General features: G+C 37.5%; 12 protein-coding genes and 1 pseudogene across 25 annotated transcripts; 7 read left to right on the forward strand and 6 right to left on the reverse strand.

Annotated features, from left to right (window-relative positions):
- Nucleotides 1–924: 924 nt before the first annotated feature.
- Nucleotides 925–8,395, forward strand: LOC132165480 (suppressor of mec-8 and unc-52 protein homolog 2; the record flags this gene model as incomplete). Its single annotated transcript, XM_059576065.1, is given in 12 exon segments — nt 925–1,096; nt 3,414–3,513; nt 3,603–3,721; nt 4,039–4,229; nt 4,634–4,748; nt 5,080–5,128; nt 5,257–5,346; nt 6,167–6,235; nt 6,316–6,439; nt 6,855–7,207; nt 7,343–7,720; nt 7,905–8,395. Coding segments are annotated over 10 exon segments (1,695 nt in total). The 3' UTR covers nt 8,184–8,395.
- A 700-nt stretch (nt 8,396–9,095) lies between these two features.
- On the forward strand, nt 9,096–12,341 carry LOC132166435 (uncharacterized). The gene is made up of 5 exons (XM_059577250.1): nt 9,096–9,299; nt 9,784–10,679; nt 10,972–11,172; nt 11,399–11,594; nt 11,851–12,341. Exons 2-5 carry the CDS (start codon nt 9,822–9,824, stop codon nt 12,030–12,032), a joined length of 1,437 nt encoding a protein of 478 aa, XP_059433233.1. The 5' UTR covers nt 9,096–9,299; nt 9,784–9,821; the 3' UTR covers nt 12,033–12,341.
- Nucleotides 12,342–13,147: 806 nt separating this feature from the next.
- On the reverse strand, nt 13,148–26,450 carry LOC132166695 (AT-rich interactive domain-containing protein 4). Of its 3 annotated transcripts, XM_059577563.1 has the most exons (15): nt 25,769–26,447; nt 25,476–25,667; nt 25,003–25,056; nt 24,739–24,827; nt 20,537–20,810; nt 20,378–20,434; nt 20,008–20,039; nt 19,635–19,770; nt 18,993–19,166; nt 16,468–17,031; nt 14,926–15,063; nt 14,757–14,855; nt 14,170–14,270; nt 13,984–14,074; nt 13,148–13,560 (listed from the first exon to the last, which is right to left on the reverse strand). In XM_059577563.1, the coding sequence occupies exons 1-15, from the start codon at nt 25,925–25,927 to the stop codon at nt 13,465–13,467; spliced, it is 2,256 nt and encodes a 751-aa protein (XP_059433546.1). In that variant the 5' UTR covers nt 25,928–26,447; the 3' UTR covers nt 13,148–13,464. The 3 variants fall into 3 exon arrangements, with proteins under 3 accessions (XP_059433546.1, XP_059433548.1, XP_059433547.1); XM_059577565.1 differs by lacking the exons at nt 24,739–24,827; nt 25,003–25,056 and having other exon boundaries at nt 25,769–25,856; XM_059577564.1 differs by lacking the exons at nt 13,148–13,560; nt 13,984–14,074 and having other exon boundaries at nt 14,176–14,305; nt 25,769–26,450.
- A 1,376-nt stretch (nt 26,451–27,826) lies between these two features.
- Nucleotides 27,827–35,536, forward strand: LOC132165235 (dnaJ protein ERDJ2A-like; annotated as a pseudogene).
- Nucleotides 35,537–36,309: 773 nt separating this feature from the next.
- Nucleotides 36,310–48,697, forward strand: LOC132166613 (1-phosphatidylinositol-3-phosphate 5-kinase FAB1B). Of its 3 annotated transcripts, XM_059577460.1 has the most exons (13): nt 36,310–36,537; nt 36,659–36,853; nt 36,930–37,632; nt 37,828–38,562; nt 40,334–40,487; nt 40,641–40,985; nt 41,453–42,370; nt 42,469–42,800; nt 44,554–44,677; nt 44,762–44,932; nt 45,280–46,791; nt 47,266–47,529; nt 47,977–48,697. In XM_059577460.1, exons 3-13 carry the CDS (start codon nt 36,983–36,985, stop codon nt 48,304–48,306), a joined length of 5,535 nt encoding a protein of 1,844 aa, XP_059433443.1. In that variant the 5' UTR covers nt 36,310–36,537; nt 36,659–36,853; nt 36,930–36,982; the 3' UTR covers nt 48,307–48,697. The 3 variants fall into 3 exon arrangements, with proteins under 3 accessions (XP_059433443.1, XP_059433442.1, XP_059433444.1); XM_059577459.1 differs by having other exon boundaries at nt 36,659–37,632; XM_059577461.1 differs by lacking the exon at nt 36,659–36,853.
- Nucleotides 48,698–50,649: 1,952 nt separating this feature from the next.
- LOC132166269 (DNA repair protein RAD51 homolog) lies at nt 50,650–53,851 on the reverse strand. The gene is made up of 9 exons (XM_059577060.1): nt 53,617–53,851; nt 53,072–53,216; nt 52,823–52,933; nt 52,550–52,641; nt 52,167–52,261; nt 51,974–52,087; nt 51,427–51,556; nt 51,073–51,194; nt 50,650–50,966 (listed from the first exon to the last, which is right to left on the reverse strand). Exons 1-9 carry the CDS (start codon nt 53,707–53,709, stop codon nt 50,843–50,845), a joined length of 1,026 nt encoding a protein of 341 aa, XP_059433043.1. The 5' UTR covers nt 53,710–53,851; the 3' UTR covers nt 50,650–50,842.
- Nucleotides 53,852–54,658: 807 nt separating this feature from the next.
- On the reverse strand, nt 54,659–57,277 carry LOC132166380 (putative pectinesterase/pectinesterase inhibitor 45). The gene is made up of 3 exons (XM_059577181.1): nt 56,271–57,277; nt 55,886–56,046; nt 54,659–55,720 (listed from the first exon to the last, which is right to left on the reverse strand). Exons 1-3 carry the CDS (start codon nt 57,197–57,199, stop codon nt 55,023–55,025), a joined length of 1,788 nt encoding a protein of 595 aa, XP_059433164.1. The 5' UTR covers nt 57,200–57,277; the 3' UTR covers nt 54,659–55,022.
- A 2,646-nt stretch (nt 57,278–59,923) lies between these two features.
- On the reverse strand, nt 59,924–61,925 carry LOC132165555 (probable pectinesterase/pectinesterase inhibitor 12). The gene is made up of 2 exons (XM_059576175.1): nt 60,813–61,925; nt 59,924–60,703 (listed from the first exon to the last, which is right to left on the reverse strand). The coding sequence occupies exons 1-2, from the start codon at nt 61,741–61,743 to the stop codon at nt 60,015–60,017; spliced, it is 1,620 nt and encodes a 539-aa protein (XP_059432158.1). The 5' UTR covers nt 61,744–61,925; the 3' UTR covers nt 59,924–60,014.
- An 8,896-nt stretch (nt 61,926–70,821) lies between these two features.
- LOC132165556 (pectinesterase/pectinesterase inhibitor PPE8B-like) lies at nt 70,822–73,420 on the reverse strand. 2 transcript variants are annotated; one of them, XM_059576177.1, is made up of 3 exons: nt 72,817–73,420; nt 71,754–72,284; nt 70,822–71,626 (listed from the first exon to the last, which is right to left on the reverse strand). In XM_059576177.1, exons 1-3 carry the CDS (start codon nt 73,127–73,129, stop codon nt 70,929–70,931), a joined length of 1,542 nt encoding a protein of 513 aa, XP_059432160.1. In that variant the 5' UTR covers nt 73,130–73,420; the 3' UTR covers nt 70,822–70,928. The 2 variants fall into 2 exon arrangements, with proteins under 2 accessions (XP_059432160.1, XP_059432159.1); XM_059576176.1 differs by having other exon boundaries at nt 71,754–72,290; nt 72,817–73,418.
- A 13,446-nt stretch (nt 73,421–86,866) lies between these two features.
- On the forward strand, nt 86,867–105,566 carry LOC132165282 (alpha-aminoadipic semialdehyde synthase). Of its 2 annotated transcripts, none has more exons than XM_059575777.1 (25): nt 86,867–87,072; nt 87,389–87,655; nt 87,747–87,833; nt 87,926–88,055; nt 88,262–88,435; nt 88,785–88,867; nt 90,572–90,688; nt 91,174–91,249; nt 91,391–91,562; nt 93,909–94,005; nt 94,128–94,294; nt 95,425–95,482; nt 95,739–95,879; nt 97,791–98,138; nt 98,396–98,476; nt 99,069–99,134; nt 99,685–99,802; nt 100,066–100,195; nt 101,154–101,233; nt 102,788–102,946; nt 103,220–103,457; nt 103,583–103,691; nt 103,824–103,985; nt 104,069–104,138; nt 105,241–105,566. In XM_059575777.1, exons 2-25 carry the CDS (start codon nt 87,407–87,409, stop codon nt 105,291–105,293), a joined length of 3,165 nt encoding a protein of 1,054 aa, XP_059431760.1. In that variant the 5' UTR covers nt 86,867–87,072; nt 87,389–87,406; the 3' UTR covers nt 105,294–105,566. The 2 variants fall into 2 exon arrangements, with proteins under 2 accessions (XP_059431760.1, XP_059431759.1); XM_059575776.1 differs by having other exon boundaries at nt 87,401–87,655.
- Nucleotides 105,567–106,178: 612 nt separating this feature from the next.
- Nucleotides 106,179–110,138, reverse strand: LOC132166599 (uncharacterized). 3 transcript variants are annotated; one of them, XM_059577447.1, is made up of 6 exons: nt 109,116–110,138; nt 108,855–108,952; nt 108,035–108,059; nt 107,325–107,397; nt 107,096–107,230; nt 106,179–106,821 (listed from the first exon to the last, which is right to left on the reverse strand). In XM_059577447.1, exons 1-6 carry the CDS (start codon nt 109,636–109,638, stop codon nt 106,614–106,616), a joined length of 1,062 nt encoding a protein of 353 aa, XP_059433430.1. In that variant the 5' UTR covers nt 109,639–110,138; the 3' UTR covers nt 106,179–106,613. The 3 variants fall into 3 exon arrangements, with proteins under 3 accessions (XP_059433430.1, XP_059433428.1, XP_059433429.1); XM_059577445.1 differs by having other exon boundaries at nt 107,325–107,445; nt 109,116–110,137; XM_059577446.1 differs by having other exon boundaries at nt 106,179–106,818; nt 107,325–107,445; nt 109,116–110,135.
- Nucleotides 110,139–113,819: 3,681 nt separating this feature from the next.
- On the forward strand, nt 113,820–120,427 carry LOC132165524 (transcription initiation factor TFIID subunit 4b-like). 6 transcript variants are annotated; one of them, XM_059576127.1, is made up of 15 exons: nt 113,820–113,834; nt 113,983–114,091; nt 114,179–114,284; nt 115,535–116,085; nt 116,210–116,305; nt 116,399–117,358; nt 118,026–118,150; nt 118,278–118,365; nt 118,477–118,612; nt 118,739–118,794; nt 118,869–118,925; nt 119,004–119,144; nt 119,292–119,357; nt 119,448–119,685; nt 119,935–120,427. In XM_059576127.1, the coding sequence occupies exons 2-15, from the start codon at nt 114,053–114,055 to the stop codon at nt 120,108–120,110; spliced, it is 2,835 nt and encodes a 944-aa protein (XP_059432110.1). In that variant the 5' UTR covers nt 113,820–113,834; nt 113,983–114,052; the 3' UTR covers nt 120,111–120,427. The 6 variants fall into 6 exon arrangements, with proteins under 6 accessions (XP_059432110.1, XP_059432111.1, XP_059432112.1 ...); XM_059576128.1 differs by lacking the exon at nt 113,820–113,834 and having other exon boundaries at nt 113,841–114,091; nt 119,938–120,427; XM_059576129.1 differs by lacking the exon at nt 113,820–113,834 and having other exon boundaries at nt 113,841–114,091; nt 115,550–116,085.
- Nucleotides 120,428–122,541: 2,114 nt separating this feature from the next.
- On the forward strand, nt 122,542–125,875 carry LOC132165664 (protein FATTY ACID EXPORT 2, chloroplastic-like). Its single transcript, XM_059576318.1, has 3 exons — nt 122,542–123,046; nt 124,092–124,226; nt 125,481–125,875. The coding sequence occupies exons 1-3, from the start codon at nt 122,608–122,610 to the stop codon at nt 125,618–125,620; spliced, it is 714 nt and encodes a 237-aa protein (XP_059432301.1). The 5' UTR covers nt 122,542–122,607; the 3' UTR covers nt 125,621–125,875.
- The last annotated feature ends 1,335 nt before the right edge of the window (nt 125,876–127,210 follow it).

Here is a 127,210-nt window from a genome sequence, read left to right on the forward strand (position 1 = left end):
ATTTTAGAAATAAAAAAGAGACAGAAAGTCCTACTTTTAAAATAAAAACTAGAAAGTAATGCAATTTGGTTTGGTTTTGACCCTTTTGGGACTAGGTTACAAGAGATTGAGGTGATTGGGGACTAGGATCCTTTCCAGTCCATTTTAGACGGGAAAGTATTTAGTTAATGGCCAAGATCTCTTTAAAGAGATCCTATGGCCATAAATGGTATATATATGTCCTATTAATATAAATAATAAAAAAATATTATTTATACTTTAAAAATAATTAAAAATTTTAAAATTTAAAAATAACTATGGGGTGGCCGGACCACCCCCGCTGACGAAGCCACCCCAAACAGGCCAAACTAGAAAAAAAAAAAAAAATTGTTTAGGGTTTGGGGTTGGCTTTAGTATCTGACCACGTGATGAGGTGGTAAGCCAGCTGCGTGGCTATCGGAGGTGGTCAAACCACCCAAAAGCGTAAACTAAAATAAAAAAAAAAAAATTACCAGTTTAGGGTTTGGGGTGTCCAAGGCTTACCCGTTGGGCCGCTAAGATTATGGCCCATGACTAAAAAAAAATAAAAATAAAAATTCGTTCAGGGTTTGTGGGTGGTTGGACCACCACTCTCGTTCGGCCTGCGGTGGCTTTGGCCACCATTTAGTTTTTTAAAATATTTTTTATTTTTTAATTATTTTTAAAATATAAATGTTATATTTTTATTTTTTAAAATATTTTTTATTTTTAATTATTTATTATTATTTATATTGATAAGACATATGTCTTATTTATTGGCCAAAGACCATTAACTGATTAACTGAATTTTCCCGAATCCATTTCCTAGTCGGGTGTTTGGAGGGCAACAAATAGCATTATTTTTTAGAACTCGCGCTCGCCCCCCTCCCATCTCCCTTTTCTCTCTTCGACACACCCAACCCACGTAACCACGTTCCCCTCCTGAAGCTCGGCAACACCCCGAGAGAGAGAGGTCGAGAGCGAGAGAGAGGTCGAGAGCAAGAGAGAGGAACTCTCCACTTGTAGCTGCACGGTAAAGCAGAAAGGAGAAGTAAAAGGAGGGTGAAGCCAGGAGAGGGGTTTCGGCCATAGGAAGCGGGTATGGTAGATTCTCAAGCTCTTGCTTATGATTTTGTTGTACCCACTGCTAATAGCCTACGAAAATCATGTTAAATTGTTAGGATTTCACTTGGGTTTGATTTAGGTTGAAATTTTGGGGCTTTTGCTATTCGGTTAGGAGGGTGGCCGGATGATGTTCTCTTGATGTGGGTTTCGGTTTTTTTGGAAGTATTTTAGCTGGGTGTTTGGAGTGGATTGTTGGTTGTTGGAGCTCCAGCCGTGTGGGTTGTGAATGGGTTTATTCTTTGGGGCTTCTCTTTCACTATAGACGTGTATTGATTTAAGAGATTTTGGGTTTTCTAGTGATGCTCTGTCCGGTTGGCGAGTTTGATTTTAGATTGTTTATGTTGAATAGTTAGTCATGGTGATCTTTGTTGGTGTTGACGCATGGGTATGATTTTGAAATTGCTATTGAATTTGGTGGGTTGTTTTACCTATTGAAGAGAACTTTGCTTGCTCTTTGTTTATTGATTAAATTGTTGATTTCGAAGGGATGGCCGAGTAGTATGTGAAAAGGGAGTGACTTTTGGGGTTTGCCTTGATTTTTGGCATTCTTAGTGTTGATATTGGTGGCCGTTAGTGAAAAGATGAGATTAGGCTTTGATTGATATTGTATTGATTTAGTTATGATTAATTGGAATTAAAGATTTGAGGTTTTGATGTTTGAAATTAATGTATTTAGGCCTTCTTGTTATGTGGCCGAATGTCGTTGGAAATTAAAATTGGGTTTTTATCGCAACTGGTAAGGGCCAAATTTGGAGGTTTTGCGGTTTTTGATACGTATCAGGGTTTTTGATACTTGGATTATACATGGCTGGTTAAGGTGGTATAGTCTTACTACTGTCTTAGGAACGTTTTGTTGTGTTGTTCCTCGTGTTTGTTGTAAGTTATTGGAATAAGTTACTAGTCTAAATGGCTTAGGAACATAATAATTAAGGGTTTAAAGTGTGATAAGGTTAATGAATAATAGGTTATTGTGATGTTTAATAGAATATAAATGAAAATGAAATGGTTAAAAGGAAAAGATGGTGACTAATAAGAATAAGTTGTAATAACAAATTGGAATGAGAATAAACTACGTGTGTGAGAAAAATGAGCATAAAGAATAAATGCAAGATATAATAAGGAGTGGATAGTTAGATATATTACAATGTGATATTATAGTTTAATCTAATTAAGTTATTAACCTATTAAATCATTAGGATTCTATAACCAAATTACTTGGATGTTTACCTAATTAAGGATAAAATATTAATTGGGATGTTTTAAGGTGAGAATGTCAAGGGATTATAAATTGTCCAAAATATTTCTTAAGGCTTTAGAAGGTAATATTTATAACCATGTGATATTATGGAAATACTTAAATAGGTTTTGAATCCACCTAAAAGAGCAATGAAATGTTCAAGCCATTAATTTACACATGTTAAAAGTGGTTAAATATTTTAACGGATTGAGTTTAACATATGTAGTGTTTTAAATATATGAGGTCTAAGTAATTTGAGGATGATAAGAAATGTAACCCAAGCCTAATAACATGGTAAAAGTAATTTAAAGATTTAGTAGAAGTAAATTAAAATGGTTCCTCTATGCATTGTGTGGTGTCTATGGTTAGAAAAGAACAAGAGATGCTTTGAGGATTCTGAGAGATCCTTGGAAGATCTCACGGCCTTCTTCTTCCATACGCTCTACACTTGGACAGCTGCTTAGCTCACTCCTTTAGTTGTTAGCTATCTTGATTTCCTTGTTCTTTTCTCTTCTTCTAGTTAGACGTTTCCCTTGTATACTCCCTGTGTACTAGGGTTGCGCCCCTCTGCGCTTTTGATATATAAACTTTACTTATATAAAAAAAAAAAGAAAGTAAATTAAAATACGAATTAGGAGTCGGGGTTCCTTGAAGGAATAAGGAAATCGTTAGGCCCCAAATCAAGAGTCTAGGATTGTTATAAAAGAAAAAAGCTTAATTTTGTAAACATAGAATAATTACGATCGGTCATGTTTCGTAGTGGATGGGAAGTCGAGGCTTAACGATATAAATAAGATTTCTTCCTAGGAATAGGAGATGGAATTTCAATAATAGAAGGATAAGGTTGAGCAAGAGTTTGGGAAAGTTACTCAAGTATGACGACAGTTTAGGAGTTAGGTCTTGATGTGTTACTAGCACAAAGAAGGTTAACGGTGTCGGGCTAGTCATTAGGAAAGTGAGAAATGCTACGTGAAGGCTTACATGTAGGTTGTCTGTGAAATAGAGTTTAAGGTTTTAGTAGTCTAGCTGTGTCTAACAATGTGATAAATTGCAGGCACATAGCACGGAATGGGAGGACTATAAAGGGAATAATCCTCTAATTGAGATTACAAGATAATCGGTTTGAGCGAGAAACCACGGAAAGAACCAACGAGGTAAGTATAACTGCTTATTAAGACAATAGTGGAATTTCAATAATAGTAGTGGAAATTTAATTATTTCCATTTTTGCCCCTGTAATTTAGAGTGGGGCATTACACCAAGCATAGGGACGAAGCCAAGGTCGAGAATCACCGAGAATCCTATCAACCATCAAAATGACTGCATCAAAGAAACATCACAAGGAGAAAGTTGTTCGTCGGAGGTTAGTCAAAATGATTCATTCTTCTTTCATCTGATTCATAATTTTTCTTTTTGTGTGATTCATAGAGCTAGTTTGTAGCTTTTGTTCTTGCTTTCAGTGTGTGAGTTGTAGACTCGCTTTATTGGTGGAGTTGTAGTTGATTTTGGCATTAGGTAAATGCATTTTTAGAATTAATTTATTAATCAACTTAAGAAGTTGATGAAATTTGAATTACTAGTTTTAGAGATACACACACGCAAATATGTATGTATGAATGTACGCATGTAAATATGTACGAATGTATGTACAAGATGGTTCTGAGAATAGGGATTGTGCAGAGAGGAGAAAGTTGAAGAACCGGAAGCACCAAAATATAGAGACCGTGCGAAGGAGCGTAGGGAAGACCAAAATCCTGACTATGAAGCCTCAGAATTGGGTTCTTTTCATGCTGTTGCTCCGCCTGGCCCTGTTGATCTCCGCTCAGCTGATGCACAAAAGTTTTCCATAGAGAAGAGCAAGTATCTTGGAGGTTCGTCTTATCATCATAAAGAAGTTTTCCCCATTGTGTTTGGAAGGAGAAAATCTTACTAAGTCATAATTTTTACTGCTTCCTTTCTCAGGGTTTTGAATATCGATAATTTATCTGTCTTTAATTTGATACGTTATAGTGGCTCCTATATATATATGTGTGTGTGTGTATAATTTTGTCTTTCTTTAATATATACATTCATGTGAACTTATTGTTTAGTGGCAACATTTTAATGTCAATCAGAATGGTCATGCAGTTTTCAACTTGTATAACAGTTTCACAATGGTGCACAATGCTTCAATAGCATAACAGTTGATATTGCTCAGAAAGTCGAACCATTTTTGAGCTGTTTATGCAGATTTGCTAAACATATCATATTTTTGGTTGCATGAATGCTTGTTCAGGTGATGTGGAGCACACACATTTGGTCAAAGGTTTGGATTATGCTTTACTCAACAAAGTAAGAAGCGAGATTGACAAGAAGCCAGATGGTGGAGATGATGCCGATGGAAAGTCTAGGTATTTGATTTCAATTATCTGTCTTAAACATGTAAATCCATGTTTTCTAGTTTGACACTAAAAAATGAAAAATGAAGACTGTTTTGTGGTTAAATATTGTGAACAAATGGCTTCTTGTTGAAGCCTTATATTTTTTCATGAGTTAATTATCTAGAGGATTGTAACTCTTGAAACTGTCAAAAAGATGAAGTTGATCATCACCTGTCAATTACTTTCATCATGTCCACAGAGAGAGAGAGAGAGAGAGAGAGAGAGAGAGGGAGCACAATTATACATTTTTTTTGGTCTTTATAATTGTTTGCACTAACACATACTAGTTATTTACTGACAGAGCCTCTAAGGAAGATCTACAATTATCATTTCGCACTGCAGCTGCAAAGGTGCACTGACTTTTTGCAAATTCAAAGCTATGGAATCGTGTTGCAGATTTAGCTTATTTAATGAATAGTTTCTTGCTTCTGGCTTTTGCTTAAGTCATTTGTACTAATGTCTTGTATTTGTGCTTCAGTCAGTGTATAAATGGATAGTCAAACCCCAAACTACTATCAAGTCAAATGAGATGTTTCTTCCTGGTCGAATGGCATTTATTTTTAACATGGTAAGAATATTTGTTGCTTTTATATGCTTGCCTATTGGGAAGTCCCATGTTGGTTCTTCCTGATATGAGTTCTATTGTTTTTTTTTTCTTATGCCATCTGCAGCATGATGCTAGTTCCACTATCATGCATCATAGGCACTTATTTTAAAAGTACTGTAAGCTTGCTGCTTCTCATCCAGTTTACCAAACAGATCTTAGAGTAAGTTGTTTATAAGAAGAAGCTAAAGTAATGATGTCACATAGGACCTTTATTGCCTTTTAATCTACTCTCTTCTTTCTCTGCTTCTCTGTAATTGATCAAAATATTAGATCAAATGAGACTGGAAAACTTTCCTATATTAGCCTATTAAAACGTAGATCTTATTCTTGATACTTTTCACTATCAAACTCTAACTGACCCTACTCCTTTCTAGATCAAACCCTTACCCTAATTCCCCAAATTAGAGGTAGAAGTTGCTGAAACATCTTTGAGGCTTGGGCATCTACATAGGTTTTTCAATATGCCATAAATGGTTGATCTTGCAACCAATTGGTATGGGATTACCGGACAGTCATATTACACACAGTGCTCCAGCCAATTTGAGATATGCATGAACACTGAAGCATTAGAATGTAAGGAAGGTAAGGGACCAAACAGTAGTTGAATTATAAATGATTAAATGAAACTTCTGGAGAATTGCGTGGTATACTTTAAGGAAGTTCATATAAGTGTCATACATAAGGTCTGGTATGTTATAGCTCTCAGTTTATGTATTTGTCTTTAACCACTAGTCTGTATGCTCAATCTCCTGACAGAACTTTCTCTTCTTCTGCATGCCAGGAGGGTGGATACACTCATGACATTCCAACCACCTTGCACCGGAGTAAAGCTGATTGTCCAGTACCTGAGGTTTATATTTTCTTGATCCCTTGCTGGAATTTTTCCTTTAATGAAGGGCAGCTTATCTGATTTAGGCTTGTACTTTGCAGGAAATGGTTACTGTCAGTGTTGATGGTTCTGTGCTGGATCGAATAGCTAAAATTATGTCATATCTTCGTCTTGGCTCTTCTGGGAAGGTTCTTAAGAAGAAGAAAAAGGAGAGAGATTTAAAAGGTAATTGATGCATACGGCTACGAGATAGGCATTACAGTTCGTTTGAAATCATTGTACTGGAAGAGAAATGTCTTTTTGATGTTTTGCCTGAACACCTGAGAATGTGGCTTCTAACCTGCATGTGTGAATGGTCATTTCACTGCTCTAGTCAAATGGGCATTTCTGAATTAGCACAGTTTTCTGTAGACAAATTGAAGTGTTTTGAATATATACATTTGCATGTTGCATGTTGACTCTGATTTGAGATAACGAATACCCCAAGACTTTCTGTGATGAGTAAAGAGATCAGATTCTATTGTCTGATTTGGTATTCACGTGCAATTTTCATCCCTTATCATAAACATGCTTCTTTGTGGGTCATTTATCTATGTAATCCAAGGTTTTTTCTTCTCACTCTCTCCATTTTTTATTACAGGAAAGATTTTGGCTGCTGGTAATGAGTATGATGACGAGGATAAGCCATCAAAGCCTAACGGTGGGATGCCCAAGTATCAAACTGAAAGAGAATTTCTTCCTCCACCTCCTCCAAGGAAAAATCATCTTGATGCAAGAGAGAAACAAGGCCCAGCAGTTGCTAGAGCAGAACAGGACGACATATTTGTTGGAGATGGTGTTGACTATGCTATTCCGGGTAAAGACTTGAGCCAAAGCCCTCTCTCAGAGGACATGGAAGAGTCTCCTCGAAATAAGGAAAAGCCTTCGTATTTTTCTGAACCTGTTTATGGTCCAGTCCAAACCTCTGGGCTGCCTGAAGAATGGCAAGGAACGGTTAGTTTATCCTAGTAATAAAAAAAATAGAAAACTGAGGTTCCAATTTAAGTTTTTGAATTTTTCTTGTTGAAATTGGGTGTGCCTGCCCCATTGTCTAAGTTAATTTTCTATGTATTTACCTTTTGGTTTCAGAATGGATATGATGCAATGCAAACACAAGCATTGGCTGGTGGCTACCAGGGTGAGTGGCAGGATTACCAATATGCTGAACAGCTGGCGTACCCTGAACAATATCTCCAAGCAAACATGCAGACTTATGAAGTGGAAGCAGGCATTCTGCAGGATCCACGTTTTATGACTCAAGAAGAGAAGGATCGGGGTTTAGGGTCTGTGTTTAAGCGAGATGATCAGAGACTTCAACAATTGAGGGAGAAAGATGCTCGAGAAAAGGATCCCAATTTCATTTCTGAGAGTTATTCTGAATGTTACCCAGGGTATCAAGAGTATAACCGGGAGATTGTGGACAGTGATGACGAAGATGACTTGTCAAAAATGGATATGGGTGGACGAGTAAGTGATCTTTATTAAGGAAAAGAAAAAAAATTTCGGTTTTGCATATGAAAATTGATGCTTTGTTTTATTAACTTGCGTCTTAATTGGTTGTTTTGAATAGCAGGGAGTATAATATTCTTATGATTTTTTTTTTGGGACAAATCTGTATGCTTTTATCCTAAAAAATGTCGCTTTTCAACAGGCAAAGGGTCGTCTTCATAGGTGGGACTTTGAGACAGAAGAGGAATGGGCAACTTACAATGAGCAGAAAGAAGCCATGCCGAAAGCTGCATTCCAGTTTGGTGTGAAGATGCAAGATGGTCGGAAGACACGAAAGCAAAACAGGGACCAGAAGCTAAATAATGAGCTGCACCAGATTAACAAGATACTTGCCAGAAAGAAAATGGAAAAGGAGATGAATGGTGAGGGTGGCCAACATTATGACGATGATTCACAACCTGGAAAGAAGCTTAGAATATGAAATATGGGAAGTTGATCTTACATTGTAATATTTATGAGCAGATTTTCTTTTCTACTTTGAAGTTGATGTTGGACTTAATTTTGTTGTTACACATGAGCTTTTCCAGTTTCTTTGCTAGAATTATCCTCAATCTGATCATAAGATAGAATACTGTAAGTATTTGGAGTTTGGGCTTTTGAGAAGATCAAGACATTGGAAAAGTGTCACCCCCTACAATTATAAAAATGATTCACCACTATGTTGGAGGCAAGATGCGGCTTGAGATTTGTTCTTCACCCAAGTTCTAGGTTAGTTAGAAGATTCGAACCTTAACCAACAATATAGAGAGAGCATATGTACTTGCTAGTTAAGGCAACTCTAATTTCTCCAAGCGAACAAAAAAAAAAATGATTAAGTAGCAGCAATCATGACAATCTAATTTGCAAAAAATGATAGAAATTTTAATGCAGATACAGAAAACATGCGGACAAGTAAGGCTGACAATTTTTAATACATGTAAACCTGACACGAAATTAATGATTAAAGAATCTTATCCATTTAATTAAATGGGTCGGGTTAGAACTGACCTATATAATCTTATATCTATATCTCGATACAAATTAAATCCAATAAGTGAATATTAATTACGAACCCTAAATATTACTTTTTATTTTACACTAAATAAATACAATCCAATAAGTGAATATTAATTACGAACCCTAAATATTACTTTTTATTTTACACTAAATAAATACTCTCAATTTCAAATGAAATGGAGAGATCCTATTCTTATTGGTAGGCTTGTTATTTCTGGGAATAGGGCCTGAAAAAGCAGCCACGGACCATTATAGGGCCTGGACCAGGACCAGGACCAGCGAGCCAATGGATGATTAGTAAATATTTGCGTTTACGGAACTAAAAAGAAATCGTTAGCTTGTGAGATGTAACTTTGTTGAGCGAGCCCGAATTTCCTTGGCATCTGATTAGACGACAAGTCCGGGACAGCGTGTCTGCCCGCGTTGTTTGGTTTATCTTCGAAACTCTTTCTTGTTTTTGTTCGTGTTCTTCTTCCTTTGGTTGGTTTGATTTGTGATTGGAGGCCCTAACAAATTCCAAATCTCTGGATGACATAAAAAGGTACCTTATTTATCATTCTCTTCTTCTTTCATGTATTTAATTTTCTTTGGATTGAGGTAACCTTTGGAGCATGGTTTTTATCCGTTTGAAAACCCTAGTTCGAAGCAAAATCTAGTTCATGGCCGTTGCCGTTTCTTTCTTTGATAGCGTAACTTGTTCCTGATGGTGGGGCTTATCTAATCCCTCTATTCAGCTTCTATTGGTTTTTTTTTTTTTGGTTTTATCTTGCAAATTGACAAAGAATTACTGCGTTTCGCACGTCCACGCGCGAGGAAGTAAATTGACGGCCTCTGTGATTCCTTTGACATGAGTTTTATTATTATTCTAAATACTGTGGATAAGTTCCTCACACCACAATTTGGAGCTTAAAATGGTTACCATGCTTACTAAAATACCTGGGTCTTTCTGTTTCTGGTTTTTAATTTAAGAAAAAAAAAAGGTATAGTCTTAGATCCTAACATGGGTGTCAATATTCAAATTTCAGTGCCACCTCTTGTTGGGTTTCTATCGTTGTTATAGCGCATGGCAAACTTTGACCCAAGAGTTTCATATTCTTCACTTTCTAAGATTGAAAAGGAAAATGTCAAATTCCGCTATGATGATGACTACACTGATTCTCCATGGGCGGCTGTTCCACAAGCCCCGTTAGGCTCAAATTCCTCTAAACAAGATTACACGTACCAGTTCCCAATTGAATCTGATGACTTTCTTGATGGAGGATATGATTCTAGTGATGATTCTCGGAATTCCATGCAAACTAATATGCCTCCTGAAGTGAACTTGAAGAATGTGCTCGGAGGTATATTTTCCATTTTGACTGGCCAGAACAAATCGGTTCCAAGTCTCACCACAAATCAACAACTCCCCAGTACAACTGTTTCCTTTCTCGGGTCTGGAAAGAATGGAAATACTGACCTGCACTCCTCTGTTTACATACCCAGTGCCCCACCACTCCTCGAGCCTAGTGGGGTTAATTATAGCGCTTACAAAGAGGTGTTGGAGGCTGAGCCCCCAGAGTGGCTGCCGGATAGTTCTACTACAGTTTGCATGCAGTGCACTGCTTCTTTCACAGCACTGACTCGTGGTAGACATCATTGTCGGTTTTGTGGAGGGGTTTTCTGCAGGGCATGTACCAATGGGAGGTGCTTGTTACCTGTTAAGTTCAGGGAGAGGAATCCGCAGAGGGTATGTGATACCTGCTACGATAGGCTCGATCCTTTACAGGGTATTCTTATTAACACCATAAGCAATGCCATGCAAGTAGCAAAGCATGATGTGATGGATTGGACATGCACAAGAGGATGGTTGAATCTTCCTATTGGCATGTCCATGGAAGATGAGATATACAAGGCCTCCAATACATTGAAAAGCTACTGCCAGGTGTGTTTCTGATTTGCATTACTTGTCAACTTGTTTTGTCTCTGTAAAACTAAGATTAATTTCCTGCTTTGTAATGTTGTAGATAGGATTGCGAATACCAAGTAGGTAGTCCATGCTAGGTCCTAGATTCTGCTTTGGAGCTTTGTTTCTCTGTTGACTCTTTGCTTCATTTCTTGTACTTGTCTACTAGCTGGTCATGGTATTTTAGAAGTTGTACTTTGTTTACATTTTATGTAACCATGTCCTGTACAAAGCGATTTCTTAACTTCATAGTGTTTGTTGGAATGTACAGGTTGCTAGGTTGAATCCTGATAAGTCCATACCCTTAGCAGTTCTGAAAGGAGCAAAAGGCCTGGCAATTTTAACTGTTGCCAAAGCTGGTGTTCTGGTTGCTTACAAACTTGGTACGGGTTTGGTCATTTCTCGAAGGTCAGATGGATCATGGTCAGCCCCATCAGCCATACTCTCTGTTGGCTTAGGATGGGGTGCTCAGGTAAACATACAATTGGTTCACAGTACTTCTGTAGCATATTTCCAGTTGTTATTGTGACAATAATGTCTGTTATTTCCATTTAAATAGAAGGCTTAGAAAACAAATATAGGATATGCATGTTTTTGAGAAGGATTCATTTTAACTAGATATAAGTTCTAAGCTTTTGGCATTACTTGCTCAATTTTTGTTTTACTTAATTAGTTTTATACTTGCTATGTGTTCACAGATTGGTGGTGAGCTGTTGGACTTCATAATTGTGCTTCACGATTTGAAAGCTGTTAAGACATTTTGTAGTCGCTTGCATTTTTCTCTTGGTGCTGGTTGTAGTGCTGCAGCAGGACCTGTTGGGAGGGCGCTGGAAGCAGATCTTCGTGCCGGAGATAGAGGTTCTGGCATGTGCTATACTTACAGTTGTAGCAAAGGTATTGTTACATGAATTAGGTTGTCTGTAAATATTGGCTTCTTGAATAATTAGAAATTAGAATCATACACTTACAGGTCATGGTATAGCAGTACGGGGGCAAATGCAATATTTATTTTTGCGAGGTGGTACAGGTCGCTCAAGGATGTTGTTTTATGAGCTTTTCCCCTTTCTAATGTGGTTTATGCATACTTTGTGGTAGCTTGAAAGTTCAAGGAGAAACAGCTTACATCTTTGAACTTTGCAAATTATGACAGGTGCATTTGTGGGAGTGTCACTGGAAGGGAATATTGTTGCAACAAGGATGGATACCAATTTACGCTTCTATGGCGATCCTTACCTCACCACGTCTGATATTCTACTTGGGATGGTGGACAGACCAAAGGCTGCCGAGCCCTTGTATACTGCCCTTGATGACCTTTTCTCCAGTGTACGGTGATTTCTCTTCATCTGCAATATGGCATCTTTCTGATGGATGTGAAGCATCTCCATGACCACTGGAATAGATCAATTTATAAACACATGGTTGGATTCTGATAAGGATTCCTCATCTTAGATCTATAACTGTGAAAAAGTTGTTTGGAGTTGTTTCGTATTCTCTGTATGAAGGGATGTACTCGATGTTATTGTTTCCATATCTTAATCTCCTGCATCTGCCATTGTCATACCAATCGGTTTATTATGATGTGAATACACTTATTGGGATTTCTACGTGTATATATGCAATAGAATGGTACAGTTTCTTTAATTTGACCTTCTATGACGTGATTACTTTTGAGCTAAATTGTCAAACGGTTTGTGTCTTGCCATTGGATTTGGAAGTCGCATTCTTGAAATAAAATTATATAGAAAAGCTAATAACATAATTCTTGAAATAAAAAGGTTTTATGAATTTTTTTAAGCTCAAAACTCAAAAGCTACTAGGCCTGATACCAAAATTTTCTTAGGGAAAAAAAAAAAAAAAGGAAAGAAAGATGCATACGATGGCCTGGCTCCTTGAAGCAAATAAAACGTACTATTTTTATAGAATAGCCTTCAAAACATGGCATGAAAGGCGTTTTGTTTTTTTCTTACTCACTTTTTTCAATTTTCACCTACCCAATACCCATTATTAGTTCTCTCTTTTTGTCCCTATCTTCATTATCTTTTTTTTGTTTTTTTTTTTTTTTAATGCAAGCAAAGAATACAAAAACCTAAAAACTACAGATTACAGAAGACTAAAGCCTGAAGGAGACCGGGTATTTGATAAATCATCTTCCGCTTAACTCATGTCGAGACTTCTTCGAGGAGGATAATTCAAACAGCCTCAACATGAATCCTTTGGAATTGAAGTACAAATGCACATTACTCCCTTGTAGCATATTTAGTATATCTTTTCTTTTCTTTTTTTCACAAAAAATGTCAGGGTATAAATTACAGTCTATTGAAGTTTATGAAATGGATTTTGGAAAAACAAAAATTGCATACTATTACTAGTTTAGGACAAGGATTATAAAATTTATGAGACTACTAAGACATACTCTCATATCTAACATTTTAAGGAGATTGCTTGTGAAAAATTAAATCCCAAATGTGATAAACAGCCGCATTTGATTGCAGTATACAAATCCAATTCGAGGGGGAAATTATTGGACAGTTTCAATATTATAAAGCTATAAAACTGCCTCATTGAAATAATTTAGTAAACTCTGACTCTACAATATAAATCCCATTTTGGTGGGAGGAATGAGAGAGAGTTTCTAGCACAGAAAGAGCGAGAGGAACGGGCTCCAGGTTGAGGTTGTGGGATAAGGCTCATCAATATCCCTGGCTGTTTCCAGGGATTCCGTTTCTTCTTGGAATTTGCGACAGATCGTAGGTCAATATACTCATTAATATCCATTAGTGGTTTTCTGAGATTTCTTACTGAAATTTGCGATGCTGCAATGTGGACAAATGTACTCCAACCCATCTGTTTTAGCATAGTCCTGCCAATCATCATCCAGATGTCAAGACAACAAAGATTCTTCAAGTTTTTGAATCTACTCATGCAGATTTAATGATTTTAATACTCTTTTGGTTCTTTTCCTCTCATTTAATGATTTTACTCCATGAGAAACAGAAATCAGTATTGTCTGTTGCAAATGTTTCTGACACAAGAAGATGATGAGGTATGTACTGTACTGCATCAAATTTCCACAGCTATTATTATATGCACCATTAAATTACTCATGGCATTTGACATTATATTTATAGGGTAGCTACATAATTTAAACTTGTTAACGCGAGAAAATGATCGACTTCCAAGAAATCTTGCTTAGCAATTAGCATTTACTCTTTCTTTCATATAAATAATCCTATGGCAAAATCCACCCAAATTTTATATAACAAGTTAAATAAGGCAAACATACCTTAAAAGCACCAAGCCCCTGCCTCCGATCACAACCGAAGTGAGCCCACTCACCGCATTTCCCACAGTTCACCCAATCACCACCTGCACTACTGTTACATGCAGACTCAAATTGTCAGTAAGGCATACAGTTTTTGGTGCATCCGTACAGTTACAGTATGCCACAGAGAGAGAGAGAGAGAGAGACCTGTGACACAACAAGCAGAATTCTCCATCTACATCATCGTGTGCGAATTCATATTCTAGAAGATAAGTTTCGTAATGCCTTTTTAGTGTATTCCCCACACCCTGATTATCAGCAGAAATACAGCTGAGTTCTCCATCTACATCATCGTGAGTCAAATTCATATTCAAGAAGATAAGCTTCCAAAATAGTTGCAAGTTACAAAAAGCTAATGATTCTAAAGTAATGATATCACCAAATAAAACCAACCACAATATAATATCAGGAAAAAGTTTCTTATGAAACTGCCAGAGTTACTTTATCCCCCCTCAATTTACGTCATAAAGCTCAATACAACATATATGAAATGCATGTGTGCCAGCGATAGCTTGCATATAAATGCTAAAAGAAATTAGCAAACACCATCGAAAGATTGCAATTACGGAAGAAATTACTAAGTAATTGACATATTTAAGAATTTTATAATTTAAGGTTCAGCCTTCCATGTTATATCTGACTCCAAAGCTAACAAGAATTTGCACAACATGCAACTTAAAGCATCTCAAGAATAAAAAAGAGGAAAATAACGAAGAGAAGTTGAAAAAACATACAGTCATTCTATTGGTCAGCGTGTGATTACGCATCTTTGAGAAAACCTGTCCTTTCCAATTGATGCCATTCCCAACATGAAAGCCTCCTCGTGAGACCACCTGAGGACCAAATATTTCAATACTACATCTTGGCAGATTTTCAGTAAGCATTTTACGGCAAAGAAATTACCTCTCTATACAAGTTGAAAAGGTCAAGGCGCTTTGCATTGAGAATGGCATCAGGGAACTCAGCTAACCCACCTTGAGGAATGAGACGAGTATGTCCACGGAGGGTCAGAAACTGCATTACGTCCCTTAGGAATTCCTCCTGCCAGAGGTATAATGTCGTAAACGAATTAAAAGAAGAAAGTTAGATACAGATATCAAAATTCCTTGTACATGAATCACATCAAGTATATAAAGGGATCCAACATTTCAGTCCAAGGTAGAGTAAATAGCAAAGTCAATTACAAGATCTCACTGCCACAATCTATTCAATATTCATATTAGGCTCTGTATGCAATACTAGTGGCTTAGAAGACAAGTTTAGCCCCATGAAATTGTTGGATGAGGGCATGCATGAGAAATAAATATGGTTAAATGGACATATACAGGAAATATACAAGAGAATCTCATTTTCAGTAAAAAAAGAACAAAAGTTTAGAAAGTTAGAAAAAGAAGAGAACTCTTATGAGTTAATATCCAAGTGTAAAGGGAATTGCATATAATCTTTTTCAACTCTACCGCCGAAGTCTCTCTATCTTTAAAACTTTGTGCATTCCACTCTCTCCAGATACAGCACATTAATCATAAAGGAACCAACCTCCAAAACTTCCAAAATGTCATGATGCCCTCTACCTGACCTCCCCAACTCATCAATAACTCTCACACTCTTCTAGGTATAATCCAATCAACACCAAACAAATTACATAGCGAACTCCATAAATCTCTTGCTACTTCACAATGAAGAAGAAGGTGATCTCCTCACTGCTTGCACCACTATCCCTCACAATGATGTTCCACTTCCTCAAGTTATCCAACATCAATATTTTCCCTAAAGCCACCAATTACACAAAAAATGCCACTTTCAAAAATGCTTTAATTCTCCAAATATTCTTCCAAGGAAATAGGGAACTTGTAAATATGGTTTACACATGATAAAACGGCCTCATTTCAAACTAGTGTCTCTTGGAAGGGATCCAACATATTCTATCCACATCTCATTGCGAGAATACAACATCTCAAAGAAAGAGGAGACCAACTCTACCTCCCAATCCTATACAGGTCTAGTAAAAATTATATTCCAATGAATACTTCCATTTCAGAATTGCATGAGATCCACCACCCACGTGTCCTTCAACATGCAATACTAAACAAATCTGGATAAGATATCTTCAATGGGATTAAGAAACCACTAAATAAATCATTAGTTGATAAGAATCATACAACTTGTTTGTTTTTGCAATTGCGAGCACAATCTGTCCACACAACATTCTAGTGTATACACACACACACACACACTCAATTCATACTGTATCATATTCATGGCCATGCTTCACAGGATTCAAGTGATGTTCCATACAAATGCCATGCATAACCACATATATTAGATACGTGACTTTAAAAGAAAATGGTTCTCCATCTGCTCAACAATATGGAAATGAAACCACTTCAGTGGTGACATGGAAACATGCCCACCCACGCTCTAAGAAGTAGAGACCAAATGACTAACCTCTGAGCATACATGAATGGGGGCTCTGCCACAGCCATGTTTCTTCAAGGGTAGCGGATTTAAAGAAATAATCTGCTGGGCCTGAAAAGAGCTTGACAACCGTTTCCTGTGTGTGACAGTAGGGCCAACAATAGTATGCTTTGCAGGGGCAACTGGAAAATGAGCTTCTCCTTGATCTCCATCATATCTTTCTGGCTCAGAAAATCTAGAAAAAGGTAGTATCTTATGACGATGACTCTGAGGGATTGGCCTCATTGCTGCAACACTTGGTTTCTGTCTATCACTACGTTCATTTTCCCATTTCGGGCCACTAAAGGTGACAGGTTTTGTTTTTCGACATGGCTCAGATCTCTTTCTACTAGGCGCAGGAGGCATCAAACAGCTGGGAGACACAGCAGGAAAAGAATTGTTTGGATGATGTTCTTTGCCCTGCCTTGTACAAAAGAAAAGAAGGCGTTCAGCATCATCTTTTTCAAAAGAAGCCACTGACAAGCCCTCAGTGCTGGCTATTCCAAGCACAACTAAGCTGCGGTAAGATACATCTGGTGCCAGCTGCCTCAAAACCTGTGGAAAGAATTCCAAGGAAATGACCATTAAGCACAATAGAATAAACTCACATCATAACAAGGGCTTAAATCAGGCCAAACCAACATAGAAGTTCTTGGGTATCAACTACACGTCCTTTTTATTCTAAACACATACAGAATTAAATTCCTAAAATTTTGCGGCTGATATTAGCAAGGGAAAATGATTGATTGAGCCACATACACAGACAAACATCAAGCAAACAAGTACCATTTTCTGAACAGCACAAAGCAAACACTTTCATTTAGCTATCACATGCACCACTTTTTGCTTTTTTTCTTGCTTCCATTTTTCTAGGATGGTAGTGATCTAGCATGAAGATGGATTTGAACCCAAAATTTCATTCCTATTCCAATGAGCTTTTAGCACCTAGGACTGTTGGCTTTTTCCAACTAGGTGATCTACCTAGGGATGTGCGGTTAGTGGTGGTAGGGTAGGCAGAGGCAATATATATATAGCAAAACAATGTCGTGTTGGTGTTTAATACCAAAATGACGTTGTTTTGGTATAGGGTTTCATACCAAAACATTAAAAAGGCCCAAGCCCAAAAGGCCCATACTTGACAGGCGGTTACCATGGTGCGTTTGGGCATACATAACCACTAACCGGCGGTGAGAACATATGGTAACTGCCCGTCCTAAAATGGTGGTGTGGTTAGTTAAAATTGTTAATTGCTTAAGGCGGTGTGGTTAGCAGTTAGATTCAATAACCGCTAATTGCCACTGAATGTACAGAACTATTAGCACCTTGCTAAGTGGCATATTCACTGTTGCACTTAAACAAAGGTCAATAAAATAAATAGACTTCCAAAACCCCATAAAAAATATTTTTGCAGTCAACAAGAACTATATACACACACATACACCCTATACATCCAACAAAATTTTAAAATATTCTATCCCAAGAACAAATTTCTTGGAGAATTATTAAGTAGAAATTGTTTGACCATCGCTAGGATCATACTCTCACTAAGGTTAGAATTCCTACCCATGGTCTGATTGTCATAACAAAAATTGGGACCATATTTTCGTGGCCTAAATAAAGAAATTAATTATGTATAAATTTTTTTGGGGAAAGTTTCACTTACACCCCCCGAAGTATTATAAACAATTTTGAAATCATAACCTCAAAGTTTAAAAATTTGCAATGTCGGTATTCCATGTTTCAGTCACTTTTAATTTCACCCCTATTTTGTTTAAATGTCGAAAATGCCTTCTTTTTTTCTCCTTTTTTTTTTTAAAAAAAAAAAAAAAGAAAAAAAAAAAAAAAAAAGTGAAAATTCAAAAATGCTTTGGACTCGCCCACGGCTTGACCGTGGGTCTGGACTGATACACAGCCACCCATGGATCTAGACTAAAAACATTTCAAAAATGCCTTGGACTTGCCCCCTGCTTGGCTGTGGGTCTGGATTGACACACAACCACCTGTGGATCTGGACTGACCCATGGCGTGGTCGTAGGTCACCAGAGGATTTTTTTTTTTTTTTTTTGGCATTTTAACAAAATATGGGTGAAATTAAAAGAGTCTGAAATATAGGATATGGTTATGATTACAAAACCGCTTATACTTTAAAGGGGTGCAATGCAAGTAAAGTTTTCCTAAGTTTTTTCTTTAAGAGTAATTTTCAAATTACTTAAAAAAAAAAAAAAAAACAACCATCCAAGGAAATTGAAGATTATTGCTCGTTTCCATCTTGTATAAGAATCTCCAATAGATACATGATAACTTCATTTCTAAGATTAACACACAATTTTTTTTTTTTTTTTTTAAAAAAAGTGTCAAATAAAATTGGCTTATGAGTAGACTTAAATAATTTTGTGGATTTACTGGATTCAATAATTCTTGAGGGGCTTTTGCCTTTTTATTAACCAAATAATTAGAGAGCAAGTGTAACCTGTGAAGTGCAATGAAAAAAAAGAAGAAGTTAGGAGCTATGTAACCTGTGAAGCCCACGTGGGAACCTTCAGGCAAACTTCAAAAACACTTGCACCACAGGCTATTGAGGCAGACTTCCGTGGCTCAGAAAACGGCAATTTGGTTTCATCGCAGCTGGGCAATGCACGGACTAGCTGACTTTTCTCAATGAGTTCATTCTTTATATGATTCTCCAAAATCTGAGATCCAAAAAACAAAATGATAACATAAACGATACAGTATGTGTCATGTGTACTTCCAAACTCAAAGGCCCTATTTGCCAATGGTCCTGGAACCGTTCCAGGGCCGGTACTGTAGCCTTTTTTTTAAGAATAAGTGTTTGATTAGTTTTAGTGAAAATGTTTTGTGGGGAAAAGTGAAAAAATATATTTTATATGGAAAAATATAAAAAAATTGTTTTGTAGTAATTTTTTTATTTAAATAATAATAATAATAAAAATGATTGATGTGGTATAAAAAGTAGAGATGTTGGGATTAATTTTGAGGTGAAAAGATTTTTTTTTTAGAATTGAGAGAGGCCCTGGAACAGTACCGTTCCAGGGCCATTGGCAAACACACACAAAGAGTCCGTGCCATTGGCAAACACACCAAAAGAGTCCGTAAAACAAACACATCGATAGCAATCAATAAAAATAATTTATCCTTGCCTGATCATTAAAACAAGTCTGCGCACTACCAGACACTAAAAGTGATATGTTAGCAGAACTGCAGGTTGATAAATCACATCGCATGGTCACAACACCACGAGAAAACATCCCTGCCTGTAGAGGCGGAGGTGGTGCACTGCAAATGATAATGCCCATTAGTGAGCTGAAAAAATTAATAAAATATAATGCAAGTAAGAAACTAATTGTAATTATATATAACATAAAAACAAAACATCATATCATTGAAGAAAATGCAGTATGTGGGTTGAGATTGTTAGTCACTAAAACTTTCCCCCACAACGGAAAAACATATGCCATGATACTATAGAATATGGTGTTCAAAACCTGTAACTGGTCTAAAGTTATTTAATACCTTGCCTTATTATGAAGTTTACTCCCACGTATCTGAAGAACAAGAAGGGGCAAAAGGTGAGTTTTGTAAGTAGCAAGGAAGAAGGAATTAAGAAAAAATGAAAAAGTACAGCTAGCAACCTTAGAATGAGTACAATAGGAAAAAAGAAATAGCCTCAGTACTAGAGCAGACACAAACTATTCACAGTCCAACCAAACCAATCGCGACGCCATGAGTAACATGAAAGTCTGAAAGTGATGATGCCCCAAACATTTAGGACAATTTACCATCTATATAAGGTGAGATTGAGGAGCTTGGATGACAAAAGAAAAACCAAACAAACAAACAAATGCAAAAGAAATAAACCAGGAAACTGTTGCATAATGCTTACTTCTATGCTCAAGAGAGCATTAAGTCCATCCTCCAAAGATCCTAATAAGCACGCATCCTGGAAGAGTACAGTTTGTAAACAGTACATACCACAAAGTTATTGTAATATGGTCTAACCAAGTAACAAGGACTAGGCTGGAAACTATGAAACCAGACTTACTAGTGGGCATGGAACTCCACAAACAAGAAACCTCATGATCACATCATGATCATATATCTTTATAGCAGGTAGAGTCCCAGAAGAGCTTTCTTCTTCCTGCACATCTAACTCGGCTGGAGCAACATCAATCTTAGGAGGGTCCCCAAGCAAGCATGGTCCCAGCTTACCACTAGCCTTTTGGCTATTACAAGGTGAGACATTGCTGTCACGTACACAATACAGCCTAAAAGATGCAAGAGCAAGCTGGAATGCATCCCATGTATGGCTGCATGAACTGCAACGCAGAACAGAGCCTAGTCAGCAAAAGCTTAGACATGCCATACTGCTAACAAATAATATTTAGTCCATCTTCTAGCAGGAGGATAAACCTAAATACGGTATTCACTGGTCAAGACCAACTACATTCACTCCCAAATCATATTGAGGCTCCGTTTGTTTTTGCGTAAAATGTTTTCAAACATTTTTCGAGAAAACTGGCTATTTTCTGCCGTTTCTTTGTAACCCTTAAAATGGTTTAGAAAACATTTTCCGGCATTTGACTCGTACAAAAAATAACCAATTATTTCATATATAGTTTCATATAATCATGTTAAGTTTTAACCTATAAATACCAGCTTTCATTCACAACATAAAAAATATGGTGTCAGAAGAGTGATGGGCTTCATCAAGTTCATGAATAACAGAAGGTCATACTCACAATGATGTTCGGATGAGTGTGACTTTTAAGATAGAAAATGAAGTTTGCCATTTTTTGAAGAAAACGGTGCAAGCATGAATACCAAAATTAAACATCTTGGAAACAATCTTTCAGCAATAAGACAAAAATTAACCAAAGATCAATAACATAAACATCTCACTTTTACAAGATCTTTAAAGCTCAGACAAAGAATTGAGTAATGAATCCATATATTAGAAATGTATAAGCTCCCATGGCTTGCTGAGAAAAGTCGAGGAAAGAAGATTGATTAAAATTTAGTAATTTTAGATTACCAGTGAAAAAAAAATCAGAAATATGGGATTACAAGCTCTGTTTTCCCCTTTTTTGATTCTGAAAACAGGGAGAGTTTAAAACCCCAATTCTCATTTTAAAACACAATTCCTCGGCCCAAAACACAGACACAGAGACCACATACCAGAGGGTCCCAGCAGACACCAGACCAACTTGCAACTGTACTCAACCCATGTACTAACAACCAGTTTACAAAGTAAAAGGGATGCATATAGTCTACTCTGAACAAGCGATGCATATCAGAATAAGAAAATACATCAACTAGGACAAAAATGAAGCAAAGACACGTAGTGTGGAATATACATTGTCATAATCAACACCATATATTAGCTAAACAGACCAAGTTAACAACTCAAAATCAGAGGGTAAGGAGTAAGGTACTCTCTGGCTGTGTAGTGGATTACGCGCGCAAAATTTGAGAGAGGGGCAAGGAAGAAAAAATCTGAGAGTGACAAAGAAAGAAACAATGGAGGCGTAAAAATGAGAGGGGTAGGGAAGGCGTAGTGCGTACTTTTGTGAGGCATGTTCTTCTGGGCATAAAACGTTTTCCCTCTCGCCCCTTTTACGTTTTCAGTGATCAATGGAAAATTGGGTTGACCACCATTTTATGCTGCGCAAAAACAAATAGGGCCTGAATGGAAAATTCCTTCAAATCCAACTACTTTTATTGTGTCTTGGTCTATTGTGAATGCTGTTCTCATGAATTTCTTTCATAACTTCCATGAGCATGAGAGGTTTGTGAAGAGCCTTAACGCTACCTTCATTGCTCTTATTCCGAAAAAGCTTGGTCAGTTGGAGGTAAAGGGCTCGTTTTGGTTTGCGATTTTTTTCTATTCTATTGAATTGAATTCAAAGTTGTGAATATCGAGGAGAAAAAGAGTTTTTTTTGATAAGTAATATCGAGGAGAAAAAGAGTTGAGATTATGTTTGGGGTGTTTGAAGAATATAAAATTTTGAATAAAGTTGAAAATTTTTTAGTTAAGTTGAGTGTTAGTAGTATCAAATCAACTAAAAAAGGGAAAAAAGTTGAGAAGAATTGCCTTCCCAAACAAGTCCTTTGATTTCATACCTATCAGTCTGGTAGGGAGTGTTTATAAGATCCTGCCTAAAGTTCTTGCGAGTAGATAGAAGCAAGTAGTGGGAGCTCTTACTTCTAACAACCAGAATGCTTTCACTGGGGGGCATCAAATTCTAGACTCAGTGCCTATAGCCAATGAGTGTTTGGACAGCAGGTTGAGATAGTTTTTCCTGGGGTATTATGCAAACTTGACCTAGAGAAGGCTTATGTGCATGTTAACTGGGACTTCCTCTCCTATCTTTTGAAGCGGAATAGTTTTGGCTCTAAATGGAGGAGGTGGATTTCTGCTTGTACTTCCACGGCTCGTTTTTCGATCATGATCAACGGCAGCCCACATGGATTCTTCGGTAGTTCTCGGGGCCTTCGCCAAGGAGATCCTCTCTCTCCTCTTCTCTTTGTTTTTGTCATGGATCCCCTCAGTAGGATGCTTTCTAGAGCGATGGATGGGGGCTTTCTTTCTGGTTTCCGAGTGGACAATCTCAACAATATCCCTTTGGAAATCTCCCATCTTTTGTTCGCAGATGATACACCTGTTATATGTGACGCAGACATTGATCAAATTCTTAATTTGGATCACATTTTCTTGTGCTTCAAGGCCAATTCAGGTTTGAAAGTTAATCTCCAAAAATCTGAGTTAGTCACAGTGGGGAGGTCCCGCATATTGAGGAGCCGGCTAGTATTCTCTGTTGTAACGTCTCTTCTCTTCTGTTATGTTACTTGGGGATTCCATTAGGTGCTCCCTTCAAATCAAAAGCCATTTGAGAAGGGGTGGTTGAGAAAATGGAAAAAAAGGCTGGCAAATTTACTTGTACAGGGCGTCTTACTCTCATTAAGTATCCCCACTTTTTTATCTCTCTTCCCTTTACTAGCAAGCATAGCCAGGAGACTGGAAAGTCTTCAGAGGGACTTCCTTTGGGATAATACAGGTGAGGACCCCAAGTTGCATTTGGTGAATTAGAAGATTGTTTACTCCCCAATTCCTAGAGGGGGGTTGGGCATAAAAAATCTGATGATTTTTAACAAAGCCCTTCTCGGTAAATGGCTTTGGATATTCGGGAATGAACAAGATTCTCTATGGAGGCAAGTGATTGTGATGAAGTACGGGATCCAAAGAGGGCTATGGCGCTTAGAGGAAGCCCGTGGTCCTTATGGGGTGAGCTTATGGAGGAATATTAGGAAAGATGGGGGAGCTTTCTCCAATTTTGTTTCCTATAAGGTTGGGGACGGTTCCCACATTCGCTTCTGTCATGACATTCGGTGCGGAGAAAGGGCTCTAAAAATGCTCTTTTCCATAGCTCGTAACAAGGAGGCTTTGGTGTCAGATTACATGGATCTTTCCAGTCCGCACATCCTTTGGAATCCTAGCTTCATTAGAGCAACTCATGATTGGGAACTTGAATCTCTAGATTCTTTTCTTACCCTCTTAAACTCTATGAAACCCTATCCGGGAGAAGTTGATCGAATGGTGTGGACTCCTTCTAGCCACCACGCTTTGCGGCGAAGAGTTACTATACTATACTACAATTAGGTGAGCATAGTTCATTCCCTTGGAAAAGTATCTGGAAGGTGAAGGCCTCTCCTTGCATTGTGTTGCCTTTGTAAAAAGGATGAGGAAACCGTTGATCATCTTCTCATCCATTGTGAGTATACCGCTGACATCTGACACTGAGTTTTTAACAGCTTCGGGTTATCTTGGGTCATGCCTCATAACATCCTACAGCTTCTACAATACTAGAGATTTCAAGGGAGGGGACATCCCAAGGAGGCTATCTAGAAAGTTATCCCTGCTCTCTTAGCGTGGAGCATTTGGAGAGAAAGGAATTGATGTCTCTTTGAGGATAGTGAGAATGTGCTTCTTCTTAAATCTTCTTTTCTTAGATCTCTTTTGGATTGGGCTATTGTTTATGTTCCTAACTTTCCCTCAGGGAATCTGGTAGGTCTGATTTGTTTTCTAGATTGTAGCAGCAGCTAGGACCTCGGCTCTCTTGTATACTCTTAGTGTATAAGAGCTTTTTTCAATAAAATTCTAATTATTCGTCAAAAAAAAATAAAAATTACTGGTTACTTATACGGAACTAGTGGCATAGATTGCAATGAAAGTGTAGATGATTATACCTTTGTACCACTGACAAAAGTGAGTGACGGAAATGACACGCCGCATAACAAGAAAATGTATCTTTCCAGTATATAATGTAAGGAACTCCCTGCCAAAGGCAAACACCCAAATTCAATAACCTTTTGAAAAAAAAGGCAATAAAACCAGTAAAGGTTCCAACCTTCAAATCCCAACTAACAATCTCTCTTTCCCCCAAGATAACAACACCGTCCATTACAATCAAATGAAAAAACATATATTGAACTGCCTAAAATCAACATAACCTTAGAATGAAGTGCCTCTGCCAATTTTTCACCATTGGGGATTTCTAAATAAACCTGCACAATCATTTGAGAGTAAATACCTATTACTACGTGAGCTAAACAATCACCAAAAACTGCAAGAAATGAAAAATAGACTCAATTTTGAGGTAGTAATATGATATGCGATACAAAAAGGCTGCCCATGAATTCTTCGAGCTTAATTTGAGCTATCACGAGATATGCTATCTAATTGACTCCTCACAAGCTAACATTATGGAAACCGCTGTCAGAAACTTGTCAAATTCATAATCTACGAATCAATTTCAAAATAGATGTGGATGCCAGCAATACAATGTCTTGATAATATTGAAGCTACAGATGTGCACACATAATACATTCAACATCAATTCAAGTTTTAAGCACCACGTTAATAAGTTCACTTAATTCCAGACAGCAGATTACAACTGAGAATCATAGAATGATAAACCACTCACAACGGTCGGCAATGTGGAACCAAGCAGTCCGCACAAGGTTTCTGCAGTGGACAAATCAACATCTTCCCATACCAGAGACCCAATTTCTTCACTGCAGGCAAGTTGCTCTCCTTGCAGATAAACAAAATTGGGTTCTGATGATTCAAGAACTTGCTGGAACTCATGAGTACTCGGATTGGTCAGAACTTGAACCTGCATTCAGATATGAACATAATGTTAAAACCTTAAACACAATCTACTGAAACCCCATTATCAGCAACAGGAATTTATAGCCAGTGGATCAATTTATACACCTCGACACGCCCAAATGAAGTGAGCTCCGGAAACGGGTATCTGGGTTGATTTTGGGAAACCACCGGCTTCTGATTCCGTTTATTATCAGAGCCTTTTCCGCAGAGAACTGCTAGCAGACTACACTGATTTCTTGAAGGGCCCTGAGCATGGAACATCATGTATGCATGCCAGACCACCCCAGAAACAAATTGAAAAAAGAACTAATGCCTAAAACACCCCATTTGCTGAAAATCTCATAATTTATTTATTTCGCCTCTCTCCGAATCCAAACCCAGTTGATTATGGTGGAGTAAAAAAAGGAGGGGGGTGGGGGTGGACAAGCTTCTTTCTTGCATTCAGATACAGCGAAAAAGCATTGAACACTTACTTGCAAACGCTGAGACTAAGGAGAGATCAACGACCCACATGGTTAAAACGATGTTAAAATACGAAACAAAATTAGGAAAGCAGCAAACATCCAGGGACAATCCAAAAACAAAAAAAAACAAAAGCGAAGGACCAAAAACCCCAAGAGGAAACACCGAAACAGTAAAGGAACGATACGGTCTAAAACTAAAAAGAATAAAGAAATCTCAACAAAATCGCAAAGCACATCTCTACCTCTCTTTCTTTAATCATAATCTCTTCGCGCGTTACCAATCACCCCCAACGCTACAAATGGGTAATAAAAATCATCCACAATATTAAAAAAAAAAAAAAAAAAAAAACATCGTAATAAATAAAGAATTGAAATCAAATTAAATCAGGCCTTCTGTTGAGGAAAAGGTGTGAGTTTTAACTACAGTCGCAATGAGGACATTTATTAGTAAAGCACACCGCATGAGAATGAGATCGTTTGAAAATCATCATCATCTGTATGACAAAACTACATCATAACCGAACAATAAATATATAGATATATGTCAAATACAAGCAAAAGTATAGCAAAAGGAACAAATCTCGACGATTTCTCAAAACATGGCACGACATTCGGATATTACAGTCTCACTATAAATATTCCGAAAGAAATGAGTGTTGTTGCCGTTGGGTTTATCTTTTTTTTTGTGTGTGCGCGCGATTGTGCGTGGATTTGGAGACAATCCCATGACTTAAGACTGCGATTCTTGTAATCCGAAACTTTTCTTCGCGTCGTCATCGTGATCATCGAGTTCGCAGTGCTCTCAAGTCTGAAGTCTCACCGTTGGTGTCTGATGAGTGACGAACCACAGAATCATTTTACCCGGTAAAAGTGTGTGTAATATTTTACGTAGAACTACACATTTGTTACACACACCATGCATGAAATAACTACTCCTCTTCCTTAATTTGAGTGTAACACTCGAATATAACACTTTTAAGTTTTTATGTATTTATTTATTTTTAATGCAATATATTGGTGAATGAATTCATATTAAAATCAAATTTCCTAAAACACTTTTATAATACAAAAGTGTAATATATATTTTTAAGTAATTTTTTTTTAAAAAAAAAATATAAACAATGAAAAATATTATGCTTACAAATAAATTTTTAATTTTTTTTTTTTATAAATTGATGTGGCACAATATGATTAGATTTCTCAAAATTTGAATTTATATCCTCTTTAATCATGTTGTGCCACATTAATTTGTAAAAGCTTTTGTATAAAATTTGTTTGTAAGCCTAGTATTCATCTATAAACAATTATATTATAACTTCTTTTTTTTTTTTTTCTAATTCATGTCTAAGATTTTATAGCTAACAATGTGATATATATAGGAGTAGTATATGTATTAATCCAATAATAAAAAGGTAATAACTTCTATAAGGTTTTGGCATAAATCAATACCTTTGTGCCCTCCAATGAGGGCTTGCTATATCAGCGTGGAATACCTTAAGCAAAATAAACAAAAACATTAAATTTTTAAATTCATATTCTTAAAAATAAAAAACCTAAAAAAACCTATTTCCCACTTTTCTTATTCATCTACCCAAACTTGCCATCTACCGCTATCAGCCATGGCTCCAGTCAAGCTAGCCCTCATTTTTTTTTGGTGAAGCCCATGAATGCAACAACAAGAAAGCTGAAAGCACGAACAATGAAAGGAGCACCAAGGTTAGTAAGATGCTCAAGTCCATTGCCAATCAGTGAATCAGCAGAAAGCAAATATAAGGCAACCAGAAATGGTGACTTTAGAAAGATAACACAAAAGGCAGTGAAATTTTTGTTTTTGCAATATGCTTGGCTCTTGGTGAGAGAGAGAGATAACTGGTGTGGAGGAGCATCATGGGCAGCGTCGTGGCTGTCCGGCATTGTCTGGGCTGGCTGGTGTACGTTGTCTAGGCTGACCAACGTCGTGGCTGGTGACGGCTGGTGGCAGGTTTGGGTAGATGAATAGGAAAAATGGGAAATATGTTTGTTTTAGGTTTTTAACTTTTAACCCATAGGAGGAGTATAAATATAAAAATATAGTGTTTTTGTTTATTTTGCTTAAGGTGTTCCTCGCTGATTTGTCAAACACTCATTGGAGGGAACAAATATATTGATTTGTGCCGAGTTATTCTTTAATAAAAAGCCATCCAAATAGCAAAATAGTTATTACATTTCAAAAGCATATTTGGAGGCTGAGTATGAAATTGATTATGCGATCAACTGCATCATCAAGTACCATTTTATATGTTTGTTTACTATCGATTTATGCATCTTCGAAAGCTTGGATTTAAGAGATGATCATGAACTTGGAGATGGACTTAACAGTTATCCTCTTATTAGGATATTAATTTTTAATTATATTATATATTAAATTTATAAAATATAAACTTTATAACTAAAAACAGTTATTTAGAGTTTAGATTATAAAAATTCCGCGGTGAATTGAACTAAAAAAAATTGGAATGTCTTCATCCTCTGGCAAATCTCCCGGTTTGGCCCACATTCATGGTTGTAAAATTGGAGTTGGAGCACATTCAGCCCAGATATAGAAGGCCCAACTGGAGTGATTTCAAGAACCAAAGCCCCGTTTTGATCATTGTTCTACTGCTTCTATAGCTATTTTTTTGGGGGTTTTCAATCTCTCTCTCTGTTTTCCGATTTTCAAAGTTGAATGTTGCACGGATTTGAAATGTTCTTTTGTGCACAGGATTCAAATCCAATGCCATTGAGAGCTTAACGATCAGCTTGAAGGTTTCCATTCTGAAAGGTTTTCATTACCTATTAAACAGGTCAGAATTATTGTTTGCATGTGTGCGTGCGCACGCATATATGCTCGTATCGCTTGTTGGACTTAAGGAGTTTGCTTCTGGATATGCGTAATTTAGGAATTGCTTATAGGCTGAGCTATAATTAGGTCTCTGATGTACGTTAATATGTATTTATTATTATTATTATTATTATTATTTTGTTGAAGTTGGAAGTCAATTTTATTGTTAACTCTCTATTTTTTGATCTAGTTCTTTTGATGTCAATTTGTTGTGGTTTTCCTCTGATGTTTGGTTTCGGTGCATACTGAAGACATGGCGGTGTTGCAATGGAAAACCTTGAATATCATGTATTCGAGCTGAACTGAGTTTAGGAAAAAAAAAAAAAAAAAAGAAAGAAAGAAAGAAAGAAAAGAAAAGAAAAGAAAAAGAGATGTAAATTATTGAATTTCGAACATAAATCTGATTTTATTTAAACTGCAAGATGAACTTTTAAATTTCAATATAATTTGTAACCAATTCAACCTTTTGTGTCAGCAAGTTTTACCGTTTAGCGTTGCCAAAGAAGTAGAAAAGATCCATTAGTTGAAATTATTGTTTAAAACTCCACTATCAATGACTTTCTGGTTATAACAAGAGTCATTTTTGCAGACATAACAAGTATACGAGTCATTGTAGGTAGAAGTTCTCAGTGGCTGCCTCAGAGGAGAATAGTGCTTTGTTCCCGATTTTCATTTTGACAATAATGCCCCTGCCACTGATACCTTATACAATTCTGAAGTTATGCCAAGCCGCCTCAAAGAAAACAAAGAGCATACACTGCCACTGCTCTGATTGCACTCGTTCAGGGAAGTACCGCAAATCGATATTTAAGCGGGTGAGTTCCTTCATTATCCCTTTGATGTATCTTCAATTTCATATTACATACCAAGTGTCGTTATTTGACCTAACCATGGAGTCTATTCTGGAATCATGCAGATTTCGCATTTCTTGACTTATAGCAACTTGACTCTGATATTGCTTTGGGTCGTCGTGATTGTCCTGGTCTATTACATAAAAAATATGAGCCGCGAGGTAAATAGTTTAATCAAAATTTGAGCAATTGTTAGTGGCCATGTGACAATTGTATCCTGTTATGATTTATTCAATTCCATGCTGCTACTTTCTAGTGAATCAGGACTTCTTATAGGAACTCATAACAATTTGCTTTGAATGCTATATGTTGCATTTCGCTGACATTCCTTTTTCTTTTTGGAATTTGTGACCAGATTCAAGTTTTTGAGCCATTTAGTATTCTTGGATTGGAACCCGGAGCGTCAGATTCAGAAATAAGGAAAGCATATAGAAGACTATCTATTCAATACCATCCTGATAAAAATCCAGATCCATGTTGAAGGTGTTTCAGTTCTTCAGTTTATATGTTTCATTTTCAGACCTTTGTATCAGTCAGGAAGATGTATATATATATATATATATATACCCATCCAAGCAACAGCTTGGAACACATCACAAATACTCCATGGCAGTGGTGATGCCAGGCTGTTCAAGGCCATGCCCCACTCGCTCATCAATTGATGATATTCTAGCATCTATGAGAACTGACTCAAGTATTGCTTCCTCCTCCTCCTCCTCCTCCTCCTCCTCCTCCTCTCTCTCTCTCTCTCTCTCTCTCCAGTAGCTTTGAGAAAACCAACCACCACCTCTGAAAAACCCCAACCCCACCGCCACCACCCAAGCTGAACCCCAGCTACCACCATCGTGTTCACACACGAAGATTGAGAAAATCCCTTTTTCCCCATTCTTAGTGATAGACAAAGAAAGAGACAATTCTCACATCTCCCAATGTGTGTGTGTGAGAGAGAGAGAGAGAGGTTGAACTTACCGGTGGAGGAGCAGCAGCGGAACCTACGACAGTGTTTGGCCTAGGCAGCGGCGGTCCTGGGTGGTGTTTGGCCTGGTCAGTGGTGGTGGTGGTGGTGGTTTTTCTTCTAGCACACTAGATGAATAACAGTGCTATTCATTGTAGTAGTTAAGGTAGAATAGCTAATGTGAAGTTATTCTGTTGGAGCTAAAAAAAAGAGTAAAAATAGCTAAATGTAGCTAATATCTCTCTTTTAGCTAAGTTGCCGGAGATGCTCTTAGCAATTAGTTTGCATTTCTATGGATTTTTGGTAAATTCTTATAGGCTTGTTACTGCTTTCTGTTCTGTTCAGACAGAATTGTTGATTCAGGCTCAATTAACTCGTGAATCAGCAGCATTGCCTTCATCATTGCAAGGTGATTTCAGACGGGTGCTAGAACTTGCACCTTGCCTTCTTGAAGAATTAATGAAGGTGATTAGGTCCTCTTTTACATTCTTCAAGAAGACTTCCGTAATCATTGCTAATTGTGTTTACCACTGTGAGGTCTCAGCCTGTAAGCATGTGTTGTTGTCTCTTAAACAATTAAATCTTTTGGAATGCTGCTTTGTTAGAATTGGTTGTCATAATTGTTAAGGAAGTCAAATGGCTCAATCGGCAACAGTTTTTTGACAAATAACTCAAAACATAAAACACTCACAAATATTTTAAAGAAGGTGAACACATAACTTCTGTTGAGCTATACATGTATGAATAATGGAGTTTCTGAGGGAAATTATGCAGGTTTCGATTCTTAGATGCATTCTGAGGTGTCTTTTGTAGGATGTATTCTTGTACATTATCTCTCAACAGTTTAGTAGAACTACCTAGAACAGAATATGGGTGGCACTTTTTTTTTTTTTTTCCCCCATAACTCTTTCATTTGCAGTCCGAGTTTATATTTGGTGTAATGAAAGGAATCTATTAGCATGTTTTCTGAGATATACTCTCTATAACAGAAAATAGAATTCCAATTTTTCCCCCTTATCTGTTGTTGGGTTAGGGCCGGGGTTTGAGGGGTAGGTTCTGGAAAACTTATTGTAGAGTGATGGAAGTATCATAGAAGGATGTACGAAGTTAGCGGTTCCCCGCAAACTTTATGTTGAGTTTTATAATTGATTTAGCTCTCAAGCAGGACTTTCTGAAATAGCTACGTACAGATTGTTAGATAAGTAAACAAAGTGTGGGATCTCCTGGGTGAACGGATGAACAAGTATTATAGAGGTATGTGAAGAATGTGAACTTCAAAAGGTGATTCACATATCACAGGCCAGTTAGTGGATGTGAATAAATGGATCTGAAACAGAAAACTAGAGTGATTGAATCAAAAGATGCAGGTTTTCATGAAAGACAGCACATCAGTTGTACAGGTTTGGCATAGGATTCTTCGTAAGCAGGTTTCAGTTTACTAGCTTTGTGGAATAATTGATGTTCTACTTGCTTCTATCTTTGGCACTCGGTCACTTACTCAAATTCCATTGCTAGCATTCGTGAAGAGGCAGTTACTCTATATGATTATATTTATTTTGCCATTTTAGGAAGGGGAGGTTGTATTTTTCTACTATTACCAATCTCTTATTATCTGTGCAGATGGCAGTTATACCACGCAACACTCAGGGGCATGGATGGCTGAGGCCTGCAATAGGGGTAGTCGAGCTTTCTCAATGTGTCATTCAAGTGAGATGTGCTTTGAGGACATCTTTTATAAAAAAAAAAAGACTTATTACAGTAACATGCGCTTTAATGACTTTATTCTTATCTTTATGACTAATTACGGAGTTTTTTCTGTAATTAGTCTTGAGGACCTTGTTCATTTCTTTTTGTAGACCTTGTTCATTTCTTTTTGTACACTCTCTTCACTTGGACGACAGGCTGGCTTGCTTCCTTAGAGATGAATTTCCCTTATTTTCTTTTTATGTTCTCTTCTTATTTCTCCTCCTCTTAGTTGCTCTCTTGTATATTTCTTGTGTACTTGAGTTGTGCCCATCTGCGCTCTTCTAATGCATTATTACTTATCAAAAAAAATTACGGAGTTTTTCTGGAGTTCTTGGCTAGGCAGGGACTATATACGACTTTCTTAGCTTGTTTATATTATGTAGAAGACAGTAGCTAATAGATTGTATACTAATATCCTGAATAATGCAAATCATTCTCAACATGCTTTATTTTCTTCTACTCCAATTCTCACATTATTTTTCTTGGTATATTCCCAATAACTTTCGTGTTGCATTTGAATTTCAGTATATAATACTTTCTGAGTTCCTAGTTGCAAACCTTTTGAAGATTTGCTGGTGGGCTAGCAGGCCGAGCAGCTTCTCATTCTGTTAGTTTGTCTCAGGCATGAATATGCTGTGATTTTTCTCTTGTTTGTAGTCCTCCCTGTGTCTTTTTTAGTGTACTTGACAATTTTTCCTTCAGAAATTTGAAGCAAGTTCCAATTTATTTTTATCTGTTTATTGCTTGGCAAAGCTCATTGCGGTTTGGGTATTTGCATTTTTTGTTTTAGTGGTTCTACATACCTGACATTTAGTTTCTCAACAACTTTATGCTCAATTTCATAGGAATATATCTGTCATTTTGTGTTGCAAAGAACTTTTGTTTTGTTAGTAAGTCATTTATTTAGATGGCTGCTTCCTGTTAACATTTCCATGTTCAGGGTTAATCTATTTTGTGTTCCTTTGTTCTTTTCCTAGTTCCTACTCACAGTAGGATTCTTTTGTTGCGTTACCTGTGATGCATGCTGTTCCTCTCAGTGCGATGAAGGGAACTGGAGGATCTTCTGAAGGCATTGCAACCTTTCTGCAGCTGCTGCATTTCAGTGAGGCCATTGTCAAAAAGATAGCTCGTACAGTAAGTAGATAAAATCTTTCTCTCTGGTTTGCGTCATGCAGGAATCCATTGTTAATCTGCCTCTTGCCTAGCTTTGACGGCAGAGCCACAGCATTTGTTTTTGATGGCTGCCCTTTTTATCTGGAAATGTGCTATAATTTGAGAACCTGCAGTGCCCGATTTCCCAATGACTTTAGCTATTATACTTATCTTATTTTCTACTTGATTAAAATCAAAATTTCTGAACAATGGATAAAAAGCTGTACCCGCATTTTTGTTCCAGTTGCATAGGATAGAGTTTTCCTTTAAACTAGGTTTTAGGAATTTCCTTCAACCTAGTCTATAAAAGTGACATGTGTTCCTTAAACATGTAAAAAACACATGTTTTTTTAATAGCAGGGATAAAGTTAGAATAAATTTTATTAAAAACTCATCTACATCTCACATGTTATTAAAAAAATGGACACATATCATTTTTATAGATTAGGTTGAAGGAAATTCCTTCATCCTAGTTTGGAGGAAAACTTTGTCCGGTTGCATATTTCACTTGTGGTTTCTTCTATGTTTTGTGTATTTTCTTTTTATCATGTATTAAAATCATATAGGTTTTCTAAACCTATCTAATAAGTATTCAAAAAATTTTTTTTGATCAATAATCAACACATATCATTAAAAGCGTAAGGTGCCTTTAAATATACAGGAAGTATACAAAAGGCCTAATTAAGAGCAAAAAGAACAAGGAAAATTAATTGTTGAGTAGCACATATCTGATGAAATTTTGGAATGACTTTTGCTTTAACACAAGCCTGTTAATGACCAAAAATCAGTGTTGATTGAATTCTGTCCGGGTGTTGAATACATCCTGTGATCCCCCTCCCAAGATTTCCCCTTGTTACATTCTTTTTGATATTTTTAAAACATTTTTATTCTTCATTTGCAGAAGGTGAGAACGTTTCAGGACCTTCAGGACATGAGCTTGCAAGAACGTGCTGAACTGCTTGCTCAGGTAGCCGGGTTCTCTCCTGACTGTGTACAAGATGTTGAGATGGTGCTGGAAACGATGCCTTCTATAACAATTGAAGTTACATGCGAGACTGAAGGTGAACAGGGTATACAAGAGGGTGACATTGTCACGATCCATGCTTGGGTAACACTCAAACGTGGTAATGGCCTGATAGGTGCCCTCCCCCATGACCCAATATTACCCATTTCATAGGGAAGAGAACTACTGGTTTATGCTTGCAGATCCTGTTTCAAATAATGTGTGGTTTTCTCAAAAGGTTAGTTTTATGGATGAAGCTGCAGCTATAACTGCTGCTTCAAAGTCAATTGAGGAGACTATGGAGGGATCAGGAGCAAATGTAACGGAGACCAGTGTGGCAGTGAAAGAGGCAGTTGAGAAGGTGAAGGGTGGGTCTAGACTGGTGATGGGCGAGTTCCAGGCTCCAGCAGAAGGAAATTACAATTTGACTTGTTACTGCTTGTGTGACGCTTGGACAGGCTGCGACAGAAAGACAAACTTGAAAGTAAAAGTTTTGAGACGGACTAGGGCTGGCACCCGAGGTGGCCTTGTCGCAGAAGAGGGACCCGTTAAGGAGAATGGGGTTGAAAAGAGGAAGAGGAGAATGACGAAGAGGAATATGATGATTATGAGAGTGAGTACAGTGAGGATGAGGCAGATGAACAAGATGCTAAGAAGAAAGGACCTGCTGCCAATGGCACTCTCAATAAACAGGGCTCGTGTTCAGAAGGTTCGGGCACATGAGGAGTGACGCGCAATTCTGTTTTATTAATGATGAAACAATAAACATTTTGAGCCCACTTTGATCTTTTGAAGAACTTAACAACAATAACAGTGAGTCATTTATTTTGCCTTTTGTTTAACTTGGCGAAGCTTCATATAATCTTATTTGATATTTGAACAAACTCATAGCAAGCCTGTTTCCCTCCAAGCAATCCAAGCAAACCAAGCATAAACGATTGGGATGGCCGTAATTATAAACCTGAAATGATACCACAAATCAAATGATGTACAAAGCGGAATGTCCATTTAAGTGATTTAAGATTGGCCGTTTTTTCTTCACCTCTTTAGTCTTTACCGGCTGGCAGTGAAACCGATAAAACGAGAGATTCATGGAATCTCAGCCATCTGAACTCGTTTTGGTATTGCCAACGCTTAAATAAAGCAAGAATCTGAAACTAATATATATATATAAAAGATCCTCTCACCCTTCTGAAAGTACAAAGACTCCGGCCACCTTCAACTACTTCTTAATGTATTAATCCGGTAGCTTTAAACCTCTGTCTATCAGCATTGCTATAAAAACAACTATTTTTTTTTTCCTGAAACCAGCATTGCTTTAACAACTTGGTTTGCAGTGATGTGACTTTTGGGTTTTGGCTTAACAAGCCATTTCTTCTATATTTACACGTCACAATTTTTTTTTTTTTTGGGGGTCTTAGTTGTTTGTCTTAATAAAAAGATGAGATGAGACAGTAATCAGAGTCGGACGTAATATGTGATAAGGGGGCACAACACAAATCGGGGATTGAAATGCTTTTTCTGTTTGTATTACTATTAATATCAACACCAAATAGTTTTGTCTGTCTGTCTGTAACTAAATCAGATAGACAACTCACTTGCAAAAAAAAAAAAAAAAAAAAAGACAACTCATTTAAAGAAATTCATTTTCTTCTGATTAACGGTTTCGCGCTGTTCGTATTCCGGGGGTGCGAAATTCCAAATTGATCGACTAGATTAGGGTCTGGGGCTTGGTATCCCTTCCGGACTCGGGATTGAGCCCTGAAAGCTTCTTTGCCCTGGAATTCTGGGACTGTCAAGGCTCAGATATCGGAATTTAGGGCTTCCGGGCGACAACCGCCTGGTAATTCTTATTTATTTTTACTTGTGTTTCAATTATGTACTATAACTTGTTCTATACATTCAGATGAAAGAAAGCTTGACCCATCACTGTGTAACGGCATATCTTTTCCTTTCCTCTATAGATGTAGATATGGATATACGTGTGTGTGTGTGTTCGTGGTTGTGGATTTATTTATGAGAAACTACTCCAATACGACAAATGCAATGGAACTTTTGAGTGGGTTCTAAGACTTTGTGGTTGTGGAATCATTAATGACTGCTACTACTACTACTACTACCATAGTTGTAGACGAACATGCAATGGAACTTTGAAAGAGGTTGTGTCTTTCTCTTTTGTTTCTTGGGTTTTTCACTTTCTTCAAATTTGTTTGGGATTTGATTCTTCTTCATCAGGACCTTGGGCTGTGATCTGATCGTGGGACTGGCCAATGAGCAATTCACAATGAATGAGATTGGGTGGGATCCCTGTCCATGGGATGGGCACCCCTGACAACAAACTGTCGGAGCTAGTTGACATCTTCAAGTCCTGGATCCCTCGCAGGACCCACTCACCCAATGTGTCCAGGGACTTCTGGATGCCCGATCATAGCTGTAGGGTATGCTACGACTGTGACTCCCAGTTCACCATTTTTAACCGCAGGCATCATTGTCGACTCTGTGGCCGAGTTTTCTGTGCCAAGTGCACAGCCAACTCGCTTCCTGCCCCATCCAATGACCCAAGGATTGGTAGTGAAGATTGGGAAAGGATCAGGGTGTGTAACTATTGCTTCAAGCAGTGGGAGGAGGGGATAGAACCACCTGATAATGGCACCAATGCACCCACCCCTGGTCTCAGTCCCTCGCCATCTGCAACAAGCTTGGCCAGTACCAAGTCCAGTTGCACCTGTCATAGTAGCTGCAGCACTGTTGGTTCTACTCCTTACTCTACTGGCCCTTATCAGCGAGTGCCATATACTTCTGCTGTTAGCCCTAGTCAGTCTGTCCATGTGGATCCAGTTATGGTTGAGCAGAACAATATAATATCCGGGAAGAGCAGAAATCCTAGCTCTGCTGTAGTAGCTTCATCTCCTAACCGATTTGGTTTTTGCATGAACAGGTATCTATTGCCTTGCAATTGGTTGATATTAATAGTGCAATTGAAGAGTTCTCATCAGCTTCTTCTAATGTTGCACTTATGATTATGCTTCCGTTACTTTTAAGCATGATTATTGAATGTCATGTTCTGATGCTTCCTTGATGCTGTTCCATTCTTAATCCATTATGTTATTTCTTGCATACCCATCCCCACCAGGAGCGATGATGAGGATGATGACTATAGTGTTTATCGGTCAGATTCAGAATCAAGACACTTCTCTCAGGGCTATGAATATTATAGCACAGTTAACATTGATGAAATTGACCATGTCTATGGACCTCATAATGTGCCTCCTAATGAAGATAACATCGACTTGAACAGTGTGAGTTCTTCACTGTTACCTGAGAACTTTGACACAAAGGATTTGGAGGGGATTAGGGAACTTGGGAAAGAAGCAGATGAACATGATAACTGTGATAGCTGTGAAGCTCCATGTGACACTGAGGGTCTGGATGCTGAACCTGTGGATTTTGAGAACAATGGGCTACTCTGGCTCCCTCCAGAGCCAGAGGATGAGGAGGATGAGAAGGAGGCTGTTCTATTTGATGATGATGACGATGAGGGTGCGACAGGAGATTGGGGATATCTACGCTCTTCAAGCAGCTTTGATAGTGGGGAGTATCGTAGTAGGGAAAAGTCAAGTGAGGAGCACAGGAAAGCCATGAAAAATGTGGTGGAAGGTCATTTTAGAGCTTTGATATCTCAACTTTTGCAGGTTGAAAACCTACCTGTGGGTGATGAACATGACACAGAGAGTTGGTTGGATATAATTACATCTTTGTCCTGGGAAGCTGCCACACTTCTTAAGCCTGATACAAGCAAGGGAGGAGGAATGGATCCTGGTGGATATGTAAAGGTTAAATGCATAGCTTGTGGGCGTTGCAGTGAGAGGTAATAAATAGATCAAGGATGTTTATAATTCTACCTCTATCAATGAAACTTACTTTAAATCCTTTTGGCTTGCTTCTTTTGGGAAACCATGTCCAAAATCATAAATTAATCTTGAGCATGTCGCAATGATAGTCCTGTCTTTACTTACCTAAAAAAAATGATAACCCTACAAATTATTTTTCATGTTCTTGGTAGATTGACGTCTTCTATATAGTAGAAGACATTATTGAGAAAATGGAACATCATTTGGAGGGTTGGAAGAGGTTTTATCTTTAAAAAAAAAACACTCCTTTTAATTTACCAACATATTATTTATCTCTCTTCCCTATTCCGGTAAGTGTGGCTAATAGACTTGAAAAACTTCAGAGGGATTTTCTATGGGGTGGACTTGGCAATGAGTTTAAGTTCCATTTAGCGAAGTGGTCGAAAATTTGTACTATGATAAAATCAGGATGATTGGGGGTAAAAAAATTTGATTAAGTTTAACTGAGTTATTTTGGGTAAGTGCTTGTGGTAGTATGCTATGGAGAGGGAGGCTTTGTGGAGATTGGTGGTGGATACTAAGTATGATAGTTTGAGGGAAGGTTGGTGTTCTAAGGAGGTTGCGGGGCTTTTTGGCCTAGGAGTGTGGAAATGTAAGGAGCAGGTGGGACGTTTTTTCTAAATTTGTTAGGTATGAGGTGGGAGATGGTTCAAAGGTAAGGTTTTGACATGATTTATGGTGTGGAAAATAGCCCTTGAAGTTTTCTTATATGGAATTAGTTAGTATTGCACCTTGTAAGGATGCATGGTGGTGGATCATATGCAGTTATGAATTGGAAATATTCATTGGAATATATTCTTACAAGACCAGTGCATGATTGGGAGGTGGAAGTGGTCTCTTCTTTCTTTGAGTTGTATTCTCAAAGAGTAAGGCAGGGAGGTGAGGCTAGAATTTGTTGGATCATTTCCAAAACGGACAATTTTGAAGTGAAGTTTTACTATCATGTATTATCCATTCTCTTAAGTTCCTTTTTTCCTTGGAAGAGTATTTGTTAAGTTCAGGCTCATTCAAGAGTGGCATTCTTTGCATGGACAATGACTTTAGGAAAAATCTTGACTTTGGATAGCTTAAGAAAGAGGAGCGTTATTGTGGTGGATTGGTGTTGTATTGTATATGCATGAAAAGTGTGAAATCTATTGATCACCTCTTTCTTCATTGTGAGATTACAAGAGAATTATGGAGTTTGTTGTTCCATTTGTTTGGTATTGTTTGGGTTATGCCTAGAAGGGTGAGAGAGATGTTGGTGAGTTAGAGAGGACAAACGGAAACCGTAATGCTCTAAAAGTGTGGAGGTTGGCTCCTTTGTGTTTAACATTGGTGCATTTTGAGAGAGCAAAATGCAAGGAGTCTTGAATATCAAGAGACTATGATGTTAGAGCTGAAAAGATGTTCCAATCTCTCTACACGAGAATAGCAAAATTCAATAGCTTGCTCATGTCTAATGTTTCTAAGTTTTCGGATTTTTGTTCCTCATTTTCTCCATGTTAGGGGGTTTCTCTTATATACTTCATGTTACTAGGATTTCACCCCTTAGCGTTTTTAATGATATTGAATTCTTATTAAAAAAAAAAAGAAAAATACATGCCTTACATATTTTTAATATTGAGCTGGAAACGTCTTACCAATATCCAACTATAGTTGGGAGAATGCTTCAATAAATTTGTCTTGTTGCTATCTACCAATGTTAATTGTACTGATTGGACTTCTATTTTTTTTCTTTCTTTCTAGTATGGTGCTTAAAGGAATTGTTTGTAAGAAGAACATCGCTCATCGGCGAATGACATCAAAAATAGATAAACCACGTCTACTAATCCTTGGAGGAGCTTTGGAGTATCAACGTGTTTCCAACCTCTTGTCGAGTTTTGATACTTTGTTGCAGCAGGTATTAAATATGTCTGGGTTTCTTAGCCTTGACTCTGTGTGTTTCTAATGAGGGACCAAGCCCACAAGTTTCTGCTATAATTACTCATTTTTTCCATTCATAAAGTAAATTGGGATGTTACTTGTTTTCATTGATCTTTATACTCCTTTTCAGGAAATGGACCATTTGAAGATGGCAGTTGCAAAGATTGATGCTCATCACCCTAATGTTCTTTTGGTTGAGAAGTCAGTTTCTCGATATGCTCAAGAATACCTTCTTGCTAAAGACATATCACTTGTTCTGAATATTAAGAGGCCGCTTTTGGAGCGGATAGCGCGCTGCACCGGTGCACAAATAGTACCTTCAATTGATCACCTCATTACGCCGAAACTGGGATACTGTGACACGTTTCATGTGGAGAAATTCCTTGAAGAGCATGGCAGTGCTGGCCAAGGTGGGAAGAAGTTGACAAAGACTCTGATGTTTTTTGAGGATTGTCCAAAGCCTTTGGGTTGTACTGTAAGTCTCAGATGCATAAACATGTTAACACAGACAAACGGATATATATATATTTCTTTTTCTTCTTCTGTTTCAGTATGTTTTACAACTCCGTGTCATTGGCTTAATGGTGTATTTTTTTTTGAGGCTATGTGCATGGAGGCTAGGACTTAACTTTGTTTCTAGCTTCATCAAATATAACAAATTGGTGAACTTAGAAGTATAATGTAGTGTAGATTTGGGAACAATTTGCAGTTAGGTTAGTGAGATCATAAAGAACAGGATATGTTCTTAGTTTGGACGAATGAGCTGTGGTGTTTCAAGTGTCTGTGCTCCGAGTGGAATGTTATGTATTGGTAGAACATTGCAATCAGTCTGTGGAGTGCCTTGATTGCCCTTCTTAACCTGCTTTTTGTTTGTGCTGGAATTTGCTTGAGAAATTCTTGTCAAAAGATTTTAAGTGGATCTATTTCTTTGCTTTGTTTTAGATTTTGCTCAAGGGTGCCAATGGGGATGAGTTGAAGAAGGTGAAACATGTAGTTCAGTATGGCATTTTTGCAGCTCATCATCTGGCCTTGGAGACATCTTTTCTGGCTGATGAAGGTGCTTCACTTCCAGAACTCTCTTTGAAGTCTCCCATAACTGTTGCATTACCTGATAAATCATCAAGAATCGAGAGGTCCATTTCCACTGTTCCTGGTTTTACTGTTCCTGTCACTGGAAAGCCTCCAGATCCTGAACCTATCAGTGAAGTGCAGAAATCCAATGAAGGCCTCATGTTAAATAGAGCCTCATCTATCAATAGTGACCCTATTTGCAAATTGGAAGGGGCCAGTTCAACTGGATTGCCTGAAGGGCTTTGCTCCTATCCAATTTATGCTGAACCTACCTCATGCTCCGTAGAATCTACTTCTTCCTTGCCTTGCCTGTCTCCTTCAGGGCAAGATAACTCAGCTTCCTACTATAGTGAGCTCTCCTTAAATTATGCCTCTGTGGAGAACAATAGAGTTGGTCCTAAGGAATCTTTTCAGGCCATAACAGCTAACACTAAGGAAGCTATAGTAGATGATAATCTGATGTATGATTCTTTTGGCATGTCAGAAGCATTACAACAATGTGTTCACACTTTTCACACTGGTGGCAATGCATTAGCCGCAAACCACCTAGGTTCTCCAGATTTGGGATCCTCAAAGGAAGATAGTAATAATCAGAATGAAGGGATGGGATCTTCAAAGGAAGATTTTCCTCCCTCTCCTTCAGATCATCAGAGCATTTTGGTTTCCTTATCAACACGTTGTGTGTGGAAAGGAACTGTCTGTGAACGAGCCCATCTCTTTCGAATCAAATATTATGGAAGCTTTGATAAGCCTTTAGGGCGGTTTTTACGAGATCATTTGTTTGATCAGGTATTTTTACTTTCTTCATTATTCTGTTCTTTTTTTTAAAAAAATAAACTCCCTTGAAAATCCCACAATAGCCTGGGTTAACTCCTCTTCTTGATCAGAGTTACCGTTGTCGTTCATGTGACATGCCATCAGAAGCACATGTTTTTTGTTATACTCATCAGCAAGGGAGCCTTACAATATCTGTTAAGAAACTTTCAGAGTTTCTCTTACCAGGGGAACGAGAAGGAAAAATCTGGATGTGGCACAGGTGCCTCAGATGTCCCCGAACCAGTGGCTTCCCTCCAGCCACTCGGAGAATTGTAATGTCTGATGCTGCCTGGGGATTGTCTTTTGGCAAATTTTTGGAGCTGAGCTTCTCAAATCATGCAGCTGCAAGCAGGGTTGCTAGTTGTGGACATTCCCTCCATAGAGATTGTCTCCGGTTCTATGGGTATGCTTTTATCCTCTCAAGTTGTGTTGGTAACTATGAAACGTTATTGTTTAGTTTGCACCATTAATTTAATTTAAACAACACATATTTTGAGTCCTTTTCTTTTGCTCATTTCTCACTCATCAAGAAGTAAATCATTGGCTGCAGTATTCGAATGGTGATACCTGTTTATCCAAACTGGACATGGGTACAAAGTTTCTAAAGTATAAACATTTGTAAATTTGATAATTTCCCATGTCGGCTTATATGGATGCTTTAGTATCTTCTACTGACTGAAGTTGTGAACTGAAATCGGATAAATTGATATGCTTGAATATCGTGTCAGCTACTTTTGTCTGAAACAAGACATTTTAACCATTCAATTGATTTTTGATTGGAAGAGTGTGCATCTTTGTTGTTATTGTTGATGTTACCATTTTTCCTAGACATGAGTGCTGATGGTTTGACATGGCAGTTGTTTCAGAATATATTACATGTGCCATCAGTTCCATGATTCAGTTGTTGATCTGGTGGACCCCTGCGGGGGAATCTCAGGTCAAACTGACCAGCGCCTGACAAGTTGCATATACCCTTTGTATCCTTCTATTTTGTTAATTGATAGTACTTACCATTATGTATTCTGAAGTAGTAGGGTAACTTTGCCACCCTTAGACAAGTACATCCTTTTCCAACTGGCCAACCAAGATTTCAGCTTCTCAATTGCACCATCCCAGATATGCTTAGCCTTATAGGAGGCCCCCAACGGTAACCCATGATACTTGACCAGAAGTTTGGAAATCCCTTACCCTAGGATCTGAGCCAACCTTCCCACTTGAGAAACATTCCCCACAGGAACCAATTCTGACTTTCAGATTTAACTTCTAGCTTTATAAATTTTTGGATCCCTATTCTGCATCCATCTTGTAGCACTTGGTGAAAAAACATAAACTGCTTAAACATTTTTTGTAGACATTTCCTTGCACACCTAATGAATGCAATATATGGCATTTGGTTTCTCCTACATATTGATCTGGGATATTGGGGGTCCAGAAAAAAGGGGAAAAAAAAAAGAAAGAAAGAAAGAAAGAAAAAAGAGCATGACATGGGGGGTGGTTTATTGAGTAAACTACTCACCCATCATATTTGGATTTTACCAGCTAAAATACAATTGCATGCTCTAACACCTCCACCAACGAACCAAAAACAAAAAAGAGAGGAAAGATTCATGTAGAGTTTTTTTAGTTATGGACTTGATTGGGTAGGTACCCCGATTGAGACATTTATGATTGGCTCTATCAGGGTGATTGCTTGAAGCAATTTGTTCAGGTTGCTTCCTTGTGTTTAGCACTGATTGAAAGCAGCCAGGTTTGGGCCACCCTGTCTCAACTCTCAACTCTCAACTCACCTTGTTCCCATTCTTAAGTTCGTGGTATGATATCACTTTTTGTCGAACTGGTGGTTTGGGTGGTTTCTTAAATTTGTTAGTCCACCACGGTGGTTCATTGGGACTAGGGCTGCTTCAATGCAACCTGGTTGGGCCACCCTGTCTCAACTCTCAACTCTCCTTGTTCCCATTTTTGTATCTATGAAGTCTGGACAAAAGCTCACTATCACAAATTGGATCTTCTTGGTCTACATGAGTGCTCATCTGAAAATTGACCTGATTAAGTGGGCAAGACTTACAGTGGCTTGTGAAACACATGAATGGTTAAAAACTCCACGAACACAACCATATTATTTATTGCCCTCTTACTTTTTACTTTTACATGTACAGTTTTGGGAGAATGGTTGCTTGCTTCCGCTACGCTGCAATTGATGTCCATTCTGTTTATCTTCCACCACCGAAACTTGAATTTTTCTATGATAATCAGGAGTGGACACAAAAAGAAGCAAATGAGGTGCAATGATACCATTATTGTTTCAAATACAGCAAGTGATGTTAATTTTCTTAATGCTTACATATTATTTATGTTGTCTAATAGGTAAGTAACAGGATTGAAGGTCTGTTTACTGAAGTTCAGAATGCTCTTCGTAAGATTTCAGAAAATGTATCAAGTGCAGCATTGCAAGATGGTGGAGTGAAAGCACCTGAATCTAGGCATCGTATTGCAGAACTGGAAGGATTGCTACAAAAGGAGAAACAAGAATTTGAGGTAGCTTGCTGCAATTCATGTTCTTCCATCTCCAAATTGTTTATGGAGTGAAAAAATTTCGGTTCTCTGGGCACTAAATAGTCCATGGGCTATGCATAAAATCAGGCAGAATTCACTCACTGATTGAACTTCCAGATAATGTTGGGCATTCTATATTGATGATGGTTAGCTCAAACTGTTCATCAAAGAAAAGGGAATGGGTGTCATCATTTTTATTGCTTAAATCTTCATCATGTTGTCCTTGCTGCATAAAATATACTTAGCATGATTTATTTTTTGTTTTATAGAAAAGAAAGTTCAATTGTTTATGTTATCTTATTCCTCAGTGAATTTATGACATTGTTTAGGAATCAATACAAAAAGTGATCCATAGGGAGGTAAAAGTTGGTCAACCTGCAATTGATATTCTTGAGATCAATAAATTGCGGAGGCAGATGCTCTTTCATTCTTATGTCTGGGACCAACGCCTGATACACAATAATCTCCAGGAAGGTTTGATCAGTTTCATCTCGAAACTCAAGGAGAAATCCATTGGTTCTGTGGAGAAGCTTGTTGAGATAAATGTGACCACCAAGGCGGGTAAAAGCTATAGTAGTTGTGACTCCTTTCTTCTGGAAACAAAGCCGGATATAAACCTTAATCAGGGAGGAAAGGCTGGTCACATTTATAATGGCACCGGAGTTCATAAAGGAAGTGACATGGACTTGGATCTGAATCAAACAAAGGATGCTGATCTTCATCCTTCTTCTAGTGATAATATGAGAAATGATTCCAACCTTCTGGAATGTGGAAGAACAGTTCGAAGGGCCCTCTCAGAAGGAGAGTATCCTGTTAGGGCAAATTTATCTGATACCCTTGATGCGGCATGGACTGGTGATAGTCACCCGATTAGCATACCACTTAATGATAATTCTCTTCCTGATCCAACTGTGGTGAATTTTGTTGGAGGAAAATCACATGTGGAAAGTTGCACTGTTGACAAAGGTGGGGTTGAGATAGCTTCTACTCTTAGCTCTGTGTTACCTCCAAAGCAGCCTGATAATGTGGAAGGCTCCAGTAGCTGGGCGCGGATGCCTTTTTTGAACTTTTATGGTTCATTCAACAAAAATTCTTCATTGAATTCTCAGCAACTTGGTATTGGTGAGTACAATCCTGTCTGTGTTTCAGCATTTAGAGAATTGGTTCGACAAAATGGTGGCAGACTGCTTTTGCCTGCTGGTGTTAATGACACTGTTGTGCCAGTTTATGATGATGAACCCACTAGTCTTATAGCTTATGCACTTGTCTCGCCTGATTATCATCTCCAGATGTCTGAGCCTGACAGAGCAAAAGATGTTTTAGACACATCAGTTTCGTTGCCGCTTTTTGATTCAGCAAATCTACTCTCACTGAACTCTTTTGATGAGGCAATTCTTGATTCCTACAGAAGTCTTGGTTCTACTGAGGAGAGCACTGTATCTGTTTCTGGGTCCCGGAGCTCCCAGGTTGCGGACCCACTCTCATGTGCCAAGGGTTTCCATGCCAGAGTTTGTTTTACAGATGATGGCCCTCTTGGGAAGGTGAAGTATACAGTGACTTGTTACTATCCGAAGCAATTTGAGGCTTTGAGGAGGACTTGTTGCCCTTCAGAGATAGATTTTGTACGATCTCTTAGTCGTTGTAAGAAGTGGGGGGCCCAGGGTGGCAAGAGCAATGTTTTCTTTGCAAAAACCTTGGATGATCGATTTATCATCAAACAGGTCACGAAGACAGAGCTGGAGTCATTCATGAAGTTTGCACCAGCCTATTTTAAGTACTTGTGCGAATCAATCGGCACAAGAAGCCCTACTTGTCTGGCAAAGATCTTCGGCATTTATCAGGTATTGTTTGTCACTTTTGCCATAATGAAAAAAGCTTAAAACCAGTTTTAGAGGCCAACATTAAGTGATCAATTGCTTTCCGCCTTATTGCTTGATTGTTCTTCTCAAGATATTATAGATCTCAAGCAAGTTATATCAATACCAAATTGGCCTTGTAATTTAGTTGTGGACCCTGTGCTTTGAATGAATCTACATTATTTATCCAAAAACAAAAGTTATCAGGCTCTCTCTCCATGGCACAATGTAATTAATACAAGATGAGCCATTGTCTCACCACTGTTCTTACACATGCAAAATGAATCCACAATAATTCTTTATCTCCTAAAATTGTCAGCTGTTAAAATTTTACTCAAAGCTGCTGTCCACCCAAAGAATGCTATTTCTTGGATGTATCCTAGGTTTTTTCTTATTCTTTTGATACAACTCTATTGATGAATTGCTATTTGGTTTTTCTTTGTCGGCAATGTCTTGAAGGTTTCTAAGCACCTCAAAGGAGGGAAAGAATCAAAAATGGATGTTTTGGTAATGGAGAATCTTCTATATAGGCGTAATGTGACACGACTTTATGACCTCAAAGGATGTTCTCGTTCACGCTATAATCCTGATACAAGTGGGAACAATAAAGTTCTGCTGGATCAGAATCTGATTGAAGCAATGCCAACCTCTCCAATTTTTGTGGGAAACCAAGCAAAGCGGTTGTTGGAGAGAGCTGTCTGGAATGATACTTCATTTCTTGCTGTAAGTTGGAATTGGCTGTCATGATATAATGGGAGAAAACACAATTATAAGATTTCCCTTGGTTGTTTTTATTTGAACCTTGTAAAACCCACACATAGGTATGTTTTTATATGGTTCAAATAAGAACAGGTTAACAAAAATTTGGCTGGCTTTCATTTTCTTAGAGATCCTCCCAGGCTGTTGTACAATAATGTGTGGATTCAGTCTCCATCTATTGTACAGCTGCTACTGCCTAGCTACAGAACAGGCACCACTGCTTTCTTTCTTAGATTGACCAAATAGTTGTACATGTTTATTCTGTAACTAAGACCTGCCTTTGAAATCTTGTGTGTGCTCAGTCTCGTATAGAACTTATTAATATACTTGAGGAAGGCTTTCTTCTCTCACTCCTTGTATGTATGTGTTGTGTGTGTGTCTTTTCTAATATGTCATTATATATTTCTGCAGTCAATTGATGTAATGGACTACTCATTATTGGTTGGTGTGGATGAAGAAAAGCACGAGCTAGTTCTGGGGATCATTGATTTTATGAGGCAATATACATGGGATAAGCACCTTGAAACTTGGGTGAAGACCTCGGGCATCCTTGGTGGATCTAAGAACACAACTCCAACTGTGATCTCACCTCAGCAGTACAAGAAGCGGTTCAGAAAAGCCATGACTGCTTATTTTCTTATGGTCCCAGATCAGTGGTCCTCTCCAATGATTGTTCCCAGTGGGTCTCAATCTGACCTTTGTGAAGAAAACTCGCAAGGCGGAACGTCCGTAGATGGATAATGCGAAATCTTTTTCCTGTAAGTTGGTATAAACTCTCCCTTTTTACGATTTTCACATTTCCTCTCTCGTTCTTGTATTGTATTATTGGGATGGCTAGCTCATTGTGTTATCTAGATAAATGTAACCATAATTTTTGTTATATTAGGAGAGTGAAAAGGCTTTGTTAATGCCGTGAACATTTCAGTAGTGGTATAGTACTAGATAAGGTCTCTTTCGGGGTTGTACAGTATCTTCATGTCTCGTCTATGTATATTATTTCAACAGAGTGAAATTGCCCTTTTTTGATGTAATACTTCTCTCACCATTTTATGTTGAGGGTTTTCTACTTAACCATTTTTTGAATCAATTGATTAAAGCTCATGTACATCAGTACATGTATGTTATGATTGAATTGCCCCCTATATACTGCCTTGTATAATGCCATTGTATTTTGCCTCAGATATTACAGAAGTAGATCTCGGAAATGATCCGACTCAAATAGATGCTCATCATAAGCTTTTATATATTTTGATGCATGGCTTGTTTGTTGTTGTAGTATGAGAGTACAGAGATATTAGTGAAAGAAAATTGTTATAAACTATATTTTTATCTCCCAATTATGTCACAATGCTGAGTAATTGTCCTGCCACGGCTTATAAATAATTCTAGTATTCAACAACAGTGATGATGTGAATCGCACATAATTCATGTATTAGAGGAAAAACTTTGGTGATAGACGTCAAAGTAAGGTTCTCCTTGATAGATATGAAGAAGTTCCACAAGACAGAGGGACCAGATTCTATTTCCTGTGAATGATCCTGGACTCCACGATCTCTCAAGTCAAAACTCTTTTGTTTCTTTATGCTATTTCAAGGCTATAAATGTAGAAACTAATGGACCGGTAGATCAGGTGGCTCATAATTTACTAGGAATCTATGTGGGTTATAAATTGAATAAGACAGCTTTAGAATGTTCATAATTATAAAATCTTGAAACCCAAATATGACCTTATTTACGATTCAGGCTTGATTAGAATACATAAAGATCTTGCTTCCAAAAACAACAAAAGCAATTTTCAAACATTAAATAATAATAAGTTCCGAGAGAGATATTTGGGAGGTTTGGAGTGCGAGAAAAATTTAGAGGCAAAGTAATTGTCACAATTATTGAGCTGATAAATCCCAATTCGGAACTCATGTTTGAACTTTCTTTCGAACTCATCGATCTCTTTAGAAAACCCGATAGGGGTACCGTTTGACAACCGGTTGTGGCTCCTGTGCGTGTGCTGTGCACTGTAGAGCAAGTTTGAAAATAACGCCAAAAACTGCAGCATGAAAGACTTCTCCACAATGCTTTTGCTGTGTTTAACACGCCTGCATTTAGTGTTCTGAAATTGCCCCTACAGCAAATCCATTCAATGTGTGTTTTTTTCCCACCTTTTTTTTACTTCATTATTCAAAGAGGGTTGCCGTCTTTCTTCTTTCTTTTTTCTTCAGTGAAGAAATCCGCTCCAGCTGCTACTTGGTCCGTGACCCAGCGACGGCAAACGCTCATCCACCACGGCTCCACTCACTAGAGCCCAATCTCAGGTAATTTTTTGTGATTTATGCCTCTATCACTTTTTTTATTACTTGGTGAACATAAACTGAATAATGTCCGAATTTATCTGCATAATCAAGTAATGTTAACATGGAAACAAATTTCTCTGCATAATCAAGTAATATTAATGGGAGGCAGCTGCACGATTTGGCTTGAAAATGCTGTCGTTACTAGCTTGACACGAGGTGCACGAGCTCCATATTTTGGAGTGCGAGTTGTCAAGGTGTTCTTATCTTCTTGATGTTCTTTGTAAAGCTCTAAGTGGTAGTTTTAAGGCTGATTGTGTTAGTTTAAATGGTGTTTGATTAAGAGCACGCCCAAGGCATTGGAGGTGTTGAATGAGATGATGGAGAGGGGATTAGAGACCCTTTAAGAGCTGGTCAGATTAAGGAAGCCTCCCCCGCATTGATTAAAAAATAAAAAAGATTAAGGAAGCTTGGGAATTCTTTTTTCAAATGAAGAACAGGATATGTGGGGCTGTTGTTGTTGCTTACCCTAACTACCATGGTTTATGGGTTTGATTAAGCGCACGCCCTAGGCATTGGAGTTCCTTTCGCAAATAGAGTTGGGCCTCCTCGATCCTTGATCTCAAACAGAAAACCAAACCATCGTCAATACTTAATTGTTTTTCTGCATAAACATATGGTCAAGACAAGTTTTGAATCTATATCACAATCAAACATTTCCCCAAGTAGCAGAATCACTTGAAAAGTCGTAGAAATCTATCTAATATTATGAACAAAAAAAAAAAAAGAAAGGTTGAGAAAGAAGGAAAAAGAGACATGGTTAAATGGCAGCCCAAAAAGAACACCTGCAAAGCTTCAGAATAGCTATTAAAATTGAAGCACCTGTAAACAAAATTACAAAGATCGCTAGCTTGCAGATCCATTAAAAAGATACAAGAACATATGATGAACAGGACTTGGCAAAAGTTTTGGGAAATGATGGCAGAAATGGATCAGTCCTTGACATCGGTTACACCTTCTGCAGAAATCTGAAACCGTGCGTCAGCTTCAGCCAAACAAGGAGAGCTTATTACTTTACAGATGCGCTCTTCTCCTCTTCCTTTACGCAGTGCAAGCCTGTGATAAGCATGAAATAGGTATATGCATTTAGCAACATTTTCAAACAAAGAACCACTTTTCCTTGGGGGAGAAGGTTGTGAGGAATAAAGTTTCTTCTACAGACCTTGTCGTGGAAGCATGAGCCATAATGTTACCACCAATAGGCTTGATTTGAGGCCCAGCGAAAATTGCAGAACCATCCACTTGTGCAACTACTTGGTTTGTGATGACAACAGCCACACCAAACTACGGCCACCGAATACAGAAGGAAAATGTTGATGAATAACAACAGCCAAAGATCAAATGTGCAAATGCTGTTCAGCACAATCTAAAAAAAGAACATCTAGAACTTGTCTCTGCAGTCTACACTGAATCAGTTGAATGATTCTAAGTTCCTAAAAGCCTAACCCTTGAAATATTCAACCAGAAGAACCAAGAAGGCTTCTCTACACGATAGGTTGTTGGTAAGAGTCTTTACCTCATCTGCCAACTTCTGAAGGCTCCGGAGAAACTTTGCAAGATGCATTTGCCGTGCTGAAAGTTCCCCCCTTCCAGAGAAATCTGTTCTGTAGAGAGCAGTAGCACTGTCTACGATCATAAGTGCAAACCTACAGAAGCAAATCCATTTAACAATTAGTCTTCCCTGCAACTCAAAAGTGTAAAGAAGAAGCGACGTAGGACAACTCAAATAAGCAGCAGGCACATAACTAAAGATTCTTTATTACCCACTCAGTGAACAAATAGTGACATCCCAGAGCTGAAGTAATGTGTTTAGTGTTTTTAAAATTCCAGGATAAAACATATTTAACTGCCAATCCACTGACAGCTTGCAAGGGGAGTTTGTCTCTGACCAAAAAAGTTTTGCCTCATGAGAAGCCCCTAAGCGATGAATGAACTGGATATGTCTCAATAATATAAGATAAATTAGATAAAATTATAGGTAATTAATTGGCTTTTGTCGATAGTGACAACATGGAACAAGGGATTCATCGGTATAATCCAAAGACAAAAATACAGTACGACACCTGGTTTCTACCATCATTGAAGCAGCTTCAAGCAAAAGCCTAGACTGATGATCAGTGTTATATGCTCTAGCATAGGCCACATTCTCCAAGACATCAGCACCATTTAGTCCAAACCTGCAGCATTCAAAACCATCAGCTTTTAATGGATCACACTGTGGAGCAGCATATTTATCTAAAGGTAGCTGCATGACACCTGTCAGCTATCTGTAAGAGTCTCTGTGGCCTGAATGTGCCTTCTGCATCGATGTACATTGCTTTTCCTTCGCCGCCTCCTTGATCTAATGGAAGCTGAAATGTCAAAGTGCACAAGAAGTTTGCAATTGAATAAATTGACATCAAAGGTAAGAGATGGCAGTTGCATGTAGAGATTAATTAGAGGTTGAACTTGCTCAATGAACTGACCTTCAGATTACAAACTCTATAATCCACTCAACTCAATATAAAGTTTATTGGCAAAGAAAGGTCAGGTAAAATTCTAGTTTCACTCAATCAAGTGGAGAAGAAGAGATGTGTCCACTTTCTAATGAAAAGCAAAGATGGAAATGTGCTATAAGATGAAAAAAGGAAACCTCTTACTTGGCAAGTGACACAGAGTGTGTGACACAGTTGAGTCTTCCCAGAGCGGAACTCGCCATAGATCTCAGTAATAGATCCTGTCTCAATTCCTCCTGTTATAAGCTAGCCATGTCAAGTTACAAAAATGCAGTGTCTCTGAGGAGACTTGATGCTTGCGAGCAAAATTAGCAGTCTCTCTCTGGCTCTCTCCTGTTTTTGCGTTTCTTGCTCACTCCTCTTAACAAAGGGTTTAAGAATAAATTAAAATCTCATAGCCATTAGTGAAAGACTGACCTTCCAAGACCTTGTCAAGCTCTCTTGATCCGGAGGTTATTTGAATAATTTCAAGCCTTTGGGCATGGAGTTGGGTAGCACTAGTAAAACCCAAAGGCACTAGCTTGGAAGCTGTCATTAAAAGACACAAATCAACGCAAACCAGACATCATGATCTCAACTTACATATCGCTTACGACAGCGAATGCACATATTAAAATGATGGGAAAACCGGGGGGGAGGGATGTAAATTGGGTGGCATGGACTTGCCTGCTTCGACGATCTTGTCAACTTTAGCCTCGCTGATTCCTTTGATTTGCAGGAGATCTTTCCGGGGAGAGTAAGCAACAGATTCAACAGTGCAGAGACCCGCATCTTTAAGCTTTTTAATATCAATTGAAGCAATGCCTGATGCCTTGAGTTGAATATCCAGAAACCAATATCAGCAAGATTTTTTATTTTTTTTGAGAATTTGAGGACAGAGATTAGAACAAACCTCCTGGGCCGGTCAAAACAAAAATAGGGATTTAATTGGTAGTTTGGAAAATTGGGTATGCCAATCAAATAAATCCATTTCAATCGGAAATAGATCCAACACCACCACTATCATTTGACAAAAGAGAAAGACGTGGAATCTTGAAGCACGACAACATTCTACAGGGAATCGAACTAAAATGAAAAACCCTTTTTGTGTGTATGTGACAAGTACGAAGAATATATCAATCCGAGAATTAAGCCCAAAATTTGGGGCGTGCCCATGATTCGTAGTGCAACATTGTAATCGAAAACGAAGAGATGTGTGAGATTGGTAAAACCTGAAGCTGTTCGACAGGGAAAGGGCCATGCTGTATCTCTTCCACTTCAACATGTTGTTCTTGTGCCATCTTCTGGTTCCTTTGCTGCTCCATTGTCACTTACCCGAGACAGAACCACTCAGAGGGTGAGACACAGAGAGTTCTATAACAATGGGGCGAAGGCAATTTTTTTCTGAACTATTACAATGGCAATTGGTTGGTAAAGTAATGGATGGGATTGGAGGGAGACGATACTTTGAAACGGGTTTAGTGGGCGCCAAAAGTATGAAGGCGTTCTGAGAAAGCTTCCGGCGTTCCAAATTGACTCTTTGGGCCATGTTATCGGCCCAAAGGGAATAAATGGACAGTGATAAAAGGCCCAAAGGGTGTGCTTTCAGGTCCAGCTGAACCATGTTGATTTATGGTACAAAGAGCTGCTTTTGAGCTCAACAAACAACAAGAAGATACGGAAAGAAAAGTTAAAATATAAAAACAAATTAAAGGATCCTAAAAGTTTAGCTGAAATGAAAAACTATAATAATAAAAAATAAAAAATAAAAAAAAGATCAACAATCAACTTAACAGGCCAAGCGACGTGACACTCGTCCGTCCTTTCATTCATTGTGTGACCGAAACGTTGCAAGGCAAGTGGATGCTTGCATGGTGATGGAGGTCTCAGCCATCTATTATAACAATAGACCCCCTAGGGCTGATGGCACTAATCATACCGTCACGGTCACAGTCCGACAACTAATTAGTAATTACCCCGTCTTGATCATTATCATCATTATTAGAATTAAATTGCACCTTACTTGGTCTAAAGATTAAAGATCAAAAGTTTGATTGGACATGAACAATATTCTCTCTATTTCAAATGAATTGGATAATATTCAGTTAATTATAGTAAATAGGTATTTTTACCCTAACATATGATCAAATGGTTGCATTAAGCACCTGCATCGCGCTAGACATGTCTATCCAGTTACAAAGCGACACCTACATTAAGGAGAGACAATTCCATGAGAAGGAACATATGTGCGCAATTGATTGTAACAACAAATCATAAGTAATGTTCTTCACCACATTTTCGATTAAAAAAAAAAAAAACTACAATTTCTTTCCCTCCTGGGTTAGGCCGGGTTGGATCGTGAGTAGTTCCTACATATGCATAAGAAGTGAGAGACGTACAGGTTTAAGAAACTAGGAAATTTGTTGTGTTGTGCATGTAATGCATTTGCTTTGTTCATGTTATACAAGTATGTGCGTGCAAATATTTCCTCCGGCCCCTTGGTTTACATAATATAAATGAATACGACAGCCGTGGCCGTGGAGCTTCCCCCAGAGCTAGCTCTGCCTCATGCCTGAGATACTCGTGATGCTTGCTAGCTATAAAGTAAGAGAAATTGATCATGGAAGGGTAGCCGGGCTTAACTAGTATATAAACCAAAGTGAACTTGAACGTCTGTGGCGTTGATCCAATCCTCTGCATGTAAGAAAGGCCCTACTGTATAGTTGAGGGCTTCTTGCTTATCAATGACCTTGCGGCCAGGCCAATTGACCCTGGAGACGACCGTGGCACCTGGTCCATTGTTGTTAAACTCTGCGTAATATAGAGTGTTGAGTGCGAAGTTTCCTTCCCATGGTAGCCATCCGTCGGGGTGAATAACGTCATCAATTGTTGATTCCATGACAACGGTTCTCGAGTATTCCTTGCATGGCCTCCCAAGGTAACTCTTGATTTTGGACTTCAAAGGTACAAGTTTCTCGTCCGGCAAAATGCGACAGTTATGCAACACTATTCCCGTGGTTTCACGTTTGTCGACCCTTCCCTGGGCTGTAACCACGTTTTTCTGGTTTTCCAAAGGTTTCCTCACCACAATCAAGCAGTTTTGGAACACAGCAGCTGCGTCACCAAAGATGAAGTCAATGGTGCCAGCAACCACACAGCTTCGATAGAATTGACGATGGGTTTGTGCATACAAAGTGTCTTGGTACCCCTCAAAGCGGCAATTGACGAAAACTGCACCATCCGCTTGGACTCTAGCAGCCACTGCCTGGCCCTTTTCTGGACCAGCTGTATTTCTGAATCCCATGCCTTTCGCCAAAAAGCCTTCTCCTAAAGCCACTGCATTAGATATTTCAAAACAAAACAAAATAATTAACGCGGCGGACGTATGATACATTACCCTCTAATTAAATGGCTTATAAACAAGATATATGAATTAAACTATATATATATAGGAAAGCTAAATGCTAATTTGGATACTAGCTATCAATATTTATATCATACCAAAAGTTGCAGTTTCGAAAGTCCTAACTCCATCTACAAAATTTTTGCTACCAGTGATGATGCTCTTCTGTGATCCATCACCGTACAAAGTGACATTCACCATCTTATTTGTCACAGTCACGGTCTCCTCATATATTCCTTCCTTAACGTAGATGACATATCTGCATTATCATGAAAATTAATTAATTAATTAATTAATTATTGTCGTTAGTTCTCCCGACCCTCCCCTTCCCTAGAAATTAAAGATCGATCCCAGTTTAAATATACCGCGATCTCCTTAATTAAGTTTGCTGTAAAATAAATTAATATGAATTACTGATAAATTAAGGTGATTAATTATTAGCATCAATTGAGACCTCGATCGTACTGATAGGATCATACGTACCGTCCTTGGTATTTTTCAGGCACGGATGCGAAAGCCCCAGAAATGGTTTTGTAGTCTCCGCTGCCGTCTTTTGCCACAATCACGTTGGGCGTGGGCTTTTCATCATTGGCCTTCAACATCCTCCGGTCCTCACGGGCCATCCAGGTGGGATATCCGTCCTTGTCCAGGGAATTAGGAGAGTTAGATTCCTTTTCCAGAAGGCGACGGCTTGGTCCAGCTGTTTCCTGGAATGTGGACAGGAACCATGCCACCTCGGATACAATGGCAAGGGAATTGCTGGTGAGTTCCTTGACAGCCTTGAGAGCATTTTCCATGCCATCCTTCAATTTTCCTTGGGGAAAACCATCAATGCATGTTTGTTGGTAAGACATGACCGCACTCAGCCAATTGTTCAGGTCAGGGGTTTCAGAGGGCAACTTTCCTACGTCACTGTTGCCAACTAGGAAAACTGAGAAGCCTAATTCGTCCTTGGCGTCCTGCATCAGTACCTGACAATCTTCGAATGCTGCTTTCTCTGCTGGGGTGTTAAATCTGAACCCCATGCTTTTGTTCATGGCCATGTTAACCTCATCTGCAGTTGCTGAAATAGCAGTCTTGAGAAGGTCTCTGGTATTACCCAATTCAGGCTTCGCTTGCACTGCCTTGCTGAGGGTGTTCTCGCACATTTCCTTGTAATCCGTAGAGTTACAAATCATTTTTATCACCTTATTACTGTGTCTGTGTGAATCCTCATTTGTAGCTTGTTGATGAGGTTGAGCTGATTTGGTGTCCGTATCGCTGGATTTACTAACTCCCACAAATATTGCCACCGCGATTAGAGCAACAAGAGCAAAGGCCGAAACTGTGCCCATGGCAATCCTCTTCTTGAGCTTGCGTTGCTTCTCAGCTCTTCGTCGTTCCGATATGTATTCAAAATCCTGAAACGCCATTGTGAAAATTAATGCGGCTAAGGCAGAGAGAGACCTCTGCCCCAAGCCACAGAGAGAGAGAGAGAGAGAGAGAGAGAGAGAGAGGAGAAAGAGATCCACAGAGGATCTCTTTTTAATTAAGCCGTTGCTCTTCCTCTCCGTTGATAATTTTGATTTGTGAAATTTTAATTTTATTTTCTTTCAGAGGAACAATGGAGATGTGGACAGGAGAGTTTCGCGGCATTTCTATTTTTAAAAGTTAGTTAAGAGTTCTGTCCCTTCCAACCGCATTTCCCGCGGCTCCCCTCCTCCCCCCATCACCTTTAAATTTGCTTCCATAACCAAGCTATTTTAAAGGTTATTTTCTTTTTCCAAGTTATAAACAAGAAAACTAATCAAGTAGTCTTTGTTTCTTAATTTGTACGTGATTGGTATTAATCCATAACTGACTCGCCCCAAATATTGTTTGGTAAATATTGTCTCATTGGTTGGAGCCTATATATTGAAATCTTTTTGCTAACTTAGCATTTTTTAGGCTCGTTTTAAGAAATTCCACTACGGACCACTACATCTAGGCTGTACAGATTAATTTATAGTTCAATAACCGTACGTTTGTGTGTGTGTGTTGTTTGTAAGAGCTTCGATCTTTATGGTGGATCACAAAGTCAAATAATACAAGACTCACAACTATTCTTAAAACTAAAAATCGATGAATCAAGGAATTAAAGTAGTAGAATCAGAGAGAACTCAACCTTAGGGAGATTTTTTAATTGAAAACGCATAAGTTACTGCCGTTGTCCTTATAATTAGGTTTAGAGCAATGTTACTTTTCACACGCATTTCTTATCCTTATAAGTGACTTATCATGTTAGTCACTTCAAAAAAAACAAAAAGAAAACAACTTAAAACATGTCACGTTAACCTATTTAAAATGAGTGTGAAACGTATCATTAATCTTAGGTTTATATAAAAAAATAGAGCCATAATCCGAATATATCATGAAATTAAACACCCAATTGCAATCTCGTTCGGACAGAGCTACGTACTAACTCCTTCATACAAGAAACAAAATGAAACTCTACGAATGCTTCCGGTTGCACGAGCTTTGGTCGGTCTTCTAACTAAAAGTTTTGGACTTAAAGTCTATTTGAGATTACGTTTGAGAAAGAGAGCTTTTAAATCAAAAAGAGCTTTTAGGCAAAAGCTTCATTTTTAAGCTTTTGTCAAAAGTGCGTTTTGATCATTTTTAAACTTTTTGGAGCATTAAAAACGCTTTTAATTTTTTTACTAAACGTATATTTTTTTTTTCAAATAGACTTTTTAAGTGTTAAAAGCACTTTTAGGCCCCTCAAACGCAATCTCAAACATACCCTTAATACTCAGCCAAACTAGGTGTGCACATGGCATTGACTGGATGCCTCGGGTCCTAAACTAGCCTCAATTCTAGGCATGCCGTTCAAACGCGGACTAACCGCGATTCCTACCGAAACTCCCTAAAACTACTATTAATGTTCATGACCTATATATAAAAACGAGCCTTAGATCTTGTTCGGAGGACACTACTATCTCCTAATTTCTTCACGAAGTCAAATGCAATTTGGTCTACAAGAAGAGCTATGATCGATATATGTGGTTGTGATTTGGCCAGCAAAAATAACCTCCATCTATTAATAATCCCCCATGGTAGGTTGAAACAAATTGATATATATATATATATATATATATAGGTTAATTCAAAGATTGATAGAAACGGTCACATTAGTTGAATAGAAAGAATTATCACATAAGTCCGGAAAAAAAGTGAAAAAGATCCTATAGCATTTTTTCTCTCATTCAATAAAAAAAAAAAAAAAAAAAAAAGAGATAGAATAAAGGTAATACGTACGTGGCAATACCCTTTTTTTTTTTTTGTCCTTTTCAGTTCGTTTTACATGACAAAATTCTAAATAGCTTGTTTCTTTCTTGCAGTTGGATATTTTAGAAGAAGATAAAGACTTGCCTTAATCAGCATGTCACAAATGTCATGACTCATGGAATTGTCAGCACAATAATATTACGTTTGAGCATCCTACCGACAAAAAATTCATGCGTTTTTTTCTGAGATCAAAAAGTGATCATCAGGATGAGGCCCGTAATGAAAATGAGTTAATTAATGAAAGCAAGATGGGGTGGACTTCCGGCCAATTTCTAACTCTAGACTCCTTTATTAAATTGCGGGGGTGCGCTAAGCTTCAAAACGTAGGGCTTGGAAATATAACAATTTTAAGATGTTTTCTATATAACAATTTTAGGATGATTTTTTAAAATACAATTAGGCGTCTAATAAAATTATATTTTAATCTATAAAATGGTCCATTTTTTAAAACAACCTATTTTTGCCCTTGCCCAGTACTCTTGAATGAAAAACTTTCTACAATTTAATTTGAAAACAAACTTATAAACAAGTAGGCATGAGAGAGTATCTGTTTCCCAATTAAGTGAATAACGCGATCCTTCATCCTTGCATAATGCCATAAAAATAATGAACGGTTTGCAGTAATGGAACAAACCCAGTAGAAAAATGCTAAACATTATAAATTTTTGTTTTTAAAGTTGGTTTTTAAATGATGTGTCACTATCCTTAAGTTAGTCATATATTTTCTAAAATAATAAAATCATGAGATGCTAATACATCATTTGAGAATTAATTTTTGGTAAAAAAATTTGAAATGTGTAGCACTTCTCAACCCCGTAACAACACGTAAGTGAAGATGTAAAATTTTACGAATTTTAAAAAGAGAAGATAAGAAAATAATAAAATAGAAGAATACAAAATAGCCCCTTCCTTTGAACAAGCTCAAATTCCTTGGTCGTAAGGAAATGAAGTGGAACCCAACCAGGCATCACCAGTAATGAACTCTGACACCGTGAAATTATATGCATCGTTATAATCCATCACGTGATACCCAGGCCAAGTAACTCGACCATCCGTCGATGAACCGGGCCCATAATTGTCGTATTCCCCGTAATACAAAGTATCCAAGCCTTGTCCATCGGACCATTGGGTCCACCCTGTTGGGTCAATGAAGTCGCCGACGTATGACTCTAGGTAGACCGTCCGAGCATACACCCTCCACGGCCTCCCCAGATAGCTTTTGATCCTGCTGGAATTGGAGTACAAATCATCCGTAGCCACAATTGAACAATTCTGTATGGAGATTCCAGTGTCCTCATCAACGGTGTCACGGGACTGTGCGGTTATAACCGTGAATTGGCCAAGCATTGGCATTCTAGCCACGATGTTACACCCCTGGAATACCACCGCTGCGTTCCCAAATATGAAATCTATGGTCCCTGATACGTCGCACTCTCGGTAGAATTGTCGAAAGGAATGGACATACAGGGTATCCTGGTAACCATTAATGGAGCACCTGTACAAAGCGGCCAAGTCGGCATTCACTCTCAACGCAACCGCTTGATGTTTGTTTGGCCCCGCCCTGTTCTCGATAGATATGTCTCGTGCCAGAAAGCCCTCGCCAGACACCGCTGATAATTAATCATTTTTACCAAAATTATAACTAATATATATATATATTCAAGGAGGAAGGAGACAAAATTAATTAAATAGAAGGCGAGTCGATAGAATTTGGTTTACCGAGAGTTGCAGATCTGAAAGTGGTCCAACCATCGACCCAATTTCTGTCACCAGTAATGAGAGTGACACTACTTCCATCTCCAAGCAGAACAACGTTGGGCTTGTAACTCGGGATTTCCACATTTTCCTCATAAACCCCTTGTTTAACATAGATAATTGTTCTATCAACATAACTATTATTTGGAGCAAAGTTGATAGCATCAGTGATGGTGGTGAAGTTTCCCGTTCCATCTGCAGCCACCGTAAGCACCTGGCTCGGATCATATGCGCTCTCAAAGATCCGACGATCTTTCCTTGACATCCACGTTGGGAAACCCATGAGGCGCCGATTGGTACGGCCTTTACGAACCCCTTGCCTAGACAGAATTGAAAGAGAATTACTCACATGCTTATAAGTGTCGATTATGGAATTCACAAGAGCTGGCTTCAAAGGACCCGATGCTGAATCCAGGCCTTCCAAACATGTGTTCCTGTTTGTGAGAGCTGCGCTAAGATATGCTCTCGCATCAGCTAGTTTTCGTCCGTTGGCTGCACTAATTCGAGACACGGATCTTTGTAAATAAGACAAGGTGATTTGGTGCAGTTCCTTGCAGTCTTGGATGGTTCCTCTTTGTTTCTCGATTATGCTCAGGTGTCTGGCATTGAAGAACAGATTGGAGAGATTTTCAGATTCAGATATTGCGATTTGGAGGGTTTGCAGAAGGTATGTGATGATGTTTGGACTAATATTTATGGATATAGAGAGCTTCAAGGAGTCAAAGCAGACATCTGGGTGTGGTGTGGTCTTGCAGAAAGATTTTATGGAGGAGAAATGGGTATTCAGAGAAGTTGTGGAAGAAGAAGAAGAAGAAGAAGAAGAGTTGAGAGCCCATGTTGTTGACTGGAATATTGCAGAGAGAAGCAGGAATAGTTTCAGAACGGAGGAAGTCATCAAAATTTGATCAGACAAACCGAAGACTGATATGGAGACTAAAAAGGCCTAATTGCAGATGCCGTTGGGAACGTAAAATTGCATGGTTTTTCTCAAGAGTAATGGATGGGATTACACGGACTTTTAACTTTTTAGAGCATTCACGGGAAATTGTTGTCTTGTTTTAATACTTGGACGATGGAGCTGGCGGCTTCCCCTGCTCAGTTATTTTTGTATTTTTTCTTTACTTTTTATACAAATCATTAATTCCCCTACATTGTTAATTATTAATTTTAACTTTGAGATATGGTTTGTTAAGTTTATTTGTTTGTCTATTCGGCTACTGCTTGGAGCTTTATTCTATAGGAGTGCTGGTAGGGACATGGCCCAATAGCCAAGTTTTCTTTTGAAATTAGACTCTTCTCCGAGCAAAAGTGGGTGGAGTACTTTCTACTTTTTTTTTTTTTTTTTTTTTAAAGCAAAGTGGGTGGACTTCAACTGAGTAAAAATATCACATGTCGGCCAACTAATATTAATTACTAGCTAGTCGCCTTGTAGCAAGCCAAGCTTGTCGAATTAGGTCCCTCTATCATATTACTAGTTAAGGAAACTCGTGGCAAACAGAAAACTAGAAAAGAAAGAAAGAAAAAAAACGTTTTCCTTCTAGTTGAATTCGATGAATAAAGATATAAAAGTTATGCAGAAGGGAATGTATAGAGAGATAAGTCTAGTGTTAGGCATATAAGAATTGCAGATCACAACATAGAAGAGTTGTGTGCAATTTATCTCTGAAATATCTCTTGTAAAGTCTCCCCGTTATTTTCTCCCAAAGTAGTGAAATCTCTGCAACTTGGTGGATGTAGGCAGTATTGGCCGAACCACGTATAAATTTCTTGTCTTGTGTATGTTTGTGCGTGTTTATAGTACTAATAAAAAATACACGTGTATGTTCTGTCTAGGAAAGATTGGATTTTAAGTGAGACCGGTGTGACTCCTCTAATCTTACCTAGGAACGTACCGAGCTGTATCTTTGGTAAAAATACTATTTACCGTACTTGTGTGTTGTTGTCTTCTTAACAGATTGGATCCCAAGATCCTGAAGAGGAATTAGTGGCACCTAATTTCCTAACAATTGGTATCAGAGCGAGGTTGCGGATTTTTACTCGTTAAGAAGAAATGCAGTCCTTGAAGTTTGGAATTGAAAGGTTCGATGGGAGAATGAACTTTGGCTTGTGGCAAATACAAGTCAAGGACATCCTAATCCAATCTGGGCTACACAAAACGTTGAGAGGTATACCCGCCTCTAGTCCTAGTGATGATGACGAAAAATTTGGTACTAGCGACGTAGATTGGGAGGATTTGGATCTAAAGGCGGCGAGTTCCATTCGGTTGTGTCTGGCTAAGAATGTTCTTGCTAATGTGCAAGGGATGTCAACAGCAAAGGAGCTTTGGGAGAAGCTCGAGGAGATGTATCAAACGAAGGGAGTCTCTAACCGAGTGTACCTGAAGGAGCAATTTCATACACTGCGAATGGCTGAGGGTACGACTATTTCAGACCATTTGAGTCCTCTCAATGGAATCGTCTCTGAACTCGAAGCTCTAGGAGTTCAAATTGACGATGAAGATAAGGCCTTGAGGCTTATCTGGTCTCTTCCATCTTCCTATGAACATATGAAGCCAATTTTGATTCATGGGAAGGAGAAGATTTTCTTCTCAGAAGTTACCAGCAAACTTCTGTCAGAGGAAAGAAGGCTGAGTGGTGGACATAATTCTACACTTGAGAACTCGGCGTTGGTAGTTGCAAATTGGAAGAAAAAGAACCTTGTGAAGGGAAATCTTGTATGCTGGGGGTGCGGGCAATTTGGACACCTTAAAAGAAATTGCCCAAAGAAAGGAGTAGGTTCGACAGGTTGCTCCAAAAACGCTAATAGTGTTTCTCTCGCTGCAGTGAGAGATGATTATAATGATGCTCTTTGATAAAGGCATGTACATCCTCTAGCATAACCGCTAAAAATGTCAGGATAATGAATGTGTTCTATTAGCGGGTCCACAATTGCATACGGGACATTGGTTTGGTCTTTGATGTCGGGTATGTGGTGGAAAAGGGTGTCGATGGCTGATGAACTTCCGAGGGAACCAAACATGGAAGTTGCACCATATTTTTCAGCAAGATTTTTTCGACATGTGCCGGAAAAGAAAATTCTTAGAATGATTTAATTCTAAGTGCATGTGCTCTTTATGGTAGAGCATGATAATTCTTGTAGAATTATGATTGTTGGTGTAGACAGTGTTTTGTACGACATCCCAAGGCGTGGGGATGGGCATCGGTCAAGATGCGGACTTGAGGTCTCAGGTGGAGGTTGCGAAATTCAAGTCATGGTAGAGATTGTAGTGACTTGATGGAATTCAAGTCAATGTGGAGATTGTTGGAAATTGCCTTGAATTAATCAAGCCATGAATCCCACATGTGTCAAATGGTTGGTGGAGTTTCACCAACCAAGCCGTCAAAGGAATAGTGAAAGGTTGTTGCACCAACCAAGCTGTCAGAGGAATAGTGCATGGTTGTTGCACCAACCATGGCTTTTCATGTTTTCTCACCAACCCTTCTACACCTATATAAGGAGCATCAAGCTTTAATGTTTAGTTGTGCTAAGACAAGAAGAGTATAGAGAGAGAAAAAGAAGGAAAGGTTGAGAGAAAAAGGTATAGAGAGATAAGTCTAGTGTTAGGCATATAAGAATTGCAGATCACAACATAGAAGAGTTGTGTGCAATTTCTCTCTGAAATATCTCTTGTAAAGTCTCCCCGTTATTTTCTCCCAAAGTAGTGAAATCTCTGCAACTTGGTGGATGTAGGCAGTATTGGCCGAACCGCGTATAAATTTCTTGTCTTGTGTATGCTTGTGGGTGTTTATAGTACTAATAAAAAATACACGTGTATGTTCTGTCTAGGAAAGATTGGATTTTAAATGAGACCGGTATGACTCCTCCAATCTTACCTGGAAACGTACCGAGCTGTATCTTTGGTAAAAATACTATTTACCGTACTTGTGTGTTGTTGTCTTCTTAATAGATTGGATCCCAAGATCCTGAAGAGGAATTAGTGGCGCCTAATTTCCTAACACAGACCATGCCGCCATTGCCAAGCCCAACCAATGGCGACCAGACCACGCTCACTCCCACGTTCTTCTTCTCCCTTTTCTTTCTTTTCTTATTTTATGCTCTATTCAGCAGAACAGAGAGTCGGAGGGATAAATGGGAGGAGGCAGGGAGATAGCGAAACAGAGAGAGTGAGAAGTTGAGAGAAAGAGGCGATTGAGAGTGAGAAACACAGAGTGAGATTATAGAAAGCAGTGAAAGTTGGATGAATGAGTGTCGGCAGAGGATTTAGTGGGTTATTCGCTAGGATTTTAATATAGTGAGATAGAGAAAGAGATTGACGGAGAGATTAAAACAGAAATTGAGGGAGAGAATAAGAGAACAGAGAGTGGGAAAGTTTGAAACACAGGAGAGACTGAGAGCTCCGCCTGTGGCCATGGCAACACATTATTGATTTACGGGTTATGTTAGATTTCCGTTATTGATTAGGGGTTGTTAATGGCTAAATTGTGTTTAAAATGGTGTCTTGGTTATAATTCAGAAACTAGGATTACATATAAGAGAAACCAAGATTCTTCAAAAGAATCAAAACCCATCTGCATCCGTCAACAATTGCACAGAATTCAAAAAGCATATCGAGCGCCGGCTTCGGCGGCTTGACGGAGGTTCCGATGATATCAAATCAACCGGCAATGTGCTCACCGGAGGCGATCTTCGGCACTGGGATTTTGACAGGGCCAATGCTTTTAACAGTGTCGGGATATAGTGCTTTTATTGTAGGCAAATTTTGTGAACTTTTATACTTTTAACTGACTTAGCATTCTTCCATTGGAGGGCAGAAAACCTGAGTTTTCTGCCACGACTAAGTTGCAAATATTCCCAATAGTGATATATCATCTCAAAATCAACTTTTTTTTTAAAAAAAAAAAGTGTTTAAAAAGTATTAACAAGACAAGAATCTGGTGGAGAACGGTTAGAAAATTATTATTATCGAAAGCTTGGGAGTTGTTGCCCTAGCAAAGAGCGCCGCATTCCCCCCTCCCCCTCCCCTCTCCCTGTATTTTATGGTCTTAACCTGTTGGGTTGATGATGTGAATAATTTTATAGCTTGCAAGTCAAGGAGGATGTTGTTATCTATGTATTTGATTGAGTTTGTCTGGACTATACATGTTGTTACAACTAAAGATTAGTCATGGGTTCGTAAATTTTGATGTCATAGATAGGTCTTGAATATCAGATTGTGATGTAAATTGGAGTTTTCTAGACAAACATCGAGGTATGTCGATGATGAAGAGTATCACATTTATTGTGAGGTGTTGTGTTGTCTTGATCTTGAGGAACGGCAAGTGAAATGAGTTAATTGGACATCTGATGGACCATGGGAAAAACCAGCTAAATTTGAGGACGAATTTGCTCCAACATGGGGAGAATGATGCAGATCGGATAGCCAAACAGTAGCCCATGTTCGAACAGGTCTGGTACTGTGCTCTTTACCCTTTGTGACTGCGATTGAGCGCACCCTTCTCTGGTACTGCGATCGATCGCCCTTATGCCTGCGATCGAGCGCACACGGGGCACTTATGTTAATTTTGAGCATATAATTACTTAATTCGACTTTATTTTGTTATTTTATTAGGGTTAGGGTTTTAGGAGTCTTTATTTCGTTATTTTATTAGGTTTGAGGTTTTTGGGTATTTATGTCATATTTTATTAGGTTTAGGGTTTTGGGCTTTAAATATATGTTTATAGCCTCCAGAGAAATGAGTTGTTGTTTATGAATCAGTTTTGATGAATAAGAATACTCAGAGTTGAGTTTCTTTTGTGTTTTTCCTTAAACCTTATATAGTATCTATTGTTTTAAAATGATTTCTTTGATTACTTGATAGTCTTAAGGTCTATAAATATATATATTCGCTACTTATTGATGTTCTTCGCTACAACTCACTAAGTCGATCTTGAGGAATGTCGATGATGAAGAGCACACGTTGTGATTGCATTTGAGCGCCTGATCTCTGGTATTGCGATCGATCGCCCTTGTGCCTGTGATCGAGCTCACATGGGACATTATGTTATCTTTTCTGTTGTTAATTACTTAAACCGACTTTATTTCATTGTTTTAGTAGGATTAGAGTTTTGGAAGTTTTTATTTCATTATTTTATTAGATTTAGGGTTTAGAGGTATTTATGTCATATTTTATTAGGTTTAGGGTTTTGGGCTATACATAAATGCATATAGCCTCTAGAAAAAGGAGATTTGGATTATTATTGAGTTTGTTGAATAAGAATACTCAGAGTTGAGTTTCTTTTGTGTTTTTTCCTTAAACCTTAGATAGTATTTATTGTTTTAAGAAGATTTCTTTGATTACTTGATAGTCTCAAGATCTAGAAATATATATCTGGTGCTTATTGATGTTCTTCGCGGCAGCCCACTGAGTCACGCTGGATCAGTTGGTATCAAAGCTCAGGTTACTTTCCATGAATGGGGAGGAGCGAACCTGTGACAGACTTAAACGAAGTGCATGTGCGCACGGCGGCAGCAAGTAAGGAGCCACCTGTGATTCATTTGCAGCACATGGGGGAGAGGTTTGGTGGTCTAACTATGCAGAAGGAGGAGCGTGCGTGCACCCAACACGGGGTCCCTACCAATCACTTGGCCAACATGGATGGTCCGAGCGTTCATCGTCGTCAATCAAGACCGCAGTACGCAGGGGCGGAAGACAAATTTATCTCTGAATTTCGGCAACTCATGGAGGAGCAATTCGCGGCTTTGGGGGATCAAATCAAAGACCTCACTATTGGAATATCCAACCTGTGTGGTCACAAAAGGAGTGGATCTAGAAACCCTTTTGCGGAGCGCCGAACGCGCGAACCTTAGCACCATGCGCAAGTTCATGCCCATCGGCGGGTGAATAGGTTACCCAAAGGATTCATGATAACAAAAAAAAAAAAGAAGAGGTGTTTGGGGAGGCAGGGATTGAGGCGGAGGATCCACGACAAGTCAATTTGACCTTTATTCGCCAACCTCAACTCCATCTACCCAATCTATGATTCTATATGTGGAGGAGCAAGGTGAACCTGTTGATGAAGAATTCTAAAAATCTGAGATCCTTGATGAAGAGTTCGAGTATGAAGATGTTGAAGATGAAGATCCTTCACAAGGGTTTGTGAATTGGGATTCCCCACCAACCTATGATGACGATGTCAATGAGGAAGATCCAATTGAAAAACCTTTGTCATCTGGCCTAGAGGAAGAGCACGAAGAAAATGGGTCTTATCCCATGTTTGACAGTCTCTATTCCAAAGAAGGTGACCCATTGGAAGAGGAAGAACTCACAGATGACATCGATGATTATGAAGAGGTTGATGAAAACCTTTAAGGTGAAGTGCCTAATTTTAATGATGAATAGGTTGATTATGTTGATTTCCTTGGTGTTGAAGATATTTTAAATTCTCCTAACGAAGATTATTGTAGGTTTTATGGGGATGAGAAAAATTATATGCTCACAAGGGAAACAATGGTTGACCCGTTCTTGAGTATTTTCATGGCATGTGAAAGGGAGAAGGCATGAGAGAAGTACGGCAAATCTGAGATATTGCCAAGTAGTGTGTGGGGCTTTCACGAGAACCATCAAAGTATTTCGATGATAAGAAGCCTCACGCTTATTGTGGGGTGGTATTTTGTCTTAATCTTGAGGAGCAGAGAGTGGAATGAGTTGATTGGTCATCTGAAGAACCGTAGGAAGAACCGGCCAAATTCGAGAACGAATTCTCTCCAACTAGGGGAGAATGATGCATATTGGAGAACAGTCGTGGCGTCTGGTACTACGATCGAGCACACGTTATGACTGCGATCGAGCGCCCAATCTCTAGTACTGCAATCAATCGCCCTTGTGCATGCGATCGAGCGCATACTGAACATTATCTTATCTTTTCTGATTTTTTATTACTTAAACCGACTTTATTTCATTGTTTTAGTAGGATTAGGGTTTTGAGAGTCTATATTTCATTATTTTATTAAGTTTTGGGTTTTGAGAATATTTATATCATATTTTATTAGGTTTTGAGTTTTGGGCTATAAATATATACTTATAGCCTTTAGAGAAAGTAGATTTGAATTATTATTGAGTTTGTTGAATAAGAATATTCAGAGTTGAGTTTTTTTTGTGTTTTTTCCTTAAACCTTAGATAGCACTATTGTTTTAAGAAGATTTCTTTGATTACTTGATTGCCTCAAGATCTATGAATATATATCCCGTGCTTATTGATGTTCTTCGTTGCAACTTACTAAGTCATATTGCTTCAGATTATTATGTATGTATCTATAACTTGTAACTTTGTAGATTCGGCTATAATTTTCTCAGAACTTTTGGTCAGTGATATAAGAGCTTTATACTCGTGATCGTTCGTTAATTAATAAAACTAGAATGATTTCACTTAAAAATAATAAATAAATAAAAAAGACAAGAACATGATCTACTAATTTTTTTATTAAATTGTTTTGCAGATCAAGAACCTGTAGCTATTATAGACTGTGCTCTAGTCTAGCCCATTCTGTTGGAAATTATTACAGTACAGCCCCCACCCTATCGGCTATATATCAATGTTTATTCATGTCCGCATTTTGTTAACTTCATATGAGAAGAATCAGAAGAGAATCTAGCCCACCGTCAAATGGATCATGTTTACCAGCTACAGTCCCAATAATCGCAAGGGAAAAGATCCATTTAATTTTCTTTTGATAATTTTTGGGTAAGCCTATCTCTTAATTAGGGGTTATTTATTTGTTTATTCAAAAAGTAAAAAGATAAAAATACCCTCTTATTATATAACTATAATTCAAATGAAATGAAAATAATTATGTCTCGTAATTTAAGGGTTGTAGTATAAAAAACTATTATTATTATTTCTGTTAAACAATTACTTTAGTTAATTAATAGTTACAAATCTTTATCCATTAGGGATTGTTAATACTTACACTTAGCAAAGTCATACTAAAGAGGAATGACGATCGACTAAATGGAGAAATGATCAAAAGAGGAGGTAAGTTTTTCGCTCATTCATTCAGTTGAACACACACAAGAATTACTCATTCATTCAGTTGAAGTCTGTTGAACACACACTTATGCAAGAATTACTTCTACTTACTAACTTAGGCATCATGCATAAGTATCTTTCATCAGTTCACACTGACAGGCCTTTTAAGCTAGCTTTTTTTTTTTTTTTTTTTTTTTAATCAAATGCGGGAAAAGGTTACAAAGAACTTTTAAGCTAGCTTGTTTCAGTGATTTTAAGTTTTTCCTAGCGCAAAATTGGTTGTGCAGATTTCAATATTATCAGTCGTGTAAAATAAAATCCTTATTTATTAGGACTTAATTAGGGGTCCTTATTTACGAGAAGAGAATCTCCTTAATTGGAGATTGGAGTTTTGTAATTTTGTTTAAATTCTTATCCATTATGGACTATGATTCTAGGACATTAGGAGCTTATTATCCAAACAATAAAATTAAAATTTTGTCTTAGGGCCGGGGTTAGATCCTTTATAGAAATCTACCTAATCGATCACCATTTTCTCTAGTCTCTCTCTTTTTTCCTTTTCAATTTCTACAATTTGGCTTAGGAGCTTAATTATTATTCAAACAATAAAATAAAACTTTTGCTCTAGGAAGTTAGATCCGTCAAAGAAATCTAGATAATCACTCTATGATCTTATCACGAGTCACGACCAAAAGTAAAATATAAACAGGGACGTCTATTTTGAATGAGATGTTTGGGCCAGTTTAGGATCATGCCGCCGTAACTTTTTATTTTTATTTTGTAGTGTTTGTCAATTTCATACATGTAGACAGACATCAATCCTTTTCTTTTCTTTTTTGACATCAATCCTTTTAAATTTCTTCTAAATCAACCAATATATCTTCATGGTCAGGAAAAAAAAAAAAAACTCACAAACAATATCATACCCAAAAAATAAAAAAATAAAAAAAAAAAACAATTCAAGATCAATCTGAACACACAACCGTCATTAATTCTCACCGCTTGAAACTATATATTTAATTTTAATATATATAAGAAGAAGATAAATAGCTAGAGAATTAATTAGTTAAACGCTTAAACTCCCAATCCGGACGTGTATCTGACACCCGTAGATGGCAACCACAAGTTCCCTTCAATGAATTCGGCCACCGTAAAGTTATAGGCCTGACTGGATTCGTTGAATACATGGTAGCCTGGCCACTTAACGCGGTGACCTACTGAGCCTGCGGGCCCATAATTCATGTATTCGCCGTAGAACAATGTATCCAAATGCAAAGTTCCATTCCACTCGAGCCAGCCTTCAGGCCTTATGGCATTGCTCATGTACGACTGCATGATAATGGTTCGTGAATATTGTTTCCAGGGTCTACCAAGGTATGTGGCTGAGGAGTTGACAGAGTCAACCAAATCTGAATCGGCAGAGATGTTACAGAATTGGAAGGAGAAGCCCGTGGGTTGGTTTGGGTCTTTGCGACCCTGAGCGGTGATAGTGTTCTTTTGATTTGGTAGACCCTTTTTGGCTAGAATTTGACAGTTTTGGAACACTACAGTGCCATCACCGAATATGAAGTCAACGGTGCCACTGATACGGCATTCTCGGTAAAATTGGCGCATGGTGTGTGTATATAGCGAGTCTTGGAATCCCTTAATGCCACAGCGGAAGAAGACCGATAGGTCAGAGTCGGATCTTAGTGCAACTGCCTGATGCTTCTGTGGCCCTGCGGTGTTCTCGAATGTGATGTCTCGCGCTATGAACCCTCTGCCACTAACAGCTGCAGTGGTTCCATGAATATATCATATATGGTATTATTACTAGTAATATATATATATAATAGAATGATTATCTACCTTTTTAATTAATAAATATAAGTTAACAAAACGGGGAAAGCAAACACTTACCAAAGGTTGCTGTGCGAAATGTGGTCCAACCGTCGATATAATTCCGATCACCGGATATGATAGTAGCGTCCATTCCATCTCCAATAAACATAAGGTTCCATTTCTTCTTCTTAATCTCCACATTCTCCTTGTACACACCCCTCTTAATGTATATGACATAACGGCGCATGCTATAATCAGGAGCTGCCAAGACCGCGTCCATCACCTTTGTGAAATTCCCACTCCCATCTGCAGCTACGACAGCATCAACCACTACCCCGTTGGCTTGAAGCAGTTTCCGGTCCTTGGATTTCACCCACGAAGGAAACTGGTCCTTGCTTGTGAGCCTACGCCCAGGGCTTTCGGAAACTGGGTGCACCATGCTTAGAAGTTGTTGGACCAAAGAGGTCACTTGGTTAAGCCCACCGCTCACCAATTCTTTGACAATATTGCTACTGGGACCGTCAAATCCGTCAATGCATGTGTCCTGATTAACGAGTGCAGCGCTTAACCATGTCCGCAAATCAGAACCCTTGTCTCCAGTACTGTTATCTTTACCTGTAAATAATACAAGAGAAAAAAATAAATAAATAAAAAATTGAAAGGGGAACGACATTTATCTGACAAATTGAAAATTTAGGCATAGACAAAAGTTGCAGCAGTTAGCTAATGATTCATGTAATTGATCAAAGATAACTAATCAAGACTTAATACAAGAACAATCTCAACACACTGCTGAGGGCCCTGCCTGTATGCTGCATCCAAATAAGAAAACTAGAAAAGCACGAAACAGGCCGGTCGATGGCAGGTAGCTTCACGGGAGCACACTGTGCTCTACAAGTACAATTTTAAACCTATCCAGCTATCCGCGTTCATGACCCAATCAAGTACATATATTCCCCTTAAGGCAAAGCCTTCCACGTAATTAAATTTGCTATCACCGGCCACCATAGCACTTTTTTTTTTTCAATTCCCACCTCTTGGAAAAACGGAACTCTTTCATAATTAAATATAGATGCATATAATTAATTAAATACATGTATTCAAAAATATTACTGAGAGTGATTAAAACACGTTCTGGTACCTTTGGGATTCTGGGTAGCAGAGAGAGACCAAGTTAACTCGTCAGACGACAGGTCAAGCAAATCAAGGCAGTCGGAAATGGCGCTGGAAAGGCGAACATCGCCAAAAACATTAACAAACGGAGAGATAATGGAGGCCACCTGTTCTACAGCGTCGATTGTGTTCTTCACAGAGTCGACGAATTCGGATGAGGGCACCTTCAAGCATTCCAAAGGCAGGAAATCTGTGCGAGAGCTAATGGCAAATGAGGGGCACACGCATAGGATAAGCATCAACAAGAGTTTTAGCAGCTTTGTGGTAAATGATGGAGCCATTTTGGACTTTGGAGCAGTTAATTGTTTTCTCAGTAAAGAAACAAGAGAAAAGAAAGAAATAACACAGACTCTCTTTACTTCTACTACCAGTCTACCACTATAGCAGCTAGTGCTTCTGGGTTTATAGCAAATCAAGAACCACGAGGAGGGTGTATATATTTAAAGCTGAAAGGGATGATGAGGGTGGGGGTTCGTCTGGGTAGGTGAGATAATTTAAGAGGGGTGGTGCTGTGACATTAGTCATTGTGTCAAGTGCCATCATCCAACGTGTCGGCACTAACAAAAATTAGCTGGGCGCGGTTTGGCTTCTCTCTCACTCCATATCCATATGCAAATGTGCGTTTGTCTTCCTCTCCAGCCTATGTGTTAGAGGCTATGTTTGGCTGGACTTAGGAAGTAGGCCGAAATTATAACAAATTTAATTGATGTGAGAAAAAAAAAAAAGAATATTTTGTATAAAAAAGTAAAATTTTTTATTTTTGAATAATATTTTTATTTAAATAAAAATAAAAAGTTATTGATGTGATGTAAAAAATAAGAATATTAAAAAAAAATTTAAGAATAATTTTTAAAATTTTGAGTTCGTTCTGCCCACTCTCTTGCCAAACACAGTCATAAATTCTGACTAGCACGTACTACTTTTCCCTATATATGGATGATGGATCGAAGCCTCTCTTTTGATTCTCTTTGCTTAAGCCATGATTAACATAAGTGTGACTACTTTTTTCTATCCCAAAAAGCATGGCATATGTTCTCTGCCGAAAGACACAAGAGTATGGGGAGGCCCACGCAAATGTCTCCCGGCCTCCTTCCCTCTCCCTTTTCCAAAGTCAATATCTAGTCTCTCGTGCATTTCTCCTCCCTTGATTTCAGTATTTCTGTAAAATAAAAAAAAATACTATACATGATACACCGATCATCCCCATATTTCTAAAGTTTATGTAGCGTGATTCTTTTTTATATAATTTAGTGTATGAAGATTTAATGAAGAAACCATATCACATAGATTATAGAATAAAAATTGGGAGAAAGATACGGGAGTTATCAATAAAATTATTCTGTAAAATCATGTGTTAATAGCTAGCACTAGAACTAATTCCAGCACTGTAGTAGTAATCCAAACATGCTTCAATTACCTTTGCTAGCTAGTGTATGGAAAATGACGTTTCACCCCTTTTTTCTTTTTCTTTTCTTGTTCAAGATCGAGGAGTTCAATATATAATTAATGAGATTGCACGTACATATACTGCAGCAAACCTTCCGCATTTGCTCATTCATTGTCGGTGATTTTTTTTTATATCTATTTTTTCTAATTTTTGGGCAACTATTAAAACAAAACGCAAGACAAGGGGATTCAAGTAATCAAGGGGAGAGAGAATATGGAAATGCTTCTAGTAATTATAACGCTTCATTCACTTATAAGTTGTGTGCAAATAAATTGGTACGTACTCCAAATATTGAAGTCAGAACTATTTTTGCTCCTCCTATTGAAGGATCCTCTAGAGGGGTCTTTTGTGCCTAACCATGTTTACAAACAAAGACAATAATTGAGATGGAATCACCAACAACCATATCAAAATTGACCTTCGGAGAGTTCGGAGGTGCATGGAGTCCATGTTTCGAGTTTAATGGGCATCTATGAACCATATAGTCGGTGAGTTCATATGAGGAAATTTCTTAACTTTTTTTTTTTTTTTGGTTAGATTTTAATACATGAAAGAGCAATGACTGGTTTGCTTAAAGCCAAAGGTTCAACTCTCTCTTATTGAGAATCAAGACAGTACTCCACTTCGAGGGTTGAATTCCAACTTGCACGTACATTTTAATGGAGAGATATATACCAAATAATGATAATACCAACTATATTATAATTTAAAAAATATGCCTCTAAAATGAACTTTCAACCATCAATCAAAGTCGTTTGCACTAATAATGCAAGACAAGCCACGAATGATGTTGCGAGAATAGTTGGGGAATAAAACCAATTAAGTGGGAAGAGCGCGTTCTTTTCCCAAAGTAATAAAAAGGCATTTAAAGAGGACGCGAAAACGCGTTGTACAGCTTTGCTTGTTCTCTGCTTTTATTAAGAAAGAAAAAGAAAAGAAAAAACAAAGGAACGCGATCCGGTTCGATAGTCTATTTTGTGGATCAACTAATGACCGTGTTTTTGGCCGGCTACATAATGTTGGACAAGAATTACATAATTTACATTCACACATTTTAATTATTTGTACAAAAATTTTCTCTAGTACACAAAAATTTTTGTCCTTACTATTTTATAACTCTATTGATATCTTCTATTAGAGAGCTGCTATAGTCTTGGCAAAAACCATAGGTTTGTTGCCCACCAATCAACACGTGACACGTCATTAATACAAGAAAAAATGCAAAAAATTAAAGTGAGAACAAAACATCAAATCATATATGAGAGCAGTAAAAAGGGAGGAGTTGGGCCACGTGAGTAGCTACAGGGGGACGAGCTGGGGTGGCGGCGAGCGTGGCCACCCTATAGCCACGTGGTGGCTGGCGCGGCCACCCCATGGCCATGGGGTGGCTCGTTGGCCACCCCAAATCTTGCTGGGGTGGCCTGCGTGGCCACCCCAGGCCATATGGGGTGGCCTGAGCTGCCACTTGCAGGCCATGAGGTGGCTCGCTGGCCACCCCAGATTTGGTTGGGGTGGCTTGCGCGGCCACCCCCAGGCCACGGGGTGGCCCGCGCGCTAGCTACCCTAGATCTGGCTGGGGGTCTGGTGAGCCACCCTATGGGTGGCTAAGCGCCACCCCTACAGGGGCGAAAGAGGAAATGGCGTTTTCGAGCGGTGGCGTCAAATAGAGGTGGACGGCAGGTCAATGTGAAAGGAATAATATGGTGTTTTGTTCTCATTTTAAGTTTGTGTACTAAGCTGAAGTGTCAGCTTGTGAGTCATAAGCAAAAACCCTCCTTTTTGCCTTGACCGAATTGAAGTTATTCCCTTTCTATTAATAATTTATTTTTCCCCATGTCATTGCCAATCACAATCTGAGCATAAATTCTTACTTTGGGTAACTCAACGTCCGCGTCCAATTAATGTGCATAAATCCATCATCTCTTCTTCTTGAACATGAACGGCTCTCCCTTTATTTCTTTTTGGTCCCCTTTTTTTCTTTTTTTTCTTTTTTTATTTTATTTTAATATCAAATCTTTGCTTTATTTATCTTTTACTATTGACTTTATGCGATTTGTCTAGAGTCTTTTAGGCGGACGTTGATGCCTTACGCACTTACGCTCTTTTACTTCCCTAAAAATAAGAGCCCTTCAAATTTCAATCAAACACCCTTCTAAATGTCCATTAATTTTATGGAGGCACCGCCTTCTTCTTTTCTTTTCTTTTATTATTATTTTTTTATTCAAAGGGGGAAAAGGGTCAAGGGTTCTTTTTCACTTCTAAATCTTAAAGAGAAAAAGCAGCCTATTCTTTTACTGCACGCACAAAAATTGACACATTTGCACATCTGGGACTTCTTTTTTCAATCATAGAAAGAGTAGAATAATGATTGATGAGGTCTCCCTACTGCGTGCACATTGCACACACGTACGTGGCCAAATCTGAAATGTACCAAAGTGGCTTAGTAGCTGGCCGCCTTTAAACTGGGATTTCTCCTGATCAACTTGTTAACTTTAATTTGTGTCGGGTCATAAGCAACGTTTCTTAATTCTCAGGGGCCACCCAAACCCTTGCATAACAAATTATTAGGCTTTCAGGTTTGTTGGTTTGGGCCTTAGGGCAAATGCATCATTTGAGTTTCTTAGTTTGTAAGTCCATGCGCGGCGCACCCACTCATGGTTAGAGATATGGTACCTATTTTCTATCCTTATTATATTTCCTTTTTATTTTATCATTTTCTTTAAATTGCTTCTTAATTTCTACATTTTTATTAGGGAAAAATGCAAAATTAGTCAATGTGGTTTACCTGATTTACAATTTATTCCCTATGATATCAAAACGAACTCAAAGGTCTATGTCGTACGCAAAAAAAATAATTTAATCCCTGCAGTTAAATTCTATCCATTGACTTAACGGATTTTGTTAGTGTGCCACGTCACATTCAATAAAAATATGACACATGTCAAATGCTACAAAGCAATCAAATGACCACATTTTGCCCATCAAATCCTAGGTGGCAAGACCCAATCCTGGTTAAGTGAACCATGGTTATTGACTTTAAAAACAAAAAACAAAATCTCGATAGGGCCAACACCTTTTGCCTCCGCCACCTTCAACCACTGCCGCCACCGAACGCACCGGCGACGCCCACCCACTGCACCAGCTCAAAATTCGGAGACACGCCCAGCCATCGATGGCGACGCCCGCGCCCACGCACTGTAACAGATTGGAGACGACCACCCTTTGCACCGGCAACTCCCACCCACCACGACGACAGATCTGCGACTCTGGCGACGCCCACCAACCACGGCACCAGATCTGCCGTAGATTCCTTTGAAGTTTTCTTCTAAGGTCTTCATTCTATTTGCAAAACCCCTGATTGTGTCTACTATTTCAACAATCAGTATTTGGTTAGTTCTTTCAAAAAGATAAACTTTATACATGATTTGATCTTATAGAATAATATTGTTTTTGTGTTTTGTGTACATTCAATTGTATGGCAGTGTTGCTTATTTATAATAATAAAGAGATTGTTTTGTTTACAAGATCAATAACTGATAGAAACCTAATCCTAAATTGTCTTTGAGAAATAATTCACTTCAGTTTTTGTTCCTGCAAGAGTTTCTGTTTGAGCAAATTTCATTTGTCATTATCTTTATCACAATCAGTTGTTTGAGATTTATCTGTTCCAATTCACCCCCACAAACTCGACTTGGGCATGCTAGCGTTGAGGTTGGATTTTAGCACCAGGAACTTTTGTGAAACTAAAGGTTTGGTAAGGATGTCAGCTATTTGGTCTTTCCCTGAGATGAAATGAATGTCAAGTTCCTTGGCAGCCACTAAGTCACGAACAAAATGATAGTCGATGGCAATATGTTTTGTTTGTGCATGAAACATGGGATTGGATAAGAGATATGTGGCTCCGATATTGTCACAATGTAAGATCAGAGGGTGCTGGAAATGCTGACCAAGTTCACGAAGAAGAGCTTGAATCCATAGCAATTCGGATGAGGCATTTGCTAAGGCTTTATACTCAGATTCAGTGCTAGATCTTGACACCGTTGGCTGATTTTTCGAACTCCACGAGAGTAGATTTCTGTCGAGAAAGGTACAATATCCAGAAGTTGATCGACGATCATTGGGGCATCCCGCCCAGTCAGAGTTTGAATATGCTGTGAGAGAATGTGAAGATGAGCGATATATTGAGAATGTATGATCACTTGTGAACTTAAAGTAACACAGGATGCGCTTGACTGCTGTCCAATGGGTGTCTCGGGGTTCCTGCATGAATTGTGATACCTTGTTTACGGCAAATGACAAATCTGGCCATGTGAGAGATAGATACTGAAGAGAGCCCACTGTGCTACGATATAATGAGGGATCAGTGATTGTGGACCCATCAAACTTGCTTAAAGGGGAAGAAGCTAACATTGGAGATGATATAGGCTTGGCAAACATCATGTTTGTTTTTGTAAGTAGATCATGTATGTACCGTTGTTGAGAGAGATGAAGATTATCTTTTGTCCAAATTGCTTCAACGCCTAAGAAGAAGTGTAATGGTCCAAGGTCTTTGATGGCAAAGGATACTTGCAGGTCAGCAATAAGTCTTGGAATATCCGCTTGGTGGGAGCTTGTAATGATGATATCATCGACATATATTAAAACAAAGATAGTAACACCATTACATTTATAAATAAAGAGAGATGAGTCAGATTTTGAACCTTTGAACTTTAGTTCATGAAGCCGTGAACTCAATCGATCAAACCAGGCCCTTGGTGCCTGTTTTAGGCCATATAATGCTTTGTGTAGTTTACAAACTGCATTGAGAAAGTTGGGATGTGTGAATCCTGGAGGTTGCAACATATAGACGTTCTCCTTGATGACACAATGTAGGAATGCATTGCTAACATCAATTTGATGAAAAGCCCAATTTTGAGTGACGGTAATAGTAAGGACAGTGCATATAGTGATAGGTTTCACTACGGGACTGTAAGTTTCATCAAAGTTGACCCATGGTTGTTGGTGGAATCCCTTGGCTACTAGCCGAGCCTTATATCTTTCAATGCTCCCATCAGCTTTTCGTTTGATTCGAAATACTCACTTTGAGCCAACGACATTCATTGAGAGAGAGAATTGTACCAAGGACCACGTATCATTTTTTAGGAGAGCATCAAACTACTCATTCATTGCGTGACGCCAATTTGCATACTTGGCTGCTGTAGTGTAGTAGGTTGGTTCAATGGCAGCTGAACTTAAGTTAGTGGTGAATGCACTTGGTGGATACTTGATCATCCCTTTAGGGAGAGGGTTCGGGTTGAATATCTGATTTTGAGGTCGAGTGGTCATCTCATGAGTACGTGTGAGAGGAGCTGGCACTTGTTCATCTTCTGAGGTCGTGGATGAAGTTTGAGAATCACTTGCGGCATAAGATGTGATGATGGGGGGCTGGGACAATAGGTAATTGAGGTGAAGTGTGAGGATTACTAATTGGAGACCTTTAGTTATGAAGAGTTTCCATAGGTGGGGAACTAGTGGCAATAGCGGTAGGGGTTGGATGAAGGGAAATAGGGGATATGAATGGAGACTGAATCACAACAGTTTGTGGTGAGGGTGGGTGATTTGTTTGGTTGTGTTTGAAGGGAACTGATGTTTCATTGAATACAACATGACGTGCGATAAATATTTTCTCTGAGGGAATGTGAAGACATTTGTTGCCATGATGATCTTTACAGTATCCAAGGAAGACACATGATTTGGATCTATAGTCAAGTTTATGTTTGTTGTATGGACAAATGAAAGGCCAACATTCACAGCCAAAAACTTTGCGGAATTTGTAGTCAGGAGTGACTTTGAAGAGAAGCTCGTTGGGAGATTTGTTTTTGGTAATTTGGAAGGAAGTGTATTGATGAGATATGTGACTGAGTTAAAGGCTTTATCCCATAAGTAGAGAGGAACATTTGCAGTAGCAAGAAGTGAGAGGCCAGTTTCAACAATATGTCGATGTTTTCGCTCGACAGAACCCATTTGATGATGAGTGTGTAGACAACTTAAACGGTAAGAAATTCCAAGTAAGGGGAGACGAGATTGAAGAGGACGAAATTCCCCTCCAATGTCACTTTGAACAAATTTTATTTTGCTGCTAAAGTAGTTTTCAACAAGGATTTTGAAACGTAAAAAGGTTGCATAAACTTCTGACTTTTGAGATAAAGGAAAAATCCATACATACTTAGAGAAATCATCCACAATGCAAAGAAAAAAATCTTTTATTATTCATAGAAAGCATAGGAGCAGGGCCCCATACATAAAAAAAAGAGCAATTCTAAAGGATTGTTTGATACTGAATTTGAAAGAAAAAAATGTAGACGATGACTTTTGCCTTGTTGGGAAGAGGAGCAAACTGAGGAGACTCTTGAGGGAGACAGAGGCAGGTTGTTGTTGCGGAGGACATGTCAAACAACAAGAGGAGCAGGATGGCTTAGCCTTTGGTGCCATGTATCCATGGGGGCTTTCTCACCATGATAGGTAGCAGGTTTGCTGGAGGAGTGACGTGAGAAAGGCCATGGATATAAACTACCTTTACTCAGGCTGTGGAGTAGTACGTTGTGAGTTTGAATGTCCTTGACACAGAAAAAATTAGAATGAAATTCAATGAAAACATTGTTGTCTTTAGTAAATTTGTTTACTAAGATAAGATTTTTAGTGATTTCAGGAACATGTAATAAGGAAGAAAGACGAAAATTGTGATGGGGAGATGATAAGTTAGCAAGACCAGAGTGATGGATTCTCAAACCTTGTCCATTGCCCACTTGAAGTTGATTAGTTCCAGTGTATTCATATGCACGTACATTGAGGTTGGAAAGCTCATTTGTCACATGATGGGTGATGCTGGTGTCATGGAACCATGGGTAATTGGGACCAGGGTCATATGTGGCCATGTAGGCAGCAGGTTCACTTACTTCAACTGGATAGGTTTGATCAAATCAATGCCAGCATGAGGCAACAGAGTGTCCTGGTTTGCGACAAACTTGGCATATGAGTCTAGGAGCAGGGCGGTTGTTGGAAAAGTCTCGGCCATGACCTCGACCTCTACTGAGGCTGAAGTTCTGATTTTGGACCATAGTTTGAAAAAGATTCATGATTTTGTCTAGGATGAGAGAAGGGCTGCCGTTGGGCCGTGTTGCCAGTTGAAATAGATATATCAATATCTGTTTGAGAGGAGGGGGTGGGTTGGTACCATCGACATAACCAAAGAGGCTATGCCCTTCTAGAAGGTTTGTGACTAAAAGCTTCCACAGATTGTAGTTGTCAGAATTTAGTTTGAGGGTAATATGATGATTATGGGATTGGAGAGTTGATACATGAGCAGAAGAATCAGCCATTAATCACTTTCTTCTTCTTTTTTTTTTTTTTTTAAAAAAAATTTATTATTATTATTTTTTTATTTTTAACTCTTCTCTTCTTCTTCTACGAACTCGACGCACAGATGCTGCGGGTTAGTGACGGCGAGATGCTACGGGGGCCGGGCTTCGCAGGGTCGGCGATTGGCGAACGGCAATGGGTCACGGGTCTGCGATGGTGAGGCAAATCGACGAAGTTGAGGGTCTGGCGCTCCGGCAGTGTCGGGATCTGGAGGTCCGGCGGTGTTGTAGCAGATCTGCGGTTGAGATGAAGCTTGTAGCGTCTAGTAGCAGCGCCGGCGAGATGGGAGAGATGAACGGCTTGTAGTTGATCTCAAACTGTGGACACGTTTAGTAGCTCCGGCAGTCCAGTCGTGAAGGAGTGAAGCCGGCTTGGGGGAATCTGTGGCCACAAGAGAGGGAGTCAGTGACGTGGCGCTGCGTGAAGCTCTTTTCTCAGAATCCGTTTGTCTCAATTTAAGCGTGGATCTGGGAGGTGGGAGGCAGATCTACTATGGACAAGGCAGATCGGTGAGGGAATTTTGGAACAGATAAATCACAAACAACTGATTGTGATAAAGATAATGACAAAGGAAGCCACCTCCTTCCGATTGGTTTTCACCAGAATGTGTACTGACTCCGTGATGATTTTTTTTTTTTTTTGCAAACTCAAAAAGAAATCAAGTAATTGAAATCAATCTAAAAAATAAGAAATATAAAGGAAAATTGTAATCTGAGATCTAACAATTGGTGTTAGCCTGTTGGCTCTGATACCATATAGAATAATATTATTTTTGTGTTTTCTGCACATTCAATCGTATGATAGTGTTTCTTATTTATAATAATAAAAAGATTGTTTTGTTTACAAGATATAGAAACTTAATCCTAAATTGTCTTTGAGAAATAATTCATTTCAGTTCTTGTTCCTACAAGAGTTTCTGTTTGAGCAAAGTTCATTTGTCATTATCTTTATCACAATCAGTTGTTTGTGATTTATCTGTTCCAATAGATCTAAGTTGCTTTTCTCAACTATTCTCAGATCTGCTATGGTTGCTCTATACTTAAAATTTTTTGTAATAGCTGAAGCGAGGTTTGGAAAATTTTAGTATTTTTGATTTTCGGTTGTTGGTTGAGAATGAGTATATTTCTTGAAAATTTTTCTTGGCTTATTTTCTAGTACCCACCGAATATGGTGTTGTGTGTGAGCTCTAATTTTTTTTTTGTCGTAGATTGGTTCAGTGAAGCGCCGCCCACCACCACCACGAAGGCCAACGCCAATCATCTGGCCAAACCATACCCAAGATTTGCTGTTAGCAAGATCAAGAAGCAAAAGGATGCAGTAGCTAGGACAAACAATATATATATATATATATATATATATATATATATAGATGTAATTGATTGGTTTAGCTAAATGTTGGGGAGAAGATTATTGTAGACCTGACAATTTCTACATTTTTTGTTTCATGCCTATGGGTTGTTGGTGTATTTCATCTATTATGATCGCACAATTTTGGGTCAAAATGGACAAAAACCTAAATGAGTAATACATTAGACAGGCACATCAACCCCAAGAAGTGCACGTCAAGTGACAAAAACCTAAATGAGTAACAAGGAAAGTGCTGGCCTTATAGCGCAAGTGCACATCAACACCAATTTTCACCAATTCTGTGAAAACTTCTTGTTCTATATACGCACGCGGTCGGCCTCTTTCTGCAATAACATTCCCCTCCCTAATCGCTTGTGCAACATCTAGTATTGCTTCCATTATACTTTCAAACTCTCTCAAAAACATCTTTTTTCTTTTGGTAAATATTTCTCTCAAAATCATCCATTGGTGCCTTCTGTTTCTTGCCTTTCAATGATGTAGCAGATTGAGAAGGTGGTTAACTGATTAGTACCATCATTCATACCATTCAAGTCCTCCAGATTAGGAAAAAAAAAAAAAAATGTCCTCCAGAATAAGAGTAATTTCATTCTGTGACATCACTTGATTGATATCATCAAATAAGCCTTCATTTCCTGAGGTAAGACAACGGTGTCGGTGTGCGTCCATCTTCAAACCCTTTGCATTTTCCCTTTTTTTTGCAAAGAGCAACAACAGAATTGAACTACTAAATTAAAAATTTTCATCTAATTTCAAGAGGCTAAGACAAAGGTAAGTTAAGTAATGTAAGCGGCTATTTTTTTTTTTCATCAATTTTTGTATTTCTTGCAAGTTTCTGCCAACAGCAGGAAATTCATCCCACCAAATCATCATCAACAAATTTTGCCACCAAATCAACCCAACAACAAACAGACAACCAAATCAACCTAGCAACAAGCAACCAAGAAAATTTTTTATGGCCATTTTCGGAGGGGTAGATCTGGTGCCGTGGTTGGTGGTGGGGGTCGCCGGTGCAAAGGGTGGCCGTCTCCAATCTGTTGCAGTGCGTGGGCGTGGGCGTCGCCGCCGGTGGCTGGCTGCGTCTCCGGATTTGGAGCTGGTGCAGTGGGTGGGCGTCACCGGTGCATTCGGTGGCGGTAGTGGTTGAAGGTGGCGGAGGCAGAAGGTGTTGGCCCTGTTGAGATTTTGTTTTTCATTTTTTTGTTTTTTTTAAAGTCAATAACCATGGTTCACCTAATCAAGATTAGTCTTGCCACCTAGGATTTGATGGGCAAAATGTAGTCATTTGATTGCATTGTAGCATTTGACATGTCATACTTTTATTGGATGTGATGTGGCACACTAATCGAAGCCGTTAAGTTAATGGATAAAATTTAACTGCAGTAACTAAATTATTTTTTTTGCATACCATATAGACTTCTGAGTTTGTTTTGATATCATAGCGAGTAAATTGTAAATCAAGTAAACCATATGGACTAATTTTGCATTTTTCTTTTTTTATTACATTATTTCCCATTAAATTAGTAATCCAAGCCCATCTCTTATTTGTGTGGTGACAAAAAATAAAAAATAAAGAGCATGGGAGGGTATTTTTTGACTCGTGATTTTGTGATGTCCCGGCCAATCACTTAATTTCATGGTGATGTGCTGTCCCATTATCACTAACAATCTTCGTTTCCTTTTCCTTTAAGTGGGAATTGCAACTCAAAGATAGGATAGGAACTTGGCGTACCTGAAAGACTTAAATTAACCTGACCGGTTCAATTTGGTTTGCAGGAGTTATTCATGTTGGTTTAGTTCGTGACGCTGAAAAAAAAAAAAAAAAAAAAAAAAAAAATCTAATTGGTTTGATGGTTTTTAAAAGAGTAAGTGACTTTTTATATTAATTATTTAAAAATAATAATTTAAAACACATTATATCAAAGAATGTGATAATGTAAAATTGCTCCTTTAAAAAAAACAAACTGATCAAATCCAAATTGGTAAACATTACTTATTTAAAAATGACTTTGAGCTCATTTAAGGCCCAAATGAGTTTCTCAGGCCCAAACCAATCTACTGAATCCGACCTAAACTGACCGATCTATAGATTGGGCTGATTGGTTTGTATAGGCCTAAACAATTCTGTTGAGACTTTATCCAACCTGAAAGGCTCGGTCCATTTTGGATGAAAAAAACTTGTATATTAGGTGTACCACCTAATTCCATTTCAAATTAAAAAGATTAAGTCATAATTATACTCTCAAAACTCGTCCCCAAGGGGTAGCTCAATCGGCTGGGGACCACGTCTTATGAAGCGGAGGTCACTAGTTTGAATCTCTCCTCCCCCTCTTGTGTGGACATGTCAAAAAAAAAATTATACTCTCAAAACTCAAACGAAGAGAAAACACTCTCTCTCCTTTTAGTATGATAATATTAATGAAGAAAGTTTTAGGAGTAGTGTTAAAGTGCTACTAACTTTTATTACAAAGTCATTTATAAATTGGCGTAACATTTCATAATTAGTAAAAGTCATAATATTTTAAACATTTTCTAAGCTTTAGAGATAGGGTTTCAAAATCTAAATTAATCCAAATGGAGTGGAGTAGTAGTTTTTTTTTTTTTTTTTTTGTTCCGTAATTGTATATACAGAAAATGTAGCTATGTAAAGAGGGCAAAATGGACAGCACATTCGAACACGTGGCATCTATGTATTGAATTCAAAATTATAGTTGACAAACACTATAATGCTTCTAGAAAACCAATATTAATTTTTTTTTTTTTTTTTTTTTAAACCAATATTAATTTATTTCCATATCAGGACTCCGGAGGGATGTTTATGCTAACATACGAAGCAGGTATAGATACAATCTGTTAAAAGAATATTCTGCTGTGCCCTCCTATACATCCATCTATCCTTATGTCTAGATAAACATATATGTAAGCTCCATAAGATTTTGCGATCCCTTACACTAGATAGTATTTGTCCTATGCATGCATGCTCACACCGTTATTAGTTTTGTTTGTTTTGACATGAAAATTATTTTCAGCTTTTGTTGAAAGCATTTTTCGGCATTTGATTGGTACATAAATTAATAACAATACGTGACATTTAGTGGCGACTCTCAAACTCCAATGACTAATTCTAGCAACTTTTGGTAGATTCCAACAATCTTTAACAGTAATTCTGATAACCTTCATAAGCGTATTATGTTGACTTCTATTAGTGATTAGTGAATTTCAGCGACCTCCAACCGATGATGACATCCCGAGACTTTTGGCAGCAATAAAGTGTGAAAAAAAAAAAAATAGTTAAAACTCAAAAAAATAGTTTATGATTTTAAAAAATGAAAATTTTTTAAAGAAATTATAGAATATTTTTCTAGCAAATTGAAAATATTTTTAGTTTGATCATTATGTTTGGTTATACTAATTACTAAACAATAAAAAATAGAAAAAAAGTATTTTTCAAAAAACATTTCGTTTGGACGGGGCCTTTAGACCAATCCGGATCCATTCCTAGCGCGGAGCGACTTCAACTTTAAAAAGATTTGATTTTTCTTCTTATTTATGGGCCATGGCCCATATGGCACCATATCAATATGGCACGTGGTTTTCTGTTGGGAAGTTCCATACGGAACTACGGACAAAAGAGGTTGCGGAATGCGTGCGGTTGGACGGTTGTCCATCTCACTCTGAAGTGGGACTACGTCAGATCCATACCACGTGGATTGTTGGTTTATGAATATGATAAGCACCCACGAACTTGTCTCTTTCTGCGGAAATAGAAATACCTACCGGATCACGACGCTGACGCTAATGCGTCTGAATGACATATCGTAGGACTAGGACCTTCGCCTCACTTCCTTCATCCCCTCCCTCTCCGTTTCTGTGTTTTCTCGCTCATCAGGCGATCAAAACAAAGCGAACGGCATTTTAAAAAAAAAAAATTATTTGTTTAAATTTGCAGAGGCGGAAAGGGCGTCCCTTCAGGAGATAATAAGCTACATTCTCTTTTGATCAGCTGAGTCCCAAGTAATTTCTCTAGATATACTCTTCCCACTATCATTCTTTTCTTTTTCTTTTTTTGTGTCCGTTTTTTCTCTTCAATAATTTTTTTTCAATTCTTACTTTGCCTTTTGGTCCTCTATGATTCAGTTTTTTTTTTTTTTTTTAACTTTATTAAAAGAAAGCAACTCCAATCATTTGCTTGAATTAGAGCAATTCCCTCGGCGCCCGAATTATACGTTTTCTATATATTTTCTGATTTCATTTACATTTGAGGTGTAAAATTTGACCGGATTGCCATTTCTATGGAACATATTATATTAGTCGTGCAACTGATGAACAGGCAAATTTACAGTACACCATGCTTGGGAATGGAGTAATCGGGATCCTCTCCGAGTCTTGCAATAAGTGGGAAAGGAGGGTGCCTCTGACCCCATCACACTGTGCTCGACTTCTACACAGTGGAAGGGATAGAAGTGGAGTGGCTCGCATTATCGTGCAGCCATCCACAAAACGCATTCATCACGATTCACAATACGAGGATGTGGGGTGTGAAATATCAGATGACTTGTCAGACTGTGGCCTCATCTTGGGTGTTAAACAACCGAAGGTGCTGCCATTCTCTGTGCTTTGCTTCCAAATAATATGCCCTTCAACTTAGCAAATTTTTTACATAATTGTTGTTTTGGTTTTTCCCGCAGCTGGAGATGATTCTTCCCCAAAGAGCGTACGCCTTCTTCTCCCATACGCACAAGGCCCAGAAAGAAAACTTGCCTTTGCTAGATAAGGTATCTCCTTGTTTACACATCTTTATAGAAGAAAATCAATTTGTGGTGACATTTTTGCTTCTCCTGACTCTCTCTGTCTATATGATATGTAGATACTCACTGAGAGGGTGTCGTTATTTGATTATGAGCTTATCGTTGGGGACCACGGGAAAAGGTTGCTTGCGTTCGGAAAATATGCTGGTAGAGCTGGATTAATTGACTTCCTACGTGGGTTAGGACACAGTATGTTTCCCTGCCTAGTGCCTACAATACCTCTTCCAAATTCCCCTGTTTTCATTGACGAAAAGAGGTTTTGGACTACAATTTCTCTTCAGATGTCCAAACTTAGAGCTTGAATAAGTGCATGCTCTGACGACCTTTTTTTTTTTTTTTTTTAATATGATCTCATTTAGTTATGTTGAATCCTGACCAAACTTTTCTCTCACTAGGGTATCTAAGTCTTGGATATTCAACACCTTTCCTCTCACTGGGTGCATCCTACATGTATCCTTCCTTGGTTGCTGCCAAGGCTGCTGTAATTTCAGTGGGTGAAGAAATAGCAACTCTTGGACTGCCATCTGGAATTTGTCCGCTGATCTTCGTATTCTCTGGTTCAGGAAATGGTAATTTTTCCATTGCAAGTGATCCTCCCTTCGTCCATCCATGTTTGTATCTATTGATAATTAAAGGTTACCCTATTGTTGAAGTGGTTTGCAACGTTTTGATATCTACACTTAGTTTACTTGATGATATCATCATCCATGTGAGGTTCTTCAAAATGCTTCTGATTATAAATCTCAAAAACACTAATAGAAACAGTTTTGGTTCTTGTATTCATATGTGCAAATAGTTTTCTTTACTTTTTCTGTTAGGAATTTTACAAGTAATTTTCATAAATTTCTATAGCATTTAATATGTACATAATTTTTTTATTTTAATTTTTAATTCTCTCTTTACTCATTTCTTCTGTAGTTTCTCTTGGTGCACAAGAAATATTTAAGCTTCTTCCTCATACATTTGTGGATTCAAGTAGGCTTCCAGAGCTATTTGAGGTGGTAAGTTAAGAGTATCATATCTGTTCCCTGTGGTGGTTCATCTAATTATGGGGCATAGGTAGGATTGCATTAGCTCATGGTTCATTTGTTGAAACTTTAGTAGGTAATCCCTTATGTTCCCAGCTCACATTTTGTTGTTTACCATAAACTGGAGTAAATAAATATATCCAAACTTCATTTCCTTGAGGACTCGAGGTATGAGATAAGTGAGAGGACTGGACTCCATGTAGACCTGTATAAGGACAAGTTTGTCTTGTGTTGTATAGCATCTTTAATCTGAACCCACCAAGAGGCCTTGTCTCAAGCACTGGGCCACAATGAAGATGAAGCAGTTTCTCGAAAGATTAAGCGTGGGATTGTTTACAATTCTATGATCCATAGAGGAATTGATATTCTCTGTTGTTATAATGTCAATTAAATGATTAAAATCAATATTTTCCTATTAACTTAAGTTTTGGGATAAGTAGTGATTTAATATCTGTACCTTTTCTTCTGCATTTGTTCTTCTGAACTTTTGAAATGTCATCTTTCATATCCCTGTGGGTAAAGCTTCTCCTTCAATTCTATTTCAAAAGTCTGCAGATAAAGCATCTGCATTTCAAAATTAGATTATCTACCTATCTAAACATATAAACAAATATATTATCATCAAATAAGTCCATCAAGTTATGCTATGTACTATCATATAATGTTTAAATGCTGGACTTCATCTAATTATTTGTTTACTGGAATAAAACCCAATGAAGGCAATAATTATACAGAGTAGAAAACTTTCATCTTTCTAGGTAGTTGAATAAATTCAACCAAAAGGGAAAAAAGAAGAAGTTTTGAATATTTAAAATTGTTCAACATAAAATAACTGCATCTTCAAATTTTTGTTTAGTTGCGTTGCTTGCTTTGCACGACTTGGGAGGGCTCTGGCATGATGCCCCAAATGTTTGAGCTCCTTCCTTCAGGTTTAAGAGGTAGGGGTGGAGTCTCAACTACAAGGTCGTGTTACAGAGGGTCTGGTTTCAAAAAAATATGCCATTTTGGGTCTTTACTGGGACTAACTAGTAACAGACCTAAAGCTGGAAGAAATCAATCACATTCTAGTAAAAAATCTCAATATTGAATTCGTTTAGACATTCCATACTGGGACAGATTGAAATAGGGTTAGGTTATATACATTCTAATTACAAGAAAGGGTTAATTCAAGCGTATCTAAATAGATACTATGTTTGCATATGCATTCCCATAAGTTGCAGTCACCATTAAAGGTCAACTGTCAACTGTCAAATGTTAATTATCCCTTTTCTTTTTTTGTTGCAATTGGAGAAAACTGTCCAGTTGAAGAGAGTCATTAAAGGTGCAAAGTTTAATGAAACCCTCTGTATTGTATGGAGCATACGGAAATAGTTTGGAAATTGATTATTAATATCAACGAACTTTTTTCTGTAATCAAGCAAAACAGTCACAGAAATTAAGGACAAAGATGTGCAAAAATGTTTTTCCAACCAGTTCATATTGATCAGAGAGGTGCAAAGTCTTGAGTCCGAACACCATCCGCACAAAAATGTCTGGTGTGCAATCTTGGTGGCTATTCCATTGAAATGCCTTTTTTTTTTTTTTTTATCCAATCCTTGTATTCTGTCTTTTCATTTGATGAGTTAATTCCAACACTTTTTTAGCATGGAAAATATTGAAATTTCTCTTTTTGATCAGGCCAGGGATCTCACTCAACCTGCACGCGCATCAAAGAGAGTCTTCCAAGTATATGGTTGTGTTGTGACTTGTCAAGATATGGTTAAACATAAAGATCCCACAAAAGTATTTGACAAAGTAAGTTACAGCTTTGTTTCCCCTCTTTTTTTTTTGAAAGTTTTTATCTGTAAGAGAGGGGGGGGGGAGGTGTGTGTGTGTGGAGGGTTTCCGTCACTCTGATTGCTTTTCCATCTTGCTGCCTATCCCATATATGAAATTACAATGATTTGCTTCTTGTGTTGAAGCCCATGTTTAATTTTTCTCGAGTTTGATGCCTTCTCTCTTATTTCTGATTACTTCATGGACCAAATAACATTGAAAACAGGTTTCTTTGACCTTTAATTGCTTAAGTTCCAAGTCCAAGCTTATAGCCAAGCCCAAGCAGTATTGATCAGAGATTTGACTTAGGTTTGATGGCTATGACGGGTTCATCTTTGATTCTTTTAGGCTTTGAATGTCATGTATATTAGTTTTAAGTGAAAGCATTGATTTCCTTGGGCGTAATTGACTTTGTGACTATCTTAAAACATAATGTACTTATTCTAAACATTTTATCTTGCTAGGCTGACTACTATGCGCATCCAGAACACTACAAACCAATTTTCCATGAAAAAATAGCTCCATACACATCTGTAATAGGTATGTAGTCCTCTTTTCTATTAACATATTCTGATGCAAATTATATATATGCTATAGCCTTTGCCATTATTTGGTAAAACTTAATTGGGATTTTTGGCTGCTATTATTTTGTTAATTAGCTTCAAATGTACTCTTTAATAGTGAATTGCATGTATTGGGAGAAAAGATTTCCTCGGTTGTTGAGTACCAAGCAACTTCAAGATCTCATTGGGACAGGATGTCCACTTGTTGGAATCTCTGATATAACTTGTGATATAGGGGGATCCATTGAGTTTGTTAACCAAACCACATCAATTGACTCACCTTTCTTCAGGTATTTTTCTTTTGTAGGTTCATTTCCTTCACATACATTTTTATGTTGTTCTCTATCTTTCGGACATTGTATGTCATTGGGTCAACTTGTGAGTTTCTGCTTCTTAGACTGATTCCAGACACAAGCCAAGCTAAAACATTGAGCACAGTCCAAAAAGTTATTAATTGTAGTAGCTTAGAGGCCCTGGAAGAATGGAATTAGACTTGATGTCTCCATGTGCTTTCAACCCTTCTCTTATACTTAGGGTAGACGAAAATGGGTAAAACAAGTGCAGAATGTCGCACTTGAATGTAAAAGAATGATGCTTCATTTAGACATCTTCATGATTTGTTCCAATCCAAAAGCTAACATATTGCTTGCTGTTAGGGAGAGAAGTACCAAGGGAGTCAATCAAGAGTACATTAATATACATATTTAGACACCACACTAGCCCAAAAGCCTAAGCTAAGGGGCTTGGGTTCACTTGGGTATATTAAGCACTCACTCTCTTTATATTTTCTCAACATGAGACACAAACCTCATAAGCGCATTCACAACAAATTCCTCCTCACTTGTGAGTCTCTTCCACATTGACCCAACTCCCTCAAGTGTTAGTCATTTACAAATCCAAGGGTATCATGTTTACTCCAGGAGCGGAGCCAAACTCTTTTACTAGAATCAAACCAAACGCGTCAAACCAAGACACTTGTATCAACATTAGTGGAAGCTAATCATGGCTTTGATACCAATTATTAGGGAGAGAATTACCTGGAGAGTCCACAAGAGTAAGTTAATATAAATATTAGAACACCACTTTCAGCCCAAAAGCCTAAGCTAATGGACTTGGGTTCACTTAAGTATATTTACTACTCACTTTATATTTTCTCAATGTAGGACACAAACCTCACAAGTACACTGACAACAAATCTTCCATCACTTGTGAGTCTCTTCTATATTGACCCAACTCTCCCTCAAGTGTGAGACCTTTACAAATCTAAGAGTATCTCGTGTACCCCATAAACTCGATATCTCTATTAAAATCAATGTATTATGAAACAACATGTAGTCTCACAACCTCTTTGACAAAAAAAAAAAAAAAAAAAAGCATCATTATGGGTAGCATTAGAAGTCTTTGAGCAAGGGATGGAATGCGCCATTTTTTAAATAGCATTCAGTGGCAACAAGTATAAATACAACATGAAATCTGTACTCAAATGAACTCAAAGAGCCACTGGTTTGGGCAATGGTTTGTACATGCTAGTGAATTGTGAAGTCCTCTTTCCAAATTGACATGTTTGACTGCATCTTACAAATCAATCGATATCTTTGTAAATATTTTGCCAAAGAACAATGGTCAGTTACTATTGCCAATGTCTTGCCATGCAACTTATATTTCAGCACACTCACTCTAACTCTCCCAACTGGGCAATAATTCGACCAAGATATTAAACACTCTTCAAAGCCCATGACTTGGGTTGTCATCACTGCTAGCAACAAAGACCGCCTAATGAAAGGATCTACATCTTTATTGGGCTCAACGGTCTTGTACTTTATTGAAAAATTGAACTGTTGAAGGAAAGACCATCTACTCCGCATGACGTGAATTAAGCTTCATCTGAGAATTCAAATACCTCAATGTTTGATTATCATAATAGACCACAAGCACTTGTTATGCCAAATAGTGTTGTCAAGAAACAATACTTCAAATTTACATAGAGTTTCTCCTTAGGAAATACCTCTAAAACTTGGCACCAATGAATCAAATGTGCTTTTTAAGTTTGACTATATATCAATATATCATCAAAATAGACAACTTCAAACAAGATTTAGAAAGGTTTGAGTACCTCAATCATAACCCACGTGAAAGTATTCAGTGCATTGAAGAGTTTAAATGGAATCACTACCACTGATAAAAACCGGCCAGTGTCTTGTATGCAGTTTTCAATTTATTGTCACTCATTCTAATTTGATGATACCCACTCCCCATGTTTATGTTGGGGAACATCTTTGGTTTAACTATCTTGTAAAGCATATCTTCTAAACGAGGAATTGGACTTCAGTAGGTGATTGTGATCTTATTAATAGCCCCACTATCTGCACACATCCTCCATGAACCATCCTTTTTAGGTGTAAGCAAGGGAGGGCACACAAGGGACTTTGCTCTCATGTTTTAGAAGTTATTTGTAGGCAATGAACTGTTAAAATTCTTAACTTTCATGTTTCTGATTGAAGTTGGACATGCTGTTCATGTCTAATTTGCTTCACATGATGGACTATCATTTTGGAATCTTCAATTGTGTTTCAGAATAATCAAATATGACGTTAAAAGATTTTTTATCTGTATTGTTGATATGTTCAATCTTCCAGATATGATCCCTTGAATGATTCATATCATCAAGACATGGAGGGTAATGGCGTGATATGTTCAGCTGTTGACATTCTTCCAACAGAGTTTGCAAAAGAGGTGAAGTACTCTCATCCAGGCATTTCTTTTCTATTATTTACTATGTTTCCCTCTACGCAATATCTCTAGGAGAACGTTTAACTTTCCTTGTGTCTATTAACATGCCACTTAATTGTGGAAAGGCTTCCCAACATTTTGGGGACATACTATCCCAATTTGTCGGCAGTTTGGCTTCTGCAACAGATATTACGAAGTTACCTGCACACTTAAGAAGGGCTTGCATAACTCACGGAGGAACCCTTAACTCTTTGTATGAATATATTCAGCGTATGCGAAACTCTAATTCAGAGTAAGCTTCTTTTTCATAAAATATTCCTTTGCCTTTTCATTGGTACTATATTTATATATGGTAATAATTGGGGTTCCACAGCAGGATTTAATCATTATTGAGCTCAAGAACCTGGACTAGGAAGTGTACTCTGCGATTGCTCTCATTTCAATAAAATAGTGAACTCAGTTTTATACTAGTTCAAAGTGAAAGCTTATCAGAAATAAAAGAAACTTCAAAGTAGACTCGACCAATATGCCTCCACTATATATACCTTGAATTTTTCTTTATTTCTCACTTATATACCTATCTACTCTTGTTTTGCAAAAACAGAATCTTAAAATATTGACTGCAGCTCTGAAGGTTCCTTATCTCAATAATTTTTGTAAATCTTTTGTCTACTTTTTTCTCCAAAAATAGGCGGCCAAGAAGAGAACTTCATCTGCAGGAAATTTGTGCATGATTGGTTTGATTTGCATGTATGGAGAATAGGAAACTGAAATTATCACTAGCTACACCTAAATAACATCTGGACTGACATGGTAGAAACTAGCTTCTTCTTTTTCTTTTTTTTTTTTTTTGAAGAAATAAACATGATAAGATGATTTTTATGTTTATACCATTGTCCTTAAATTGGGAACTTCAAACATGTTGAAATGTAAACAAGTAATAGGAACTTGCAGCATTCTTTGTTTGAAATAAATTTTAACAGGGATAGAAAAATACATTTTCTTTTTTATTTTATTGTAATTCCGGTTTCACACTACAGCATTCTCCTATTTGCTTCCACTTCAATGGGGAAAAAGGATTTTCAAATATATTCTAAATAAGAATATATTAGAGTCCAATAATAGTCCACCCCAACTTCATAAAGTATGTTCATGCATTGGATTTTCAGCAAACTTTTGCAAAATTTCCTTTCATGACTGATTTGTCCCACACTGATGTCAAGATATGCTCTGAAGATTTTACTTGTCTTCTATTCAATTCATTTTAGAGCAGAGAAATCGATTTGACTTATGGATGTTTTTTAATGACAATCCAAGGAAAGAATATACACATCATCAAGTTCTTGAAAAAAGTTGTTCATCAATTTACTTGAAATGCTGTCTTTTTTTAAATATTCATGAATTCTCTTTCCTGGTTTGCAGAGAAATATCAGAAAATGTAGAAAGTTGCCACTCTAACAAAAAGAAATACTATATTTTGGTAGGTTTTTCAATTTATCTTACATTTTTAGCTGTTCGTTCTCCTTTTAATGTGGAAGATTGGAATGAAATCAGCAAACTGGGTTCAGGGGCAGAACCACCCCTTGGCTTGGGGGGGGGGCCTATGGTCCCAAATATTTTTTTTTTTAAAATATTCTTTTAAAAATTAACTTTTGCCCCCCCTCCCCCAACCAAGAATTTTATGTGAACTGTGTTAGATATTGGTTAGTTCATATATTGCTGAATATTACTGGCAGGTATCTCTTAATGGTCACTTATTTGATCAATTTCTGATAAATGAGGCCTTGGATATTATTGAAGCTGCTGGTGGCTCCTTTCACTTGGTTAAATGTAAAGTGGGTCAGAGTGCTAACGTCATGTCATACTCAGAACTTGAAGTAAGTAAGCCTCTACTACAGTCTAATTTTGGAAGAGAAAATTGTTGCCTTGTCAATGAAAAGTTGTCCTATGTTTTTAAATCCCTTTCTCACTTTCTTTTACATCTTAGATCTTGAGTACTCTTTAAATTGCATTCCAATTTTTTATAAGCAACATGTGTAAGTTGGTTGAACTATGTTATGAATGGCTATATCTTAACAGTGTACTCAAAAGATCCTCGGCAACTGGTGAGCAACAACTGACATCTGCCATTGCTGTTGTAATTCCTTATTGATGCATAGAAGATTAAAGCATAGCTCTTACTGTTACCATCTGTCTCTGAATAGTAGAGGAAAAGTAATAAAAAGCTCCCACCTGCCTCAATATTTTAACTTTCTAACTTTCCAACTTGTATGTCGAAAGGGAAAACAAATCATATCTTTTGTGTTAAGTAAATTATAATAAAGGCTTTTTTGGTAAGTGTAAAAAATTATTCTTGCCTTTTTTCCCATAGACAAACATATTGGGACAAACACAAAAGAAAATGCTGAGTATTATTTAGGAAAAGAGGGAGTATATAATTATTTTCTAACCTATAGAATTAAAAGAGTTGATAGATATATTTTTTTTAAAAGTAGTGAGTTGATGTGGCAGTGTTCATCGGCCCTTGTTAAAAATAAAAATCAATGGGCTGATGTGGCAGTGTGGGATGGGGTTGTAGTATGTAGCATGAATCTTTTTTATTTATTTATTTTTTATTTTTTAAAAAAAAAACCATATTTTCAAATGGGCACAGTGGATGAAGAATTTGTAGAATTCATCGCAACAAATTCTAGTATCCACATTAAGCTCAAGTTTCTGCTTATGTGGTGATAGTTGTACTTGTACCCTGTTAGATCTTTTTCATTCCTCTGTGGAGGAGAGATAATACTGTATGGTTTAGGGCGGCAATATGTCATGTTTGTGTGAAAAGAAAAAAAAAAATTGTAAAATAATCGTTTACTAATAACATTGAACATTTAGAAGCTTTGTATCCTTATGTGAAATCACTCATGCACCAATATATTGAACAGTCTTAAATGAGTGAAGTAAACCTCTTTGGTTGGTTTTTAATCTTATCCAATTCCAAACTATAAGGGGAAGCACCAAAGGAGTACACTAAATTTACTAAATTTTCTACGTACTTGCAAGGGTTGCTTTCTTGCTACAACAATACGTAATTATTCAAGTTAAATTTTTATTTGTATGAGTAATTCCAGCATATTATTCACTTTATTTGGAGACAAACCTGTAACAATGCAGGGAAAGCGTTAGCCACATCTGCGCTATCACTCCAAAAGGACTAGTTAATTTGGAACTCCCTAGAATCATATATAAAGCTCACTCTCATCGAATAAGAAACTAGTGTGGCACTTAGTACTACTCCTATACTCCTCCTTCATGTGGGCAATTCATCTTCCCAATGTAGGAGTTATAAGTGATTTTAGGGAGTTCTGATTGCAACTTAGCCAGTCATTTTGGAGTGATAGCGCAGATGCAGCTATCGCTTTCCGTAGGTCATTACAAAAACCCCTAAAAAGAGATGAGTATTCATTTAACTCAAATATATCCATCCTGTTTAGCTATGATTTGTGTCAAGATAGCTGCATGTTTCTAATTTCTACTACCATAAACTTGTAATGTTATTGGGCAATGACAAAGAGAAAAGTGTATGTGCTTCACTAGTTGATTATCTTTAAAATACCAAGCTATTCTATATGGTAGCTCTCTTTCTGGATTTCCCCAGCATAGCTTAGGTCTCCATACTCAAAGGCCTATGTTTTCTCTATCTTACTCAAGTATATCCGTCCTGTTTAGCTATGATTTGTGTCAAGAAAATATGATTCAGAAGTTGTATATCTCCTTATAGATGTGATTATTGTTTTGGACAGGTTGGTGCAGATGATAGGGCGGTGCTGGATCAAATTATTGATTCCTTGACTTCTATAGCCAATCCGAATGAAAAATCTGGGATTCTAAATCAAGAAACAAATAAGATTTCACTGAAGGTTGGTAAAGTCCAGGAGAGTGGCAGTAAGAAGGGACATGAAATGAAAAGGAAGACTGCAGTTCTTATTCTCGGTGCGGGACGGGTCTGTCAACCAGCTGCTGAGCTGTTAGCATCAACTAGAAGTTTTTCATCCCACCAACGATATAAAGCATGCCTGAAAGATGATTTCATAGAGCAGAATGATGTTCAAGTTATTGTTGGATCTCTCTACCTAAAGGATGCAGAAGAGGTATCACTGACCAAAAACCTTTTGTCTTTATGAAATATTTAGCTTCATCAAATTCTTTCAAGAGTATCAATTTTGGTTTCATTCATTTAGGGGGAAAACTTTGTTTATTCTGAGGTACTTAAGTGTAATGTCCACATGTATGCATACTGTTCTATTACAATAGAGCTCATGTACATGCATATTTATGTTTATTTGCATTGAGTGCCATTATTTTATATATAAATCATTTGATATTTATAGTAAAGGATTGGATGCAGATCGTTGAAGGCATTCCTAACGCAACAGCTGTTCAGCTTGATGTGATGGACTGTGGAAGTCTTGCTAAGTATATTTCACAGGTAGATTCTTTTTTGTGGTACATTTATCTGCAATTACCTGAACTAATGCTTTGAAAAACAACCCATGGAACAACTAAAACCTTTCCCTTGCCAGCATTGATTCACCACCAGAGGGTTTTTTTTGGGAGGAGGAGGAGAGGGGAGAGGTGGTGCTTGGAAAGCTTAATAACATTTTTAAGGCACCTGAAGGCCATGAAAACCGCATTGAACAACTTATAGGATTGGAAACAAGCTAAAAGCGAGCTAATGTGGGAAGGGCTAATTCCTTAAAACAGAAACTACGGAACCAAACAGAGCAAAAGGACCCATGGGAATATGGGATGTGAGGGTGGAGCTGCATTCCTCCTCTAGTATAGTGGGAGTGAGGAAACCGATTCATCCAATAGTTCCAGTGAAAATATTTATGCTATAGACCAATAATGTATAAATACTTGTCATGCATGCATGGCGACCGTCATTGGCATATATTATCATAAGTATTTTTACTGTTTGCTCACCAGATAAGTTGCTTCTTTTTACTGGATGATGTTGGATTTTTTGTGGCCTTGATCATGGACTTACTTTTTCAATGCTTCCTCTTGCCCCTTTGCAGGTAGAAGTCGTCGTAAGTTTACTGCCTGCTAGTTGTCACAATTATGTGGCAAATGCATGCATCAAGGTATATGACACTATCTCAATTTCATTAATCAGTATCACAGTTAACACACCATGATAGCGACCTAATATCAAATCTGCTTGTAGCCAAGGTTAACAAGAGAGAGTTCATAATAATGACGAACCTTGTAAAAATCCCACAAGCAACTGAATTTATGGTTTATAAAATCTGAACACAAGTCAATATGTTTTTCAATAACTAAAGTGAAATATGCTTTTTACTGTAAAAGCTGTGCAATAAATGATTTGTGGAAGACATTTGAGGTGCTGCACCGAATAGTTAAACACAAAACCCAGGGATTGGGTTTTGAGATTTGATCTTAGACTTAGCCATAAGAGATGATTTGTCATTCTAAGAGGAAACAGTGGTCAAGAACTGGAAATAATTAAAAAGAATCTGGATTATTGCAGGAGACAACTTGAATAGAATTATGTTGATTGCTTTATAGAATATTGAAGCACCAAAAGTCAAAAAGAAGAATAGGATTTGTCATATCCTGGATGCTGTCCATTCTTCCTTCTAGCTAAGGACATTATAATGTCTCTTAATGCAGCTTAAAAAGCATCTCGTTACTGCTAGCTATGTTGATGAGTCCATGTCCATGTTAGATCAAAAGGCAAAGAGTGCTGGTATTACAATTCTGGGAGAGATGGGTCTGGATCCTGGAATAGGTAATTCCAACCCTTGTATATAATGATCTGTTTCTATAAAGAATCTTCCTCAGCATGACATAGATTGTATAAACAAATGTGATCTGACTGACTGCTTCTCGTATTCATGACAGTTTAATACATGGAATATTAAATTCCAATATGCTTTGCCTGTCTTTTAGTTTAGTATAAAATTTTCTTGTGCACATGTTTTCATTTAATATTCCAACTTTTGGAGAAAAAATTATTTACTTATACTGCAACTTTTGTTATTGATGCAATAGATCATATGATGGCAATGAAGATGATTAACCAAGTTCATGTTCGAAAGGGGAGAATAAGGTCTTTCACTTCTTATTGTGGGGGACTCCCATCCCCAGAAGCTGCTAACAACCCATTAGCATATAAATTCAGGTACTTGTTGGAACTACTTGGATTTAAAACATTCATCTTCTATGGCTTTCTTGCAACTCTCCAAACATAAATGCACCTTCTTCCCTTTTTATTATTTTCCCTCTTTTTTCTTTGTGGGGAGCAATGGGGGGAGGGGGATAAAACAACTGTTTGGAATATTCAGTTAATATTTGAAAATTATTCTGGAAAATTATGTTACATAAATAATATCATGCATCTGTCAACTGTATGTCAATAACAGAGACTGATCAAATTGCAAATGTGCTTTGATGAATGGGTGCTTATAAGACACTTGAACAAAAAATTTTATGTACTTTTACGTGTGGGTGCATGTCTGACAACTCACTTGCATCCACAATTTTATAACAGAATTTTAAGTTTAACAATTCATAAACACTTATCTGAGACTCTTAGACACATAGAGGACATATTGCCATATGTTATCTCTTACATTTCAATGATGCAAGAATGTAATGCATAAAATTCAAAACCATAATAGTCTTCTATATAAAGACTGTTACATACTTGGATTATTCCCAAATTAGAATGGGTACATAATAAGTGAGATATCAACTTCACCCTGGTTTTGGCAGTATTTTTAACGTTGGACATAAGTGATGCAATGTCGTATTAATGATTATATCCTCTAGTGTTTTCATGAAAACTGAACAGATGTACTTCCTTTCTCTTTGCGGGACATTCCATATAGATTTTGCATGCCTTCTTTACTATGTGTTACAATTCTTGCGGTTTTCATTGTTCATCCATAATCACTTTCCAATTTACTTGCAAAAAGAAGGGAAAGTCGTGGGAGTTTCCTGACACACTTAAGCAGCAGCGATTTCTTTCTGTTCTCTCAAATACATGGATAACTAATTGCTCTCCCTATTGAGTATTATAGTTGGAACTTTTAGCTCAGTCTTACAGCAGTTGTTCACTGTCTTATCAACCTTTTCAGTTGGAATCCTGCAGGAGCTATTCGGGCTGGGCAAAATCCTGCTACTTATAGATCTCATGGTGAAACTTTATATGTTGAGGGTAAGTTGTCAATGATAATTAAAAGTGATTACTCTGACTCTGACTCTGAGTAAGCAGCAGGATGTTCTTATGCTCACTGTTTTTTCTTAGGATGTTTTTAATACTTGAAAATCTGACATGCACTCATCTATTGTTCATTTGAAATATGACTTGATCTCTCTAACACTTAAAATGTGGATGTTCGTTCACTCTTCACAAGAGATGAAAGATAGGAAGGAAGAATTCTTATTATATCTCAATACGTCAATGATACATCTACACTTGTTTATATAGAGAAGGAACACACACTAATATGGAATTACAATAAATGAGAACATGTATGGAAAGGAAATCAAATCATAATCAAATCATATCAGCTACATATCTTCAACACTTTCCCTCAAGTTAAGGCGAAGATGTCTCGCATACCCAGCTTGCACAAGACTGAACGAAGAACATTATTGGACGCTCCCTTTGTTAAAATATCCACCAGTTGCTCCCTTGTCTTCACATAAGGTATGAAAATCAATCCGGCACACAATTTTTCCTTGATAAAATGTCTATCAATTTCAATGCGTTTAGTACGATCACGTTGAACTGGATTATAAGCAATATTAATAGTGGTCTTATTCTCGAAGTATAGGCTCATAGGCTCCTTGCAATTATATCCAAGTTCGTTCAGTAGAATCTTCAACCATAATAATTTGCGACATTTGAGTCTTCATACTAAATGACATGTCATTCAGTCTCTCCTCCTCCAATGATGCACAGATCTGCTGGAAAAACTTCACCACTGCATCGGAACACCGCGATTTGTCCAGAAAACACTTCAGATCTCACTACCTAGTCATCTCACCCTCATACAATCGGCTATCGTCCACCCATACTGATTGCAAAAGGATGGTAGTTGATTCTTACAGAGATGCCGGTGATCCAATTGACTGGAACAGGGCACTACCACCACAGAACAGTGTGGAAAGCTTGCTGGGACAGACCCACGTGAAGCACGACTTCAGATTTCCTGAAGAATGTTGACCATGAGTATTGATGGTAGCAATCGGAAGCGAAGAAACCAACAAAAAATTTATGTAGTCGCGGCAAGCAACACAGATGTGAAATAGAAAAGAACGGACGGAAAAACAAAAGGATAAATTGCTCTGAGACCAAGATGAAAGATGAAATGTTGACCTTAAGATCAATGGCAGGGCCACCCGTGCCATGGTAGACACAGGAGCAGTTCTCAATACCTCAATGATACATCTACACTTGTTTATATAGAGAAGCAACACACTAATATGGAATTACAATAAATGGGAACATGTATGGGAAGGAAATCATGTATGGAAAGGAAATCAAATCATAATCAAATCATATCAGCTGCATATCTCCAACAACAGTTCCATATTTTGTGTCATTTCATTCTGATATTTCCTTCAGATTGGTTTGGAGGAAATTTATGTCATTTTAGAAGAGTATAAAGATCCCAAAGAATATCAAGAACTACCATTTGCTATATCTCTAAATGATTTTCTTTATTGTTCACTCACTGGTTCACTTTGTGTAACAAACTTGCAGGGGACGGTCTTTACGAATCAGCTGTGAGACTTCGGATACCTGATCTTCCAGCTTTTGCATTGGAGTGTCTTCCCAATCGTAATTCTTTAGTTTATGGGGAATTATATGGAATCGGAAATGAAGCAGCAACCATCTTCCGTGGAACCCTGCGCTATGAAGGCATGATGTGTTTGACTCTTGGGTTATATTATACTTGAGGCCACTGACTAAAACTTCATTGACTAAAATTAGGTTGCTTATAAAAAATTAATATAAGTATAGTAAAGCCTGAAATATTCTTTTGAGTATAATGCAATAATTTTGCCCATAATTGAAATTGGAGACAAAGAATTAGTGTAGGGAAGTCTTAGTGTAGGAAAGAGTCAATAAAGGGATGCATACACTCCAACAGGTTAAATGTCTATGGATCTAATCCAATACTATTTTGTACAGGGTTTAGTGAGATAATGGGGACGCTTGCAAGAATTGGTTTTTTCAGTACTGAAACTCATCCAATTCTTGAGGGTGAAAAGAGACCGACTTTCAGAACACTTTTGCATGAACTTCTCAAAATTAAAACTGAAGATATGGATGGACCTCTGATAGCAGAGAAGGTCATCACTGAAAGGATTGTCTCACTTCGACATTGCAAACAGCAAAGAACTGCAGTAAAGGCGGCCAAAACTATCATGTAGGTTCCCAGTAATATCCTTTTTCTTCAGTAGTTTTCTATCTTATGCTCAAGTTCTTAGAAAATATGACCATATAAAGAATGTAAAGAATTAAGCAGCTATTATTGCTTGCCATATGGATTAGATTTTTGGGATTTCACGAGCATACAGAAATTCCTGTTTCCTGCCAAAGTGCACTTGATGTTACTTGTCTTCGTATGGAAGAAAGGTTAGCCTACTCCAGCACAGAACAGGTATTTGTAAATTAAACTTACAGCCTTTATGTTAGTCTTATCCAAAGTGAACTTGGTGTAAATTGACCATAGATTTGATCATTTTTTATCTTAAAGTAATAAACTATTGCAAGTTACGTGATTAATGGTCAGGATATGGTGCTTTTGCATCATGAAGTGGAGGTAGATTTTCCAGATCGCCAACTAACTGAGATTCATAGGGCCACTTTATTGGAATTTGGGAGGACAAAGAACGGGAAAACCACCACTGCCATGGCTCTCACTGTTGGTATTCCAGCAGGCATTGGTGCTCTGGTACTTGTCACACATCTCCATCCTTCTACACCATTATCCGAGCTAATGCTTTAACTAAAACTACGTCATGCCTGTTGTTTCAGCTCTTACTAGAAAACAAGATCAAGACAAGAGGCGTCTTAAGGCCTATTGAACCTGAAGTATATGTACCAGGTACTTGCAATATACTTGTTTGGTTCTGGTTTTGGTGTTGTACAACAGATGAAGATGTTTGGCATTGAATTCAATGCTTTACTGAAAATAAAAGCCTTAAAATAAATTCAAAGCCATGAACAAAGGGGATGGCCCCCTCAAAAATCTTGAAAAAGAAAATAGTAGGACTTGAAAAAAAAAAAAAAAAAAAAACCATGTAATTGGGTTGTCCTTATTTATTAAATAAATGGAATTTAGTCAATATTTTGAGTCTTTTTGTACTGAAATAAAACTCTTCTTAATTTTAAAAAGTAACAATTCAATGAAGATTGACTAGGATTTAAAGGGATTGCCTTTAGAACGAATTTTTGTTGAAAATATTAAGAAAAGATATTTGTGTGCATGTGTGTTTGTGCAAATAAATTTTTTTAATTTAATTCATTTAGACCTATGTTGTTTATGGCACTACTTATGCCTGGGAAACAAGAAAGTGACGGTATTAGATGTAGTATCACTCTTATGCTTTCATCTGTTGAAGGTATGGTTTGTGTGGTTAGAAAAATTTAAAAAAATATAGCCCCAATAAAAGAGAGCGAGAGAAGAGGAAAAAATTGTGTGCAAGAGAGTTGAGCGAGAGGATTGGAGAAATTTTTTTATCCTTGTGTTTTTATTTTGGGATAGGGAAAATTGTGGTTTTCTTTTTCTCTCTTTTACCAGTTCTTCGGCTTGATATACATAACAAAATTTTGGTGCAACTAGAACTGATTGAATTCCCTGGCTATCACCCGGTTAACTCCAGAGTTGATTATCAATGTTTGAAATATACAAGGAAAAGGGAAAAAAATGTTTTGAATGGTACACATGGCTATCAAGTGACGATCAAAAAGTTATTGGTGCATGTATAATCTGACTATGAAGCCCGGAAAGACCACTGAGTGAATGTCTTGTTTTATGCGGCTAGGTGAAGCTTCTAGGATTGCATGTATCATCTGCCCTATTTTTCACTTGCAAGTTTTACAATCACGATCAGGTTGCATGTGGTGGCGGCATGTCACCAAGGAACCTTTGGCATTTTGTGTCATAGACTTCAACAACTGACTCTATATGTTTTGTTGTACTGCAGCACTGGATTTCTTAGAGGCCTATGGATTCAAGTTGATGGAGAAGATAGATTGACAGATTATTGCCCTGATTATTTCCTGAAGTGATACAGATTTCAAACTGGTGAAAATTGAAATCCAGAGTCAAAAGATGATATGCTTAAAATGTTATTGCTACTGCATAATTCAATGTAATAAAGTCAATTCAGGTGAAACTGCTGGAATCCAAAACCTCTGTAGATCCAGACACCAGGAAAGATTGTACAGTATCTTTATGGTCCTGGAAGAACTTCCATGAGTGTGATCAACTAATTAATAATTAAGTCAACATACGGTTCATTTGATTCAAGATTCAACATTGAAAAAAGTTTATCAAATCTCTAATGGAAGCTGCACACCTGATATCAGGGGGTGGAGTTGGAATTTTAAGATTGCAGAGTGTGGGAATGAGGATTTGAGTGGAAAATAAAAGGACCATAAATAAATCTATGGGACCTACCTACATCTGCTCTCAAAAAAATGTTCATTATAAAGTTTAAAAAGAATGACGCCCGCTGCGTGCATCTAATATACAGAAAGCTAACATTTCTGAAGCTAGAGTAATCCAAGAATGTCTTTCTACTTATTCTAGATGGTCTGGGCAGAAGATAAACTATTCCAAATCTGCTATCTTCTTTAGCAAAAATTGCAAGCCTTCGATTAGAGGTTCTATTAAGAGTATGCTGGATCTTCCTCATATTTCAGTGAAGGCTAAATATCTTGGGATCCCTCTGTTTTTGCATAGAAGCAAGAAGAGATCCTTGGCTGATTTAATATTTTATAATATTTTAAGAGAATCTTTTTACTGTTCATATATTATTTTTATAATATTTGATAATATTTTAACACAATCGTGCTTACTGTTCAAGTATGCCGGTGTGCCAAAAATCACTACTCTAAGAACAAAATGGAGCAGAAGAGGAAAACAAACGAGCCTTGACATTGCCAGTTTACTTCAAGCTATATGACCAAAACAAACACCAATATGAAGTAAATTTAACCTGCTAATGACTGCACAATTACATCAATGTTCTCACCATATCTAACAATCTGAACCCAAAATTTTACATGAAAAATATTTTTGTCTACATGGCTCAAGAAGTGGGAAAGATGACAGTGTCACTTCCCCCGTTGCTAGCAAAAACAAAAAAAAAGTCACTTCGCCTTTAAGAATTTCGTACTAGCACAGACCCCACAATCCTGTTTGGTTGGACTCCTTTCAGCCGCTCCACCAAGGACCAGATTGTGTATAAGAATACTTACTTTAGCATCCATCAGATGTTCTGGGAATAAGAATCAGTAATATATCTTGATGAAGTGATGGTGAATAGTAAATTTTAGTGATAGGATTATGCAACTAAGAGACAATCCAAGAGATTAGCTGTTGCTCCACTTCTTCCCAATTACGAACCTTCGTGACCAGAGGATGTTGATCGACAGACTCCGTCTTGCACCAAGGATACGAGTTCTCATAATCAAAAAGTAGAACCCTGATTCCAACTTCAGCACACTCAATAGCATATCTTGGATTGTCATCAATCAGAACCTTAGCTCCTAAGGACCTGCTAAATACGGTTCAAGAGAAAATGTTTTAGCAGATGTTTCTATAATGGTAAAATTCCATCAAGAGGAGTACATTGATGGGACTGACAACAAGATAATAGTCTATGAGAACCTGGTATAATAGCATCATTGCAAGACATTACAGTGTACTTGAACAGCCTATACATTGATGGAATTGTAGGTTTAAAGCAAAGAGTTCAAAAAGATTTGAGAAATAAGTAACATAGTTGAGAATCAAGAGCATGGAGATACAATGGATGTGGTTTGCGGGCATACCTGCAAAGTTCTGACTTAGGCCTAGAAGCTCCATCCAAAGCAAAGTGGTTGCCAAAGTGAATCTCCTGAAACAGTCCCGGATAATGCTTCTCAATCCAATCAATTGTGTGTTCCTTGATTGCATTCTGTCGCGACCTGGTAATACATATGTATATTCAAAAGATCAAATTAGTTAATTCTTGTATAAATAATCATGCATGTTGAAAGAAGATTAACTGAAATTACATACGTCACAACTGATAGGTTGCAAACTCTCGATAACTTATTAAGCGCCATCCGAGCACCTGGGATGGGGTGGATCCCTGTCTTGAAGTACGATGTTTTAAAGAACTCATGGACACGGTTAGTAGCTGTCACAATAAGTACAAATTTTGAACCAATTCAATGATATACTGCTGAAAGGAATTGTCCAATGCAGAAATATCTCATAATTTTAACAAGATGAAGTCAATAAGCTGCTTCAAGGGCATCAATGAGACAATTGTTTCAAACCATTTCTGAGACTTTTTTTTGTCAATTAAGCACTCTCCTAAGCATACTGTGGATGTCAAAACGAAAAAAAAAAAATCATCCTCCTTTTTCCAAATTCAAAATCATCTTATCTTAGAAGTCCATTTAACTCCTATTTAGCTTTGCTCAGTACATCCAAACACAAATCCATAAAATCAATCAAGGGTCTTAAAAAATAATGAACAACATGTAAGTGAACCCTTCATCCAGGATAAACACCATCCAAAACACAAGATACACTTCATTAAATGAACTTGATAAGAGTCAAAAGAGCAAGACAACTAGAAACAGATACTAATTTCATCATACAAGTTTTTAGGAAAACTTTATACTCAGTTGGATATTTCAAAGACTAAGATCTAGCCAAATGAAAGTGAAAATAGTCATATGACGCAAAACAGTCAATCCAATCGTTATATATAGCAGTACCTTCATCACGGGAACAGTTCCATATCTGTAACAGAAATGAAGGATGCATCAGAATACAAGAAGAAAATGCACACATTTTCCCAACCATAGAACTGAATGAAGAGGGGGAAAATGATAAGTTATAAGTATAATAATGTTGCCCAGTAACTATTGTGGCGCAATACCCCCCATCCTCTGTATTGATTAGGAGACAAAAAAAAACCATTGTGGCACAAATAGACTTAAGATTCAGCATCCATAAGTTGTAATGCAAACATGACTAACACACAATCCATGACAAGAGCCTACATGCAATGAAAGCATTTCTCGTGCAACAGAAGGGCACAACTTAAATTAGCATGGCTAATGCTGGCACATCCAGAGGAGTTCAACTCAAAAGACTATCCCAGCAAAAAATAGGTCAGGTTATACTGCCTTAATGAATGTAACACACTATGCTATTGAATCAGAAAGGCTACAAGCATAGTTGCCCAAACTAAATGCACTGATAGAGGTATTCATGGCACAAAAAGAAAGCAAGCAACAACAACTAATGTATGCAATATGCATGCACCATTCCAAGCCCTACACAAAAGTTTCATGCTTCCTCTAGAAGCCTTTCAGTAAATTGTATTGATGAGAAAATTTTAAGGCAATTTACCCTAACCAATCACCCAGCCAAATTTTAGGAAGTTGGCAAAATACTAAGTAACTAATAATTTCAAAGATTAACCAAGGGAGGAAAAAAAAAAAAAAAAACCAATAAAGCAACCGGATATGGCACTAAATTACTTCTGATTTCTGACAGTGAAAAAATCTTTAAGAAACTATCAAACAATACCTTGAAGAACTCATAGACATGATACTCCGAAAGTGAATGATTTGAAAAGTAACGATCCGCAATAAATCTGTTCAGAGCGGATACAAAGCTTCCCAAAACTGCTTATCAACAGAGCAGAAGGAAAACTATTTAAGTACACAAATGCAGAGAGGATTTATGAAAGTCTTAAATATGGTTAAAGGGTCCTCAGAAGTCAAGAGAGGATATGGAAGTAGCGAGTAAATTGTGGAAGGCTAATAGTAAATCAGAAAAAGAAATTACCCTCATCGACATCAACGGCGACAACAATCTTATCGGGCAAAGGACGGTCAGGGAATCCACGGTGGGATGCCCCTTGTTGAGTTTGGTTTGGAGTGGCAGTGGCGTTGTCAGCAGTAGCAGTGCCATCTTGGAGACCAATGTCGAAATCGCGGAGACGGAGCGAGTGGAGGTGGTGCGCAGCGAATGCACGAGGGGGGTTTACCTTTCCCTTGTGAAAAGCAATGGCGTCAATATCATCGTCCCTCAAGCAACATTTGAGAGTGAGGCCGTTGAGGCCAATGCCAATTGCAATCCCTCCTCCTCGTCCACGTCCATTAACAAAAGTGGTACAAGAGTGAGGAGACAGGGTGTGCAATTGCAATCCCTTACTCAAGAAGAAGCCAACGGGATCATTACGGGTTATACAACAACTGGAACCCATTATATGTTGAGCACAAAACACCATACAGCCACTACTGGGAGGGTTACTACCAATACCTTGCCAACAATGCCTACCGATTCTTCTTAACATTAACACAACCATCGATAATATACTCTTCCTCTTTACATTTACAACCAAACAAATCCCCCAAAAGTAACCAATGATCAATCAATCCCCCTTTGGATATTTATTTATTTTGGACACCGAAAGAGATCGGAGATAAGTATTATATGAGTCCCGAAATTTACAAAATCAAAAATATATGGATTGGGGGAGAAAGTGAATGACGGAGTATCTGATCTCAAAGGGAACAACAAGGAAAGATGCAAATCACGACCAAAATTGAACTCTTGAACCCGAAAAAACAGGAATATGCAAAGCCCCGAGGAGTCCCAGCCCAGCCCAGCCCAGCAACGAAACAATAGTAGATTTCGAATTTCGAAGACGAACCCCAAAGCCCCAAGGTCGGCGCTCTCTCTCTCTCTCTCTCTCTCGACGCAACAGAAGATCCTACTTTTTATACGCTGACTGCATTAATTAAATTAATCGAGGGTTTGGTTTAGCCGAATATCCTGGCTTGATTTCCGATTTTCCTTTCCCCTCCCCTCGTTTTCTCTTTTCATCTTTCTTTTTCCATTTTTTATTTTCACTTTGAATCGCTGATTGTCATTCCAAGGATTAGGAAATAGGAACCACCAATAGTAATATCATTCCCAAAGGAATTATGGGTGCGGACGAGTAGGGGATTTAATTGGGCTCGCAAGTTATCTTACTGGTTAGTGGTTACTATTACTATTTACCAATTTTCAAATATGATTTTCAATAGATAGTTTAATCAACTGGGATCATATCTCGTGAAGCGAAGATTATTAGTTTAAATCTTCCTCCCCATCTTGTGCGGATATGTCAAAAAAAAAATGTCCGAATATGTCTATACTTCAACCATCCCACAACCATTTTATCGGGCCATGTTAAACCTTGGAGTGGTCCAATAAGATTATTGTCTAAGCAGGATTTTTAACTTTTGACCAATTAATACTATGCTAGGTGTTTACTGAAGCTCGACTTACTATTGGATTAGAACCTTATTATTATTATTCACATATCATTGTCCTCATAGTTATTTTCCATTTCTCACGCTTCCTTCCACTAAACATTGAATGACACATGCACATGTTACTTTACAGCTTGGAATAAAAGAGAAAAAAGAGAAAGAGTGTCAATGCGGGCGATTAATTGCTATAACCGCTTAACCGTATTAACCGCCTAACCGCTATAATTGCCTAGTAGTTAGTGGTTAGAGGTTATTAGATTTACTAACCGTAACCGCTAACCGAATTTTTATATAATATATTTTTATAATTATAATAATATTTATACATATAACATAATATAACATAATTACTTAATCATTAAATCACACATTTTTAAAAAATAATTAAATCACAATTTGAGTATTAATATATTATCACTATAGTTTATATGATTATATCACATGATCAATTGATCATTAAATCATTTGATTATATAATAACAAATTATACATATATAATATGACATAACTCATAAGTATATTAATACAATAATTAAGTATCTAGAGACTTAGTTCTAATGTATGTTATAAATTATAATTATACATATATGTATATGAATAATATAAATGTATAAGATTAATACTTAATCATATGATTCAATGACAATTCAAATACTTTATTCAAGTTAATTATATTATTAATATTATTAATGTACAATGATAATGTGATTCGTATAATATCAAATTAAGTAACTGACATTAGATCAAACAATGTGTTACTTATAACCACAATTAAAGTATTAATGTATTATCATTATAATTTTAGTAATTTATATATTATCATTATAATTGATATGATTATATCACATGATGAATTGATCATTAAATTATATGATTATATAATAACAAATAATACATGTATAATATGATATAACTTATAAGTCTAAAAGTTAATCATATGATTCATACTATTCACGTATAATGATAATCACAATTGAATTAAACAATGTGTTACTTATAACCATAATTGAATCAAAACATTATTATTTAGATACTTTATACTTAGAAAACATATATCGCATTATCTTAGATTCTTAGATCTAAGATAGTTTTTTTATATGTTATGTTGATTATTATTATTTATTATTTTTTTTAAAAGTTAACCGTTATCATTTAATATTTAAAGAATATTTTTTTAAAGTACAAGTAAATGTAAATTTGGGGTCAAATATTTTTGATTTTTCGATATGGGTTCTTTTTATAGTAATTAGGTCCAATAAGACACTAAAAATACAAAAACAAAGGAGGGTAAAAAATGCTACAGTGATTAAAAAAAAAAAAAAATCAAAAAATGCCCAAAAAAAAAAAAAAAAAAAAAGTTTAATTTTTAAAAAGCAGACGGTTACCTATTTCACTAACTGTTAAAAGGCGGTTAGTAGCTAACTGCTAACTAACGATTAGTGGTTGCGGTTAGTGAAATCTAACAACTGTTAAGGTGGTTACGGTTAGCAATTTTTGTTAATAATCACTAACCATAACCGTATTGATACCCCTAGAAGAGGAGAAGGGGGATCTTCGTCCCCCCTCTCTACCGTCTCTCCCTCTACGTTTATATTCCATAAGCCTCTCTCAGGTCCCTCTCTCCCATAGACTCCCCCATAAGAAAAATCCCTTATATCTTTTATGTCTCTTACATGATTACATCTCTCTCTTTTATAAGAACCGTGTGTCTAGGAGTTGCTTCACCTGTATAGCTAGGATATGGTGCTCTCTACTCTGCAGCGGTGGCTCTGCTAAACACAGTAACATCAACATCCTCCCGACAATAAAGGAGGTATGTATGCCAACCGATTGCAACAACTGGGAATATGTTTCCTCCCAATATCTAAACGCAAAGCACATAACATTCCACTTACAACAACCAAAAAGAGAATCATATTAAGAGCACAGCACCAAAACCCAAACACCTGAAATTCAAAACGCACACAAACCGACATGAATCATTAAAAGAACAATCAAAATTTGATTGATCAAATAAAATTCCTCATAATGTAGGAAGCGAATGGAGTTGGACATGCTTTTATAATGTGTTTTTCTTCGTAATAATGTCATTTTTTTGCTTTTATAATGTGTTTTTCTTCGTAATAATGTCTTTTTTTTTTTATAAAAAAAATGACATTATTATGAAGAAAAATACTATTTTTTATTTTTTAAAAAATGGAAAATGTACAATAAATTCCGGACTCTTCAAAATTTTAATATCTTTTAAGTTTTTTTTTTTCTTTCGAAAATTTAGTCCATGGGTCAATTGAAATGACAATAAAATCCATACCGTTAAAATTTTTTAACAGACGTTAAGGAAATTCAAAACGCACCGTTTTGCTCCATTAAAATATTAATTTTTTATTCAATTAACTTAAAAGATTAAATCTTAAAAAATAATAAATAAATAAATTTGAAGGGTGGCCAGGGGTGACAGCTAACCCCTATGGGGTGGCCCGCCAAACCCCCCCTAGGGTGGCTTGCGGCCACCCCCAGGGGGTTTGGTGTGGCCTGCGGGCCACCCGAACCCCCCATGGGGTGGCCGCGAGCCACCCCATAGGGGTTGGGTGGTGCCACCCCTGGCCACCCTTCAAATTATTTATTTATTTATTTTTAAGATTTAATCTTTTAAGTTAATTTAATAAAAAAATTAATATTTTAATGGAGCAAAACAGTGCGTTTTGAATTCCCTTAACGTTTGTTAACAAAATTTAACGGTATGGATTTTATTGTCATTTTAATTGATACAGAGACTAAATTTTTGAAAAAAAAAAAACTTAAGGATATTAAAATTTTGAAGGGTTGACTCAGGGATTTATTGTACATTTTCCCTTAAAAAAATACCAAATAATAGAAGGACCAAAACAAATATTATTGCTTCACACATTTTTTTCATTTTTTATTATTATTTTTTTAAAATTAAAAAATAAGGTAAAAGTTGGCCCAAAATTAAGCAAAATAGTTGAGCCTTTAGCATTTTCTTTTTATAATTATAGTAGTGAAAATGGACTCAGAGAAGGAAAAAAACACTGTTGGATTAGACATGGGCTGTTGTTTTATAACGTGGTCTGAACATGGGCTTCTGTTTTAACTGGACATAGTTACTGTGGATAGCGGATCGGGCTAAGGTAGAGGCCCAGCTTAGGGCTTCAATAAAGTATTGGTTTATAGAAAGCAGTTGGGTTTGAGGATTTTAATCTTTACATAAACGCTCCCTTTGCCAGTAAGCTATTCTTCGGTTCTTCTTCTTCTGCTTCCCTCAGCTAGTGCAGAATGACATTTATTTACTTAATTTTTAAATAAATGAAATTGCCTTTTATATCTTCAATCTATGTAATCTTTTGTACTAAATATTAGTTTATATACCAAAGGACCCAGATTTGCTTGATTGCCCGCCTGCAATATCAGAAATTCCAAAGACAGTGGTGCAGAAAGAATATCATGGACCCTTCCATAATGAAGCTCCTTGAAGAAGATGAGGTTCTGTCTCTGTCTCTGTCTCTCTATCTTCATTTTTTACTATATGGGATTAGAATTCCAACCTTTTTGAGTTTTGGATATGCACAGGACGAGAGTATGCATTCAGGGGCGGATGTGGAGGCATTCCAGGCTGCCCTAAATAGAGACATAGGCGGAGATGCATCAACTTCTCAGCCCTCCGATTCAGATAATGGTGCGACATTTCTTTATATTATTTTATTTTTTATTTGTTATTTTCCCCCTATTTCCAGGTTCTTTAATCATAGTGTATGAGCGTAGCTATAGAGTTACATAAGTTTTGTACGTTTCTTCGGACAAGCATTTTTTGGGAGGTTTCTTTCTTATAAACAGACTTAATTAGCAGAATTTCAGGTTAGAAGATGCTTTATACATGAATCCATCCACAAATGTCGTTCACTTTTTTTTTTTCATATACGAAGTTGCTCAAAGTTCCACAAAGGTGTTATCGAGCATCTCCAGTAGCTTAGCTAAAAGACCAACAGAGTAGCTTGTCATTAGCTAGAATAGTTATATTGCTAGAGTGAATAGCAATTTGGAGCTATTTACGGTTTCTTTATTTCACCTCTTTTCACCCAACATCTTTTATTTCTTCTGAACAGCTCTTCACATCTGCTACGTCTCTCTCTCAAACACAAAATTTTTTCACAAAATTTATCTCTCTTGCTCACAAAATTTCTTCACACAGTTGGATGAAAAAATTGAATGCAGAAAAAATTTATTTCATGGAAACACATGGATGGAAACAAATTAATTGTAGTTGGATGAAAAATTTAATGCAAAAAAAATTTGTTGCATGGAAACGCATGGATGGAAACAAATCAATTGCAGTTGGATGAAAAAATTTATTTATGTTATTAATTTTAAGAATTAGTACCTGCATGTGAGATGAAGGTTCAGATGTTCCTCATATGTGTTTATTTTTGTTTTTATGAATGATTTCTATATATACGTTTGTTTTTCCCTTTAATTAAGTGTTGGCAATAATATAATAAAAGAAAAAGAATGAGAAATAATATTTTGAAGTAAGTAGAGTATGAAACAGAGAATCTGTTGGATTGTGTAGTGAAAAAACAATAGATAAAGTAAATAATTGTACTTTTTCACTAGGTGAAAAAGTACAATTATGTGGAGGAGAAATTTTCCTGCATGGATTTAAACTTGACATCTCAACCCCATATTTCCTGCAAGCATGAATTTATTTTTCTTATCGATGATTATGTGCTTGAAATTAAAATCTTATCTTATTTTTATCAAATAATCTACTGTCTAGTCTGCATATGGAAAGCGCATTCATGCATGGAAATATGTTCTGGAATTGAACCCATGCATCTCAGTAAAATGTCTTCTGCCTTCTCATATGTGCTATGAATAGATTAAAATATACTGTCTAGCAATTTATTGATTATGCATGATATGTACAAGCTGCTTTGTCTCAAGGAAGCAATCATACTTCCAGTCAGTCATTACCACAATGGCAAAATGCTAGCCAAGATCAAAGCAGTGAATCTCAAATTGAACAAGACCAAAGAAGTGCACAGCAGCAAGAACAAACTTTATCTGGAATGGAGCTAAAGCAACATGGATCTGTTATTGAAAGTCAGCAACAGAATACTGTCCCGGAGGAACTCAAGCACCTTCAAATGCCACAGAAAAAATCCCAAGATGATTGTCAACAGGGGAAGGGGCATCCAACTTCCCTCCAGAATCCTCAGACAACTGAAATGCAGATTTCTGAAAAAATTCGTACACCAATAGATGAGCCAGATAGGAGACCTAGTCTGGAAGGTGAATCTCAATATGCGAAATTACAGAAGATGAGTAATCAACAGGCAACAATCACAGAGCAAGCAAGCAACCCAATAAATCGTACTAAACCAGGGCAAGTACCATTTGGCGTATTACTGCCCGTTCTACAAGCCCAACTTGATAAAGATAGAGCCATGCAACTCCAAACAATATTTGCAAAACTCAAGGTGGGCCCCTAATACCAATTTCTTAACTAATATGGCTTTGTACATCTCTCTTTGTGTGAATGAACTGGGTGTATCCTTAGTTTTCCTGATGAAACTAATTTCTCAACTATCATTGCTTTCCCAGAAAAATGAGATCCCAAAAGAAGGGTTTGTCCGGCTCATGAGAGGTATTGTGGGAGATCATATGCTCAAATTGGCAGTAATGAAAATACAATCACAGGTAACTACGAAATACTTTTAGTCAATTACACCATGAATGCTTTTGTTCAGTTAAGCAGTGGTGTGCTAAAACCAGCCTGTTATATACTTGCAGCCAAGTTCCAATCAATTCCAGTTGCAATCTCAAGCTTCAGCACGGCAAAACCCTCAGCGGATGCCATCTGTTAGTGCCAGTTCCACACAATTCAGTGATCCCCACTCATTTGCACAACTTCATCAGAAGGGCACCGACTCTTCTGCAGACCCTTCTCATACTGCTGTTGTCCAAATGCCAGCTGATTCAAGCTATCCAACCATAGAAAATGATGCTCAGAAAACTCGAGAGGTGAATCGCCAGTCAGATTCTCATGGAATTCAAGTAAGCCAAGTATCTTCTTCCAGTGAGAGCACTGTCAATCAAGAAAGGGAGCAATCCTCAGTTACCATACAAGGTCTTAACAAGCAGCAGCAACAGCATTTGCACTTTCCACCCATTTATGGAAGTACTGGTGGTAATTATCATCCATATTCTGGGACAAATGTCAATACTTCAACATCATCTGTCAAACCACAACCTCATGATACACAATTGAGGCAAATTTCACAACATCAGAACTTGAGTTCCACTCAGTTAGGTGGAACAACACAGGGCATGAACATGATGAGCTTGCCTAAGTTTGAGAGGCACAATTCTATCAATGATCCAAAGCGAGTTCAGGCTGGATCTGTCTCTCACTTGGCAAACAATTCAACCCCACAACAGAATTCAGTTCCTTGGCAATCGTCATCAAATAAAGAACAATATTCTGCCCCTTCATCATCAATGGCTGGTGTAAAACAGGAAGCAATTGATCAGGCTACTGAGCAGCAGCACAAACCCCATTTTTCTCATCCACAAGGATTGTCTTGTTTTTCTTCTGCACAGCTTGTACAGGGAAATGCAACCCCTGGAATTGTAAAGGATGAAACTTTAGAGAAGCAGTCTTCGAGGATGGGTCTTTCGACATCCACAAGCATGATCCCTTCGAATTTAGTTTCTCCTTCTATGACAACACAATTGGATCCTAATGTCCCAGTAATCTCCAGATTTTTGTTGTGGCGCTTTTAATTAATGATATAAAGCAATTTGATGATTATTTGCCATTTTCAATGATATTAAAAATGGGTTTACTGGCTATTAGAAGGTATTCTCCCTCTAATATGTTTCCCTAACACCCTACGCCATTAGGGACTGCATGTGATATGATATGTTTGGAACTCTGAGTGTGTCAGATTATTTTGCTAAGAAATTGCCACTAGGCTGGACTCAAGACTGATGAAGACTAAAGAATATTCTAATTTACTATATGTTGTCACTTTTATATCATGTGCTCCTTCATAATTTTAGTGTCAAGACAGGAGGTATATTATTTTGTCTCTTTCCTATCCTCCATATTAATGCATGCATTTATTCATGGGACTGTTTGACATTTTATAGGTATGCAATATTTCGATAACGTACATACATTGTATAACTCTTATTGCTTCATTTTCCCCTTATTTTCTGCCCGGCCTCTATTGAAAAAAACCTTGTGTGGATAAATTTTTTTAATTAATGGATATACTTTCTCTCTTGTTTACTTTGCGCTGCAAAATATTTCTATTGCAAGGTTCATGCTTGTGTCTGGTAATTATTCTCTTAATATTCAGTGATGGCTGGTTTACTTTGTGCTGATTTCCGTATTGCTTCTACATGTTAACAGTTAGGTTCTCGGATCCCATCTACCGCCTCTCCTTCTGTGACTAATGCAAGGACAACTTCCAAAAAGCCTTCTATTGGCCAGAAGAAACCACTTGAGGCACTTGGTTCATCACCAACTCTGCCAAGGTGATAAAATTCTTCTGTTGTATTATAGCCAGAGGATGATGATGAATGGTTTCAAAATGATTTAGTTCATACTCCATTTCTATCCTTTTGTTCTTTGTCCATGCATAATTTATCTGATATCCTGCAGTAAAAAGCAAAAAGTATCTGGGGCCTTTTCAGATCAAAGCATTGAACAACTCAATGATGTCACTGCAGTCAGTGGAGTTAATCTTAGGGTATGCTATTTTTCTATTTTGAAGTCGGCCTATTTTAAAGTATAAGATAATTAAGTAAATGATTCACTCTTAAAGTTTACAAGCTCAAAACTGATATTCTGTTCTGAATAGGAAGAGGAGGAACAACTATTTTCTGGACCCAAGGAGGACAGTCGAGTTTCAGAAGCATCTCGAAGAGTTGTGCAAGAAGAAGAAGAGAGACTGATTTTGCAGAAAACTCCCCTCCAGAAAAAACTGGCAGAGATCAGTTAATACTCTAGTTAACTCCTCTTCTTTAGAGAAGTGCTAAGTCTGTACATGCATCCATTGTGTGCGTTATCAACAAATTTAAGGGGGCTTAATATCTGGTCTGTGTTTGTTATCTGTATGGCAGTGACCAAATGTGGTTTGAAGAGTATAAGCAATGATGTGGAGCGATGCTTGTCATTGGTAAGATGCTACGTACTTGGCTCATTTTCTTTATTAATGCTTACATGTTTTCTTATGCACAACTAAATCTTCAGTGTGTGGAGGAAAGAATGCGCGGATTAATAAGTAACCTAATCAGACTGTCAAGACAGGTCAGCGTTTTTCTTTTACTTCTTCTCACTTGAATTATCTGTAATTGAATACTTCTGAAATATAGCGTGTCTCTGTAGCGGGTTGATATTGAGAAACCAAGACACCGTACTCTTATCACCTTGGATGTTCGACAACAAATCATGACAATGAACAGGAAAGCTAGGGAGGAATGGGAGAAAAAACAGGCTGAAGCAGAGAGGCTCCGGAGACTTAATGAAGTAAGTGCCTCTGCATTTTATGAGATGATTAGCTGAGTTCTTAGGGTATTACTTGTATAAAACACATCTAGAATACACAGTATATTTACTTTATGTCTATTGGAAGTTTTATGTATTTGTTAATAAATTATATATCTCCCAATGCAGCCCGAGGGTAATAATGGAGTTGAGGGAGAAAAGGAGAAAGATGAAGGTCGTGCTAAATCACTTAAGGTATCCAGGATATTTTATAATGCTAAGCATTATAAATTTACCAATCAACAAATATCAAAATTCTCGATTTTGCTATCTGCTTTGTTGCAGGCAAACAAAGAGGAGGATGACAAAATGAGGACAACAGCTGCAAATGTTGCTGCCCGTGCTGCTGTTGGAGGAGATGACATGTTGTCAAAATGGCAACTTATGGCTGAGCAAGCCCGGCAGAAACGTGAAGGAGGGGTGGATGCATCTGGTTCTCAGCCAGGTAAAGATGTGAGTCGCAGGCTGACATCTGGAAGAAAGGACAACCAAGACGTAGAGAAAAAGGGCAATGCAGCTTCTGGTAAGAGTGCTTTAAATTGATTTTAGTTTCTCTAGTTAATAGTATATATCTTTTCCCCTAGTCCACTGCACCTAACACCACCCAATCATTGATGTGCAACTTCAGACATACTCCCTGCCTCATCCAACAACATTGATGAGCAACTTTTACTTATTTCTGTCTTATTAGTTTGGCGGAGTATTTGCTGAAGAAATGTCGTATGTACATTCTACCCATGTAATGTGTGTATCCCCCTCCCCCTCCTTTTAGCAGGGGCTGTTAGAAAAGTTGGGAGGAACCAAGTTATTGTGCCTCAAACAAAGGTTGCGCGTAAGATCTCCATTAAGGATGTGATTGCTGTCCTGGAAAGGGAACCCCAGATGTCTAGGTCTACACTGATATATCGCTTGTATGAGAGAATTCACTCAGATGCCACCGTTGAATAGGTGTAACACGGTGCAACTGGCGTCTTAGCTTCTGAGTGCATCACTGGGCCTTGAACCATCTTTTGCAAACGTAGCCGAGCCTGAAGGGGTAGTTTGTTCAATTATTCTCGCATGTTTGTTTGAACTTTAAAAAAACAAAGGTTGAATTATTCTTTCCTTGTTCATTCTTTGTAATTAAGTTTAGTTAAGAAGTTTGGTTGGGCGGCCACTAGTTTTTTCAGCTTTACTGTTAGTAACTTAGTATAATGTGTTACTCTTTTAAATACAAACTCTGCTCGTCTGTCTTTTTATAATACAGCAGATAGTATAATCCATCATATTTATCTTGTAGTAAGCTAAATGGCTAAGCCTACAAGCCGCATTCAATTAATTCAAACCATTCTTACAGGGTGATTTAGGAGTAGCTCTACCGGGCCAAAGGCGATGGTTTGGCCAACCCAACAAGTACCCATGCCCTTTTTTTTTTCTTTTTTTTTTTTTTTTTTAAAAAAAAAAAGGAAAAAAAAAATTATTGTCATGATCTAGATCATTTATTTAAAATAGATTGACATTGTTTTCAATGGGTAATTCAATCGGATGTAGATCATGCCTCATTAAGCGGAGGTCATTAGTTCGAATCTTCCCTCCTCCTTCCCTTGCGTGTACCATGACTTGAAAGAGAATATGACCATCAATCAAGAAAAAGATTGATTGTGACCAACTCAAGTTTAAGTTGATTAGCCCTTCATTCTACCCAGGTGCCAAAATGTTGACGGAGGAGTTCAAATTGACTGAAATTGAAAGTTCAGAGGTTCAAATTGAGAGGTTTTGAAGTTTAGAGAACTTGTTAAATCGCATGGTAATTCAGGGGTTTAAAGTGAAGTTACCCTTATAATCAATGCTTGCTTAGGAAGAAAAAAATGGATAGACTCAATATGACAATGTGCTAATCCATTCTTTGTTGTTATCTTAAGAAGACAAAAAATGGAAAATTACCTAAGAGTAGATGTTTTAAAAATGATCAGTTCTTTTGTATTGCTACTAAGAAGGAAACAATTATTCTTGACTAAACTACTAAGAGACTGTTTGAGATTGCATTTGACAAATAGAGCTTTTAAATCAAAAAGCCTTTTTTTGCCAAAAGCTTCATTTTTAAGTTTTTGCCAAAAGTGTATTTTGGTCATTTTTAGGTTTTTTGGACCATTAAATGCGCTTTTAATTTTTTTTACCAAATTAGTACTTTTTTCTTCAATAGACTTTTTAAGTGTTAAACGCATTTTTAGGCCCCTCAAACGCAGTTCCAAACATGCCCTAAGTCTAATCTCTTATGATGCAGTTATGAGACAATCTACCCGCCTTTACACATACGAGGAATCACTCATGGAAATCAAGCAAAACCAAGTCCCAGCAAACCATAACTAGCTTTTTAAAGACTCATAATTAAGTACTCTTCACATTATTTTTCCCTAAAAAAGTATTCCGCATCATTTCACTTTTCAACTCATTGAAGTTAAGTGAAACTCAATAGAAGAACATTAGGAATAACTTCAATCAAGCCGTGGTGTAAATTGGGTGTTTTGAACACTCTAATAGGAAACAGACACATCAGTTAAAAATATCAAAAAAATAATATAATCTTCACACCAAATAATTTTATTTCTCTTGACAAAATACTTTGTAGACAAAATACTCATTGACAAAACCACTAACAAAACCACCGAAGCCACCATCTTGATTGGTTTTAGAGACTTCGATGTCGAGGGCTCGGAGATGGGTGGTGGACGTTGAGTCAAAATGAATAGAAAAGTCCATGTGATTTATTTGAATTAAAGATAAGCTGTGCAACCTATAATGAGAGCCTAAGATCACATGTAGAAAAGATTGAAGGATCCTCTTTAGTTCTTTTGAACCGGAGAGGAGCCAGTTGATATAAACTTAAGAGTATAATTATCTAAAAAAATGTGAATTGGCAATTTTGTCCTTATGTTTATGCCAACCTACTTTTCTCCCGTTCTTTTGAACTAGAGAAGATCCTCGTTAGAAAAGAGACTGAACGGTTCTATATCATTACCATAGGAGGGCTATCAATAAAATATGAGATATTAAGCCCGCTCATCAAATCAAGTCTTCATGGACCATCCGAGCCCAAAACATCCCAACCCACATCTGAATCAGTACATCAACAACACTTAAGGAGACGGGCCTATCTATTTGGAATAGGATATTTAGATGCCCAGTACTTCGAAAGATCAAGCTTTTATAATTTGTAGTGCCGAAAATGGAATTGAGAAGAAGAAGTTTCTTGGATGGATTAGACACGGGCTGCTGTTTTGTAACGAAATCTGAACTTGGGCTTCTTTTTTAACTGTAGATGGCGGATCGGGCTGAGGCAGAGGCTCAACTTAGGACTTCGGGTTACGGAAAGCGAACCTGAAATGAACTCTCGCAAGAGTGATCGAGTGAGGAAGAGCACCAGATAGCAAGAAATAAATTTAAACAGAAGAAAAAAAGAAAAGAAATGGCGGGGGTGTTAGTGGGGGTTTCCCAGTACTCTCTACTTGCGGTGAGGCGCAGTGTTGGCTTTGGATTACATAGAAACCGTAACAATAGCACTAGTATTATTTGTTGTTTAACCCGAAGGCTGCCGAAATTGCGGTCATCTAGGGGATTTGGTGACAGATCGGACCAACGGCAGTGCCTTTTGGCTGCTGCTGCTTCGGGGGCTATCTCTTCTGACCCCCTTAAAGCGTCTACAACCGTTACCGTCAACTCCATCCAACCGGATACCGTTAATGGCGGTGGTGACGGAGACGGATTTGGTAACAGAGGCGAAGGCGGAGGTGGCGGCGGCGGGGACAACGACAAGGGCGAGGGCGGCTCTGACGAGAACAACAGGAAGATGTCGGGCCTGTCCATGTCTCAGAAATTAACTCTAGCTTATGCTGCTCTTGTTGGAGGTAAAGGACCAAACACACTAAACTTCACTTTTACAATATGATCTAGTATATATATATTGGGGATTTTAGCCTCAAATCAAAATAGACTCAGAGGAAAATTGACGAAAGGGCATCTACGATAAATGAAGACTTGGAAAATAGATATTTCTCACAACACTTCTATCAGTTCTGTGGAAAAACTTGGAAAGCATTTCGCACGAATTCGGGCGTGAAATATAGTGAGAAGGCGCAACAAGTGAAAGTTTGTAATTTCACCTTCTGTAGTGACCCCAAAGCTGACTTGGGATTGGCTTCCTTAAGTTGGCACTGTTGGCAGGCCACTAAATTGCATAAAAAACCACTCCTTTGTAACATTACGGACTGCCGAGATAGGTCTTGGATAACGTCACACTGATCTTGAACATCTTGCTCTGTTTAGTTTCCTTTGTAGGCAATTAGCCAGTTCTATAAAAGAGCCATATCTCTTTCCTCGACGTCTGTAAGCCTTGATAGTATGTACAGCAATCGAAAAAAATATTAGAAATCCATCAGAAAATATGTACACCATCATTTCTTCAGTTGCTTTGGACTTTCCTGGGTTATGCCTAATAGTGTGGCAGATTTGTTTGCCTCTTGGTGGTCAGGGTAACTCTCGGAGTGCAGCCGTTTGGAAGATGGTGCCTCTTTGCCTTATGTAGATTCTATGGCGGAAAAGAAATGATAGGAACTTCAATAACCTAGAGAGAACTTTAGAGGAGTTCAAGTTCTGTTTCTTTTTTTTCCCTCTTTACTTGGACATCTGCTTAATTAGCTCTCTTAGTAATAAGTTTTTCTGATTTTCTTGTTCTCTTTTCTTTTTCATCTTATGCATTCTCTGGTATACTCCTTGCGTACTAGGGTTGTGTCCCTCTGCTTTTTTTGATATTTATATATATAAAACGTAACGTTACTTAAAAAAAAAAAAAAAAAATTAGAAATCCAAAAAGTAACGAGTACATACATGTGCACCTTTTTTGCTCCTTTCCTGTCTTTACATGTAATTGAGTCATGGTTGATTTTTTGATAGCGGGCGGTGTTATGGGCTATTTGAAGAGTGGCAGCCAGAAGTCACTGTTGGCAGGGGGACTATCAACCTCATTATTGTATTATGTTTACACAGAGCTTCCCACCAGACCCATTATTGCATCATCCATAGGGCTTGGTAAGACAATAATACTCTTCTTAATTACCTTACATTTTCTATATTTACGTTGCAATGGCCTTAGTTCGACAGATAATGTTATGCATAAATGGATAAGACTGCTTGCAGTGTTTGTTCACCGGCATTGTCCCTGTTAAAAAGTTTCCTATTAAACTATCCATGCTCAGGGGACTTTAATTTGATTAGCATTTTTGGTGCAAGATTTACTGAAAGCAAAGATCAAATTTTTTTCACTTTCAAGAAAATAAGAGGTATAATAGCCCTTACCGTACCAATTATTGGTTCTGCGAGTCCTTCTGCATATTTATTACAGTCTTTTTTGAAATATAACTAATGCTTTTGTTTTGCTTAGAAGTATCATTACTTTTTTTTTTGAGAGAAGTATCATTACTTGTTGCTATGTACACGTACAAATTTTTTTTATAGAAATATTCTATTTTGTTGAGATCTGAAGGACCCGCATCCTTAATAACATATCACGTGAAAATATGAATTAAAGAATATTACCCTAAAATTTGAATATAATGAACCATTGGCACATTCTGAATCGGCATATTCAACATGTCAAGAGGAACATGACACTTCGAACCAAACTTAGTTACAAATTTCTAAAGGCTCGCATCTTGTAACATAGAAACAAATTAAAATAAGTATGTTAAACTCATTCCGCAATGATCCTACTGGTGTATCAAAAAAAGCCAAAAGGTCATCCATGTAAGTGATGATTGAAGCCTGAGCATGTAGAATTGGTAATTTTACTGTAGAAGTCGTATTTAAAATCTAGGAAACTAATGAAATGGGGGTAAAACTCAAAAGTAAGCATACACACTGACATACATTCTTATGAGTTGATTTTTAAGTAAAGAATGGCCTTGGATTATCAAATATCTCAAATGGTTGGTAATAAAGGACTTATAGTGGGTGATAATTTGTTGAATTCGTAATGTACCACACAATGTTAAAACTTTGTAGTTAGTAATTATAAGGCTGTTAACTTATAGGGTGCTTTCTAGAAGAAGCCCAGTATGAGCATAAGCAGTTTTCCGTTTTGCTAAACCACACAGCTAAATTGTTGAGGAAGTAAATGTTAGGTTTCCCTGACATAGTTTTAGCTTTTCTATATTTCTACAGTATACAGAAGTTGTCAAGCCCAACCATAGGCGTTTGTTTGTATCCCCAAAAGGGACGTTTGTTTCATTTTCAGTGTACATTTTGTTTAAAGCTCAACTGCTTTTGTTATCTCCCAATTTCCAGGCCTGTCTGCTGCACTCCTGGGAGTGATGGGTTCCCGTTTTAAGAAATCAGGGAAGATATTTCCAGCGGGTGTTGTATCGCTTGTGTCGCTTATAATGACCGGAGGCTACTTACATGGAATTCTGCGAAGCCTACACTGAAATGTGTGAAATGTGCATAGTGAGACATAAGTGTTTTACTGAAGCTGTATGGTTGTCACCAACTTTGATCCTAATATATCTCATCTGGTAGTAAGGATCGGTGTTTTGGCATTTATTCCTGCGTAGGATTGACTCGAACTTGTTTGAACAATGTTCCTATGTGCCTGTTTCTCTACTAAAACTTTTGACTTTGCATCTGATTGCTTTGTATTCTCCAAATTTTTATTATGTGTACTTGAGGGTGAGTTTATAAGAGATTTGGGAAAAGAAATGTCAAGAACAGCCGAGGAAGGGCATGTGGAGGTGCATTGCACTAGTAAAATAGAATTTGGCAAAGAAGATAACTCTAAGGAGGAGAAAGTAAGACCGAAGCTTATACACCCAAAAAATTTCACCAAATTTTCTGAACAAGTGCATGTAATCTTTCTTTTCACATGAGTCTAGGCTTCTGCACTTTTGATAATTTTGAAAGTCAATGCGCTGTTTATGGTTCACAGAGGCATAATTTGAGGATTTCAAAGATGGAAAGATATCGTGTATAATTCATTGAGAATGGAACACTTGCAACTTCAGAAGCCCCACGTTCCTTGCCAGATGCAAGGCTAGAGTCTTGCCCACTGCCTATACATGGTTCTACTTCTACTGTGCCGCCCGTGAGTTGTGGCAAAGTTAGAGCACTCAAATCGATCTAATAGCATTATTTGCCCTTTGTACGGATATGTGAAAAATAAAGAAAAAAGAAAAAAGAAAGAAGCATTATTTGCCTCGAAGGAGTATTGCATTAATCGTGATTCTTTATTCAAATTACTATTCTTAGTTTTGTTGGTTATTGAGAATTCAGAGTTTAAGAGTTATTTATTCGTGAAAGTATAAATTCAAAATTCAAAAGAATTGGAGTTCACGAAAGTTGATATTAACGATGCTCTTATATTTAAAGTTTTAATTCTCTTATATTTAAAGTTCTATAACTAATTCAATATAATTAACTTTTATAGAAATATAAAATTTAACTGTAAGATAACAAATGTTTAGAAATATAAGATGTATGGAGGATTAATACAAAACCATTTAAAATATGGGTGTTAAATTTTCGTTTTTAATGAAAATTTAATATTTATAGAAATCATAATTCTTTAAAATTTCTAGGAAACAAATAGTCAATTTTTTAAATGAGTTTTTCTAAAATGATTTTAGTACGAAATTGTTGTGTATACAAAAAAAAAGAAGAAGAAAAATAAAACGAAGTACGGAAATAGTAATTGAATTAAGATTCTCCTTTTCTCTAAAGAGAGAATCTTTAATAGAAAAACAGTATAGAACAAAAAAAGAATGCATGAAAGAACGCTTGCATTTTCGTGAAAACTCGAATTTATTTTCTTGTCTATCTCATAAAGTGCGATATTTATCTCATTTTTTTTTTAGTTATTTCCCTTTTTTGGTTTTTCTGGAGTTTTTATTAGTCTTTTTGGTTTTTTACGTTTTTTTTTTGGTTTATACGTTTTTTTTTGATTTTTCGCCTTTTTTTTTGGTTTATACGTTTTTTTAGATTTTTCACCTTTTTTTTTTTGGTTTATACGTTTTTTTTGGTTT

This window comes from Corylus avellana, chromosome ca11, assembly GCF_901000735.1.
Source record: "Corylus avellana chromosome ca11, CavTom2PMs-1.0".
NCBI lineage: Eukaryota > Viridiplantae > Streptophyta > Magnoliopsida > Fagales > Betulaceae > Corylus > Corylus avellana.

Coding starts and splice junctions, on each gene's coding strand:
- LOC132165524 (XM_059576127.1), top strand. CDS start 114,053: ATGGACCCTTCCATAATGAAGCTCCTTGAAGAAGATGAG. Junction 114,285..115,534: donor GCCCTCCGATTCAGATAATG/GTGCGACATTTC, acceptor GATATGTACAAG/CTGCTTTGTCTCAAGGAAGC. Junction 117,359..118,025: donor AATTGGATCCTAATGTCCCA/GTAATCTCCAGA, acceptor ACATGTTAACAG/TTAGGTTCTCGGATCCCATC.
- LOC132165555 (XM_059576175.1), bottom strand. CDS start 61,743: ATGACTTCCTCCGTTCTGAAACTATTCCTGCTTCTCTCTGCAATATTC. Junction 60,704..60,812: donor TTTCAGATCTGCAACTCTCG/GTAAACCAAATT, acceptor ATTAATTATCAG/CGGTGTCTGGCGAGGGCTTT.
- LOC132166695 (XM_059577563.1), bottom strand. CDS start 25,927: ATGATGTTCCATGCTCAGGGCCCTTCAAGAAATCAGTGTAGTCTGCTA. Junction 19,771..20,007: donor AAACTTCATAATAAGGCAAG/GTATTAAATAAC, acceptor TATCATTTGCAG/TGCACCACCTCCGCCTCTAC. Junction 17,032..18,992: donor TTCCCACGTGGGCTTCACAG/GTTACATAGCTC, acceptor TTCTTTCCACAG/GTTTTGAGGCAGCTGGCACC.
- LOC132165282 (XM_059575777.1), top strand. CDS start 87,407: ATGCTTGGGAATGGAGTAATCGGGATCCTCTCCGAGTCTTGCAATAAG. Junction 87,656..87,746: donor TGGGTGTTAAACAACCGAAG/GTGCTGCCATTC, acceptor TTTTTCCCGCAG/CTGGAGATGATTCTTCCCCA. Junction 101,234..102,787: donor TGAAACTTTATATGTTGAGG/GTAAGTTGTCAA, acceptor ACAAACTTGCAG/GGGACGGTCTTTACGAATCA.
- LOC132166599 (XM_059577445.1), bottom strand. CDS start 109,638: ATGGTTGTGTTAATGTTAAGAAGAATCGGTAGGCATTGTTGGCAAGGT. Junction 108,953..109,115: donor CGCCGTTGATGTCGATGAGG/GTAATTTCTTTT, acceptor GTTGATAAGCAG/TTTTGGGAAGCTTTGTATCC. Junction 108,060..108,854: donor ATGTCTATGAGTTCTTCAAG/GTATTGTTTGAT, acceptor TTTCTGTTACAG/ATATGGAACTGTTCCCGTGA.
- LOC132166380 (XM_059577181.1), bottom strand. CDS start 57,199: ATGGCGTTTCAGGATTTTGAATACATATCGGAACGACGAAGAGCTGAG. Junction 56,047..56,270: donor CCTGAAAAATACCAAGGACG/GTACGTATGATC, acceptor ATGATAATGCAG/ATATGTCATCTACGTTAAGG. Junction 55,721..55,885: donor TTTCGAAACTGCAACTTTTG/GTATGATATAAA, acceptor TATCTAATGCAG/TGGCTTTAGGAGAAGGCTTT.
- LOC132166613 (XM_059577459.1), top strand. CDS start 36,983: ATGAGATTGGGTGGGATCCCTGTCCATGGGATGGGCACCCCTGACAAC. Junction 38,563..40,333: donor TGTGGGCGTTGCAGTGAGAG/GTAATAAATAGA, acceptor CTTTCTTTCTAG/TATGGTGCTTAAAGGAATTG. Junction 44,933..45,279: donor AGGAGAAACAAGAATTTGAG/GTAGCTTGCTGC, acceptor GACATTGTTTAG/GAATCAATACAAAAAGTGAT.
- LOC132166269 (XM_059577060.1), bottom strand. CDS start 53,709: ATGGAGCAGCAAAGGAACCAGAAGATGGCACAAGAACAACATGTTGAA. Junction 52,934..53,071: donor TGACAAGATCGTCGAAGCAG/GCAAGTCCATGC, acceptor TTTTAATGACAG/CTTCCAAGCTAGTGCCTTTG. Junction 51,195..51,426: donor TTCAGAAGTTGGCAGATGAG/GTAAAGACTCTT, acceptor CGGTGGCCGTAG/TTTGGTGTGGCTGTTGTCAT.
- LOC132165664 (XM_059576318.1), top strand. CDS start 122,608: ATGGCGGGGGTGTTAGTGGGGGTTTCCCAGTACTCTCTACTTGCGGTG. Junction 123,047..124,091: donor TTATGCTGCTCTTGTTGGAG/GTAAAGGACCAA, acceptor ATTTTTTGATAG/CGGGCGGTGTTATGGGCTAT. Junction 124,227..125,480: donor TGCATCATCCATAGGGCTTG/GTAAGACAATAA, acceptor CCCAATTTCCAG/GCCTGTCTGCTGCACTCCTG.
- LOC132166435 (XM_059577250.1), top strand. CDS start 9,822: ATGGCAAACTTTGACCCAAGAGTTTCATATTCTTCACTTTCTAAGATT. Junction 10,680..10,971: donor CATTGAAAAGCTACTGCCAG/GTGTGTTTCTGA, acceptor TGGAATGTACAG/GTTGCTAGGTTGAATCCTGA. Junction 11,173..11,398: donor GCTTAGGATGGGGTGCTCAG/GTAAACATACAA, acceptor ATGTGTTCACAG/ATTGGTGGTGAGCTGTTGGA.
- LOC132165556 (XM_059576176.1), bottom strand. CDS start 73,129: ATGGCTCCATCATTTACCACAAAGCTGCTAAAACTCTTGTTGATGCTT. Junction 72,291..72,816: donor TGCTACCCAGAATCCCAAAG/GTACCAGAACGT, acceptor TATTATTTACAG/GTAAAGATAACAGTACTGGA. Junction 71,627..71,753: donor ATTTCGCACAGCAACCTTTG/GTAAGTGTTTGC, acceptor GAACCACTGCAG/CTGTTAGTGGCAGAGGGTTC.